Source organism: Halichoeres trimaculatus, unplaced genomic scaffold (assembly GCF_033239565.1).
Source record: "Halichoeres trimaculatus isolate MK-OKI-2021-1 unplaced genomic scaffold, fHalTri1.1 fHalTri1_scaffold_16, whole genome shotgun sequence".
Classification (NCBI taxonomy): domain Eukaryota; kingdom Metazoa; phylum Chordata; class Actinopteri; order Labriformes; family Labridae; genus Halichoeres; species Halichoeres trimaculatus.
The window spans coordinates 26,319,687-26,425,683 of record NW_027437194.1 but is presented as its reverse complement, the minus strand read 5'-3'; the positions used below and the strand labels follow the sequence as shown (position 1 = coordinate 26,425,683).

The window sequence follows — 105,997 nt, the reverse complement described above, 5'->3', positions numbered from 1 at the left end:
TGTTACACCTCCTCTTTAAAGGCTGATTTCACTATTTACAACCTGGGCCCTTTTTTCTTACCATATTTTGATGTCTTAATGACAAGTATTTAAAGAAGTCGTCCACCTCGCAGGAAGAAAACAGGCTCTAAGACTTCAGAATAATGAAATGATATGGAAATTGAAATGAGTGCTTTCTTGCCACTTGTTACAGTCAGAGTCTAGTTGTTGCTGCACTCCGAAAACTGGAATCAACAGACAATTTATTAATTGACAGACATGACGCCTGAATTTCTGAGACTGTAAATCTGCCAGTGTTGTAAGAAAAAACAAAACTTTTGCTTTGTGCTAATTTTGGAACCCCCTATGACCAAGGTAACTCTTGCCTGTTTGCTATTGTTTGTTTTTTTTACATATTAGCGCTCACCCTGCTTACAACTGTATTACAAACTCAACAAGAACTAGAATCCAAGTATTGATGTTCTATTTTCAGCCACATTCACCTGACAACTTGTCTTGAGACGTCTTGATTTCAGTTATTAGGACATCTCAAGACATCTTGAAACACTCCGATGGCTGGGTATGAAGTCCAAAAAAAGTCTGATTTCAAAATATGAAAAGACAAGGAGCACATGACTTTAAGTTGTGCACCCAAGATGTTCGCCCTCAAGTGGGTGGCCCAGGTTAGTCCAGCCTGTGGCCTGTTTCCCATGTCATTCCCTACTCTCTTCCTGTTCCCTAAACTATCCGCTGCCCTCTCCTATCTGATTAAAGATTTAAAATTTTATCATTTTATGTCTTCAAATAATTTTTTTTTCTGGACTTGTCAGGTGAATTTGGCTCTCGTTAAAAGTGCTGTGAGGACTATCTGGAAAAGCTAAACACTCCATTTCCCATGAGCACTTGCACCCACTGTTTGTGAGGATGTGACTCTTAACAAGGCGTCTGGTTTTTTTTAAGTCTACTTTTCTTTGCTCAAGATGAAACCTTTCCCAGAATGCAAAGTGGCGAGGATGTATATTGATTACAAATGGCTTAATTAACCCATGATTTAGCTTTTAACCTGTGTTCGATGAGCCATAAGTGAATCTTTTCCTGTATAATTTGACCAGGAAGCTGAGAAATAGCATTTAGAAATAACCTTTTTTAGAACTAGAAGTGAGACTTTTTCAGGATTACTTTGAAAGTCCATACAGTCCCTCAAAGTCTAAAAAGAAAAAAAAAATAAACACCTCATTAGATTTCAGTTTCTGCAGTGTACTCTAAGCCTGCAGCTGAAAATGTGAATAAAGATGGTTCCTGTGGTCTGCACTGACCCCACTGTGTGATGTCTCACTGCCCAGCTGTGGTTACAAGATTTATATATAACTTTATAGATTTGATCAATTTTGTCACTGGAGGATCCAGTATTAACTTCCGTCTGTTTCATAACCAGATAAAAACTGAACTGAATTTGATGGATGCTTCCGACAGCCAGAGGTTAACCCTTACTGTAAACCACAAACATATGAACAGAGCAGGATAAACAAAGACGGCTTTGTCCACAGGGGGCTGCCAAAATCAACAGAAAGTCAAAGTCTAAGTGTCCCTATCCAGAGACCTTTTGTTTTAAAGAGCAGGGAAAATGTCACATTCTTTTTTTCCAGGCCATCAAACTCTGGTGACAGAAACAGGAGCGTCATGCTGCAGAACAGGAGCTGTCGGTCCTGTGCTGCCTTGAAAATATGGTTTGTGCATGGTGCGTTGGGTATGATAAGAAAAAAAGAAGGCAGCAGTAAAGCTATGCCAACTTTGGAAATAACTTTTCTATGACTAAAGTTTGGTGGTTTAACAGAGAGTAGAGAGACTCCTGATTAGAAATGTTTATCTCTGTATGTTTAGGAAGCAGCACTCTGACTGGACGAAACACTTACTGTCATTGAAACTTATTAAACTGCTGCTGGCTGAAGGAATCTTTCCGAGCAGCTAAAGTTTTGTATACCTATAACCCATCTGTCATTAAGACTTCAAAATCTGTGAAAAGAGGGCCTCAGCTTTGAAATAGTTGGTTTCCTCCCTGCTGTCTATGCAGTATCTGTTTCCCCTGCTTTGCCTATCTGTTTGAGCCCAGTGGGGCTAACCTGAGCTGGTCTGTGTTCACCTATGATGGCTGCGATGAGGGCCTCCGGTGCAGTCACTCCACCACCTGGAGACACAGGACTGCGAGGGCTGAGTGGGCTGATGGTGGGAGACGACACGGCGTCCGGAGAGACGAGTCGCTCCTTCTTAGCCCCAGAGCAGGGCGAGCGGCTCCGAGCCTGGCCTTCTTTGGAGCGTGGGTGGAGGCTGAGGCCCTGCAGGGAGGGGAGGGGGTTGGAGGACAGAGTGGGGACGGCAGGGCTGCGGCTGCGACGGTGCCGGTGGTGGTGTTTGCCAGTTTTTGGGCTCGGGCTGCGGGAGCTCGGAGCCAGCAGGACCAGAGTGCTGTCGTCCTCTGAGCTGACGTCTGAGCTGTCAGAGCGGCGAGCTGTGGGGCTGTGGACTGGAATCCTGATCTGCAGGAGGAAGGATTCAGAGAACACATTACCATAGATTTGGTATGTTGTGTTTAACAGCCACATGCTGCTCTAATGTTTGGGTGTGCTCATATTTCACATACATGAACACGTGCTGTCATGACAAATACCAAGAAGCTCGGAGACTCTTTTCTTACCTGAATTGGCGTTGATAAACCAACGATGCTGTTCATATTGTTACTGTAATAACCCAGCATGTATTCACAGTCATCTCGTGGTAAATCCTCCTCTGAAAATGTCACCTGATGAAGAAAAACTTCAATAAATGACCTCTGGATTCCATCCTGTGATCGCTACCATCATACCTCCGCTAATTATTTTCATATGTTTTGGCAATGCCCATATCTTTGTAAATATTGGCAAGAAATCTTCTCCTCTTTATCTGTAATTATAGGCACATTGATTCCACCATGTCCGCTCATAGCTATTTTTGAGGCTCCATTACCCCCACTCAGCCTCTCCTCCTCACAAAAAGACACCTTGGCCTTTACTACCCTTCTTGCCCGAAGGCAAATCTTATTAAGATGGAAATCTGTTCTACCTCCCACACACATACAGCGGCTCGGAGATGTCTTACACTTTGTAAAACTTGAAAAAATTAGGTTGTCGATCCTTGGACAATCAGGAAAGTTCAGTAAGATCTGGAGCCCATTTTTTGCCTTGATTAACAGCACACAATTTACTTTCACACCACTGTGTGACTGTGCTGTGTTAGATCGATTTTTGTGACTTGAAATACTCAGGTCACACTATAGGATATTTTACAAAGTATTTTTCTTTTTCTTTATGTATTATTGTTAATATTTCTGTCTAACTCTCATGTATATTTTGACTATGTATGCTTTGCTTGTCCCATGTGTTTTTATTTGTTATGTTTAGTCCAGGGAGAAAGGTACCAAAGGGGCAGGAGCGCAACTACCTACTTTCTGGGGGGTATGCAGACACATGACAAGCCCCCCCCCACACATATTTATGAATATGTGTGTGTATGGATTTTGGAATAGGTGAGGTCCATGAGGTCCATTTCTATGCGTTTTTTTATTACATTTTTATTCACATATATACATATATACTTTTTTTAGGCTTCAAGTCACACAAGATTCTTATTTTTTTAATTATTTTTTATGATGTGAAATCAGCATTTTCCAAACAAAAATGTATATTTAAAAAAAAAAAACACAACTGTTTACACCAAAGGCTATCTGGATTCCTGTGTATACTGTTTTTATCTCTTGGACATGTTTGTCCTGCTCTCTGTAATGTATTTTCTGTGGAATGGGTATATTAACATTAGTATGAGCAACAAACAAAGCACTCATCCAGTGACTTGAGGTCCTTGAGTAGACGCATCATCGTGACGCGTGCCTGGCCAGCTGATGAGCTGCTTAAATAAACTGGCTTTGTTCAGATGATTTGACAGGCCGAAATAGTGCTGAATTATCTAAAAAATATATATTGTGGTCGCCTAGGTGTAGACGGACGGGGATGTGGTCTACAAAGTGTTAATAATAAAAACACACCAGTTTTTGAATGGGGTTTGGCCCGCTGCCGAATGTCACACGGCCAATTTGCGGGTACGTGCATCAGCTGATCAAACATCTTTGCCTGCCTACAAAAGGAAAACGCTTACGCCTGTTGTCCTGTCCCCCCACACACGCGCGCGTACAAACGGGGCGCTAATCAGTGATGTGCTGACGTGCCTCTGCAGAGCTATAGAGATCTCTATACTTCTTATCTCTCTCTTATTCTTACTATCTTTATAGCTCTGTGCCTCTATTATCGATTGTATCTTTTACACAAACAGCTTTCAAATACAGAAGATACAGACTCAAAATAATTTCGCCCCTATCGCTTTGGCGCCCCCTCTAACTCGGCGCCCCTATGCATCGCATATAGTGCATACCCCCTTTTTGCGCCAATGCAAAGGGGAGGGGGGGTATGGGATTATTTTGGTCTTATTTCATCAAAATTTAGGTAAATGTTATAATTGCACAAATATCTTGTATTCTTTGTTAAAATAATAAAAAAGATGTTAAAAAGAATGACCTCTGGATTCTGTGTGTTGTTGTATAAAAAGGTGTACTGAAGCCTCTGACACACCTGTGTTGCGTTTTCTCCTTTAGCCCATATATACGCCTGGTAATCCTTGTGATGTCTGAATCCCACCTGTGGAGAAATTACATCAAACACTGATTCAGGACATCAACATAATTTTAAACTTTTGAGTCCTGCTTTGAAGGAGGTGGTAGTTTGAAACCCTCAGTAAGTCTTGAAGATGGGCATCACTAAGTCTGGACCTGTTCTCTGTAATGTCTACTCATCTCCCTGGTGCTTTGCAGACTGCTCCACATGTTTAGTTGAAAAATGCTGCGTGAGGTTATACTCCTCAAGAATGGGAACTTTCTCTTTGCAAATGAGACAGCTGTAATTCCCTTTAACTCCACAGAAATAATCTCCCACTTCTCCTGAAACACTCTGTGCCTTTCTTTAGGTCTTTGAAAAAAGCATCTTGCTTTAACATTTTCACAAATACTTTTTTTTTTTCTTTTTTTTTTTACATCTGTGTTCATGCAGTGGTCATGCTGTGTTCAAGGCCAAATTAGATATATCTTTCCCTATCCCAACAGAAGACCAGGCCATGAACGTGTTTGGCCAGATTTCTCTATTAATTGATATCAAGTGAGGGGTCATAAGTGGACCCAGGCAGTAAGTCTGAGACCCCTGGTTTACTGTGTGGCTGATGTGAAAAACTGGTCGTTCTCTGTTTTCATGTTGATTCAAGGTTGATTTTGATTTTTTTTATATTTCAAATCATTTATAAATGTATAACAAGTAGTGCATCTTAAAGTTTCGTATCAAATCCTATCGTATCTTTTTCATAGACCAGAGGTCTTCAACAGGGGGTCTGTGACATTTTTAGTTAATCAGGCAAATATTCATATTTTAAACAATATTGCATTCATGTTACTGTCTTTAAAGACACTTTAATGGATACATGGAGGCCCAAAAATGTTATCTTTCAGTCAGAAATGCACACATTTGGCAACACAGCAGCTCTCTCTGCACCCAGGTTCACTGTGTATGTTCATAAATGGCATCCTATTCACTTTACATTGCAAATATTTTAAATGAAATGTATGAACCTGTGTAGTATCTGAATAGGTTAGTAACGACTGCACAGTAACAATATAAGTTTATACATGGCACTGGGTCCATTTTAGTATGGATCTAGTGTATCCAACAAGTATGATTTTGAAGCAAATCATCGACCGCAGCCATATTGGAAATGAGGCGGGCTTTAAGCTAGGGATGCACGATATTATCGGCACAATATCGGTATCGCCAGATAAAAGATTAAAAACACGTTTATCGGTATTGGCAGATATGAAAATTTCTGCCAATAGGAACAGCCAATAAGGTGCTATTCAGTTAGGATTATTATTATTTTCCATCTGAAAAATAAGCTCCTTAAATAAAATGTAGCACTTCATTTATTTGCACTGCAGAGCTCTGTGTCTGTCACCAGGTTGTTACAGTAGCTCTAAAATAATCAAATGCAACTTGGTTATGTTTAAAAATGCATTGTACATTTAAAGTTCATGTGATCTAAAGAAATTATTTTTCTGTATTTCAATACTGAATGTCTCGAGTTTGAAAAAATAATACATTTCTTATTTATGGTAAAATCAAATGTTTTTTTTGTCTTGTTTTATGTGTGTTTCTTAAACAAATAAGACCATCACAATAAGAGTAACATATAAATTCCAGTCCAGGATAGACTTAGCTTTCTTTACAGTGAAAAAAACAAACAAACTTGTGATTATCGGTATCGGTATCGGCCAAAAGGGGTTTCGATATCGGATATATCGGCAAAAATCCAATATCGTGCATCCCCACTTTAAGCCTCCTCACTAACAACTATAAGGGGCCCTTTTTTTGGCATGGTGTGTGGTTTCTCTTTCAACAAACTGTCAAATGTCCGCTTGAGGCTGTCTCTGGAGGTACTCATTGCCTCAGAATTCTAGACCATGGTTTGCTGCCTCATCTCTTGATATCAAAGCATTTCATGTAGTACTGTGTCTTCTCTTGTTGTTTGTTATCATACTGTGTTTCATCCTGATGTTTGGTATCAGTCTCTATTACACCATACTGTATGTTGTGATCTGGCATGTTTTTATTAATGACTGTATCATCATATCACACAGCATTTTTTGTATTTTATCGTATTGTATTATATGGTGCTGTTTTGTATTGTAACATGTTGTGTTTTTTATGATACCATATCTTATTGTATTACCTTGTATATTGCTACCCAGTCCCATGAGCTGCGCTGATACGTTGATGCCACAGTGAATCTGACGGTAGCATCTGAAACTTTACTCCATTCCTTGTTAACCTGCAGCTCCACCAGAGGCACCTCCACCCTGAACGGGAACTAAAAACAGAGCGGATGGTTAAAAAAAAACGAGCTGCACAGCCCCGGCTCAAAGAGACATGTTGTTTATCTCACATGGAGAGAAAACACGGCAGAAACGGGCTTGTGGTCACTGATGGTGAAGCCCATGTGACTCCTGTACGCATGCTGCGTCACTTTGGTCGCCCCTCCGAGCCATGAAGTTAAACCCCGCTGCAGGGCTGCATTGTGGGTAGGAACTGGGGAACCAGTGCGGCGGAGGCGCCACAGGATGCGATCTGTCCAGGCTGGTTTCCTCTTTTTAGCGCTTATAGAATAAAAGAAAAGGGGACAAAGACTTATAACGACAAGACATCAGAGCTACACACAGTTTGTTTTTAGAGACCAGAGGACGAACCTGGTGTCGTACGTGTGGGTGCCCACATCAAACTTATAGGTGGGTGGGAATTTGAGCGGTCCCTCCATGAAGCCCTCGAGGATGGACTCTGTGTTTTTAGCCATGTTGAGCTGCAGAGAGGAGGTGGAGGAGGGAATTTATCCACACACAAGCTGCAGAGCTCAGAGGATGGCAGCTACCATAAATTACCCCGATCATTCAGGGTGTTAAACATCCAATCAGATCTTGAGCAGCAGAGATGTCATTACTCTCTTTGAAAAAGAGGATATTTATGTGACTTTTTCTCATCATAAACCTTTTAAGGATGCAAGAATGTGTTTATCATAAAATCAAATTTGTGGTCCTGTGCCTGGATGAATTTCTATCACCCTGACAGGAGGTGACGCTGTGTCACAGCGCCCTCTGCTGCTTGTGGTTGGTGATCAAGAGACAAAAACAATAGAGTAAAACCTTCCCGAAAGATCTGTTTCAGGAAAAGGTGCCTCACCTGATCTCGCTCCCAGAGAAGAGGAAGCTTGTTGCTGTCGATGGCACATTTCACCACATGGATATCGTAATCTTCGATACGGAAATTCAGATCGCCAAACCAAAATACGACACTGAGGAGAGACAAATGCAGCCAAGTTCATTTCATCAGAAACGTGAAGGCAGTTTGTTATTGTTTACGATTTGTAAGAGTTTGCAATATCTCTGACTCTCAGAAAAGAGAGTAACTTTAACTAAAGACATAGTAAAGATCAAATAATGAGAATTTCCAAGATTTATCTGTAACGACAGGCAGCTCAAAACTTGCATTATGCTGGAACATTTCAGTCAAATTTATTTTATTATCTGTCATTTTCAGCCCTGAAATCAAACTTTAGTGTCCACATGATGACACCCACTCATGGTCCAGTACCCCCGTGGCCGTCCCTCCTTCAAACTGCTGCTGCTGCAGGATGCTTTCAAAGTCCTCCATCCGCTGCTCCAGGTTCCTCATGTGAGCCGGCAGGTGACAGTTGAGGAAGCACACTGGGTGGCCGAACATCGTCATCCTCGCACTGACGCCACCTTTGTTCCCCTTGGAGTGAGAATAAAATAGAGGACAAAGAGAGAAATGCATCAATTAAAATAAAGATGAAAAAAAACAGGATCATTCATCAACATCGTCTGTGCTTGGGGACAAAGTCAGAGCGTTTTTTCGCCCCTGAGTCACAGAGCCAGACAGCCTGCTGCTGCACTGACCTCAGAGAGAAGGAGACTGCACCAGCAGCAGCCAGGGGTGATGCTGACATCAACACGCACGGGAAGGTCACACACTGACACATGCATCCACGCACACACACACACACACACACACACACACACACACATTCCCCTACCCCACTGACACAAACCCACCACAAAATTTGTGACGTGATAAATCTCAGAGCTGAATTCAGAGCAGCGCTTTTTGATGCGTAGCACGTACCCAGTAACCCCCGAGTCCTGTGCGTGTGCTCTGTGTCTGCACGCCTCGGAGGAACGGGAGATGGCAGAATTTAGAGAAAACCAGCAGCAGCACGCCCTGCATGCGCTGCGATGCCACCTGGACAGATGGGACAAGTTAAGAGCTCATTATCAACTTCAGCTAAACTTAAAGCACAGGAGCCGTTTGAGGCGACTGACCAGAACGTATCCAAACGGACTGAGAGTGTCCATGCAGAGATCACTCCACTGGTCTGAAAACAGCACATCCTTCAGCCGCTTGTTTATCATGGAGTTCACTTCCTGGAGTCTGTGTGTGGACAGAGAAATGTCATTAACAAGTGAGCATGGCGCTCTGATAAAAAGGACAGTGATGGATAACAGAGGCAGACGGATCAAAACAATCACAGATGACTGAGTGGGCACTCGCGGCTGTCTCTCTCTCGCGCGCGCTCTGGCACTGCTGAGCCTGGGAGAAATAGTTGCTTACCCGATGATAAACATGTCAACGCTCCCATCTGAAACATTTGGTCCGAACAGAGCTGTGATGTCATCTGGTGGGACGGCTGATCCCACGTTCCATGTGACGATGTACACCCTTTGAGAGGATCGGGAGAGAAGTGCTGCATTAGATGTATGAACTATATATAGTGTGTATACTGTAGGGTGGGAGAGGACATAATCTGTGCTGTAATCCTCGGGGAAAACTGTTTTATCTGTGCCGCTGTATAGAGAAGAAAAGATAAGCACAATTAAGCACCTCTATGTTCGGCTATGATGACTAAGGTGTGTGCATGTGTGTGTGAGTGTGTGTGTGTGTGCAAGAGGAGAGGGAAAGATGAAGCAAATTGTTCTTTTTTAAAACTAAACCACCAGAATAACAGTTTTATAACACGAACAAAAGTGACAGCCAACGCTGCGTACACATTTTCTCAGCTACGCGATCCAGCTAACCACAAAAAAACACTTTTTTTTAACCTGGATAAAATCACTGGGTGGTGACGGTAAACAACTCTTAGCTTCCTGAGAAATAAGAGTGCGGACAAATAACTAGTGGATGGAAGAAAATCCAGCGTGTACATCAGAGAGGGGGTTTAAACACACAAGTCACTCGATGCTTAGGATCACGTTATCTGTGGACATTTACGGACTGTGAAGGCATAAACTGGAGTCTATAAATCAGGAACCCTCACAAGCCAAGGGCGAGCTCTCAGACCGCTGAGTATGAGACCTGGGTTATAATAAAGAAGCAAGAAAACTACTTCAGGACAAAAAGAAAACCAGCACCAAACATCATAATAATGATTTTGTATTTTAGGATTGCTCATCAGCGAGTTAATAGTTTGATATAATACTGATGTTTCCGTTAACCCCTTACTGCCTGAATTATTGACAGTTATCTAAAAAACTATTGTGTGTTTCTGCATTCTTACAGATGCTAAATTGAGTGGAGGTTGTGAATTTGAATATAGCACATACACAAATTATGACTAATAGGGATGTCCCAATTAGGGATGGGTACCTTTCACATTTGAAACGATACAGTACAGATGCCTGGTACCTGGCAATCGGTATCAGTACTCAATGGTACCAATTTTCAGTACTTTTTTTTTTTGTTTATGTGGTAAAAAATATCAATTTGTTTTAAAAAAAAATATAAAAAGAATTCAATTCAACAAATTTTTCTTCAATATATAACCTTGCAATGCTGTGTTCATGTCCAGCATGGAAAATCGCCTACTCTTCCCTCCTTCATAGTCACAAGGATGCATTTAGGTACCTAAACATGGTTTTATGTGAATCTTTACCTTGTACTTTTTACAGAATTTGGTCGATGCCAATAAAAGTACCATATTTGGTACAAATCTCTAGTCCCAATCAGCATTTTTTGCCCTCGATCCCAATTATATAGTATTGAGCATCAGCCGATACTGAGTCCCGATTAACTTTTTGGGTTCGTAGATAAACTTTGCTGAAGATGTTAGAAATTGAAACTGCACACTTTTGGTTTTGTGTATTAACAACATTGAATAGTAGAAATTAATCATTAAAATATGTCATGAGCTTAGTAAGTCTATTTCACTTAAGTTAAGTCGAGTAAGTTTTGTTAAAATCCTCTGGATCCCAAACCCCCCGGCAGGATCAAAATACCACTTATCTTCGAATGACTGGCATTTAAATACCATTTGTCTAATCCAAAAACTGAGAAAAAAATGCCATAATTGTTAGATTCTCAAGTTTCCAAGGGTACCTGAATGTATCACATAAGAGATTAGCAAAGGAGAATATGGTAAAATTTTGTCATCACTTTGAATTTTATATCTTCTCAGAAAATTTGCAGAAAATAACCTCAAGCTAAATTCTACTAGGGGTCGAGATTGGGACATCCCCAATCCCCAATATATATTATATGTATAGATACAAGAAGTTCACCCTCAGACCAATATGTTGGGACAAAGTACATCTGATACAATCCTTGGTATGTGTAGAATATGAATCAACAGGCAACAGCAGCATACAAAGGTCATTTAAGCTTCATGAGACAACCACCATCAAGGAGTTTCGTAATTTAAACTTCCTATTTATCTCTGTAAGTCCTGGGGTCATATTTGGTCATAAACTCGGTCTGATCCACCTTTCTTAATTAACTACACAAAGAAAAACTGGATTATGAATTTTAGCTGTTAAAATTACATTTTAGAGTCTAACCTGGTAAACTGAGGCTGGAGACATAAAACTACGGTGGCCAGAAGGTGTCAGACAATTTGCAAATTAAAAACCATCTGCAAAAGGAAAAACCATGACTACATCAACAACAAACACAAGGACAAATGCTGCAACACCAATGCAAAAGCCAAAACATAACAGAAGGACAGCCACAACGGAGGTATAAAGGTCAAAGGTCAACTTTGTCAGTTTTTTTAGGGATGGTTTTCTAAGGGATGGTTTACCAATGGACAGTTAAATGGACACATAAAAGTTGTGAAAGTAAAAAGTTGTTTTCTTTTTTAACTTCAGCTTCAATGTACCATAATTTCCAGACTGTTGGGTGCACCTGTAAGTAAGCTGCACCAATTAAATTTAGAAAGTGCACATACAGGCCACACTTAACTATAAGCTGCATGTTGTAACATGAGATATTTACACAGAAATGGGTCAGTCTGATGTTCGCACCATAGACCTAGGCTAACATCTGGTTCCTTTTATTCTATCACTGAAACAATATTAACGCTGCCTGTGCAGACGCCAGATGAAACTATGAGGAGAACTGTGTCACAAAGCCGTGCCTAAAAGCCATTCAGGAGGACGCGTCCCTTTAGCACTCACAGCGTGGTCTTATCCTGGATCAGCATCCATTTCTATCTGTTTGCTCTCTCTGACTGCTTCGTAGGGGTCTCACCTTGTAATCTCCATCATCGTTATTATATTTCTGCAATATTTACTGGTAACGGATCATCTGGTGTTTAGCTTTCAGAATCATAACATTAGCATAATAGCTTTATTTATCAGAGCTGAATTTTCCTTTTCTTTTGCAAAGTATTTTGGTTTGCAAATCGTCTGTCACAGATGACGCAGGTGTTTCAGTGTAAAGTGTGACCCTTTTAACTGATGACTGCCAAAGCACTAACACACAGGGTTGAAAGTCACCAGTCAGCATGGTCACTCTCAACTCCAAAACACCGGCTGCTCTGAAACGGTCATGATCCTGTCAGGCATTGATAAAAGCTGAAAAAGTACTGTTTCTGACAATTGGCCAAGGAACAAGCAGACATTTTTATGCTGCTTACAACTTTAATTTAGTGTTTAAAGAACACTAACTCCTTTGAATGAATAGGGCTAAACTCTGTTGCCAAAATGCGTGCACATCTCTATGATGTAGGTTGTAAAGGGGTCTAAAGCCATTGTCTGACAGGAATATCAGATAATAAACAAACACCAGAAAAAAAAACTGTAATCTAACAATCAGATAATAATTTTCTTAAAGAAAATCAAATGAATATCTTTTCCCTTTTCTTCGCCTGTTTAACCACAAACATCATATTCTTATTTCTTGTAGATTTTTTTTTGCAGTTTTGAACATCAAAAATAACCAAATAGCAAAAGTCAGTCCAGTCTCAAGTGGTTCTGATTTGCTTTTTGCTTTTGGAAATGTCAGATGAGGCAGGAAATGAATAAGAAATTCTAATGCTGGTTGTGGGCAAGAAAAAAGGCAAAGAAAAAACTGCTTCTCTTGCTCATTTCTTTCTCTGACCGTGGTCAGTTGTAGTCAGATCCGTGCATCATAAGAAATTCATCTTTGAGTGTGTCTGGGAGAAGTGGCTGCTGCCCAAAGCCCACTCAGCATGAGTTTTCTTTTGAATAAATGTTGTTAAAAATTCAGTCTGGGTTTCAGCAGCTGGTTAAAGAGGCATCTGAGAATCCTCCACAGAAAATGAGCTGCTTTGTCAGGTTGGTACAGCTCTCAGTGACAGTTGAAGCTTTGATTCATGTGACGTGATCTGGCACACGTCAGATGTCCTGCAGCTGCTGTCTGCAGGTCTGCTTCTGCAGCTGTTTTTAGATGTAAGAGGAATTAACTCTCAGTGGATACACAGCCACAGCAAAGGGACGGTGACAGGCTCGTAGTGTTAGGTGTGCAGTGTTAGGTAAAAGTGATAAGTCATCTCACCTGAAGTCATTGTTCTCGCCTCCTTGCTTTTCAGACTGCGCTTGGCTCTGTGTGGAGCTCCCAGGGGAGGTGGTCTTCGGTGGCTGAGGGGGAAGGCTGGGTTTGGGGCTCAGGGTTGAGGTGGGGCTCAGGTAAGACTGTGGGCTGTGGGGGCTCTGAGGACTGTGGACAGGTAGAGTGGGCTCTGTTGGGGAAGGCGTCAGGATGTTAGCACTCTGAGGTCCTGGGATACACACTGGGACCAGATCAATCTCTCTGGATGGGTCTGCTGTGATTCTGGGCAACTTTGGAGCTGGTTTGGTTCCAAGAGCGGTTGGCCTGGGCCGACTGATGCTTGTCAGGGGCGCTGGTGTGAACCCAGGCTTTGATTGCATCTGGTCTGTAACCTTCACAGGTAAAACTGGGCTCAATGCAGGCGGCTTCTTGAGAACCTCAGGTGAGCCAATTGTGAGCTGTGGAGGTAAAACTGGACCAGGTCCGATCACTACACAAGGACCAGGTTGCAATTTGGGCCCACAGGGGTCAGCGTTGATCTGCCTCTGCTGCATGCTGTCCATCAACCTGCAATGGCGAGATAACACAGACAACATTTTCCAGACTGAATAAAAGTGACGTAGGTAGATTTTGACCTCTCTTTGCCCTTCATCTTGTCTTAAACATGGTATCACTGAGTTTGGACAGCTGTGTATGTCATAACTGACCTCTAAAGTCAGAGCTCAGTCCTGTCATGACTGAAAACATTACCAGGAGATGGCAGAAGAGCCCAGATCCCAGATGTCTCAGATGATGGCAGATGTCTGTCAATGAGTTCGCTTCTGCTGGAGATTTCTGCCCACTAAAGAAAGCTTGTTCTTACCACATGCTAATAATATAAAATTTGCAGGTCTAGACCATAGACTGTAAAATATTTGGAAGTAGTCTCTGTGACATCATCCATTTGTTTCAAATACAGAGTTTTGAGGCTGACAGAGGTGGGCCTTTGGCTTGTTTACAGACCGCTACCAAATGCTGTCAGTTCTATCAATCATACCCTTCAATTGGTAAAATTTGTAAGTTTAATAGCTTAGCACATAACAAATTACTTTCACTACCCATACAGTGTTTGCTGATGGAAAAATAGGGTACTAAGATTAAATTATCCTCTTGAACCAGGCTGTCAAGATTGGCTTTTTTGATTTGGTGTGTATGTAGTGTCCTGTGTTGTTGCAGCCAGCCTCTAGTGGACACTTGGTGAACTGCAGTTATTTTTGGGGCTTTTATGCCTGTAATGATAGAGTAGAGGACAGTGGACAGAGTAGGAAAAGGAGAGTGAGTGGGGATCAACATGCGGGAAACAGGCCACCTGTTTGAGGGGGACCCTCATGGGGCGCAACCTAGACCTGTGCCTCTGACCTGCGGTTTTCAACACTTTTGCATGGGCCTCACTTTTTAAGCACAGACTGTAAATAGAATGGATGTCATCTCAATTGGCTCTAAGTGAAGGTCAAAAACTCTGTCTCCTTCATTCATCCTAATGGAGTTGTGGTCAAACTTTACAAAATAAAAATGCCTCATGGAAATGTTACCCACTTCCGTACGCTGTGGTGATAAGAAGATAATATTGGGCTGTGTTGTTCAAGACTTTTTTTCTGAAGTTTCTTTTTCATTTGTTATTAGAGGTTAAAATCAGGGTTTTACATCATGTTTCACAATGACTGACAGCTGCCATTCTTGCTTAGTTGCTTCAGTATTTTCAGTATTCAAATAGATATTTTACTTTGATTTGGCAAGAAATTAAAGTAATCCTTTCTTTTTACACTTTGTACGAACTGAGCAGCAGAAATGAAAGTTTATGTGCACAGAGGAGCTATGCTGTGTGGGCGGAGCTTTGTTACTGTGGCTGTACCCAGATTCTCAGACTCTGACTGTGGCTGCAAATTTACTAGATGCCGGAGCTTCATCAACACCGTACAAAGGTAAAAGGCGAAGTCACACAGTCCATTCTATTTAATGTCTTTGGTTTTAAGACTGGAGGTTGCTGATTACATTTCTGTGATCAGGCACTGTACAGACAAAGATAGATCTGGTACTGATGCTCTCTTGTGTTTACTTTGATAAGAGGGGCTAGTTTCCTTTTACTGACACTACTTTATCATTAAGAGCATGTTGTTACGCTGTTTGTTGATTACATCTGTAATGTAACTAATGGATAGATTAATCTGAACATCAAAATATCCACCTGCACAAATTCGCAAGTTATTAAATGGAAGAGCTTGAGTGCTTTAAATCTGCACTTTAACACTGCTTATAATTCTTCCAGCAGTGTGCTGAGGAACTAACTTTGGACCTCCCGTCCTGGATCACATCCTTGTTTCCTAGCAACGTTAATTAGCCCCTGACCCTCTTACAAAGCAAAAGAGAATACAGTTGGCGTTCATTATGGGATGGTGTCACAGTGTTAGTCACTTACTGCTCACCAGTTGATTATAGCTTCGCCTCCTTCCTGGAGAAACTAGTGTGAGGGCTGATCATGGAACAACATCAGACAATGTCAACAGATACTGTAGGTCACAGGGAGGAACAGGCCCTCCCTCCATTTTGTTTATATGACCTCCCACACAGAAATTATACACCTCATTAAATCATTCATGATATGCAAATCAGGATCCCTTTCATGTGGCCACAGTAGTGACCTGAAAAACAGAGCTGCTGAGTGATGGAGTCCACACAGGTCTGAATTAAATTAACCTCAGAAGTGCAAAGGGCATGTTCAGAGCTAAATGACACAGAAAGTGGGCTCTTTGTTTTTAAGATTTAACAGTCATGAGCCTGCAAGTCTGAATGACACCCCCTCATCTACAAAGGTCCAAACATGAGCTCCTGTTTAACACTGAAAACACGACCAGCAAAAACAATACATGCGTTACTGCAGGTTTTCTGTCAGACCTCTGGGAAACAGTTGTCTTACCTCTAGTGCGTTTTTTTTTATTTCCAAGGTGAACCGTAAAGGTGATCTCATAAATAACAAACGAGGATCAGCCTCCCTCTGCCAATCAACGCACGTCAATCAGCGAGGCTGCTTGCTGGCATGTAATCGATGATGGATTTATCGGTCCAGGTTCAGGGCGACCCGGGAGCAGCCAGCGTGCAGGTCGGGTTGGAGCCGTCGGTACCGGGGACAGCGGACGTCCACACGGTGCAGACCGCGCGGTCTGCAGGGCTGTCAGGACAGGAGGCAGTCACGCGTGATGAGTCCACACTCGTGCATGTTGATCTTAACACATCAGCTGATTTTCGCTCCTCTTACGTATGCCTTTCAAACGAGCGGCGCAGTTTAGCTGTGCGCTTTGCTGTCAGCATCCCGGCTGCACCTCCTGCACACCGGCCGTACACACACCCATCACGCACACGCTCCGTGCTCCTCGCTCTCCGTCTCTCCCTCTCCCTCTGTGCACTCTGGGTAAAGCACATGGTCACCTGAGGGGCGGGTTTAGTGGGAGAGTCAGAACCAAAAGATCGAGCCGAAATGATTGAGCATCTTTGCTGTCAGTGACGCATTAACCTGACATTGGTGCGTCAAGGTGAGGACACTAATCATCCTGCTGCCAATCACACATCAGAGCATCAGCTCCAGCTGTTCAGACCTGAACTCACCACCAGACTAAAATCAAATCAGCTTTGAAATAGTTAGAGTTCACATTAGTGTAGGAATCTATTGTTCACTTTGATAGGAAATATTTAATACCATACTGTGTTTAGAGATTTTTTTTTATTATTATTAATGATCGTTTTCTGATTATTATAACATTCACATGCATGAAGAAAACAACCGTACATCCCTGTATTTCCCTCTTAATTCTAAAAATATTATACTTGAATATCCCAATATTGTAAATGTTATTGTTCTACATGCATTGTCTTTCTACTCTCAAATATTTCTTATTGTGTAAAAATGTTATTCTTAAAAATGAATAAATAAATAACTCTGTAGTTCAGGGAATAAGCTTTTTGAAGCCGTCTTTTCATACTACTCTGGTGCAGTAATGCAGCATTTATTTGAATAAGAAAATCAAAGTTAAGATCATTAAGTACATACTGTAGTGTTTCATGAGACATATGGTCTTATAGTCTACTTTGAAATATTAAGACACGTCACATAGGCTACGTTTAATTCTGTAAATTACTGTATAGATGTTGTATTGAGAATGGTCTGTTCATGTTGCTGTGTTTGGCATGCAGTTACAGCATGGTGTTAGAGACTTGCCAATGTTAACATGCTGCTTTCCTGTCTTCAATACAAATAGCTACTACAGTTTTCCTATTGCTGAACTTTTGAGTGTAATATTTACCACAACATGTTACATACTTATCGTATTTCTTTGATTTGAAGACACCGGTAATATCTATTTTGACATTATTTTGGACTTTAAAACTGCTTTGGATAAGGATTCTTAACATGAATTTTAAAAAATTTGTATTAATTGTGATTTACTACATGAATCCAGCCAATAAGTGCTGTTTTAAAAATCAGCTGTTTGACCCTTATGCATGTGTATGTAAATCATTGTCTGTATTTTCATATAATGCAATACTTACTAAAAATTAATTTGAAAAAAGTAATATGATGCGCATTACAATAAACTGTGCAGTTTTAAGTACAAAGTTTCAGACAATACCAGTAAATGTTATCCTGCTCATCACCTACACTAACCTCACCTTCTCATACCAGACCAACTAGTTCCCATCTCCCCACCTCACATCATCAGATGTCAACTTCCTAAACCCCATCACAAAGCTCTACATCAGGGGTCTCCAACTCCTACCCTGGAGGGCCTAGAGGCTTCAGGTTTTCTTTCCAACCAAAAACTCCACCAGCTGATTTCACTGATTAGTCCCTGCTCTCTGCTTGACGGTGAGATAATCAGTGAAATCAGCTGGTGGAAGTTTTTGGGTTGGAACGAAAACCTGCAGCCTCTCGGCTCTCCAGGGTAGGAGTTGGAAAACCCTGCTCTACACAGTGGATGACGGTCTCTGGCATTGCCACCCTGAGTCTTTAAACTCTGTCCCTCCAAAACATCCACAATTGAGACTTGCTTAGGTCATTCAAAAATCAAATGTAGCATTTCAAAATAAAAGTCTGCTAAATGTGACCTCTAGCCTCTTCCTATCTTTATATCTTTCTGTATCTTATACCTTCATCTGTCTTGCACAGTATGTCAACCATCTTTGAGTATCTAAAACGTGCTATATAATATTTTAAATTATTATTATTATTATTATTATTATTATTATTATTATTATTATTATTATTATTATTATTATTATCATTTCTTTATCACTCTAATTGTTATTGTCCTACTTTTAGTGTTTACATTATTTTTCTCCATATTCAGCCTTTCCCTTTTTGTCTATCACTTTGTCACTTCCAGCTGGTGTTCCAACTCCTCATCAATAAATATGGGGTCTTATTTTGATCATTTACCCCCACCCCCAGTCAGTAGACACATGCCACTAAGGCCCTATTTTCAATGGTAACATTGCATTTGATATACAGGCAAACCCTCAGTTCACAACCCCAGGAGCTAACAGAGCTAACAGGTTACCCAGCCGCTCCATTAGCCTGCTGATAATGAAAGATTGTTTTACAAATCAAAACGTATGTAAAAACATGAATTTAATCCATTTAAGTTTTTTAGACACTTCAAAATAAAGTCCCTTTTATGGCAATGGTCAAAAATAATTCTTTGGTTTCCACAGGACAGAGTTGTTTGACTGGTTGTCACATTCAGACAAAAACAGTGCGTACAATGAAATAGATGTTTATTAACTGTGTTTTTTATTACTCACACACACTCAGGCCCTCAACAGCAGCTTCATAAAAAGTGTTCCCAGCTTCTCTATGGCTCTGACTGGGATTAATGCAGATGTGTAATCTCTGAGGAATGTACTGATCCTAAGCGCCAGCTGTCCACAGAGAGCACATGGACACCCACGAGTCCCTGCTAACACAGATACTGGACCTTAGACGCTGTGCATTTACAATCACATGATGCAGACACCAGATACTGTAAATGAAAAAGGTGAATTATGTTTTTCTTCAGCTCGTGCTTGTTGCAGATTAAATGATAAAACGTTGAAGCTATCAGAGAAGCTGTCAGACTTCTCAGAGTCTATGGTCTCTTTTTGGTTTTGACCAGGCCTTTCTCCACCAGGGAGCGGTAAAACTCCTGGATGTATGTGTACACACACTTCCAGTCGGGCTCTTTCATCCGGACTAAGTCATCAGCGTCCAGCAGAGGGGGGCAGCCGGCCAGCCTCCTGCAGACAGAGAGCGTGTGTCACTGACAAATGGCTTGAGATAAATAATGACACAGGATTGTAGAGTCACTTTGTCCTCATCTGCAGTGCACCTTGAAAAGCAACATCTACTGCTTCATAGAAAGAACAGGAGCTCACTCTGCAGTGCTGAAAGCCAGCAGGAAGTTTTCCCTGGGCTTGTTTGGGTTGAGGATGGAGTACTCAAAGGCGTCAGGAAAGAACCGGTGCACCAAGGCGCAGAAGGCGATCCCATCTCTCCAACTGGAGGAGAAGTTCTGGATGTCCACCCCCTTTTTTCAAGCAGAGGGGGATCAGTTTAAGAGAAATGGCCGCTGGTAATGAGACGGAGCTATGTATAGCACCACAGGGCAATAATTCACAGGCAAACAGAGTCAGGGCATATTTACCTCATAAGGCTCTGTTTTGGCCCTGCACCAGTCAAGAAGCATCTGTTTGACATTCTTAGCATTGGGCGCTGCTGCAGCAGGAGGACATTTCTGGGCTGAGGCAGCAGAGGGACTGGACTGACTGTGGAGAAAAGACAACACAAAGACAAAACCATGAAAGAAAAGAAATGAAACAGGAACAAACATACCTAAGAGAGTGTTTTCATACTTTTACAACACAACGTTTATTTATGACAGCTTATTTCTTTTAAGTGAGAAAATGACTTTTCTTCACAGCTGCCAAGCCTCTATTATTAAGTAACTGATGCTGACAGACTCTTCCAGTGTTATTACTTATAAAGGTTGGAATTTAGCACATTTATCCTCTGAGGGTAAAAAGGTGAAAAATGTAGAAGACTAATGGATTCTTGAAGTGGTACTACATCAACAATTTTCTTCTGACTGTTTGAAAAAAAAAGGCCTGAATTCTCATTTATGTAAAAACATAGAAATATGTAAAAAAAAAAAAAAAAAAAAGATAACACAATATGCATAATCATATTCAACATTATGAAAACACAACAAACATTATCTTTTTCTCTCTTTCTCTCTTTTTTGAGATGGTTATGCTATGCTACAATGTAGTGTGATATGATACAATGATAATAATTCATTAGCTTTCTTAAAAAATGATGAGATACGATATAACACAATTAAGAAAAGTTGATGCAATATGATGTGTAATGATACAATTAATTGCAATGCAAAACAATATAATACAGTGTGACACGGGAGGATTCTGTAAAACATGAAACTGTACAATATGATATGATGCTCATTTTGTGTGATATGAAAAAGTATGATAAGATAAGCAACACTACAATACCCTACAGTACAAGAAAACATATGATATGATATGATATGATATGATATGATATGATATGATATGATATAAAAAAATTAAAACACAATACAATATGATATGATAAAATATGATTGATATGATAAATCATAATATGATATTATGTGATATGATATGATATGATATGAAATGATATAAAATAATATGATATGGTAAATTATTATACAATATGATATGATACAATGTGATATGATATATGATATGATATGATATGATATGATATGATATGATATGATATGATATGATATGTTATGATATGATATGATATGATATGATATAATACTCGATACAATATGATATGATATGATATGATATGATATGGTAAATTATATTACAATATGATACAATGTGATATGATATGATATGATATGATATGATATGATATGATATGATATGGTAAATTATAATACAATATGATATGATACCATATGATTTGATATGATAAATTATAATATGATATGATATAATATGATATGATACGATATAATATGATATGATATGGTAAATTATAATGCAATATGATATGATACGATATGATATGATATGACATGATATGATAAATTCTGATACAATATGATACAATATGATATGATATGATATGTTACGATATGTTAAATTCTGATAAGATAAGATAAAGATAAGATTAAAAATACTTTATTAATCCCAGAAGGGAATTCATTTGGTTTGTCTCTTCCAAATAGTAAAGAATACAATATGATATGATATGATATGATATGATATGATATGATATGATATGATATGATATGATATGATATGATATGATATGATATGATATGGTAGATTTTACTACAATATGATATGATATGATATGATATGATATGATATGATATGATATGATATGATATGATATGACATGACATGATATGATATGGTATGATCTGATATGATATGATATGATATGAAAGGATATGATATGATATGATACGACACAATATGATATGATAAATTCTGATACAATATGACATATATGATATGACATGATATGATATAATATGATCTGATATGATATGATATGATACGATACGATATGATATGATTGATTCTGATACAATATGATACAATATGATATCATATGATATCATATGATACGGTATGATATGATAAATTCTGATACAATGTGTTATGATATAATATGACATGATATGAAATGATATTAAATGACATGATATTTAATGATATGATATAATATGATGTGAGGAACTGTGACCCAGGCTTTAGTGTTACTCACATTTAGCTGCATCCATAGTCGTAATGATAGAATTAAATTATAATTGATAATCAATCAAATAAATAAATAAGTACAACAGTACACATGTAAAAAGAAAAGTACATACCAACAGGTTCTTAAAAACGTGTGGTAAAGTTTTTTTTTTTTTTTTTTTTTAAATATCCTCAACAAATCATGTTAAAGACGGCTGTAAGAAGAAGAATTGTGTGAGCACGTCTCAAATTGTGTACAGGCTCAACCTGTTATCACTGTTTTGAATATTTGTTGAACAATTAACTGCAAAATGAATAAACAGCTGACTCACCCGCCTGCTGTCCTGTTTGGAGGAGTGGAGGCTGATGAAGAGGGCTGGCTTGGTGTCTCTATAAAATGCAGAGAAATCAAAATGCATCTTTGTGATGAACTTTGGAAATTAAAACAGTTCATGCTGTCGATTCCTTGATAATCTTACTGTTTGATGGTGGCTGCTGGAGCATCGACGCTCTGCCCACACTGACAGCTCCTCCTGTTGTCCCTCCTTTACTCAGGCCCTGCTGCTTCAAGTCCTGCTGCCTGGACCCTCGCTCCTGCTCCCGTTTATCTGAAGTATGATGGCAAAAAGAAAAGTTGACATCAGAGAAACAGTGGAGGTTTAATGATGGCATGTTCTGTTCACTCTTTCAGGTGGGGAAGTTTTGGATATCACCTCTTTTTTTCTTCAGCAGGTCCCTCAGTGCAGCACGAATCAGTCGCCTCTCTTCAAAATCTGCAGCATCGTCCAGCTGTGATGATAAAAACGGAGAAGTCTTGAACAGGTATGATGAGTGCACTGCAATGTGCATTTCTCCTGTGCAAGGTATGATCATGATGGTTTACCATCTTGTTGAGAACCTCTTCATCCTCAATAGCTGCCAGTTCTTCGCTGGTTATCGATGCTGATCCACCGTCTTTTTTTGACTCCATGTTTTGGGAGTAATCCTGAAAAAACAAAGCACTGATAACATAAACTGTCTGCAAACATGTACATTGGATGATCTAGCTGAAACAACATCCTGGAAAATAATTAATCTCCTCTTTTTTTAAGTTCCTGATATTTAGATGCAACTCCTTGACGCAAATGATCATAACTCCATCATTTATAACACTTAAAAATGATGAAACTGTTCTCACAGGCCTATCAGATGCTGTCATTAATCAGTCTATAAACAACAATGTGCTAAAGTCACACACTGAGCATAAAACTTCACTGCAGTAACTCAAGTATAAACAGTTGTGACAGAAACTAAGCTGCAGAGCACAGATCTGTTTTTCTGAGTGAAGTACCGCTCAGCACAGGAGGGGAAAACACGTACAAATATAGTAATGTAGTGGAACAAGACCATTAGGAGGAGAATCTGATAACAGCGTAAAACTATGTGCTCATACACAGAGGAGAGACATGAGCTGCGTTAAGCCAGAGAGCAGGGGATTTAAAGAAAACACACAGAAAAACTTAGAAACTTTATGTAAAGTTTGGTGTGTGGAGGCTGAGGAGGTGTGGTCCACTCACCTGCTCCAAGGATGCAACCTGTGTATTTAGAGTTATCAGCTTGTCCGTACTTCTCCTGGATCCTCTTTCCACTTGTCTGGAGAGCTGTTAGAACTCACACCTCACACCTCACACCGCAGCGCTCCAGAGGGATGCATGTTTGAAGAGCGAGTGGAGGTTGCTTACATGAACCTCCCAAGATGGGAAAGAGGACGAGGAGGGAGAGGTCTCTGTCACCCTCAGCCGAAATCTCTCCTCCTCCTCCTCCTCCTGCCACAGCGTCTCTGGTGATGTCACATGAAACCCTCAACCAGACTTTATTTTCACGTCATTTGGAGAGAGCTGCAGACAAAACTTCTGAGAGGAAGTCAAAGGGTTAACAAAGATTAAAAAAAAAGTGTCTCCATTCACTGCCTTTTCAGGCAAAGAGCAGCTCTCCCTGCTGACAGAGGAGATATAAAGAGGACAGAGCACACACACCTGTACAAATACACAGAGAGGGAAGAAAAACACAAGTTAAATAAAACCTTCAACTTCTGCTGTGATTTTTCAACATTTAAGAGTCAAGGCAGGTTTAAAGTGATCTAATAAACCAGGCAGGCAAATGACTCCCCCTAGTGGTGAACATTTAAAACTACATAATCAAAATGTATGGCAATAAACACAAGCTCAACAGCAGATTCTTTTTCACCAAACTGGTTTTCTCCACACGTCCCAGTAAGCCCTGACACTGTGCCAGGATAAGCAATACTAGATCTCTTGAATTAAGGTAACATAAGGTAATTTAGCCGCCACCCATTACAGTCACACCTCACCTTTGAGAAATCAAAATGAGGCCTTGGAAAAGACTCAGACAAGGCTTGTGCGGCTTTTCCTGTTTTGTCTTTTCTATCAGGCCGTTATTATAATCCTCTGAGTTACTCAATGGTTTCAACGGTTAAAAGAAAGTCAATATTCACTTTGTTTTGTTTCATTAAAGAGGGGGTATTTTGCTTTACCATAATTTAAAGATGGATATAAAGTAAACACACTAAATGTGTGCAGATTTCCAAACCCCTACATATTTATAAATTGTAGAAGACTTGCTGAATGATGAGGTCATTGCACAAGGATCTTCTAACTGGTTCATGACACTTAAGAGGGGCGGATGTAAGAAAAAGAAGGTCTGCTCATAGCTCCAGAGGGTCGGCCAATCAGAGGAAAGGGGTTTGTAGAGTGGAGGGCCTTACAGTGATACTCCAGGATGGAACAAGTTGGGTCCTATCTCAAGGTTTAGGGCAGAAATTACCCCTACAGCAGTGTTTTTGTGCAGCAGAAGTCCAGGGTGCTCACACCAAACACCCCCTCCCTGCTCCTCTGCTGATTTCCTCTGCACTCAGATGGGGCCATATTTTACTTGACCAAAAACACAAATAAACAGACTCCCACCAAAAAAATCTGATATCGCTCTGCATTCACGCTTTATTTAGAGAATTTTCAGTGCGTTACTTTCACACAAAAACACCGCTAAATTAGACTCTAGTTCTCATCGTTTCTCTTTGTCCTTGCAGACTACCTGTGTTTGTTTATATCTGGCACGCTGCGCGCGGACTGATACACTAAGCGGCGAGCTCCTCATAGCCAGCTGTGGCTCTGCAGCGGCCTTTTTACAACACGATGAGAACTAGAGCCTTATTTAGCAGTGTTTTTGTGTGAAAGTAACACGCTGAAAATTCTCTAAATAAAGCGTGAATGCAGAGCGATATCAGATTTTTTCGGTGGGAGTCTGTTTATTTGTGTTTTTGGTCAAGTAAAATATGGCCCCGTCTGAGTGCAGAGGAAACCGGCAGAGGAGCAGGGAGGGGGTGTTTGGTGTGAGCGCTCTGGGCTTCTGCTGCACAAAAACACTGCTGTAGGGGTAATTTCTGCCCTAAACCTTGTGATAGGACCCAACTTGTTCCATCCCAGAGTATCACTTTAAGTTTTGAATCATGTATGGCTACAACAGTGGCACTAGAGGGGCAAATCATAGACTGAAAAAGCACAATATCCCCTCTTTAAGACAAAAAAAAAAAAATCCTTCCATAGCCTTTAAACTACCCTTATAAAGTTATCCATCACTTAGATAAAAGTTGCATGAGGATTGTTTTTTTGACATAGTGATAAAGACAATGACTCAGTTGAAAGTTGGTTGTTTTGCGTATTGTTTATTTTACCAGTCTGTTTTTTGAAATTCAAGCAGATTCAGATCATGTGTATATATCATCCATATCTTCCCCCTTTAACTGAAGCACCTGTGGCTGCTGACAGTTGGCGTTAAACAAAAACATCTGACAAAATAATCATGGATGTATTCTTCTGTCTATCATGGGTCCAAATAAGGCATGAGGCAAACATTTCATTCTTAAACCAGCACAGTTTAAACCATATATGACTATAAAATACATAAATACCATAAAATAACTATTTACACCTGACTAGCTTTGCAAACAATCAAAACCAGTATGTACACAGGAGCCACAGGCTTGAGGGCAACGCTGTTCGTACCTCATCAGTGCAACAGTGCTTTCCTCGCTGACTTCTACGAGTTTGTACTGATACATGAAAACCAGGTGTTTTAGAGGACGTTAAACATGATGTGCTCAGATCAATCTTCTACACTGAACACAATAAAATCCATCATTCACATGCTGCAGTGTTGTGAGGATGTTACAGAGACAATAAAGGAAATAACCTATGAACACAAAGTCCTGATTGACAGCTGAGGTATTAAAAATGTGAGAAGTGCTGTACATGATTCTGTAACCTTTAACTAACCAGAGCACTTATTAAAGTTTCAACATTAAGCCAACAAAGCCATTCATCAAACGAACCTGTTTTCAATCTGTATCATCGCAACTGAGCCCTGATTGATGAAAAGCATCAAAGGTTCAAACAATATGACACTATAGGATGTTAAAAAGCATCAGTGGCACTCTTGAATTATTAAATCAGTGACACATTAAGTAAAGTCTTTATCTAAGAGGCAATTATTTATGGCAAACAGTGTTTAATGAGGCAGGCGTCTGATTTATGGCTTTGCTGTTTGACGTCTTGTGAGAGCTACAAGTGAATGTGAGAGACACTCTGCTTTTACCAGAACCAAACGTGACAACAAACATCAACAAAAATTACAATAAACAAAGCACTAAGTAAACATTTGGCAATCCATACAAGGAGGAGGGAGTGTAGCAGACATCCAGGCTCATTCAAAATGCTTCAGCAAGCTTCTTCCTCTCTAGTTCACCTGACCTCCCTCTGAGGAGGGACAACAGGGAAAGCTAGCGTCAGGTTATTTCACCAGTGTGCGTGTGCAAGACACTCTACAGCATTACAGAGCCAGTGACTGCCATGGCCGTTCAAAAATAAATATTTTATTCCACATAAATATACAAAGGAGGGTCAGATATATTTTTCACAAAAATAAAATCAATAAAATGTTTGAAAATACTGTGAGAACATACTGTAACACCGGCCCGCAGAATTAAGCTGCTCAAGAAAGTCGACTTCTTAAAACATCGCCCGCAAAACAGGAGGAATTAAACGTAACAGAAAGTTCAGAAAGCAGCCTTAAAAAAGGCAGCTTGGTTTTCTTTCCTGCTCTCTCCTGCGGGGTAAAGACGGCTAAAGTTGAGTGTCCCTCCTTAGAGACCTCGTGAACCTAATTATGAAGGAACGCTGCAGTGAGTGCACAGTTGTGAAGGATGGAAATAATTGGACTAATTCTTCAGAGAGCGTCTTTTCAAGCTGTATGAGAACAAAAATCTAGGCCTTTAAGCGGGAAGCCACACGAGGTTCTTAAGGGAGGACAGAACTCAGAGCTCAGGCCTCTTGTTAAAAAATGTGCTTCAGTAGAGGAAAGAGGCGTCTCATTGCACAGAAATGTTAGCCTTGTCTTCAGCACTCCTATTATTTTCAAGCTTCCCGCTTCATCTAGCAAAAATAAGCTGCCAAAAACCCTGCGTGTTTACCGTGACAGGGCCAGGTCAGTGTCAGGTAACAGTACCGTTTGAAGATTTCTAAAAACAAAGTGTGTGCGTTCAGATTCAAGGCTCCCTTCAGCCCAAAGGATCCACATCAGCCACCCAAACAGTGATTGGAGCCCTCTGTAAATGAGAACGGTTTCACAGTGGAGTCGTATGAGTGTCAGTGTGAATACCTCATGAGGTACCAGACAGTTCAGTGTGCTCGTGCATGCATATAACACTAGAGGCTATGTTGGAACAGGGATCTACAGACGAAGGAGAGAAAACTTAACCATCACTGTCACAAATAAAGGCAACCTCTTCCCCTCTGCAGACTCCGTCTCTGTGTGACCACAGGAAACAAAATGGCACAGTAAGGAGGTAAAATGAAAAATAAAAAACCTTAGTTGGGTCATCACGATGGTCACACTCAGCCTGCTTCTCTTAAAGACAAGACACTTATCATTTAACCTTCAACACTTTATTCTCCCCTTCATCTTTCAGTTCAGTCAATCTTGTCTTCCTGCTTCCCGTCCATTCTTTGCTGATGAAACGCTGCTCCAGATGCACAACCTTTATCCAAGTCCTCGTCATTTGAAGAGTAAATACCCACATGTCCAGACTCTGCAGCTTTGGCCCTGCGTGCGTCCAAAAAGCTCACGATAAACTCTGAGTTCTGATAGATAAGCATTCCAGACAGAGTCAGCACGGCGCCAGCGCAGCTGAGGGTGGACAGCTCGCTGCCGAACAGCAGCTGAGACAACAGCAGGTTTCCCACCACGCTCAGGTTGCCGAGGATATGCAGAGTGACGGCTGAGGTGAGGGTGATGACGCAGCAGCTGGCCAGGTTGTACATAACCGAGCCCAGGCAGCTGAGCAGGATGAAGACCCACAGGTGGCGGTCGTAATGCAGCGGCGACTCCAGCATTGCCCAGTTCTCTAAAGCCAGAGCCGCCACGGCTAGGATGCAGAAGCTAGGAATGGACATCAGGTAGAGCAGGAACACAGAGTTGATTTTCTCCTCCTGAAGTAAGATACCTGTGTCAGCACAGCAGAGAAGCACAGGTTATACACCAGACAGATTCCTGAATGTTCACGATGTTTATCCATCACTAAAATGTTTCTGTGCACATTTATGAGAAAGATTGAAGGAGAGATTACAGTGGACCACTGCATGCCTCAAAGAGGTCACAGTGTATGCTTGTTAGCATGGATGGTGTAGCCAATCAGAGTAATCGACAACAGATAAAATCCAATCCCACATGTTATCTCTACAGCGTGCAGCTATGCTAACTATAAATATGACTGTACAAACACCAGAACCACCACAGTATGTCAACGTGGCCACTTCTAGGTCAAGACACAGCTGAAAATAAGTGACCAAGAGGAAAAAAGCTTTTTTTAAATCTGGATTCTGATTCTCTCTATGTTGCTGAACACCTGCAACACCTTTTCTTAAATCTCCTTCTCATGGGAAATCTAACATATCTGCTTTACTGAGGTGGGAGAAAAAAAATGAATTCACAAAAGTATTTAGATTTTTGTTTTCAGATATTTAAATCAGGGTTCTTTGATTAAAAAAAATATTTTTTCTTTTGCTTCCTTAAATTGGTCTTCTGCTGGAGAAGAGTTATCACTGTGCTCCTAAAGAGGACAAAAAGTTTTTCTCTGACTGGAATATGTACCTGTGGGGAAAATATGGCTCCTGATTTAGTCTGTAGACATCATCATTCAGCTTTTTCACATGTTCTGGTGTTAAAAAAGGAAATTAAAAATTGCAAAAATGGAAATACTGAAGAATCTCACCCCAAAAATCAGAAAACAATCGAATCAGGAGAAAAGCATATCGTCCCAGCCCTACTGGTTTAGCTTCTCCTGTGCTTCTGTCCTACAGCTGTATGAATACATAAAGTTTTTCACTGGATTGTTTTGAAGGATAATTTTGGTTTATACAGCTTTTACATTGTTTATAGAACAAGTAGAACAAAATACTCACCCAGAAGGCTTTCCTGATCCAAGCAGTGCTTCAGGAGATATTTAGATCCAAAATCGTGCAGTGGACGTCCGTTTAATGGGATCCATTAGGGCATAGACAGCGCTGCTCCTAAAACTGCATTAATCGTCCAAAAACTCATGTTTTTCACCAATATTCCTTCATGGTCCGCTCCGGGTTAGTCCTCTGCTGCAGTCTGTGTCACTCCAGACAGCGCTGTGTGGCTGTACTGACCTCTGAACTGATGAAGACTTTGTTTACGTTTGCCCCTCCGCACATGTGTAGTGCGGCTCATTGTTTCAGGGGAAGACGGCAGGCTACATGATGACGCGCAGAGGGGCAAACGTAAACAAAAAGTCTTTGTCAGTTCAGAGGTCAGTACAGCCACACAGCGCTGTCTGGAGTGACACAGACTGCAGCAGAGGACTAACCCGGAGCGGGCCATGATGGAATATTGATGAAAAACACGAGTTTTTGGAGGATTAATGCAGTTTTAGGAGCGGCGCTGTCTATGCCCCGATGGATCCCATTATACGGACGTCCGCTGCACAAGTTGGGATCTAAATATCTCCCGAAGCACTGCTTGGATCAGGAAAGCCTTCTGATTGAGTATTTCGTTCTACATCATTCTATACAGCTGTATTAACCGAACTTATCCTTTAAGGGCAGAGGCTTCTGTCTTTCTTATCAAAACAACAACAGCCTGTTGTCAAGAATATGAAGATACGGTTTTATGCAAAGCTCCTATTTGAATACATACCTGTAATATGGTCAGATATGTGGACACATGATGAAGAGAGCACACATGAAATCTTTGTTTTTAAAGAGAGCTAAGAGCAAACAATGATCAGCTTAAGTTTTTATCATCATAACCTTTGTTAAACAAAAACACCTGTCAGAGAAAAGTAAACTTACAACGACACAGAGAGAAGGGATGAAAATAGCCGTCTGAAACATGAGACGGCATCGGTGAGCTAGATGTAGACCTCGGGTTTATAGTTGGGATTAAAAATAAAAGCAAATTGGAGACGCTTAGACTTGCTTGACCTTCTGACGACACCCTCCAGAATACAAGCAGGTAAATTAACTTTCTGTATGTGCTATAACCTACACATCCACTGAGGAAACTTCCAGCATGAGCAGTAATGTGCTGTGAGTCACTGAGCAGCGGCTTTGATGACCCCGGAGTCACAGGACTACCTCTGTGAGAGTGACGTACCTCTGTTCCTCCAGGTACAAGAATGCAGCAGTACATTTTTCCAAGCAAACTGAAGATCTGCTTTAGTGTTACGTAACTTACAAGGCCTCTCTATATATATTTTTAGAAGCTCATTACTTTTTCCCTTCTCTGAAAACTACTATGCTGCTGAGACTAATGACGTTACAGAGACTAATCCACGGCTCACAGAAACCGGCTAACTGCCTAACTTCATCCCTGAGAGCACAGAACATTAGATAAAGGAGTGTATTGGATAAGTAGTGGAGGTGAAACCTCATGGCATCTATTAGAGACAGAACTGTCTCCTTGTTTCTCTGTTAATACAACACAATTAACTTCTGTTAAACACACATCTTGCTTTTATTCTAACACCCTTTTCGCTTTAATTGCTCAGTCATTTCTGAGCTGAGACCAAATTTACACTAACTGTCAAACACAACAGATCAGCATGTCACAGGATGTGAGGAAACCCCACCCTCTGTAACTCTCAGACACATGTTTTTGTTTGTTCAGCGTACCCAAGGAAACAGGCAAGTGTGCCACCTAAATGTGTGGGTGTGTCACTGGATCACTAAGACGTTCCAGGACTGCAGACTGCTGCGGTGTCCCAGGATGATGGTGAATAATATCTGAGGAATGTGCTGGAGTGAAGAGTTAAATAAATGTGTAAAAGAAAAGTTTATCTTTAGGGAGACAAAACAAAATGAAATCATGACGCAAGACAGGAAACCCTCATGTGATAGTGAAAGTACTTACTCTGCTGAATGGACTTGACACCTCTCAACATGGTCGCTGCGAACACAAAGAAGCAGCCGGTCTGGTCGAACTGGACCTCTCCCATGATACTGAAGGAGGCTCCCAGGCAGATGGGCATCATGGCTGTGTATTTGATGATGTGATGCTGCTTGCCCAGGATCAGTGTGGAGATAGCCAGGGTAAAAAGTGGAGTGGTGGTGTAGATCATTTGTGCAAAAGACAGCTGGACATAGTTCAGACCCATGTTTCCGAAGGCGATGCTGGCACAAAACGTCAGACTCAACAAGAACACCTTACATTTCGCGCTGGGGGTCAGGTCCTGCTCTCCGTCCCCTTTGTGGTGGATCACCCTCAGTTTGATCAGCCCATAGTCCACCACGATGGCTGTCAGCATGTGCAGCGCTGACAGCAGCAGAGGGTACCTGAAGTTGTAAACAGCAAATATCCATTTGTTGAGGCTTGAGATGGTGGTTCCTGTCACCAGCCAGACAATAACAGCTGAAAGCAGATGGAGCATCTCTGCGGGTGGCCTCCTTCTCCTGCCTGTGTCTTGCAGGGTCGCCTCGCATTTAGAGAAGCCATCGGCGTTGATCATGTTCTTGTCATTGTCCTCTCTGGAGGGGAAACACATGTTGAGTCGGCGCCTCTCATCTTAGATCGCATAGCATGATAAAATTGGTAAACGTTACAAATCAACTAACACCCGGCGACGAATCTAGCTCTTCGTCTCCTTGTAGCGCCAGACTGCTCTGTCTTATTCTCCAAAACCTTTATTCTACAGCACCGCCTACAAACACGTGTTTCTATTTTGCATGTCGCACTGGTTGTGTAACTCTCCCTGCGCAGGCAGAATGACATACGCTGGACCAGGAGGGCTGTTCAAGGCGGGCTGGGAAACAGTACGCGCCTTCTCCTTCACGACGGGGACTGAGGGGATTGGTTATTATCCTGACGGTGACGATGCACCAAAAAGCCTAGCAGTGTAGTAAACATCATGGGGCAACTCTGGCATTGGATATGCCTGAAACTGAATCATGTAGCCGTCATACAACGACGCTGCTCCGTAGAGTTATGATTTTTTTCCATGGAGGCTTTAAATAGCAGCTTACTTCATGCTTGGGGAGATCTTGTGATTCCCGTTTCGAGGGCATAGGAGAACCCGTTAATTCACAACATCCGAATAAATGTGGTATAACAGGCAAGTGTAGCGCGGGAATGGTTAAATTGAGAGAACAGCTGGAGATTTTTCCTTTTAAAATAAGAGGTGAAGGAGTGTTAGTCTCACTGACCTCTTTTACACAGACTGACCTGTCACTTGACACCAGCAACAGAGCCTCTCCTCCTGTTTATGTCATGCTAACGTTAGCATGCTAGCTACAAAACAACCGTTAACGTGACTTCCGGTCTAACCCGCTGTCACCCCCACTGAAGGATAACAAACAGAACACCTTGAAACCTGACAATAACATGGTCCTGGCAGGGATTTTTCTTCGTTTGTTTTACCTTTTTCTTCGACGTGTACCGTAACCGTCCTGGCAGCATCCCCTAACCTCCTTCACTGAACTGACAGCCAAATCCAGACCGACGGCGGACGCACGCGCTGGAGTCTAATTGGATGGGTTATTTAAAGGGCAATGCCACACATTCATGAACGACATCCCGTGTATGGTGCAACCTGACTGCAACCCCCTGTGAGTGCGCGTGGCCTCCGGTGCATGTTTTGAAGTGTTGGAGCCTCACGAGCTCACGTATCCACGAGCCATCCATTGAGTTTGAAACGAGCACTTCTGACATCATGTGGAAAACTCTTGGTTAAGTTTGCTAAATGTAAATACATTCATCAAATACAATTATGTTCTTTGTCTGAAACCCACAACGCAATTAACTTTTTTTTCTATTTAACCTCCATCTAACCAGGTATGGAAGCCCATTTCTGCCAATATAAAAGAAAAAGCTGAACCTGAAAAAAAAACGCACACTGAAGTGTCTGCTTGGGAGCAAAAATGTAGGCTCATGTGCCTCACACACTAAAGTGCCCTCTTGGGTGGAAATAATGCTCCAAACTGCTCTCTTGGCTGGTAAAAGCACACTAAACTGTTCTCTTTGGGGGAAAAAGCACACACTAAAGCTGTATGTGCCTATTTTTTTCTTTTTGCCCCTGCCCTTGAAAAAGTAGGTGCATGCCACTGCTGGTACTACATGTTTAAAATTATGTAGTCACACATAGTTTTAAGTTACTCTGCAAAAAGTTCCAGGTCAAGGGTGAAAGATACCCAAAAGCCCTTTTCCCATTTTCTGCTCTGGCTTTGAGAGCATGAAAAGATCCTGGAAATGAAATAAATACTGTCCACTACTTTAATATGTGATTAAAACACACATGTTGTAGTAGCAGGATAAGAATCTTTCTTATATAAATGAAGTTGTGTAAATTTATCAGCCTTCATTTATCAAGGTGATTGTAAAGATGATTTTCTTTCATCTTAAATTCACCAAATGAATAAAAAGGAACCGCGTTGATGAGAATGACAACCTTGTCGATATTTTAACATAAAGCTATAGAATCCTTAGATGAAATGCCAGACAATATATTCCTTTTCTCTGGCTGGTTATTTTGTCCCGCTAACACAATTAGACTGTGTCTCAGACCAGAGGGGACACAGTTTCCCAGGTGTCTTCGGCGTCATTTGTCCATTCTGGGTGAAAACACTTAGTGTGACATCAAAGACCACCACAGAGACAGCTTTATGTCTTTATTGAGCTCAAAAATGTCAAATTTCTGAGGTCATAGGGCACAAAAGGTGAGTTCACATCATGTTTCAGTAAGAGTCAACAAACGATTATCTAGGTGAAGAGGCTTTTCACTACATAAGTGCTTCAGCACTCTAAAACCATGCATAGCTATGTGATACCATGAAAAACTTGAAGTCTATGTAGTATGGATGTTTCATTACCTGCAGGAAAACATTATATTGTGCTTGTTTGCATCATCAATATTATACATACTGTGACTTAACTTCATCCGAAGATCATAGTGTCCCCCTAACATCTCATTGGCTGGTATACAATCTTGACTCCATTTAAAATGATCTACACACAAATAGAGTTTAAGTAGTAACTTACATGTGAATGTTCAAGTAACGTGAAACAATAATTTATTAGAGCAAATATTAATAGTGATACTATTTCTATTCATTTCTTGCTATGTACAGGCAAAAAAATCAACCATCCAACGCAGGTAACAATACACAGGAAGCTGGAATCTATAGATCATTTGGTTAGATATGGAATATACATTCACTACTCATCTACAATAGTGCTTGGATTGCACAAAAAGTTGTTTCCTGATTGATGTGTGTGTGAGCATCAGGTTTCATTACATAACAATCTTAATCTAATTGAATGTTGTGAATTAAACAAACTTTTTGCTGCATAAGAAAACTTTCAGACCTGGGAGTTTTTATTTTCCTGTCAAGTGACCGTGCTGTAGTGTTACTGCTAACAAAAAAAGACAGTTTCTAAGGAGGAACAGTCCATTTCTACTCATAGAGCCAGACATTATTATTGTTTCAGGAAGGGGTGGCGAGTTTGTTGCTTCTTACCAAAATGTTTAACTTGATAATTAAAGTACAATTCTACATTGATCTAATAAAATGTATTGATGCACGTACCATTTTATCTGCACTGCATCTTTATGTTGTTTACAGGAGACTTTATAACATAGTTAAGGCTAAAATGACCATTAAGCACCAAAATAAATTCACAGGTTTTGCAGATTTACATGTCAGAGCTAAAATCTTGAGTATTGGATTAATTTTTCATCTGCTGCAACAAATGACTGTGGTGTTATGAAGGACAAAATAAAAGGAGAGCAGTGCAGTTTGTGTTCATTTTGTCCTCTGCATGTCCCAACCACTCTATACTGAGTCCTACATTTCCCACAATGCAACTCCAGTTAGACACGCCCAGCTTTGTAGGCTTAGAGAGCTCCATGCTCCGAGTTTGTAACTCAGGCTGACTGTAATGAATCTGTACAAGTTCAAAACTGAACAAACAGGTTTATATCTAAAGACACTGTTTTAATCTGAAGAAGCAGAACTACAAATAATCCTAATGATCAGGTGGATCAGGAGATGGAGATTCTGTATGAGAAACCTTTAGCACACAAGAATTTGTTCCACTCTGGTCCTTTTTATGTGCCGGTGTCTGTGTCAGAGACCAGCATGAGGAACAAGTTGTTCTGGCTTTGAGGAGAACAAGACATTCAGTGCTCATAGCAGAGAAAATCCAGCTCTCAGAGTTGAACTCCCCCTCTGAACTTAGTGTGTTTGGAGCAGGAATAAGTTCTTCGTGACACATATGGAGAGTATTTCTGCCCAATGAACACACATGAAAACTTTATGTGCTCTAGAATGTTAAGTCTCTGCAGAGCCGAATAAGCGTTTACACAGCACACACTAACATGAACCCAGGCCGTGCATTCTGCAAACACAAATTACAGCAGAGCAGAAGAGAGGAGATTAGTAGGTTGGAGCAGGAGTTTGTTTTGTGCTTCAAATTCCAGGAGCTACGTCAAACAGCTGGTTCACTTTCATACAAACACACACACGTGTGCACACATCCACCCACACAAACAGTAGTCCTTAACTCACAGAGTATCTTTACATGAGGAGGAACGTTTCAGTGAGTCTGCAGACACGTGTCCTAGAAGATTTCAGGGCACTGGCTCCAGTCCTGTCTGTCTTTGGCCTCCCAGTATCCTCCTCGGTACAAGTAGGTGCTTTCTCTGGTGGTGTCGTCTGTCCTCTTCTCAAACCACAGCGGCTGGTAACCCTCGATGTCTTGCCCTAATGACACATCCAGACAACAGTTATGTAACAAGTTATGCTTTCAGTGGACAAAATGACAACACTGTAAGGAAAAAGGGGAATCTAAATGACTGTTTTAAGTTTGGTTTGTTAGTTTCTCTTGACTAAATATGTTCCAACTAAAGAAATAAACCAAAAAAGTTTAAGTTTCCACCAGTCAAATAGTCATTTTCTCAAACTGCTTCCAGACGTCTTTATGAATTCAAATTTGTGTCCAACCTGCTCTTAAAATTACATCATTCTAACCCCACATCTTAAAGATGCCTTCTAGTTTAATGAAAAGGCTCCATAAAAGGATTCATACTGAACACCATGAATGCAGATTATGACCGAGTTTGGGAAACAGGACCTGCCTGGAAAAGACTGGGAACAGTTTATGTAAATCTTTCTACAAAGGGAAGCTCAAACATCAATGATAAGAGAAATAAGACAAAGTTGAGTGGGACTTTTTTTCCTTCTGTTTCTGTTGGTTTCCACCTGCTCACCTTCTTCCAGCGCCTGCGTTGCTTGAGCCTCCCTTCTTTTTCTCTCCAGCCTCTGACAATCCTCCAGCCGCTGCTTCTCAGAATTCGCTTCATCCCACAGACCCGCCTCCATCAGACGCTGGTCTGGCCGCAGACGGCTGTCAGTGGGCGCGACGCCCTCCTCTGGCTCATTGAGCGTCAGCGCCAAGGAGGAGAAATAGTGCATGTTCTCTGCGTTGTCTCTGGAGAGTGGAGGACACATGGCTGTTAGAAGACAACAGCTTTCAGAGGTGGGAATGTGTCAGATCTGATGAGATAAACATACGGTAGAGGGTATTTCTTCCACAACAGTTTGGGCTGAAGAGTCTGATAAACTGTTTTCTGTTTGCCTTCAGATCCTCCACATCCCTGGCTGCTGTCCACGATCTTTGCACTCTCCATTTTGTCGTCCCAGGTCCCTGACAGGATGTAATGTGCTGTGCCCTCCCTGTCCTCCACCACTCCTGTCACCTGGAGACAACCGAGAAGATGACACGCAGGAAGAGATCACATGCTCTGACAGCAAGGCAGAAACACATTTACTGCTGAGTCATTTTTATTGAATCCTTTCGAGGCACACACTCTTGGGAGTGAGACATCTTTTTTCTTTGGTTTCTAAACAAACTGAAGACGATTCAGGATATGTCAAACTAACTTGAACAAATATGAGACAAGAGCGATGCAAAATGTGCTGAAACAGCGCTGTAGATTTTTTTGTCACAGGCTTGTGTAGCTCTGTAACTGTTGCCTCATATTTGGTGTAAGAAGAAATACAGAAAACTTACTTTACGAGGGACTTCTCTGGAGAAGTAGCTGTATGGTGAGAATTTGAGACGACATGTGTCCTTTGTAGTGTTGTTTACAATGTCAATGTCCCCAGACTGAAAACAAACAGAAAAAAGACACAGTTTAATGACTATGACGACTCCAGGTATGTTTGTCTGTATTGCTGCATGTCGGGTTAATCAGCTGTTTTTCTTTCTGAACAGTCATTTCTCTGACGTTAACCATTGGTTTAGAATAAATTGTTTATAAAGGCACAGAGATGTCACACCTGATCGATCCACAGTTTCCCCACAATGATGTTGTGCACCGTTGAAGTGACTTTGCTCCACACATAGTGGTTTCCACTTGAGTGGAACTGCAGGTGAATGTTTCCTGCCATGAAGAGCAAAAGGACACACTCATGACAAAGGAGCACAAAAATACTTTTCATGAACACGTCAATATATTTACTTCATGATCTAACACAGGCATGTCCAGAGTCAGGTCCAGGGGCCAATCGTGGGCCAAGGTCCCCATCTGTCATCTAAATGAGTTTTAATCATGGCTCTGAAATGAATCAAGTCCTAAAGATGTGTACATTTCCATTTTCTGTCAAGGTTACAGACCAAAGTTTATCTGGTAACATCTCACTGAACTACATTTGGACTGTGCATGGGCTACATTAGGAAAGGGTACCTTTCACGTTTGAAACCATACGGTACCAATACCTGGTACCTAGCAATCAGTACCGGTACTCAACGGTACCAATTTTCAGTACTTTTTTGTGTTTATGTCATAAAAAATATTAATTTGTTTACTAATGAAACAAATTTCAAATCAACACACTTATTCTTTTATATATAACCCTGCAATGCTGTGTTCATGCCCAGCATGGAAAATCACCAACTCTTCCAGTCCCTCACAGGCACTAGGATACATTTAGGTACCTAAACATGGAACCTTTTGGTTATACGTGAATTGGTACCCGGTACTTTTGGCAGAATTCAGTACGGTACCTAATAAAGTACCCATCCCTAAATGCATGGTACCTGGCAATCAGTATTGCTTGTACTTAACGGTACCAATTTTTGGTACAAAATAATATTTATTACCACGTTAATACAAACAAAGGTTTGTATTAACGTGGTAATAAATATTAATTTGTTTATTAATCAAATCTCAATTTTTTTCAATTTAACATTTGTTTATCAATATATAAACTTGCAATGCTGTGTTCATGTCCTGCATGGAAAATCTACTCTTCCACTCCTTCACCGTCACAGGGATAGATTTAGGTACCAAAACGTGGTACTATTTGATTTTATATGAATTGGTACTCAGTACTACATACAGAATTCAGTTGGTACCATTAAAGTACCTAATTCGGTACCCATCCCTAGGCTACTTGTATAAGGCTAAAGCTCTGTAAACTCTGCAGAAACTCAACAACTCTCACAGAGAGTCTTTAAATGAATGTGTTTATCATGATGTGAGAGATCAAAAAACAAATTAGAGGACACAAGACAAGATTAAAGTTGTGAAATTGTGCAGAAAAATCAGTGCATGGAAATAGTTCAAAATGCAAGATAAGAAATAATTTTGGGTAAAAATGTTGTTTGCAGGTCAAAATAGATCAAAAACACCTTGAAAAATAATCCTGACAAGATCATGTTCCTCGGTCAGAAGCGGAGTTCGCTGATGTTTACGCAGCATATAAGACTGCAGAGAGATGACCCCTGATCATCTGGCATAAAGAGACACCTGAGGGACAGGTGAGCTTTGATTTCATCAGTTTGTACAAGTATTTTTACCTGACTTAGGCCTTTGCACACTGAGTCTGTCTTTTTCTGTTCAAAATTGATGCAGAAATTTGATTCTGTCAAAACAGGTTTAGTTTTCTCAAGTGTTATTTAACTTTTCAGAGACACCATATGCTACTTACAATGTCATTATCACCCCAAAAAATAATTCAATTTAACTATTAATGGCATAGATGTCCAGTGAAGCTGGTGGTGTTCCAGTAAAGCTAGCAGTAAATCACACTCGACCACTGACATCCTGAAATACACCTAGGAGTGATCGAGGTAACTCTGCAGCTTGAACTCCTCTTGCTGTTGTCTTGTTGTGAGGAGTAGATATATTTTTCAAAAAATCAGATGTGGCCCTCTTTGAAAAAACTTGGACTCCTTTGATCTAAACACATGTTTTGCAAACATCGAATGTAATTAAGTATAAAAAATACTATGTTTGTTTTCTTCTTACCAAAAGGCATGACAGAAATATATTTCCCACGAAACTTGCTATCAATAGTAATATGCTGCCACAGGGTCCATCCTCGCTGCGACGTCACGTGGTGGGCAGCAGCTGGTGGATGATGACTGACCTGAGGGTGATGGTGTTAGCAGAGGAAATAAACACATCAAAACAAAAGAAGAGATAATGATTCACATGATGCACAAGATCCTGTGTGAGGATGTCTGTTTCACCTGCTCACAGATGGAGCGATAGCCATACTCGTCCAGTCGGTCCAGCTCGTACGTCTCCCCCAGCAGAGGGTTGAAGGGCTTGGCTGTACGATGGACTGTGGTGGAGTAAGAGGAGACAGAAAAAGCAGCTACCAGGCACATCTGCTCCAGAGAGGAGTCACAGCGAGCTGCTCGGTCCAGAAGCTCACTGTACTCCAGGTCCTCGGTCAGACGCTGCAGCATGGACAACGGCTCGTTGAAGTTCACCTGCAGCCACAAGCACACAGGAGAAGATAAATTAGTATGAAGAAAATCTGTTTCCTGAGAGAGAATAGTACATTTGTTCAGTGTGTTTAATATACAGGCATGGGTATCCTGCTCAGGTCTTTGCCGATGCAGTTCTTCATGATGCTCCACAGGTTGAGCGAGTAGTTCGGTTTGTCAGGAATACGACTGCGTCTCGTTCTTCGTAGCTGCATGTGATTTGTTCCTGAGGTATCCTGAGACGACAGAGGGACAAAACAAAGTGTAAGTCAAAGCTGAGACACTCATTAAGAGGTTAAACAATAAAGCAGTGACAAAATTAGTTTGAGTTTAATAACATCTGCCTGCAGGGACTCACATTCTCGTTGTGAGTCCAGTCATTGGACACTCCTCCACTCATCATACTCTGATTACTCCCTGAGCGCCTGAGGGGAAGCAGCACAGGTCAAATAAAGCCTGAGTCTGATGTGAAACACAGCTCTGAGGTTACTCTGCACAGACTTTAGGTCTCACTTTCGCTGTATGTCGCTGCTTGTAGTAACAGTTATGAACGCAGGGGAGTCTTCCATGGCATCAAAGAACTCGGCCTCGTCATTCTCGTCACTCGCATCCCCCTCCTGAGACCGCTCCACACCTACAGCAACAGATACAGGACAAACAGGCAGAAAGCTGAGTTTCTATAAGCTACAGATAAAAACAATCGGCTTGGTTGCAAAACCCCCACCATATATTAATTAAAAGTAAGGAAACCGAAGTTATAAAGTCTTTTTCCTGTCCTGTGTCTCTTTAAATTGCCATAAAAATGTAGTTTTTAAACCAGGAAATGTCAGTTGTAACTTAAACTACTTCCTTGCCTTGGATTATTAGTGTGACAGCATCAATATATTTGTATAACGTGCAAAAGTTGCAAAATTATGCCATTTGTAGGGCTGGGCGATTATGGTAAAAATAAGAATCCCGATTTTTTTAAGTGATATTGAAATCACAATTAATATACACAATTATTCATTTATTCAAAAACTTCAGTACTGATTTAAACACAACTTTAAAGAAACCAGCAAGTGGCACATACAGTATTATTGATACACACAAGTCACACACACTCGCTGTGGCTGCACATGGAACACAGAAGAGCTATGAAGCACAGGAACTTGCATACATCTACACTGTGTGGCATATTAATTGTTTTTCTTCGATTATATTGTTTTTACGATTGTCAGATGGCAAAATTGAAATCACGATTAAAATCCGATTAATTGCCCAGCCCTAGCCATTTGTATAAAAAAGTGTAAAAGATGATAAGAACAGCTGCGAAACTAAAAGTTTGTGTGATAAAAGAATGACAGAAAACTGACTGAGATATTTGATTCACACTCTACAATCGTTTACAAACAACATTCACCACAAACCAGACTCATACGCTGTGTCCCAATTGAGGGTCTGCAGCCAACGGAGGCTGAATCTTTAGACCGATTACATCACAGCGGTATGTCGAAGGCTGTCCCATTTCAAAGGCTCTTCCAAAATGGGGCTGATGCAGCCTCCTTTTCAGGTGCTGCAAAGGACGGTTTTGTTGAATCCTTCTTAGCCTCACATATCCCAAGATTCATTGCATGTGAATGCCAAAGATGGTGGACACGGCCGAACCCCAGAATGAGTCCTGTTTTATCCAGTTGTGAAGGATTTCTGGCAAAAACTATGGGATTGTATTTCTAAAACATTGAAGATTATGTCTTACTGTGGAAAAATGTGTTGTCTGGGCTTTTTTTAAGTAATAAACTGATGAAAAACAGTTGTTCTCCATAAATCTTCTCATTATGGAAAGTTGTATGTTCTTAAATTTAAATTCTCTGGAAAAAAAATTACTTGATTTTTCTCTTTCTTTACAGTGAACTCAAACAATACATTCAATCAATTCAGTACTCTAAAAAGGGAACTAAAACTATAAGAGTTTAATTTTTTTCATTTATTCATTTATTTTTAAAAAATTGATCTAACATCCCCACATAGTGCTTGTTTAAATGTTGAAAACGGACATTGTTGCTTAACTCATACATGTACATTGCTCTTTACTCTGTCAATAATGAAGTAATAATAGTAAAGGAAAATATTAACAAAAATAATACTGAAAACATTCTGTTGTAAGTGTAAAGTTTTCATTTACGCATTTGAAAAGTGATGAAAGCCTGACAGGTGAGGGCGGTGCTGCGTGACGTGGAGAGTGACAAACAGGAAATGCTCCATAGACCATACCGTCACAATTCACTTAGGCCTTTGCCAACTAAGTATCCTCGGAAGGCTGCAGCCTTTGTGGGCTGCAGACCCTGAACTGGGACACAGCTTTAGTGTCTGAGCAGCTTTGTTTGCTGTGTCTGTCAGACATGCATCACCTCTGCTGGCCAGAAGAGGGCAATATTTCAATTCAGTGATACAACACTGAGGAAACAGAAACTCTTTTTACGAGTAATGACATTCAAAGTTTTTAAGGTGGAAATTTGACAGCTGTAAATACAAGCGTGAGGATATGCACAGATATTTAATCCATTAGATCAGGACTAAGAGTGGTCTGGGTCACACATCCAGACAGTTTTTTTTTTTTTTTTACTAAAGAGTGTATTTAAAATGTTTCCTGGACCCTGACATCTCTCTGAATCCCGAAGAAAACTAGTTAATCTCCACTTCATCTATCCATTTAAAGTGAAAATAAATAGGTTTCATTATTTCTTGTGTTATTCAGGGCAAAAGAAATCTTTAAACAGGGTATATGCTAAAATCCTGAGGTTGATTTCAATACCTTTTTAAGACTTTTTCAAAAACCTTAAAAAAAGGTTTAAGACTTTATCGCAACTTTCAGCTGTTGTTGGCATCCACTATTTAACAGTTGTAGTTTATATTTTCACAGATTGATGTAAGCTATGGAGGAATAAAGCTTGAAAGAACAAATGAAACTAAAGGCAGGTTTATCAACACTCCCACAACAAGAAACAGGAGTTATTCAAGGCCAACTTGCTGAAGAAAATGAGAAATTATTTAATCATTTTTAAAATTTAGGACATGTGCTGGAGATAGTGTGATTTGCTTTAATGTTGTGTCTAATTTCTCTTTATGAAACTAGAAATGACGTTAATTTATAGCTGGTGTTGATACCGCTCACAATCCTTTTTGTTGTATTTTATTGTAACTTGAGTCTTTATGTATTTTTTTAATTTTATTCTTTTTTATTTTTGTATTTTTCTACTGACTCCATCGATTTCTGATGTTAACACAACATTTTTCCAGTTTGGGATCAATAAAGTAACTCTATTCCTTTCTATTCTTTTCTATTTTAGAACTTCATTGGCTGAATGTTGAATGTCCCAATCAGGGGACAGTTGCAAGGAGGAAAATAAATATTCATGGATATTTTTGGGGTCAAAGCTTGAATACCTATGAAACTGAATACCTCATAAAACCACAATTAAGACTTTTTAATACGTTTTAAGACCCCGCGGACACCCTGTTTAAAGAGGGGTGTGTGCGTGTGACAAGCCAATCTACATCCAACTTTGATTCATTATGCGAAGGCAAAGCATTTCACCTCGTCAAGAAAAAGTGACAGACACAGCGTTCACACAGGAGATAAAAAGTGCAACCAAAGCTAATTGGTTATAGTTCACAATAATTCAGTGCTGTGATTTTCAGCGCTGACAGAGGCTGCAGTCAGCAGTGTGGCTGAGACATGTAGGATATGACCGGGCTTTGCAGTGAAAGTGTGTTTTTACATCATGTTGACACTTTGTCCCTTGACACTTGCTGCCTCTCTCCCACTTGTCCAGATGAACTTTCTCACCATATCTCACACTCTGCAGGAGGATTTCTGTGCACGTGGTTTTAATATGGGGCAGTGACCCATTCAAATGCAAACTCACCGCTGTCTGCTTGACTCTATCAGCATGTGAAAGCACGAACAGGCAGAGGCGTGGTGTTGTTTCTCACCTGTGTATGAGGTGGGATTCTCCCTCCAGGCTCTCTCTAAGCTGTTGTGCTGCTTGGCTAACTGTTCGATGGTCTCCTCCAGATGGTGACGCTGTTCTCTCTCATGCTGCAGGGCCTTCTGCCACCTCCGGCTGTGAGATTCTGCTACGTCCAGAAAGTCACGACAGGCCTGAGGTGTGAAGACAACACACATTTGAGAAGTTGCAAACTGACCCCTTCAGGAAAGAACTACAAAAACAGTAAGCTAAACAAAGTGCTAGTGACTTATTTTTAGCAAAAATTGTCTCATTAGACTCAATATGAGCCACTTTTACTTTTTTTTTATTTAGAAAAATATTGTATTCTAAGATATTAAAAGACAATAAATCTCCCAATGGGGTAAAAAAAAAAAAAAAAAAGTAGAAAAAAAAAACGTTTACTTGTCCAGTTTCTTGAAATAAGAACCATGACTTAATAAAAAGCATCTTTTTTCCCAAAAGGCAGGTGTTTTAAGGCATCATTTTTGTTTTTGAATCTATCTAAAAAAGACACTTTCTGGGTTCGTCCACTTGAATGTGCTTCATATTAAGTCTAATAAGACATTTTTTTCTATAAGGAGGAAAAGATTAGCTTGGATTTCAGTTTGTGCAGCTGATGGGTGTTTGCAGAGCTCAGGGTGTCCTTGCCTGCACAGCGTGAACTCACATTGATCATAGCATTGGAGGTGATGCGGAAGAGGGTTGCTCGCTCATTAACAGCTTTAACTCTGTCCGTGCTGTCAGCAGATCCACGCAGATCCTCGAGTTCGCTAAGGGAGCGCTGGAGAGCGGCGCCGTGCTTCCCGATCAGCTCATTACAGGTGCTCAGGTCATCTAGCTTGCTGGCCAGACTCTTGAGCACCCCTTGGGTTAGGGCTCGATCTTCCTGAGGTCCAGGACCTTCATCTCCTGAGTCATCTTCACACAGAATCAAAAGAAAAAACAGTGAAGACATTTCTAGAAGACACTGGATGTAATTAGAGGTGATCAAACCTTTGTTTCATTATCTGCTTTGGTGAAGACAACATGGGAATTAACCATTTCATAACACTCTTAATGTTGACAAGTTTAAAGAGTGTTGATGCAGAGCGGATGGAGGGAGATAATAACTCTTCACACCCCTGATCCCCCACACCCCCTTCCTCTACACCATTGGAAAGCTGTGAATGAAAACCGTTGCCCTGGAAACGTAGGCCTGTGCAATCAGGAGGCTGGGCTATTTTTAGAAAGGAGGAAAAAAAAGATGACGCATTACCCTTTTCCTCCTCTCTTTATCCCTCTCTACCCCTTGTTGGCAGCTGAGTCGTTCGTCTCAGGAATATGGAAATGGAGCAAGAAGACTGGACTGATGACTTGATGAGATAATGGAATATGATTACATTCATTTTATCATTACTTTACTACTTAGCCTGTCATTATTCAGTATTATCAGACTACATTTTTATCCTTTCATCTTTAATTTCAGGGAAAAGAAACTTCAGTCATAACATTTGTTCCAGTTCAGCTGTTCCAGTGATGTTAGAAAGACAAATTAATTCAATTAAAAATTCTTGTTTGATGATATTTATTTATATTATTGTTCATGTCAGCTAAGCCTAATAAAACTGTTATTAAACCAAAGGGTTTTTTAAAGAAATCTTAATGCTTAATTCTTGAATACTGTCGTCCACAGATTATTTTAAATCACAGATCTGAGAGAGCAGACTGTCCCCCATTAAACCCTCTAAATACCACCAGTCCTAAATAAAAGGAGAAATGTAGATAACAGCTGGTGTCTCATTGAACACAGTTATAAATGTCAACACAAATAATCCAGCTTTAACAGCAGCGACGTCTGCCTGCATCATATGTAATAGAAATTTTCTGGGTCAAAACATTTTTCCCTCCCAAACAGAAACAACTTGCGTGTGTAATCTGGAAACTCATGAGCATGTTTGTTGAATCTAGGCCAGAGTCTGCATCGCCTGAGTACCAAAGCAAGGGGACAAAGCAGTACACCGCTTTGAAAGAGGGAAATAAATCAAAACAATCCGAGCAAACTGGATTAAAAAAGTCCCAGGAGGAGATTAGGAAGAGGAAAAAAAAAACGTCAGGCACATGTAATGATTTCCTGACCCATATACAGCTGAGGGAAAAAGATATCATGTGACTTATTTAACTGAAGTTATGAAATCTGTGCATTTTAATGCTGTGTTTATGGTGGCGCTCTATGATATTACCCATGCACTAACAGCATGCATGCAGCAGAGAGGCTAGCTCGCCTGTCTGTGTGCTAAAGAGTTATTTTTTCATGCTGGACACTGTACAGTCTGAGGGAAATTGGTGACTCATTGTTGAATCATGAAAACACACCCACAGGTGATGGAGGAAGAGCTAATATGGACACAGTGTGGGAAGCGAGAATCAGAGTTAAAAACCAGCAGACTGACTGAGGAGATGACACAAACAGAGAATCGCTCTGATATGGTCAGAGCTATCTGAGGCACAACCTGAACGTCACTACATCCTCCTTATTAACACTCACACCAATCAAATGTGCACCATTTTTCAACAAACCTGCGTGTATGCATTTAAAGGCTGAAAAATGCTGCAACATTCACATAATTACTCCTGATTTAATCTTCTTTAAATAAGTTCATTTGCTTTCTATTATTACTTCTAAGCCCATTACCAAAAGGATCATACAGTAATAATCTTTAATAACATCACACACTTCATCACAGCACATCAAGGCTCATGTCTGGACTTTACACACAAAAGCACTAAAGTTAATGTGTGTATAACCATGTGAAGCAAACACTATGAGTATCACCTATTCAAGAGTCACAGAGTAGATTCTTACAGACAGTCATGGTATTGTCCATAATACACATCATTATACACCGTATGAGCAAAGTCTGTGAGCTGTGAGTAACCTCAGAGGGAAAGTAAGGCTGTGTAAAACCTTCTTAAGAGGCTCAGCTCATTAAACCCTGCTTAGTGTTTTAGTTGTAATCACAACCAGTGATCACCGGTATCGTTATCCGTAGTAAGGTGAGCGCATCCGTCATAGCTTCCACATGCTAATATGGTCAACAGCGAACACTGATTCGCCAAAAAAAGGTTAATTTTATCCAACATGCATATTAAAATAAGACAATTCCTGTAACTAGACCTGTGTGGTTTCTTTTTTATCTAGTAGTCAAAGGTCAGAGTATGAGAACTGTCTTAATCTGACACTGATTTGCATTTTGCAGGTGCAAAGCCTTTACTCAGCAGAAAAGGTTGTTCAAAGGGGCACACCTCAGGGGTGACTGCTCCAGAAGCTGAAAGAACAGTAATAATCTCCAGAGAAGCAGGCGACAATACAACCAGAAATAAAAGGAACATATATAACAAATACAGCTGACGCTGGTGTTCAAACACTGTTCTGTCCTTCTGCAGTGACTTTGAGGAGAACTGTGCTAATTTTTCCATCTATCCGTAGAAATTCAATCAGTATTATTAACTTAACATTTTTACAGATCACAGCCAAACTTTCTAAACTACAAAAACAAGCACACTTATTCCAACAAGGTAAACACATTTGCATGCAGGCAGTCATGACAGCACACACCTTCTATTTACGTCCTAATTCTGCTCCGAGTTAGATAATTCACAGATTACTTACAAGGTGACACTCATTGTAAAGGCTGCACCCGTGTCTCCCTATTGTCCACAGAGTGTTTGCCGAGAGATATTTTCAATGAAAAACCCTCACACCCTGTCTCTTTCTCTTACTCCTCCTGCTACCAGAACGGGAGGAGGAGTCTAGAGGAAGGTCATTTCATTCAGCTCGCGCTGTCGTCATACTGAAGGAGACAGGGAGGGAGAAAGGAGACAGAGTGGGAGGGAGGTGGGAGCTGCATGTTCATCTGTGCATGTTTGTGCAGAGGAGAGGGAGGCAAAGAGAAAGAGAGACGGAGCAGGAGAGAAAAAGAGGGGAAAATGCTTCTTTCTGTCAACATCACTATTGCAGTGCTAACTGAAACACTACTAAAGGCTGTAAACCTATTATTTCACAGGGTCTTAATATATAAAGTGAGCATGTTAATAAACATCGCTGAAAAAAAGAAGACATTTGTCACATTGTTACACATAAAATAATAATAATCCAAAAAAATCCCTCCTGCTTTTGTCTGTTAAACAATGCTGCCCTCTTGTGGCCAGTTGTTTTCATAACAATAAATAAAACATGCATTTTTCTAAGTGGGTCTTGGTTGCACAAGGCTTCATTCAGGTTAGAGCTAAAATTAGTTCCTCTGCGTCAGACCCTCAGAGTTGGACTATATCATTTCTCTAAAGCACATATTTTGGGAAATTACAGAAGCGTAAGAGGAGTTGATTTACAATCATATTTCTGATCCTACAACTCCAGACAGAGATTTAATATCTACCAGAGTGATGCATCAGGAGAGTGGCATTGGCTCTGGCTTGCTGCAGGGCTGATACCCAGCGCTGACACTCTCCCTCAGAGGTGGCCTTCAGGTGATAGTTTCTTCCTCCGCTTGTTAACACAAAGTGGCAAGTGTCGCCCACCTCGATATGAGCTGTTGCGACAGGAATTGTGCCCCGGCAGGTGTGTGCCATCTCTGCCTGAGTCCTGAGGGATGAAAAGATGGATCAAAGATAAGATTTGTGGTGGCATATGACAGTAAGACACTCTCCAAGCTTTTATTATTGATATTGCTGCAAACTTGAATAATGGAGCAGATACATTTTAGATGATTTCAGGGTGGTATGATGCTAAAACAAGATCTTAATGAATGAAACCACCAAGCTCCAGAGATTAAGTGTCTAAGCCTGGAAAACTTACATATCCAACTAATGATTATATATACTACACCAATGTTCTGATATTTGCTTTTGGACAGCCGTCACACATTTGGTCATGGTTTTAAGTGTAACATACAACAGGTAACATATTTTAAATTTGATTGTCTAATCTGCCTTAATATGTATTAACCTGTTTGCGTCTTGATAAATTAGTAAATGTCAATTTTCTAAGCAGGACTTATTACTTTAGCTGCATTCCCTCCGCTATTTATATATTTATTTAATTATTATATAACGTCGCTACAATAAAGAATGTGTCCATACAACACCACCAGCATACAAAACCAAAAAGCAACTAGCTTAAACAAGCTAATTAGTTACCTAGTTAACCTCCTACACTACTAAGTACAACCGAAGAGATTACAAAAAATGGGAACTAAAGGTAACCCAGGTGGGGCTGTTTGTTGGATGTAAAATGTTTACTTTTTAGTATGAAAATATGTTCCTGCAGGCTAAAAAAAGATAAGATACAATAACAATAAAAAATAAGGGAAACTTGCTCTGGTTAAAAAAAAATAAAAAAAAATAAAAAAAATAAATAAATAAATAAATAAATAAAAAAGGTCGAAATTTTGAGATGTTCTATTGATGAGATACTAAGTCATGATTCCATGGAAGCCTGTAAGCCTTTTTTGGCTAAGAAACAAACAAACAAAAAAGGAACAAATAAACAAACAAACAAAGATTAAGAAGTGCAGAAATATTTTTATCAATAAATAATCATTTATTTATTTATTTATTTATTTAAGGGGGTTCATTATCATTATCATTATAATAATAATAATAATAATAATAATAATAATAATAATAATAATAATAATAATAATAATTATTATTATTATTATTATTATTATTATTATTATTATTATTATTATTATTATTGGAGCAAGTTACCCTTTTCTATGGAAAAAAAGCTTCCATATTTTAGGCTGTTTCATTAAGAGTTATTTATTTTTATTCCAAGTTATATCTCTCATTCTTCCTGGCTATGACTCAGGTTTTTTTTTAATGCCCAGCTGGACTCGTCCGGGGCACTCCCTCACCGTCTGGACAAGCGGAAAAAAGTTTATTTACCCGTCATAAACTAAAAATTCATGGCTCCTATCTTTAACACGTTCAAAATAAAGCATTACAAAATTAATTCAACGTATTAAAACGCTTTAAACCGCCCCGAATAGGTGATTGAACCAGCGGTCGCAGTAACCCTAAGTTCTCGTTACCTGTAATAGGACAGCAGGCCGTTACTGAGGACGAACCACCGCCTCTGGTACCCTTTCAGGTAGTTGGTCCATTTAAAGAGCCAGCCTTTGTAGGTATCCGCACAGGGCAGGAGCATCCCCGGGAGAGTCGGGGAGGGCAGACTCTTCACCAGCTCGTTCATTTCCTCCTGGACGGTGTGTCTCGGTACAGTTAGCCTTCAACAGCTGTACCCGTTACCGAGAGGAGGTTAGCTCCGCTGCACTGACTGCACTGTATCCTCTCCGCCACAGCTACTGTTAGCTTGCAGCTGTTTGGTCGAGCTTTGCCAGTGTCCACATTTACCCTGAGATAGTTTCAAATTCACCGGGATAGTTGTTTTTCTGTCAGATGAAGGCGCAGAACAGACACTTTGTTTCATCAAACTGTGAAACGGCTGAGCCTGCACTTGGACTGCGTGTTATAATAAAGCCTGTGGATGTGCAGAGAGAGGGAGAGGGGGGATCATGATGACGTCCTTATCACAGGATTGTAGCATATGGGTGCAGGTCTGTGTGTGTGTGTGTGTGTGTGTGTGTGTGTGTGTGTGTGTGTGTGTGTGTGTGTGTGTGTGTGTGTGTGTGTGTGTGTGTGTGTGTGTGTGTGTGTGTCATGGCATTTACTGAGATTTTCTTCATCACTGCTGCAGGAGAAATGATATTTATGCGTTCATCAGTCATCATTAAATAAATAAATAAATAAATAAATGTAGAAGACGTGATGCATTAATCCCAGAGGGGGAAATGCCTTTTTCCACTCTGGAGTCAGATCATGCTGCACACACATATACAGGCTGATATACACACACAAGGAGTCTCTTTTGAACATGCACTGATAGAGAGATGTCAGAGCCATGGGGCTGTTTTTGCTCAAGGGAACATCAGCAGTGCTCAGGAAATGGACTTGTATCTCTCCAGCCACCAGCTCAATTTTCGAACTTTGTGAAACAGTTCTCTCAGGCTGAGTCCCAGTTAAGTGCTGACCTCTAATGAAATGAAATAAAGTGAATAAATAAATGGCCAAAAAGTTTAGGAATGAAAAGGCTCAGAAGCTTGAATTTCACATCAAAACCCCTCAGAGGTGAAAGGTAAGGTTAGTAATTCAACCTTTTTAAAACTTTAGCTGAAACATGTCTTTTTGACTTATTTGGTCAAGGATCTGAAATTCACTTAAAAAAAAAAAAAAACTGAAATGCTGAATTAAGCTAAATTGGTTCTCTCACTAACAGTCTCATCAAAATAAAACTTTGAATTCAGTAAAATCCTCAAGTTGCTTAATTTAAGACTAATGTATTATACAATACAGCTGTCCAAAACACATTTTGACCAACTGAATGACTCAGAAATGTTACAAAACATGTAAAAGCAATGTTGTAAGGACACTATATGAACCATAGAATAACTCCTGATACAGTTTCACATTCTTTTGGTCTATTTTTATGCAAAGTTTACCACAGAAGAGACATCTCAATAATATTTCTCAAATAATGATACATTTTGAGTTAAATTTGTGTCATTTTTCGTGTCCCTAGGCTTTCATTTGCTAAAATAAAGAACAGAGAACAAATAAAATCTTTTTTTTTTTCAGTATATTTTACTTATTATTATGCTCTAGGAAGTTTGCACTGAAGAGGATTAGGGCCACTGAGAATAAAAGTTCTTTTTTTGTACTATTTATTTTTTTCTAAGAAAAAAAAAACAGAATTCTGAGATCAAAGTCAGAATTTTGACTTTTTTCCCCCAGAATTCTGACTTTTTCCAAGAAAAAAAAGCAATAAAAAAATGATGTATTTTTTAATCAGTAGCCCTTATTTACTCTTTTGTAAAATTTTTTATTCCAAGTATTTTATTTTAAAATAGTAATATTTTCGTCTTTCTACACTTAGGAATACTTCTCTGGGCCCGCTTGTTCCAATATTTCCTGCCAAGTATAATTTACCTGCTCCATGAAGTGATAATTTCACTATCTTTAAGAAATTTTCCCATCAAATTTAGTTATTTTTTTATGCAGTGTGATGGGTCAGATTTTTCATTTATCTGTTAACTGCAAATCAATCAAATTATTATTACGAAGTTTTTTCATGCTCATAGTTTCAAGTATAGTTTTGTGACTCCAACTACTATAAGTTTTATGAACATATGACAGGCTTGTAAAACAGTTTTCAGTTGTGAGCAGAATGTTTCATTCTGTTTTTCTCTCCATGTTTCTGCAAACCACATCACCACTTCAAGCTGTTATAAAAGAGGCTCGACCAGAGTAGACTACAACCCAGCCATAAAAATAGAAGCTACTTCTTCAAATAATGGCTGTATGTGATTACCCCCTCCTACTCTTGCTCCAGTTCTGCACAGATGGGTGACTTAGATTTCACATGAGGATACAGTAGAGAGGTTGTATGCTCAAACATTTGAATAAAAAACCTTTTTAAAATGATTTGAATGTTGAAATTATCTGAAGAAGTTCAGAAAATTATTAAGCCAGCTATTAAAAAAACCCCACATGTGTGTTTTGCTTGTGTTTCTTGAAACCTTTATTCAACACATCAAAATGGTAAAATATTAGACTCTTTACAGACAAATATTTAAATAAATAACATGATTATTCATCATTAACAAACGCAACAAGCAGTATTATCAAAGAGCGACCTAAGGCTTCTTGACTTTCTCTTGAGCTTCTTTTTATAGTTGACCATTTATTACAGGGGGAGGTTACGCTCAAATAAATGCACTAAGTAAATAAGCAAACGGCGAACAGATGAAGATTATTTTCATTTGGCATCATCACAGTCAGTAGTGAAACTTTTTATCATACAATCATTTCTGCAAAGTGCTTTGTGACAATACTTCTCACAAAAGGGGCTGTAACATGTTGAGTTTGGAGATGAGAGGTTGGTTTAGATCACACAGAGGCCCAGTTACAAACAGAGGCCTCCTCATATCATCGTCAGAAATAATCAATGTAATGGCATTGTAAATGGCACTATATCAGGGCGCTGGATATGATCCTCAAATGATACTTCACTTTGTGCTGTTTCCTTTTAAATACCATGTTTGTACAGCACAGTGCAAATTAGATCAAACTCACCCAAACTGGTGTTTAAAGAAGTGCTGAGCGATATCAGACTTGGGAAATAAATGGTGAACTGAAGGAGAATTTTGAGCCTCTGTATTCAGAGGTTTGCTGGGTACAGGAGTAAGGCAGTCAGCACAGCCGATCACGTTTTAAAAATCGTCCTGGTGAAAAAATGTTGCTACAAGAGTGAGTTTCAATCCACTGTCTTGAAAGGTTTGTTGTCGTTGTCACAGTGTGAATTCTTCCAACTTACAGCATCCCCACTAACCAGAAAGTCTGCTCCCCATCATACGCACAAGCTCAGAGTCCTGGTTCTACAGCAAGCCGTCCTGTTCAAAAACCGAGGGCAGGAGGGAGAAGTCGAAGGGCAGGAACTTAACGCCGGCTCCGTGGTAGAATTTGTTCTGAAACTCCACCCTGAAACCAAACGAAAGAGCAGACAATAAATGTTAATGTTGGTTAAATGAATGCAAAATAAGCTAAATGCTCATTAAGTCACCTTTCTGCAAAGATCAATCAGTGAAACTACCATTAATTACTCAAAAAATGAAACAATTGTATTAAAATTGTACTTAACAACAGCCTTACAGAGCAATAAGGGATGAACAGAAGTTCAGATGAAACTATTACTTTAGTAAAACTATTTTATTACAGATTTTTTTATTTAACAGCCAATTGTTTCAATTTTTTTTAGCAATAGAAAAACCCACTATAAGTCATATGACACTGCAAAAACTGAAATCTTGCACAATTTTAGGTCTTACTTTTCCAACAAATGGCTTATCAGACACAATGTGAGCAACTTCTACCCAACAAGATTAATTAGGGATGCACGATATTATCGGCACAATATTGGTATCGGCAGATAAAAGCTTAAAAACACGTTTATCGGTATCGGCAGATATGAAAATTTCTGCAGATATGCACAGCTGATAAGGTGCTATTCAGTTAGGATTATTATTATTTTCCATCTGAAAAATAAGCTCCTTAAATAAAATGTAGCACTTCATTTATTTGCACTGCAGAGCTCTGTGTCTGTCACCAGGTTGTTACAGTAGCTCTAAAATAATCAAATGCAACTTGGTTATGTTTAAAAATGCATTCTACATTTAAAGTTCATGTGATCTAAAGAAATTATTTTTCTGTATTTCAATACTGAATGTCTTGAGTTTAAAAAAATAATACATTTCTTATTTATGGTAAAATCAAATGTTTTTTTGTCTTGTTTTATGTGTGTTTCTTAAACAAATAAGACCGTCACAATAAGAGTAACATATAAATTCCAGTACAGGATAGACTTAGCTTTCTTTACAGTGAAGAAAACAAACAAACTTGTGATTATCGGTATCGGTATCGACATCGGCATCGGCCAAAAGGGGTTTCGATATATCGGCATATCGGATATCGGCAAAAATCCAATATCGTGCATCCCTAAGATTAATGTTGCTGTTGTTTTAAAATGTTTTATTTTAGGATATAAATGATGCCAGAATTGCTTGAAAAGAGTAAAAAAAACACCTGCTAATGTGGTGCGAAGATTTTGTTGTTAAGTTTTTTAGACTTTATTTTCATTAAAGATACTTGACAAGAAAACGTTTGTTTACTCCACTGGCAGATATTTTTTCTCTTTACAAACAATTCAGGCTCATCTGTGTCCTTTAAAATCCTAAAGTAAGACATTTTTCAGGACTAGTTGGGGGAATGTGGCTTACATTAAGTCCAATGGATTTTTTTTTTACTAAAAAATAAGACAAAGACTTGCTTGGATTTCAGCTTTTGCAGTGAAATTTGAACATTTTTGGGGTTTCTTTGGATTTTTCTGTCATTTATCTTAATTTCCTTAGGTTTACACTAGTGCTGCACGATTATCGCAATTGCAATGTCAGCACATGCAATTACGCAATCGCAAAAGAGGTGCGATTGTGCAATTATTTTTAAAAAGTGCAAAAAAATGAGCATGTTTGTGTGAGTGATGTGTGTGTGTCTGTGTGTGTGTGTGTGTGTGTGTGAGACTGAGTAAGAGAGTGAGCGTGAGATGACTAATCAGTCACTGTTTCAACTTGTCATGTGACTACCTGCCCCCCTGGTACAGCAGTTTAATCAGACAAGATGGAGCACAAAGAAGTAAGTGAGGGGCTCAAGGCGAAAAGAAACTCTACCTCTGTTATTTGGTGTTATTTAGGTTACCGGTTGAATGACACAGCAAAAAGATGTAATTTCCAAAACATGCAAAGCAAAAGTGGCATAAATGTGCTATTTTGCATACAACAGCCCTGTTGTGCTGCACATTGTTGTTTGTATACAGAAAGTTTGGATATTTTGAGAATTATTACACAATTAAAATTCTCAGCAATCCATCTCTGCTTTTTTCTTGATTTTTCTCCATGATAACCAAGCAAGTCTGTAGACTCATGACACAACTTTTTTTTATTAAAAATCATAAGCACAATCGCAATATTGTCCACCTAATCGCAAATCGCACCTTTTCCACAAATCATGCCGCACTAGTTTACACCTGACCTTTCAATCAACAGACATCACATTTATGATGACATTCTATTGTCCAGATGGATGAAACATTTATTGGTTGTTATTGGAAAAAGCTATATGGTAATGATAGTTGGGACCTGCAAAATGTCAGCACTCATATCACTGTGTTTATGTCGTTTCTGAGCCAAACGGATCAGTGGGTACGATGAGACTCACCAGTGAAGACGCAGAGCGTGAAGGAACGCAGACAGGCCTTCCATGACGAGAAGAATAGACACAGTGAGCATGGCAAAGAGGCCGAACACTGGGACCAGAAAAACAACCCCCACCCTGGTGGTGATCCTCAGACCCAAACGCATCACCATGGACCACAACACCTCAGACAGCTCTGAAATCATATCATCGCAATGAGACAAACAGAAACAAAGTGTAGCTCAATACAGCTTCAGACAGCACATGGTCTGTGTTTCTTTCCTGTTACTCACGAGCATGAGCCAAGCTGAGCGCCCAGAGACGCAGGTAGGAAGCAGTGTTGGAGATGCAGCCCAGGCAGTACTCTATGGTGTGGATGGACTGGTGAAGGAGAACATCTGCAAAGTCAAACTGCAGGAAAAAAGTCAAACATTAGACAAAACATCTAAATTATAATTAACACAAGGCTTCTGTACTCTCAAATAAAAAATACTTGAATTCTCGTGTCAGTGAATTAGCTCTGCATCCAACTCCTGTCTGTGATATAACATCCTCAGCTTCCTCTTTCCTCAATGAAAGTTTCTGGAAGTGTGCCCGACCTACACAGCTGGTTTCTTTTAACAGAAATCTTTTGGCAATATGTTTTGACAGGTTTAGAAATACAAACATTACTCCAAAATAACACCCTGAATAGCAACAAAACCAACCCCGTCAGCGTGAACAAGATAACTCATGTTGCGTGGATCTGTCACCTGTTTGGGTAAAGCTTCTCTGCTTGGCACTTCATCAATCCCTTCCTCTTCATCCTCTTCATAGGAAACTGGTGTTGAGTTGTCATCCTCACTCACACGCCTCACTCGTTCGTAACCCTGAGGAGAGACAGGAGCATTGATTTTCACAGAGGATTGGAAAGTGAATAAAAAGTACTGCAGATATGTTTGGATTGACCTGTCAGCACATACTCTGCGTCGGCGCAGGCCTTTGCCTCCACGGTACAGCCAATATAAGTAAAGAGGTTTTCCCAGCAGCAGCACAGGGACTGACAGCAGAGCTATCAACACTAAGAAAATCTGCAGCCCAGTCTGGAGAATCAGGACAAAAACATGCGTTAGTATCAGAACAAATCCAGAGCTGGTTCATGTTTTCATGGTGACGTACCTGTCCTGGGTACAGAGGAGTCATGTCCTTCCCCTGCATGACAAACATGTTGATGAAGTGAATGAGGATGCTCGGGGCTTGGCTGGAGTCCTGTGCACCGAACGCCAACCACTTGTAGAGGATCATGAGGACCAGGTATCCAAAGAGACAGAGCAGGAAGAGCAGCTCAGGAAGAAACAGCAGATACACATTGAATTTCTGTCGGAAGTGCCTGGAGGGAGGAAAAGAAACGCACAGTGTGATTCTACTTCTTATTTTCAGCTAATTCTTATAAACATCAACAACGTGTTGGCAAAATTAAATTATTTCCAGCCAAGACTGGAGTATTAATAGAAACAGTTCAGTGTGAGACACTTTCAAAACAAACTACAGAAAGCACCAGATGATGTTTATGGTCAGTCCTCATGTTTGTTTGTTTTTGTTGGTCATTCACTGCAGAAGCATCAACTTTTTTAGTTTATTTTAAAACCAAAGTAAATAATTTCAACAGGAGCCTTGATGTAAGAGCTAATTTGCAAATGTTAGCATGCAAAGCCAGTTTATTTGACCAAATCATTAGAGCTTTAACACTGCTGGTCATTGGTTAGCTTGTGTAGACCTTCTGTAAATGGTCATCACTAAAAGTACTGAATAACAGCTACAGCCTCCCTGTGCCGGCTGCATACCTGTCTGCTGTCAGGTAGTGGAGAGGTGTTAGTAAGCAGTGGCTCCCGAAGTGAGGGTTAGGAAATGTTTTTCAAATTCAAAACTATTAAAGATGGACCCATTTTGTAAAAATAGAAACAAAATAGCGGTTAAATTGCCAATTATGCTAATTCTTCAGAAAAAAAGCTCTACCTATGTATGAATAAGGCTGATTATTGCACACACTGTCCCTCTTTTTCTCTACTCCAGTGTTATAAAGTTTAAACAATTATTCTATTACAAAAAATGCAAAAAATGTTCAGATCAAAATCACTCACACACTCAATATAAAAGTTATTTTTATTTTGGGAGCCTTGATTTAAGAGGTGTTTGTAAAAAAGCAGATGTGTTTATGTTTTTGGAGTCTGTTTTTCAAGTATCAACTTGAAAAAATGTGATTCATTTTTATTAAAAAAGTTGTGGCAAGGCTGTTTTTGAAGATTGTTAATTTTAATGATTTGTGTGTTGTTGTTTTTTTTTCTTACATTTTGAAAGCTGGAAGCTCCAAAGTATGCTAGGCTGTTCTGTCACCATGACATGTATATGACTGTTGTATGTTATAACATCTGAACTGTGCAATGTGTTATTTTATGGTGACTGAAAGAAAAAAAAACACCACTACTATGAGTAAAACTGATAGAAAAGCATGCAAACAGAAACTGTTTGATCTGTTTTCCACGTGTCTTTGTTGTAGACCCTCACAATGACTTAACCAGGAAACACAGAAATTTGTGCACACAGGTTATCTTATTTTAGTCCTTTTTTGGTGATTTGGTCTGTTCTTGAAATGACCTTTTAGTGTTTTCTATGGTGGCTCTGAAGTGTTAAACACACACTAACAAAAAAAGAGAACTAAAAAAAAAGCAAACACATACAAGTCTTCTGAATTTGTTTTCTTCTTTGTTTTTGTGTTATTTGTTGTTGTTGTGTTTTGCATTTCAGGGCCACCGTAGTTTTCCCATGACAGGGTGTCATTAGGGATGGGTACCGATTTAGGTACTTTTAGAGGTACCGTCTGAATTCTGAATTCATGTAGAATCAAAAGGTACCATGTTTAGGTACCTAAATCCCTTATACTGTGAGAGGGTGGAAGAGTAGGCAGGACATGAACACAGCATTGCAAGATTACACATTGAAGAATCAATATGTTAAGTTGAAAAAATATATATATTTTATTCTAAAATAAATCTATATTTTTTACCATATAAACACAGAAAAGTATCAAAAATTGGTACCATTGAGTACCGATACTGAATGCCAAGTACCGGGCATCAATACCGTATCATGTCAAATGTGAAAGGTACCCATCCCTCGGTGTCATGGGCGAAGAAGTTTGGAAACTGCTGAACAGAGAGAGAGAGGGCTCTGAGACACTAACCAGGAAGTGCACAGAGAGTTTTGTTTCTTTTCAGGGTTTTGTTTTTTAAACTATGTTGTGAGTTAGTTCAGTTTTCTTTCCTTCAGGTTATTTTTAGTTATTTGAGCGGGAGGTGTTGGAACAGACGGTCCACTGTGCAGCTGGCCCGGCACCTTCCAGTCTTTCACAGTCAGTGTCTCCAGTGTTCTTTGTTTCTCTTGATGTATTTTCATGGTTTTTGAATACATTTATTTATATTTTCACTATAAATAAAGTTTGGGTTTAAATCACATTTTGTGGGCCATCTATTTTATGTTAAGATCTCTGTGAACAAGTCATTCATGTGAAAAATACTGGTACCCTGCACAGAATACTAGTGACTTGCTCCTGTCTTTTTAACTGCTCATGTTGAAGCCTGTTACTGTCTTTAAGCACTTAATCAAAACAGACGTAAGTTTTCTGTCAGGGTGTGATATCTGGAGTCACTCACAAGTGATTAAAGACACTCAGCACCACTCCAAAGCTCATGTGGACGACCCCGATTATCACCGACATCTTCATCTTATAGGAGTTGAGGAAGGAGAGCCGGTTCACTGCCAGGTTCCAAATCTGAAGAATCAAAAAGCATCTCCATCAAAACGAGACTGCTGACAGGAAATTAGATTTTAGAGATTAATGTCAGTGTGTGTTTACTCACAGGGTCGATGCCAAATGGATAGGGTCCACTGAAAACTCCACTGACGTTTGGGTCTAATGTGAGCAGAGCGTTTGTTTGAAGTGTTTTGTTTCTGTCATATAAACAAAAAACAATATTTGTTAAAAAGCAACAAACATCATCTGATAAATATGTTTCTGAGTGGGTTTCTCTTTACAAACTACTCACGTCCACTGCTGATTTGCGAACATAGCCTTGACACTCCAGCCAGATCCGAATATATTAAAGGACTTGGAGAAACAGTCGTTGTAAATCAGCCCGGTGTATATGGAGAAAAGCCCCATCATCAGGATGATGTAACGTCCGTGGAAGAAAGTCGCCCATATCTACGCCCAACAGAGACAAGTTTATGAGCTAAAACTAATTTAAATCCACTAAATCCTCTATTATGGATGAGCCGAGCCCTCGTCCCCACCTCATTACTGGAGCGTTTTTTCTTCTGCTTCTTTTCCGTCAGCACCATCCACAAGGCGAACAGACTCATTACCGTCCCGTGCCCGAGGTCGCCGAACATCACAGCAAACAGGAAAGGGAATGTGATGATGGTGTAGGGAGCTGCAGAGAGGAGAAACACGCTCAGTGCTTTCACCGTGAACTTTCTGAAGCTGCTCTAACAGAGACAGAAACTTTAAAGTTTATTCAGCAGACACAGAGAGAGCTCTTACCTGGGCTTACCTCGCGATAGTCCCCCACGCCGTACGCCTCCACGATGCTCTGAAAGCCTGACGTGAACTTGTTGGTTCTCAGAAGGGTCGGAGGAGTGTCGGTGCTGGGGATACGGTTCACAAAGGACGGGACAGTGGCGTCGCCTTTTCTCTATTAAAGGCAGACAGAAAATACACTGGAATATCTTCTCTACAAAAACTTATGCAGTAAAGTGCAGCTCTGAAGGCCCATCAGGAGAGGAGGAAGGTAGTGTTTACATCTTATTTTAAGTAAAAACTGTCTTATTAGATATAACATGAGCCATATTAGACTAGCAAGTCCAGAACTCTTCTTCAAGATATTAAAAACACAAAGGCACTTAAATTGCTTGTTAAAGAACAAAATCTGCCACTGGGAGAGCAAACTCTGCTTGTTTTGTTTCTTGTATAATGAAAAATATTCTTAGCAAATCTTCTTACTCCGCTGGCAGATTATTTTTCTCTTAACAACAACATCAGGCTCTTTTTCTATAACATTTCAAATAAGACATTTTCTGAAGCCTCCTGTGGCCCCCTGAAGCAGCTTGAAGCAGCTCAGAGCAGTAAAAACAAGCCTGAAGCAAACTGAAGCAAGCCGAGGCAAACTGAAGAAACCTGGGGCAACTTAAAGCTGCTTAAAGCAGCTCAAAGCAATCTGAAGAAGGATGAAGAAGCAACTTGAAGCAGACTGAAGCACTTTGAAGCAGACTGAAGCAACTTGAAGCTGCCTGAAGCAACTTGAAGCAGCCTGAAGCACACTGAAGCAACTTGAAGCAGCCTGAAGCAACTTGAAGCAGCCTAAAAAAGACTGAAGCAACTTGAAGCAGCCTGAAGCACTTTAGAGCAGACTGAAGCAACTTGAAGCCGCCTGAAGCACTTTGAAGCAGACTGAAGCAACTTGAAGCCGCCTGAAGCACTTTGAAGCAGACTGAAGCAACTTGAAGCAGCCTGAAGCAACTTGAAGCCTCCTGAAGCACTTTGAAGCAGACTGAAGCAACTTGAAGCAGCCTGAAGCACTTTAGAGCAGACTGAAGCAACTTGAAGCAGCCTGAAGCACTTTGAATCAGACTGAAGCAACTTGAAGCAGCCTGAAGCACTTTGAATCAGACTGAAGCAACTTGAAGCCGCCTGAAGCACTTTAGAGCAGACTGAAGCAACTTGAAGCAGCCTGAAGCAACTTGAAGCAGCCTGAAGCACTTTAGAGCAGACTGAAGCAACTTGAAGCAGCCTGAAGCACTTTGAAGCAGACTGAAGCAACTTGAAGCAGCCTGAAGCACTTTAGAGCAGACTGAAGCAACTTGAAGCCGCCTGAAGCACTTTGAAGCAGACTGAAGCAACTTGAAGCAGCCTGAAGCAACTTGAAGCAGCCTGAAGCACTTTGAAGCAGACTGAAGCAACTTGAAGCCGCCTAAAGCACTTTGAATCAGACTGAAGCAACTTGAAGCCGCCTGAAGCACTTTAGAGCAGACTGAAGCAACTTGAAGCAGCCTGAAGCAACTTGAAGCAGCCTGAAGCACTTTAGAGCAGACTGAAGCAACTTGAAGCAGCCTGAAGCACTTTGAAGCAGACTGAAGCAACTTGAAGCAGCCTGAAGCACTTTAGAGCAGACTGAAGCAACTTGAAGCAGCCTGAAGCACTTTAGAGCAGACTGAAGCAACTTGAAGCAGCCTGAAGCACTTTGAAGCAGACTGAAGCAACTTGAAGCAGACTGAAGCAACTTTAAGCCGCCTGAAGCACTTTAGAGCAGACTGAAGCAACTTGAAGCAGCCTGAAGCAACTTGAAGCAGCCTGAAGCACTTTGAAGCAGACTGAAGCAACTTGAAGCCGCCTAAAGCACTTTGAAGCAGACTGAAGCAACTTGAAGCCGCCTGAAGCACTTTAGAGCAGACTGAAGCAACTTGAAGCCGCCTGAAGCACTTTAGAGCAGACTGAAGCAACTTGAAGCAGCCTGAAGCACTTTGAAGCAGACTGAAGCACTTTGAAGCAGACTGAGGCAACTTGAAGCAGACTGAAGCAACTTGAAGCAGACTGAAGCACTTTAGAGCAGACTCAAGCAACTTGAAGCAGACTGAAGCAACTTGAAGCAGACTGAAGCAACTTGAAGCAGCCTGAAGCTCTTTGAAGCAGACTGAAGCAACTTGAAGCAGACTGAAGCAACTTGAAGCAGCCTGAAGCACTTTGAAGCAGACTGAAGCATCTTGAAGCAGCAGAAGCAACTTGAAGCAGCCTGAAGCACTTTAGAGCAGACTGAAGCAACTTGAAGCAGCCTGAAGCAACTTGAAGCAGCCTAAAAAAGACTGAGGCAACTTGAAGCAGCCTGAAGCAACTTGAAGCAGCCTAAAAAAGACTGAAGCAATTTGAAGCAGCCTTAAGAAGCCCGAAGTAACTTGAAGCAGCCTGAAGCTGCTTAAAGCAGCACAAAGCAGTGGGGCCATAAAGCCACCTGAAGCTGCCTGAAGCAACTTAAGCTGTTTGAAGCAGTCTGAAGCAACTTGAAGCAGCCTGGAGCAACTTGAAGCAGCCTTAAGCAACCTGAAGCAGCCTAAGGAAGACTGAAGCAACTTGAAGCTGCCTGAAGCAACCTGAAGCAGCCTGAAACTACCTGAAGCAGTTTGAAGCAGTCTGATGTTTGGGGACTTGCTGTGATATTTTGTTCAACAAGAGCAAACAAAGATGTTTCAGCCAGTGATTAAAGAAAAACATCAGTGATGGAAACATTCAAGCTAGGTCGACTTCTGGGCACCCTCATTTCTGTATTTATGAAAAATAATGGAAAACAAATACTTTAGATTTCAAAACCACACAGCTAAGGTGAAACATTGATTAAGGTTTAAAAAAGCAAAGAGGCACAGAGAAATGTCTGAGCAGTGATGCAGTAACACAGACAACAGTGTTTTTCTGCCTTATACATAAAATCATATTCAGTTGGCTGAAACATTGTAGCTCTGTGTTTAGAGAGGCGGCTGTGAGTCATCAAATCAAATTAAATTCATTTCTCTCTGTTGATGTTAAATGAAGGATGCTGTGTTTGCTGTTTTGGTATCATTCCTCAAAGCTCAGAAAATGTTCAGAGCTGTTATCATTTTGTCTGAATTTTCAAAGCAGATAAGATTTTAAAGCTTCTGAGCCTCGTGTTGGATTGGAGAAAGCTTTGTGAATGTTATTAAGTGTGTCTCTACAATAGATGTGTAATAGTGTTAAATCATCACGATCACAAAACAAAAAGCCTTTGTTGTTTCTTCTACTCACTGAGCCCTCCTCTAGCGCCCCCCGCAGGTTTGCCAGGTCACTGACGGGACACCACACCTCAGCGATCAGACACTTGTTGGTGACGTCGAAGCTGCAGAGGTTCAGGATGTGGTAGATGGCCTTCATCTTCTTCACCTGAACCACCCAGGTGTACACGGACTCTGAGGCTTTCTGCAGAACCTGCCTCAGGTAGTCCTCGGTGCGGTGCAGCACCTGGAGGAGACAGCACACACTCTCTGAGTACGTGTGTGGATGTAGAAATTTTCCCTCTGAGGGTTTATGGTTCCTACATTGTTCAGGTCCTGGATGCGTGTCCTCAGGCTGTCCAGGACGTCTGCACGCTCCTCATCGTTCTCAGGGTGCGGGTAGAGGTGGCAGTGGTAACTGAGGGGGACAAACACGGGCATGAACGCTCAGATTAAAAATATCACAGATAGGTAAAAAAAGGTAAAGGCACATTCTCTTACCAATCACAGATTTTCTGGACTTTCTGTCCGATCTGGTCTCCCCAGAAAGAGATCAGGAACACCACACTTTTGCTTATTTCGCCCTGAAACAGCAACAACACAGATCAGTTATCACTTTACAGGCTCACATGTATCTCTGTCGCCATTATCTCCCTTCGCAGGATGTATCACTTCTGTAGAGTTTCTTTTCATTTTCAGGATTTTATGCCTTTATTCAGAGAGGACAGGACACTGGATAGAGCAGGAAATGAACCATGGCCAAACTCTTGGGGGCTGAGATCTCAAAGAACGCGCACCCTAACAGCCAGTCAGGGTGTAATTCCACTCAATTACAAGTTCAGTTACTTTGATGACATTTGACTTAATTAAGAGTAAAAGCACAAGTCTGCCAATTACCTTAAGTGACATAAAACTCCTTTTTTGGTTTTTATTTTGCACTTTGTAGACGCTCCCTGCATCAAGTCAAGCCTGCCGTGAGTGAAAGAGTTCACTGTGAAGTGTCTGGATTGCAGGACAGCTTGATCAAAATCAGGTTTAGGTTTAGGTTCACATTTGTTCTGACAGTGGTTGGAAAGAGGTGTCAGCTTTATCAGATCTCTGTTTCTCTGAGCAGTTATTGACCCGAAGGACCAACCTATGACAGGATTTGTTGTGTTTCAGCATGAGCAGCTTCTTCTCCTCCTAATAGTTCACCTGATCACTGGACCAGAGCTGTCAGCCAATCAGCTGCAGGCACACTGTTGATGGACAGCTTGGATTCTTTCTGATTTTATTTACTCAGTAACTGATTTAATGTTACATGTAGTGAAGTATAAAACTTTCTACAATAAATACTCACATACAGGCATAAGCAACAGTTTAGTGGGGGTGTAGAGGGACAAACTGATGCCCTTGAGTATGGGTACATGTTCTGATTTTAAAAAACTACTTCAAAGCTCCTACATTACAGTAACTTAATCAGTTTTTGACCACAGTATTATTTTAGAGCAAAGCCAGATAAATCTCTGTGATGCAGATTTTCATCAAAGCTCCTGAGCATCAAATCATTTGTTGCTTGTTTGAATATTCATCACTCTGACAAACTGCTGTCAAATTAAGACTTTTAAAGATACAGCTTTCTTATTCTAATCTAAAACTCCAGTTATACTTAAAACTGATTTTGTGACAAGATGTTTTATCAAATACATGTCAGTACTAACTCTTTAAGCCCTGGCCTCTTTTTTGGTTCTCTGCTAAAAAAATTGACATACCTAATTAGAAAAGAGTGAACCTCTGCATCTAAAGGGTCTATTTGAATCATTCTGGTGGCATAATAAAGGGAACACTTGTGAAATTAGTTCAAAGGTGTCAGCATTGGTATTAATGTCACTGGCTCAGAGTAAGAACTCAAATATTGCTCAAACAAACAGAAAGTTTGGTTACAAATAAATTCATACGTGATAAGTGCTTTGTTTTTTGCCTTTTGTTGCAGAAAGACTTCAAAGTTTCCCAATTAGGACTTAAAGGGTTGAGTTGATTTTTCTTAGTGATTGGTAATACAGAGTAATGGGTTTTTAGGAGTGATTTAAAGGGGACATATCATGCTTGTTTCTCCTTTTCACTATGTCAGACTAGGATGCCTGTAAAGCATTTCTGCCCACAGTACAAGTCATTAAGTTCCTTCATTGCCCCAGAATAGCGTTCTCAATATCCTCATTTTAGGCCATTCTGAAGATCTCGTTGAAACGCTTCGTTTGGAGAATGACCTCCAGAAACCTCGCAACATCACAGCCCTTTGTGCTCTGATTGGTCAGTTCTATCAGAGGGGCGGAGGGGGTAGAGCCAGGGGGCGGTTTTTGCAGCATGGCAGTATTTACAAAATCGCCATATTGGATGGGGCAGACCGAGCGAGTTTGCTGTTTGCCAAAACTTCACCGTAAGGCATTGATAGCACTAATAAATTGGCAGAGTGTAGGATACATCCTTTTGTATTGGACCCCGAGTCAGACCCGGACGGTTCTGCAGCTCAGGAGGAAGAAAATCCACCTGGACACAGATCATCTCAGGACGCCTCAGTGTGGTAAGTCAAACTGGTACTGTAACATGTATAGTTTATACGTGGAAATATAGGCAGACTTCACCAATAAACTATTTCTATAACAGGGCTCCATCCTGCTCCTTCACTTTTCTCTGTCTGTTTTATCCATCATGCTGAAAGTGTAGTCTAAAGATCGGCTCTACCGTCAGTTGGTCACTATGTTATTACCGCAGCATTATTGTGGTCCAGGTTCACAGTGCATGTCAGAACAAGCATGCAAATATCACAGTCTCACAAGTATTACGACGTCTGCTAAAACTACAGTGTTTTAACTGCTAATTCACCACGTAAAGCCGAGCTGCTCAGCAGAGCAGAGTCCCTGCATCCAGCACTCAGTCAGTCGGCTCTTGGTGGGTGTATCCCTCGGTGGCGGTTGTGTGACTAACTGACATCACAGAGGAGGAGCTGCTTTATCAGATTACTCCAATAAAAAGAAAGGATCCTCGTGTCGTCACGAAGATCGGAATCTTGCTGCCAAATGTCAATGACCTATTTTCAGAGGCATCAAATCTCGTTCTAGGATATCAGAAAAAATACAATATCTCATTTTTTGAAAATTCAGGGGGTGTAAGGTCTTGTTTTCAAATGTATTATATTAAATGTAAGTATGAAATCTGGGATCAGCATGATATGTCCTCTTTAACCCCTTACTGCCAAAATTAATTCACAATTATATAAAAAATGTTTTTGCATGCTTTTGCATTCTTGCAGATGCTATATTAAGTGGATATTGTAAATTTGAATACAGAGCATACAATATGAACAAGTTATAACATATGGATGTAAAAAGTTCACCCTCTGACCAGTATATTAGGACATAGTGCATTTAATATGATGCTTGGTATGTGTAGAAAATAAATGAATAAGCATTGGTGGGATACAAAGGTCATCGAAGCTGAATCAAGACCTGACAGAGTGTGACACGATTTCTTAAAAGGGTTAAAAATATTTTTCAGTGAGACGGAAACACTAGCTGCAGAAAAATACAACCAGGAAACTAAAACATGCTTCCTGAATGTTTTACAAGACATGGGTAGAAAATCCTGTTTACACTGTGTTTCACTGCTCTTTACTTATAAAAAATGAAGGAATAAGTGTAAGCATCAAAGCTCCTAGAAAAATTGGCAAACCTAGAGTTACACTAAGAGTGGAATCAACATGTAGCATGAGCTCACATCTGTGTAGTTGTATTTTTAATAATGACTACATTTTTTATTTAATGTGCTCCAAGTTTGCTTCTTTATTTGCACGATAATGGAGAAGAGGTGAAATGAAAATGATTTTCAGATTCCACACATTTCTGTCACCTTGAACACAGCTACATGACATCATCAAGAACATTTTGAACTGTTGATGCTGCATATTCTACCTGAGGTAAGAGGAGACCAAGGAATGTAAGAAACAGGAAGGAGAGACGGGAATGAATTAAAAAGGTTCGACTCACAGTGTCGAGATCAGCAAGGTTCTCGTCCAGCTCTGCGTAGCTGAGGATGGTGTAACCTTTACAAACTCTCCACAACATGCGCTCAAACGCCTCCACCTTCACCCGCTGGATCAGTCCTGAAACAAATCTGCAGCCAGGAGGGATCGGGTTACATTTAGGGTTCACGTCTTCATGATACAGCAACACACAAGAGACAGAGAGATACTGCAGCTCACCCCAGCTTTGCTCCAAGTCTCTGCATGCCGGTGCATCCTGTCACTGAGTCCGTCTCCATGGTGGGGAATTCTTCATACTGGGGACCAAGAGCCTCATGCTAATTACAAGAAGGAGCAGGTTTCACTTATGACAGATAATAGGAACTGCTCCCTGTAGCTGCTATGATACTCATTCTCACTACCATCACACTCTTTCTTTCTGCTCTTTGCTGTGTTTATTTTCAGTACGGCAGCCTGGATGAGTCAGGTGCTGCTTCTAACAGCTGCACTGTCATTAAGTAAGATCAACACTAGTTCCACATCCATCAGTGAGGAAGACAAAACAAGACAGTGACAAGAAAACACGATGCTGCAGGCGAGGAGAGGGGAAGTGCTTTGTCTGAGATCTAAAGCAGTCGGACTGGGAAGAAAAGGCAATAAGTGACAACTGCTGTGTGTGTGTGATGAATGAGGATCCAAACAGAATCACACACTCACTCTGGAGCGGCTGTGTATGAAGGTCCGTGTGATTTTCAGCATGTGTGTGTACTCTGTGAGCTCCAGCAGGTTCCTCTGCAGCTTGTCTTTGTTCCGAGCGACCTCACTCAGCTCCATCTCCAGCCGCTGGAGCTGCTCCTGAACATCAACACACAGAGAACAGAAATCTATCACAGTCTAACGGGTGAACCCAGCTCTGAGACAACATGGTCACTGTATTAAGATGGTGAGGAGTCTGACATTGATATCACAATCACTCCTGATACATTGATCTGAAGTAAACAAAAAGCTCAAAATACTCTGTGGATGAATCATATGCTATCATATAAGCTACTACAGCCTATTATTTAATGTCCATACAAATCATATTGTCCTGTATCATTTCTCATCCTTTCTTAACTTTTCATATCACACCATTTTGTATCATGACACTTGACATTTTATTATTTTGTGTTCTATCTAATCGTGTTGGGGGGGTGTCGTATCATATCTGTATCTTACTGTATTGTGTTGTATCCTATCCTGTCATGCTGTTTTGTATTATTCAGAATCCCATCTACTCTTGTTGTGTCATCTTCCTTGTATTGTATTATAATCATAATTTTTTCTATCCTATAATCTTATCTTGTGTTGCTGTGTCATAATATTTCTAATTGTATCGTACCATATCCAAGTGGCAACCTCAGGTCTATAAATATGAGACAAATCAGGAGGCTGGCTCCAGAAGAATCACAAAACCTCGTACAAACCAAGCCAAAAAAAAGTCTGTTTTCACAGCAGAAATAGCTTAAGCTGCGTTTTTTTAGAGGTCGACTGATATGGGTTTTTTGGGGGCCGATGCCGATGCCGATGCTTTCCAAATTTGAGCAGCCGATGCCGATATGCATAGCCGATTTTTCCAATTTGATATTCAGGCCGATTGTTGAATAAATATATATTTATCACATTTTTGTAAAACGCAGCAATTTCTGAGCAACTAAAAGAAATCTATTACAACAAGTCGTGTCCAGTCCTCTGAACATTTATTCAGCTTTCAAAACAATGAAATATTTTGTCTGAGTAAACACACAATGTAACAAGCAGTAGTAAACATTCACACTCTTCTTAAAATGTCAAAAAAAAAATTTAAACTTATTAATATAATTTGAACAAAAGTATGTAATGTATCCAAGTGGTTCCACAAGTTTGAGGTGCTCATCTTTTTTGTGCCTGATCAAAATTTGCGTCATTTTATACAACAGATCAAAAATCGGATTTTTAAAAGAAAATACGGCCGATGGCCGATAAAGACAAATGTCCAAATATCGGCCCACCGATATATCGGCCCACCGATATATCGGCCCACCGATATATCGGCCCACCGATATATCGGCCCACCGATATATCGGCCCACCGATATATCGGCCCACCGATATATCGGTCTACCTCTAGTTTTTTTTACGTCCAAGAGGACAGTGAAGTGTTTCGCCAACCAGGAGGGCAGTTTAGCACACATCTCAGGCGCTGAAGCAGGCACTCCAGTGTGTGTGTTTCAACAATTGGGTCACAAGGCACAGCTCAGTTGATTGACAGGCAAGCTGTAGCTTTTAGTGGGGGGCTCATAACCCACCCCATTTCCAATATGGCCCCTGTCGACGATGTGCTTCAGAACTCTGTTTCAAAAACAGACGGGTGACGTCGTGGAGACTACATTTACCTATAAAACAGTCTTTGTTTGTATCTTATGGTGTTATCATGTTTTGTAACATTTACTGAGTTGTATTGTTGCTTACTGTTTCCTATTGTATCATTTTGTTCTGTGTTGTTAAATATCATTAACATACCTGCAACACAATTCTGATTTAGCAAGTTTGCAAATTTCTATATTAACTTCAAAAAAATTAACAAGAAAAGAGAATTTCTTATGTTTGTTGTAGTGTTAGTAACAGAAACTGCATTTCCTCAAAGATTATTTAACGCTCAAATGTATGTTTACTTTTTTTTTTAGGTCCTTTATGGAGAACTTGCATCGTTTCACTAACAGCATCAGACAGGTGAACTACTGAGTATTTGTGGTAAAATATAAAAAACAGATAAAAATGAAAATGATGGAAAGTCATTTGCACAATATGATTCAGAATTTTGAGTAAGTAAAAAGTTAATTTTAACCTTAAACCCATTTTTGAGAAACCAGGAAAACTGTAATCAAAGTAATGACACCAGATCATTGTGGCATTCAATCAACTTTGACAAATTCTATTTAATTTAACAATTTATCCAAAAATAAGTCCTGGTTAGATATTTAGGATTTATACTGAAACAGAAACAGAAAGTTGGTGTTATTGTCTCTTTATATTATTAATTACACTGTGGTGCCAAAACTAAACAGGAGGGAGTCCTCATGATATTAACTTTCGATAAATAGTTTTTATTAATTTAGGAACTTAATCAGAGCACCAATATGCATGCTTTAGTTTGTATACACTTATTTAACAGGTGTACAAAATGTGATTTTACTGTGGAATTATGGATGAAATCACAAAATATCAATAAGATTTGTAAATAAAAGGTAGGTGTCTTCATTTTGTGTGAATGATAGTTCAAGGGATTTTGATAAGCATAGGTATTGATAAATATTGAAGATAGCGTTTTAGTAGTAATACATGAATGAAACAGCTCTTACCATGATCTCCAGGACTTGTCTTGGAGGAGGAGCAAGTGGACCCTCATCCTCCTCAGGAACAGCTATTCTAGCTTTCTGAATCTCCCTCAGAAGATAACCTGCACACAGACAAATCTGCTGATGAGGGTTTTATGCTAATTACTCCTCAAGAATCTCTGAATCTTAAACTTCCCAGAGACTATTTTAACACAAACTCTGAGGTATGTGGTGCTAACTGTACCCTGATGACCCCAGGTGTGTGTTCAGCCTTTACAATGAAGCATCCCATCCCAGGTGCTCATTCTTACCCAGAATCCTCTCCATCTCCTCACATCTCTTGATTTCGCTGACAAAGCGCCGCTGGAATGAGCTGACACTTGGGTTGAGCTGAAATTAGAGGAGCATCACAGGTCAGCTGGCTGCAGGTTACTGCATCACAATTATTGCAAATGCTTTAAGAAGGTTCAACGTGAAAGACATAAAAACACTAATGCAAAGACAGATAGATGAGATATATACAGACATATAGATAGATATTCCTCATCTGCAGCATCTGTGTCTGTGTGCACCCTTAGCATCTGTACTTACATCTCTGAACTCGACCAGCCCCAGCTCTCCCAGCTCACTGATGCAGTCATATTCCGAACCGGACTGCAGAAACAATTGCGCCAAGCACATCTCCTCACTCCGAAACACCATTTTTCTCTGCAGCCCTCTCTCGGACTCCTCCGCCTCTTCGTAATCTGCCGGTAAACTACTGAACCTGCACAACGAGCCGCCGCGTGCTACACGCGAAAATAGGGCATCACAAAATTCAGCGAGTCGGTGCGCTGCTTTAAACCCGTTAACCAATTAGCATCTCCCCCTGAGGATTAATTATTGTACATCAATAAAGACCACTTCCAGAGAGGGGCCCGCTTCTCATTCTCACTCTGGGGTAATCCGGGTGTTGTCTATTAAATAAACAAAACGAAAACAAAGACAGAAACCTCCCGTATACACCTTTCGCATCGAGCGTTCACAGAGAAAGGCGTCATCCTGAGATCACCTGTCATTACGGCGCAAAAACACGGCGACGGCGCGGCGCTGACCGGAAACCGACGAGCAACAGGCGCAATAAAAGATAAAGAGCATCAAGCCGCCATGGAGACAAAGAGGGATAAAGGCAGCCGCCTCACACGGTTAAAATAAGCCCCAGTCAGAAATAGACTACGGCCTTTATTCGCGCTACGTCGCCCAGCAATTGACACAGATTGCGTCTCCGGGTTGCCAGATATTGTCGCATCCTGCAAATGCTGATCATCTCTTTCCCGTTTCAGGGAAAATTACGGAAAACTATGAACAATCTACGCAATTTCTCTACTCTGCATCACGTCTCTTAACCTGGAACTTTTAAAAATATTTTTTAACTACTTTACAACAAAATTTAACCTTTGTGGATAGTCATAACACCTCTTAAATTTGTATAAATAAATTTACTGAATTATCTTGGAGCCCACGAAAACATTTAGGCTAATGTAATGGAGTTTACCATGGTTAGTCTTATATGTAAATTAACCTACAGAGTCTCTGAGGCGTAATAAATGAATAAATAAATGATAAAAATATCATAACTAGAAACAAAAACGAATGAATAAGAAAAGACATAAAACAAAATAGACACGAAATGAAACTGCATCAAAGAAACAACACCACAATAAAAGAAAATACAATAAAAGAAAAGAAAAAACAGCAACAACATAAAAAGCACAATAACAATGAAAAAAAGGTCTTTGGAAAAAGGTTGGTATTTGTTTGGGTTTTTTTGTTTGTTTTTGTGGTCTCAGATTTGGTGATTTTTTTTGACATGTTCAAATTTTTCATTTTCTGATACAAAACCTTTCTTCTTTTTTTTAAAAAAAATCTGTTTCATTTATTGAATTTTAATTTGTTCTTATTTGGTTGCTCTGTTCTCAGATTGATTTTTGTTGTCTTTGTTTTGTTATCTCATGCTTCCTGTCGTTGTGTTTGGCTCATTAAGGCCCCTGTACTCAGTTCTTTCCGTTGGGCCGTCCTGAATAATGTTCTTGTGAAAGGGGGTTAGCTTACCAACCTGGCAACCACCGCATCCTCTTACTCAGTTCCTTCGCTGAAAGTGGACCGGCCATCTGCTCCTCTTTGTGTGAAATTTTGTCTTTCACCTTTTTTCCGCCTGTTTTTCATTAAATGCTTACATTTGTAATTTTAAACACATTTCTTTTTACACGTTTTTGTCAACTCTAAAAAGAAGCCTGCACCGGTCTGTGGATCTCTTTGTGACAGACTGCTTTCAAGCCTCAGGAGCAGCCTAAAAATACCAATAAAGGGCAGACATGTCAAAACACAAGTGATGAGAGAGACAAACATGAATCAAGTTCTTTTTCATTTAATTATTATTTTACATCAGGCATTTGAAAGCAGGAATGGTTCATTTCCATTCCGCCCTCACACTGATCTGTGGGAACCAATTTTGTTAAGTGGGAGCTCAAAACAAAACACAATACAATAGCAGGCTAGATCTGTGCATTACCTTCATTAATGTTCCATTAGGAAAGGCCCTACAGTCTTTACCGCTCACCTTTTAGACTCAGTTTGAGTCGGGATGTGTCCCAGATTTGTACATGAACAGAAAAATGCCCGATCTGAAGATTTCCTTTAAATAAAAACAGTTGACAAAAAAAAACAGGGATAAATAAGCAAGGATAAAATAGTCTTATAAACATCAAATTAACTCCACACAACCTACTGATATCTGCTGATTTTTTAGGGGCGCTATAGAGGGATTCCAGAAAAGGCTTGATATTATTTGTTTCATTCAAAGCAGGTTGTTAAAACTTAATTTAAATGAATTCCGAGAGCTGCAGTGGATGATCTGATTTGCATGAATTTGAATTTGCAAAGTTTACTTTTGCATACATGGCTGTGAGCTGTTTATCTGAAAAGATTTATAAAAATGGGCTCAAGAACTGAAGTTGAATAGTTTCACACACCACCCTAACACTTTAATGGACAATTCCAGAAAAGCATCAAACACAGTAATGATAAAACTGCTCATTTTAACCCCTAAGACTCTGTACCAGTCTGTTGAGCTCCTGGGACAGAGTTGTGACTGTCTCCAGAATCCGCTGCTTGTCCTTCTCCTCCAACCGAGCCTCACACCTCTGAGCGAATTTATCAGGATGCCACAGCGCTTGCTGCTTCAGGAGCGTTTTGCGGAACACAGACACGTCCTTACGGTCCACACCGTGCAGCATCACATCTACCATCTCCTGCACGGTGCCTCTCGGAGCTGGCCAGGGGATGTCACTGTAGCTCAGCTTTTTGCTGCTGGCAGAGGAGCCAGCATGAAAAGTAGCTGCACAGCCTTCCTCGTACCTTCGCTTCTTACCACGCCGGGTCTCTTCCTCTTTACGAGCCGCTCGTGCCAGATACTCTTCATGCTCCCTCTGCAGCCTCTCATGCAGCTCTTTGTTGCTTTCCTGCTCCTGCTCTCTCTCGTGTCTAGTCTTTTTCCTTTTCCCTCCAGAAGAAAACGAGGCAGCCAGTCTCTGAGCTTCAGCGTGCTTTTTATCAAAATACTCTTTTCTGATTCGATCTGCCCAGTCACCAAAGTCCTCCTCGTCATCATCCAGGGGAAGAAAATCATCAGCTGTAGAACAAATTCAGCAGTGTTGTTAGCAAGAGAAGGCAAGTCTAGACGACAACAGCATATACCTGGAAACAAACTGAAAATAAACTCACAACAATGTGTTAAGAGTAAATATTTATGTACAATAACATTTCTGAGGTGCACTTTTCTTCATGGTTTAATTATTTGATCTCTGTGTTTTGCTCTTGGGTGTTTCTCTTATTTTTGCTTCCACAAGATTTCTTCATCTTGGGGTAGAATAAAGGTTTATTGAACCCTATTTTTAAATTCTCCATCAAAGCACATATTTGAGTTTACCATCATAGACTCCAAATGTTTCACAGAATTCATCCTCGCATTCACCGAACAGTTTTTCCAGCCACTCCTTCTCAGCATCCACCTCAGATGGACGGCTCATGTTTCCTGCAGGCTGTGAAGAACACAAGACATCGTACTGTACATGAACATGATCAAAAATCAAAGAACACAAACAAGTTTTCCACTCTCATCAAAGATTTGTGTTTCAAAAATACAACAGTCTTGTTTCAGCTTGTTTCTTGTTGGAGGTTACCACAATGACTTAATGAAAAACAATAGCTCACCTGACGGCATTTACAAAATAAGTAGTAACATTTATTTTTTATTTTAATATTAATGATAAAAAATAAAAGAAAATCCTGTATCTCTTGTTTGTCAAAGTATTTCACCAAATATGAATTAAAACAGGTTTTTGAACAATTTTCTGACTGTTCTTGTAATTACATATATAAAGTATGGCATAAAGAGAGAAATACAAGGTAACCATCTGAGCAAAGAGCTATGGGAACATAATCAACCATTTCTGACAACAGCACTGAAGGTAATCTTCATATCTTACCTCTTTCTGCTTTAACCACTTCAGCAGATCCTCTGGTGTGACTCCAGCTTTGTTTGGAGCTCCAATAGCTTCTGGGCAGCTCTTTGTCAGAGGCACTACCAAATCATTATAGGCTGAAAAACAAAAGTAAGAGATAAAACAATGGGCGATAACGAAAAAAGGTGTTTACATCCCACCCCAGTCTCCCTTCCCTCACTTGTTTTCCCGTATTTCAGAGCCCTGGTGACCGCGGTGTGTAACGCCGTGTCTCCTTTTCGGTCTCTCTGGAGAACATCGGCGCCGTGTTTAAGCAGCAGCCGCAGCACAGCGTCGTCCCCGAGGTAGCAGGCCAGGTGCAGCGGGCTCCTCTCCCTCTTACCCTGGGTGAAGTTCACACTCACGTCCCGGTGCTTCTTGAGGTACGACTTCAGCTTCAGCAAACTGCCTTCCTCCACGTATTTCCACAGCCGCTTCTGTTTACGAGACACCATAACGAGTAATAATTCAGTATTTTACAGCGCTAATGAGACTATTTAGTGTTAAAATCAAAGCGTATTTTATGTTAGCTTCAGAGGGCCCGTTAGCATGAGCTAACGCGGTCCTACATATAAACAACTCCGAAGCTAGCGGAAGTTCCAACACATAGGTTCCGCATGGGAAAACAAGACTGTATCACTAGGTGTCAGTATAGACTAGTTTACTAAAGTAAACTTTACAAGTTAATAAAATAAGGAGAGGCCAAGAAGCCAAACCACAATCAACCACAATCAAAAAACACAAGAGCAACAGCAAACACACACGGTCTGAGTTAATCAAATAATAAATTAAAGAGATTTCATAAATTGAATCAAATAGGATCACAGTTTGTTACTAAGAAGTGCATTTAAGCATTTACCCATGATATTAGAGAGAGAAAACTGACTGTTTTTGGTTTTACAATAAGAAAGATGAAGATGTTTCATCTGTCTGTTAAAGTATAAATTAATATGGGAGTTTGATTTCATAAGCCCCTTATTAATGAAGGTAAAAGCGTCTTTTTGTATATAAATCCATACCTGATGAGTGTTTTGTTTTAGTATTATTACAATCTGTCAAATAAGGATTAATCATAGGGTAATATAATGTTACTAAACAAGATACTTAAAAAAATTTAAGGTTTACCCAGCATACCATTTTTCAAGTTTAAATTATTTATTTTTGTTTTTCTTTTTTATTTCTGTTTATTAAAACTCCAGCACAACCCCTCTAACACCTTGCACAGTTTTCTGATATCTCATGGACAGAGATGTCCAAGGGACAAAAGCTTGATGGATAACCAATAAAATGATTACATTAAAAACAATATATATATATATATATATATATATATATATATATATATATATATATATATATATATATATATATATATATATATATATATATATATATATGTATATATATATATATATATATATGTATATATATATATATATATATATATATATATATATATATATATATATATATATATATATTATATTGGGAAGCAAATAGGGAATCATCATACACACAATTTTTTAATTCATACACATAATGAAAAACTTAGGGGAAGAGTTATCTTGTGTTTTTTTGGGAAAAAGATAATTATCTTACACACACAGTATACTTATCTCTTGGGAACATATTTGACCTATCATCTGAGCATCATTTGATTATCGGTTGGAATAAATAAATATTTTTTTGTGCAAAGTTTGTTGTGACCACAAAGTTATTACTTTAGCTGCACAAGCTAAAACTTTTCACTTTTTAAAAACCCCTTTGGGCTTGAGAAAATTACATTAGTAAGCAGAACCTGCAAGGCTCATCTTAGTGTGTGAGTTAATAGCATACTTAAACATTTTGTGACACTTTGTAAAATGTAAGAGAGGCTACTCTGTCTTGTATCTTGCTATATTCATATGTCAATATATCATCTGTCTAATGTTGATTTGGAGACTATTATTGGCTTCTTTAACCTGATTATATAATTATCAAGAGCTAAATGGATCAGGATCTCACACTGGAAATGGCACAACTGAATGGTTTAAAGCAAACCATCTCATTTGTTGTGGTTAAATTAATAATGATAAAAAAGACTGAATCCTATTAAACATAAACTTAATTTTTCAGAATTACAAAGTGTCAGAAACAGCTGCACATTTTCAACCAGGAAGTGTGAGAAACCAGGCAGTCAGTTCAACACAAAGCATGACTAAAAACACAACATTATGGGCTGTCGCTGCGATGCATGGATCACTTCCATCAATTGTTGCAAACAACATGACTGCACATTCAGTTTAAGCTGATCTTTGTTGAAGAAAAATTAAGAAAAGTACAGGTAAGGATGATTGAGTTAATGTTTGTGATCTAAATTCGTAAAAAAACGACAAATGTGAGGATGCAAAGTTTGATTATTAGTCAGATGTTAAAGATGTCATTTAGTTTCGTTTGTGTCATTAACACAAATCTTAGTCCTAAATGCTCACTGCTGTTGTACAGCATCATTTGTTGTGAGATTTCAGTGATAACGTGACGTAATCATCTGCTCTGCGTGAAGAAGGCCTGCAGCACACTGCCTCTTTGTTGCGTAACTTGTTGCATGTGTCTGTGCAGCTTTCTGTACCTGCGATGCTTCAGTCCGTGCAGCTGAGCCTCTGAGCTGGCTCGGTGCTGCTGCTGATGACAGGGCATCCATTTAGGCCTGAGAGAGAGAAGGAAGGATGCACAATGAAGAGGATAGAGGAGGGAATGAAGGACCACTTTGTGCACTATCTTCTCTGAGTGAGACCCCCACATAACCCAAGATCCGGAGTCTCCCCAAAGCTTGGTGACTTCCTCTCCTTTCTGCTGTCGGAAACGACGTGTCTCCACTAACGATGGCTGCCTTTGAAATGTCAGGAGAGACGGAGAGAGTGAGGGAGAAAGAGACGTCTGATTTGTCACCTCAGGTGTTTGAAACACGTCAGAAGCTTTTTGTTCTATTTTTTCTGATACGCCTCTTTGACACTTTGAATGGATAACCTGTCACAAAAACAGACATGTCCTCATAAACCAGACGTCACGGGGAGTCTACAGCATGCACACTTTCCTTTAAGGTGGCATCTTGATCTATGTCACAGGAGGCCCTAAAGCCATAGAGATGCCTCTGAAAGACAGGATATCCCCGGTCAGGAACCCCTACCTTGCTCACCCCCTTTGTCTTTCCTGCTCGGCCTGCTGACTCCTATCCTGTCCGTGAGGTCTGGCATCCTCCTGGGATGCTGCTCGGAGGAGCCCTGCAGGAAGCTGAGGGTCCTCCAAGACGCTCCCGGGGTCAGCACCTCATCCTACCGCTTTCTGGTCTCACCAGGGCCCAGGTCCGGTCTGCTGGCTGCACCGCTCAGTCTCCATTGTTAAGACGGAGCAGAAACGTGTGCACACTTCCTCTTTCTATTTTCTGCATGCAACACATGACCTGATTCATTTGGTTCTGATTTATGGCAGCTGGAATTACTATGAAGGAGTCTGGCTGAGAGCCTGATTTCACTACGCACAAAGACAAAGCCTTTGTCGTCCTTTCATGTGAAAATGAATGGGTGAAGGTGGGCACGCTTTCAGAGAGTAAACTGTAGTTTCCATTGTCATCACCTGATGATACAGTTTGATAAAGGTGTTGGATATAACAGTTTGTATTTGCTGTGTTTCCTTTAAAGTCAGTCACAGTTTCTTCTTTAAAAGGCTAAAATATGACACAAAAATTAACTTTACAGAATATTCAAATCATTTGGTGCAGTAAAACATTTAAACCGCTCAACAAAAATGTTCAACATGAAGTCTGATCCAGCGTCTAAAATCTTAAAGCTCCTGTGAGAAACTTTCTGTTGGTGTTGTTAAGTCGATCACTTTGTCTAACACAGTGGTCACAGAGTGGAGGTTTCAGACATGATAACAACAAAATAGAAATAAGAACATTTTGTAGCTCATGGTTTTGTTTCAGACACACAGGAGCTTTAAAATCCAACATCTTACATTCAAGTCCATCAGTGTCTTGGCAGTCTCTTATATCACATGTTTAAAAAAACTGTATCTCAGGTGTGGCATCATACAGATACTTTAATGTAAGGAAGTGGTAGATATCATAAAGAACCACAGTTTCATATTTTTAGACCGGGGTTAACGCTTGGTGTGCATTTATAGAGCAACTCTGCCTAGCTACAGCAGTCTAACAAGTTTGGACCTGACGCTTCTTTATTGACATTTTATGAATAATTTCAATACTTCCTTTACAATAACATTGATCATCTTTGGTAGAAGAAATCAAAGCTATAGTTCAGGTGTTAAATTAAATATCAGTAATATTATTTCATTTTCATTTTACATTGCACAAAAATGCTATACATGTTATCAAGTGTTATGTTATACAAGACATTGACACAGGACCTTTAAACAGAACAAAGTAACGCCCCCCAAAATAAATAAATGAACAAATAAAATAAAAATAAATAAATAAATAAATAAATAAATAACAAAAAAACTTTTAATTCATTTTTAAAAACATACAAATTATTTTGGTTCATGCAATCCCAAATATCTATGTTCCATATTTATCCATCTCTTGGGAAAAAAAGCTAATACCATAATTGATAAACTGATTTAGCAAAGGTACAGATGAGACGATTTTAAATGATACAGACATTTTAATATTTTTTATTTTAGTAATTAATTTTCATAAACTAAATGCATGTATTACTTTACTTTTAACTCGTGTTTTCAAATTTAGGTGCTTTGTTTTTCTCATTAGCAATTAATTTTCCTTATACCGTGATCTGTGTGAATACTTAATTCTGATTGGCTGAAATGTGTCATTATTCCTTTCAGAACAAACTCTCCATACTTACAAAGCACACAGAACGATGAATGTAGGCATATTTGTAGCATGTTGTAGAGTTTGTTCTGGACATTCATTTTTGTTGGATTAGATATATTTTTCATTGACTGTGATGTTATCTGTTATATTGAAGCATACCTTCCATCTTTAGTTATCCTCCTGCTCTCCGTCTGTTTGTTATGAACCTGTCGAGCTTTTGTTTTTCAGTCTGCAGAGGTTTCAGACTTGCTGTTGCACAGCCAACATTCCTGTGGTCTCCCTGCAGGTGCAGAGCTAATACAATAAGTGTCAAACACAATATCAGCTCTGAGAACAAGTGCCATCCTTTCACTCAAGTGTTTCTAGAAAGTAGCTCGACTTGTTTGTGATTCCCTGGAGAGAAAGCAGACCGCTCACGCCCTCAGGGAATCTCTGCAGCACTTCTGCTTCCAGTGCAGACACTTAAATTTAAAGTTCACTCTGTCTTTACAGAGGAGGGAGAGCGTTTGTTGACTCATCTCTCAGAGGATCAGAGGACATATATCCCTCCTTTTCTCTGTCTCCAGCTTTAGGAGACTTCATGCTGTTAAGGCATGATCTCATCAGCTGCATTAAACTACAAACCAATGAAAAAAAATCTATCTGGATTATATTTCAGTGCAGGCGTTGGCTTTGATGTGGACAGGTGTGAGATAATGTGACATGTAGCCCAGTATCCAATGGCTGCTGCATGGAATTTCAAAATGTACTGTATGCTGCTGCTGCTGCTGCTGCACTGATAAAACATGTGCACGGCCTGGTTTCTGGACTGGTTTCAAATACGAGTGCACTCTGTCTGCTTTTCAGGAAATCTGTGTTTTCTATGTGCGGATCAGTGATCCATCTAACACAGATTTAGTTTGCACGGCTGTGTTTGTATCCTGGTTTTGGATGAGATTAAGAAGTGCTGAGACAGCGATGAGGGGGGAGAGTGGACTTCACTGCAGCTGTTGGGTTTTCCTCTGCAACCATGATGAAAAAAGCTTTCAGTTCTCGCATGTGCAAAATCAAACAATTTTTTTCTTCTTCAGTAAGAAACCCACCTGTTTTCAAGTACAGCTTAAAGCAGGCATTTCCAAAGTTAGGCTGTTAAAGTGTTTTAATCTATAAATTGTATTTTATTTACATTTTCTGTCAACGTCTCGAACCAAACCAAAGTTTACCTGGTAACATCTCACTAAACTCCATCTGGACTGTGCATAGCCTGCTTTTCTAAAGCTAAAGCTCTGCACATTCTGCAGAACCTCAACAACTCTCACAGCTGACGTCTAAAGGTGTTCATCATAATGTGAAAATGTGAGGGCTCAAAAACCACAGACCCTTACGAAATAAAAATATATTGCAGCATATTGGAAAATATCACGTCATTTATTAGGTAATATATTCCCATATATGAGATTTAGTATTTATATTTTCCAATATATTGCAATATGTGGAAAGCAGCAATCATTTGTATATTTTGCAATATATTGCAATATATTTCATGAATATATAATATATTGTATATGTGCCCTCAATATATTATTCCATGTATATCAATATATTGGAAAATGTATTGGGAAAATAATACATTACAATACATTACAATACATTTCAAAAAATATATTGGTACATATATTTTTCTTTCGTTAGGGGAGGACATCAAACGAAATTTAAGTTTATATTAATTTAAGTTATGAAAGGTACAGAAAAGACAAAAATGGGGCATTAAAATGATTCAGAATGCAGGTCAAAATTGTTTGAATATGAAAAACAATCTTGACAAAATCCAGATCCTGATCCTGCCCTGAAAACATCTTGACATATATTTTCCCAATATCGCCCCCTAATGGAGAACATTACAGTCACAGTCTGTGATGATGGACTGAGGATGTTTGAGCACACCTAGTGACTGATTTTTACATTTTTAATAAAAAACACAAACAGAAACAGTTCACAAATAGAGCATTTATATGTTTTGATAGATGTGTTAGTGAGAGCAGCTAGCCCTGGTCATTTTCACTAAATCAAACGTTTAAAGAGACAAACTGTGAAATGTAATTGGAAGTGATTTGGACTAAGCCTTTACCAATCTCAGGTTTTAAACAGGGACAGATCGTCTCCTCCAACTACACAAAAGAGCCACTGAGGATTAGTCCAATCCTTCTGTCTGCCTGCTGTTGCTGATTTATCCTTAAAAAGCTCATTACAGTCAAAACGTTTAGTCATCACATTTAACTCTGCAACCTGTTGTTTTCAGTGCATACAAACTTCAGTTTTCAACGTTTCTTTTATCCAATTTAATATTTTCAAAGTTTTTTTCTTTCTTTTTTAACACAAACTGATTTGAAATATATGTATATATATTAATTTACAGTTTCTTTCTTTCTTTTTTTAAATTTCAAATAATATTTGTGCTGCAAAAATGACAACTAAGCAAGTGTTTAAGACATATATATTTATTAAATTGTCTAAATAGGAGCCACATTCATCTGATAAGTCCAGAAAAAAAATGTCATTTTTTTAATGTAATAAACAGCAAGATTGATGCCTGATTTGCCTGTAAAGAGTAAACAAAGTCTGCCAATAGGGTCAGAAAAAATGACTTCATACAAAACTGAACAAGTGCATTTTTCTTGCACCACTGGCAAATTTTTGGGCCTTTACAAGCAATCGATGGGTTATTTTTGTCTTTCTATGTCCTGAATGGAGACATTCAGACTGTAAATTCTGGTGGAAATATAAAATCTACTGTGTCGATGTTTGTCACAGATCTCTGAGAGGCGTTATCGTCTCTGGGACAAAGCCATGTCTCCTTCTGATCCAATTTAGAAACTTTTGTCCTTGCTGATTGTTTGGGTGAAGAAACAAACATGCAGGAGGAGGGAAACAGAAGTCCAACATGCATTTCCTGCAGACATGTGCTTTGATTTCAGCCCCTGTGAAACACAATGGGAGGGAGGCTGCCTCCCCTCAGCAATGCACCAACAGGAAGAAGAACATTCACTGGATGGGAGAAAATACATTCCAGCGAGACGTAACAAGCTATCACAGGAAACAAAGAGACCAGACGGAGAGTTTCTGTGTTTTTAGAGCACCCTTTTATTACAAATCATAAACATGGATCCAAAATAATGTGTATTCACAAAATGCTTCAGCTGTTTGACAAATTCATCATCCACAAACACAAGCAGACTCATGCCTTCACACTCACACACACACCCACACACACTTCAGCAGACTGTCAAAGCAGTCACCTTTTAATTGGGAGCTCTGCCAGCCTGCAAACATTTGTCAGCTGCCATCTGTCCGTCTGTCTGGACCCCCCTTAACCACTATCACCGTCTCTCCTTACAACACCCTTATCAGACGCCAACACCTCTCCCTGGCTGGCATGCTCTTCCTATACATACGCACGCATACATAACGCTGCTGCCTGTGATACTACCGCCCAGGCTGCAGGGTGGGGTACGCTGGTAGAGATCACACTTCAAGTGCTTACAAGTGAAAACAACAACAGCAGAGTGAATGCATAAGTTCAAAGAGTTCTTCACGGTAAGTCCACAAGAGAACCAAGAGACACAAGAGCATGTGATCCTCCCACAATACATCCATTTATTCCAAAAAAGACTGGCACAGCTTGGTTTCGTGTGAGAGGAGGTCCAGTTTCGCTGCCATGTTTCTGAAAGTTTGTGTGGCCAGACCCCGAAACTGTGAGCTCGACTGTTTCCAACAGCAGTCCTCAGAGTCAGAGAGCAGCCGTGGTCTGAGCACAGCTGATCTCTGAGTAGGCACCGAGCGCTGTCAAGTCCTGGATGACCTGCAATGTTCTGCATTCCTCAACCTTTTCTCCCAGAGTCCCTCTCGGCTCTCAGCTGTCGTCACACCTTCGTGGCGAGAGACTGAGCCTCCGTCTTCTGAGAGGACAGAGAGCTGGCAGGGCTGGCGTGTAAGGACTTCTTCAGGTTGAGCAGGCAGAGACACTGGGATCTGAAGCGCAGGTCAAAGAAAGCGTAAAGGAAAGGGTTGAGGCAGCTGTTGACGTAGGCCAGGCAAGTAGCGTAGGGGTGGGCAAGGAGGAGGAAGCGCAGGAAGGCACAGGTGGCAGGGAACAGTTCAAGGTAGGAGAGAGCGTCGGCACTCTTCACGATGTGGAAGGGCATCCAGCAGGCGGCAAACACCACCACCAGCGTGGTGATGATCTTCAGCAGCCTCCTCTTCCGCTGGTCCTCTTTGCGCAGAGTGTTGAAGTGGCGCGTGACCGTGCAGCCGATGAAGCCGTAGCAGACCATCATTGCCAAGAAAGGCAGAAGAAAGCCCAGAGCCGAGGAGGAGATGCTGAGCCCGGCGATCCACAGGCTCTCCTGTTCCTTGTTGGTCACCACCAGGCTGAAGTCCATAGCGCAGGATGTGCGGTTGCTGGTTATGTCGTATTTTGTTGTGCGGAAGATCAGCGTTGGGGCTGCCAGGAGGCTGGACAGCAGCCAGATGGCTGTGAGACAGGCTCGTGTGTGGCCCCGGGTCCTCAGCTGAGTGCTGGACAGCGAGTGAACGATGGCCAGGTAGCGGTCAAAGCTCATGCAGGTGAGGCAGAAGACGCTGGCGTACATGTTGAGCAGGACCACGTAGCTGCTGATCTTGCAGAGGGCCACTCCGAAGGGCCAGTGGTAGCCCATGGCGGTGTACACAGCCCACAGAGGCAGAGTGACCACGAAGGTGAGGTCAGCCAGGGCAAGGTTACCAATGTAGACATCTGCAGCTCGCCGCTTCCCCTGGGCCCTCCACACGGTGAAGATGACCACCCCGTTTCCAGAGAGGCCTAAGATAAATATCAGCATGTACAGCACGGGGATGACTGAGTACGACGGCGTCCACTCAGAGTAGTCACACATGGAGGAGTTCTCCGTCTCCTCGTAGTCGTAGTACTCATAGGGACTCTCGGTTGGCTCCAGCTCCATTCTGTCTCCTCTCCTTCTTTCTTGCTTTGGTGAAGAAACAAATGTTTGGGTCAAATAAGTCCACAGAAGTCGTCTGCACTCTGGAGTGTGTTGCCTCATGTGAAATCTGCCCACCCTTTTATACCTCCACAGACTCGTACCCTCCCAGTTCTCCCCCTCCACCCCTCCCACCCTCCTCCTCCTGCTCTGAAGAAACAGCTCTTTCACTGCACACACGCCCACTTCTCTCCCCATTCATTCAGTTTGTGTTGCTCTCTCTGTGCTGCAGATCACAGACAACCAGATATGTTTTATTTTAGCTCAAGATCTCATTCACTACGTATGAGGAAACCCCGTCTGTGCTCTCTTTTAATTCATTAAAAAGTCACAACAAGTGGCCAAATTTAATAATCTCTCTGATCCACTAATCTCACTTTGCCCTTCACACTCCTATAATTTCATCACTACCTTAAATTCAGTGAGGTAAAGTCAATCAAACATGTTTGACAGGAGGTCTTGGTCAAGTCTGGACATGACAGGCTTCATGAAGTACTCAATTTAAATATCAATCAAGAGTCCTTAAAGGTAGAAGTACTCAGAGATGGTAACAAGCAGCTTCATTTACATGTGTGTGTGTATGTTTGCTTCATGTCTGAACATGCTCAAACAAGGAGAACCACAAAGTCAAAATAGAGATGTGGTTTGGTTAATTGAGGTAAAGGTCAAACAAACAAACTTTACCTGTGTGACTTTAATTGGTTATAGACAAGGATGAAAAGCAGCGGAAGTGTCCTTTAAAGTCCATTTAAACTGAATAAGAAGGACAAACAACAACTATTTCTCTCATTACTGCCTTTTTATATAGCTTCTTATGAGGAGTGATCCTGATAGTGATTACACATTTCTAATTAATGCAAACAGGTTTATATCCTCTATAAAAACAACAGTAAAGAACAAACACTTTGAGGCAAATTTATATTATTTCTGGACTGATTCTGGTGATTTTCATGCTCTGTTCTCTAAAAAACGAGTTTTATTGAAATATGTGATCAATTTCAGTCTTTTTTTCTTTTTTCTTCTTTTTTTTCTTTTTAATTTTTTTTTGTAATGTTTGTGCTGCAAAAACTAAAATCTAAGCAAGTGTTTGTGTTTAATTTTGAATGAAAATAGTCTTTTTAGACCAACCTGACAGTGCAGAAACATGTCTCTGTGGGTCCTGTGGCTCATTCAGTAAGACATTTTTATTTTATACTTTTTATTATTTTTTTCGACACTCCCAGACACTTGATTTCTTTTTTTGCAGGGATGTTTTGCTTCATGACATGTTTCTTTTACTATTTGTTTTAAACTTTTTTTTTTTCAAATGGAATCAGCTTTATAAATCAACTTGCCTAAACTTCAGTAACAGCTTTTGAAACAAAAAAATAGACATTGTAACAAAATTACAAAAATATCTCAAATGTGCAACTGTTAAACTTCTAGCTTTGTCTTTTTTGTTATTACACTTCCCGCACAGACTAAGTTTACCTGAGGACAAAGTTGTCATAAATTTCTATATTACACTGGTAGCTGCAGGAGAGTTAAAATTTCCATCTCTAGAATTGAAAACACATCAAAGTTGGAAAAGATGATGAAATATGAGAATTAATTAAGAAAATACATTTTTAACTTGTACTGCTGTCATAACTTGCGTCAGGTCATAAAGGGTGATGACAGTACATCGTGCTCATTTTTTTGAGTTATAGAATATTAGCATGTAGGCTAAATGAAGGGGACAGCTGGACATTAATATGCTTCATTATTGTCAAATTACAACACAGCAGTCTGGATTTATTTCAATATATAAAGATATTCAATGAAGTTCTGCACCCAGCATGCCTTACATTGCACCTAAGCCACCTTGTTTTAGTGAAAAGTAAAAGTAACTAACTACATTTACTCCAGTTACTGTAGATGAGAAACTTCTTGCATCACTTACTAAACTTAATTTTAAAACAAATCAACCAAAGGAAAAGCATTCATTAGCAGTGTGCCTGCAGCTGATTGGCTGACAGCTCTGGTCCAATGATCAAGTGAACTAACGTAGAGGAGAACACGCTGCTCATAATGAAATTACAACAAATCCTTCCTCAGGTTGGTCCTTCAGGTCAATAACTGCTCAGAGATAAAGCTGACATCTCTTTTTAACCACAGTCAGCTCAAATGTGTGAGCCTAAACTTGATTCTGATCAGAACAAGCCGTCCTGCAATCCAGACACATCATAGTGAACTCTTCATGTAGGGAGCGTCTACAAAGTGCAAAATCAAAACAAAGAGGAAACTCAAATATTCAGGAACTTTAACATAAATCTGTGTTGGCCTCATATTAATGTTCTGCTGTTGGTCAGACTCCAACTATCAGCACATGAAGAGACGATCTGACCGCATTAGGAGCTCAGATCTGTTCAACCCCTCTTTTGGATTTATACTAACAATGTTATTCTGTTTTTCTTTGTCTGAGCCCTTCTTGAACTGAAACAATCGGAGCTATGTTTAAAGTCTAAACTCTCTGCCCCTCTCTGTTGTCTCTTGGGTGTATTTGTGAGTCCAGGTGGGGCGTCTCAGTCTTCAGTCCGCTCCGTCTCTCAGCAGAGCAGCAGCAGCGGTGGCGCCAGGGCACCGACCTTTTAGACACAACTACTGTTTCACTCAACAATCTTTCCCTCCGCTGATCCCTTCCTCCACCCCTCCATCCCTGCCTCCTCTCGCCTTCCGGCTCATGTCCTCCTTCCTCTGATTATGAAGATGGAGGATTGATTCCCCGTCCCCCCTCTCTGCCTCTGCTGGTGGTTTGTTGTTGCCAAATTTACTGTGATGCCCGCTTGTGGTATCTGATAATCAAAGTGATGTGATTGTGTGTGAGTCTCCACCTGAACTGCGTCCTCTTTCACTCCGCCTGATTGTCCGCCCAGCAGCTCTTTGTCTGTCCGGCAGAACAGGAAAAAAGTAAAGTGAAGTGATCAGGCCAGGCTTCCTATCAGTCTGTTTTTAGTTTTTTTTTTGGTGAGGATGTGAATAAACAGCTAAGTTAAACACCAGGACAACAATCCACCCACTCACTTTTCCCAAAATCCCCTAATCAGCCCTGAGGGAGGACATGACAGGATAAGAAACACGAAAAACAAGAAGTGAAGTCTTCTTCAATCAGGCCCGTCAGACTTAAACGTGACGTTTGCACGCTTTGAGACCAGTGTTCTCCAGGAGTGACAGGTCCCATTTGCAGCGAGCCTGCAGCTCTTCTCAGAGCATCCATCACTCCAGCCGGCATACCACAGACCACTTCTGCCGTGTTAGCTGCTGTTTGTCCTCCAAACAGCCCACCTGTGTCTCAAATACTTTGTCGTTCCCCTCATGTGTGGCCTCCCTCGTGCTGTAAACCTCACACCATGAGAGCCGCGTGGCGTCCCCCTCCCTCCCGCTTTGCTGCTTCTCGTTCCACTACAAGAAGCTCGTCATCCACATTTTTGACACGCCGTCATGTGTCAGCTATGAGTCAGTTACACGCAGCATATCCTCGGGACATAGAGGATAAGAAGCTGCTTCTCATAACACACACACTCAAAGGCACAAACACACAGCACAGTCAGTCTGTCCCTTTCATCTGTCTCTCAGGCGCTCTGCGTTTATGAGCCTCTTTTTGCTACTTTCAGTGTCAAAAGTGCCCAAAGTGTGTGTGTGTGTTCTCCTTGTTTCTAGGTGTGTGTGTGGTTGGCGGGGGTCCGGCAGTTGTTTGATGTGTGTGTTAAGCTGTCACAGACCACATGCACTGAGCCCCCTCCTGTGCTCAGACAGCTGGTTCCTTCAGGCCCTTCAGCCGATGTGACAAACTCTGAGTCAAAGTCCTGGTATCACACGCCCTGACAGCTCTGATGATAAACAAACCCTGAGGGGAGAGCGGGAGCATTTCACCGACAATCACATCAGCGGTTTGATATCCACGTTTAATGATCTAAATGCTGTCAGATTTAACACTTACAGCCCGGCTGGAGAGCGTGAACATTTGGTCGCCATGCCTTGGCTCCTCAAATCTCTCCTTAGACTTCAGCAAAGACGTGGAAGTGATTGACACCAGCATGTCAGACACAAACAGCACGAGGACAGCCCAGGTTTACGACCTCGTTGACCTCCTCAGTGGAGACTAATGTGGCTCCAGTAAAGCTTTACAGCTGTTTGTGTGGATGTCAGGATGCATCAAGAGCAACTTCATGAACAAGATTAGAGAAGAATGATGCTTAACTCACCTCAGGACATTATCAAGATTACTGCAGTAGCAGAGTGATTTCAAGGTAAAGCTGATGAAAACAAACTTCAACCTGCTACATCCAAAAACGAAAAGCAGAATTTAAAGAAGTCTCAGTGAAATATGAGAATTAATCACAACACTACCCTGAGCTAATGTTAGCCTCAGGGTGAAAAGATTCACCAATATTTGGAGATGTGATCCGAAATCTAAGCAAGCATTCATGTCTTGTCTTGAATTTTTATATTTCAAGAAAAAAGGGATATTTCGCACCACTTTTTGGTAGCTTTGGTTTCCGTAGTGATGATTCAACAATTTTTTTTTCCCACAACATCAATTGATTAATTGCCTCAAGACATTAACTTGCTATGAAGTAAATGTCACAGTTTTTCATTTGTACAAAAAGCAAATAAAACAAGCAAAGCATCCAAAATTCACCCTTTTTTCAAAATAAAATTTACAAAACAAAGTCATTTGTCATTGATCAAAGTCATTGATTTCCAAACCATTTAGGCTACACTGCAAAAAAATGAAATCTTATCAAGTGTTTTTGTCTTTTTTTAAGTAAAAATTGTCTTATTATACTCGATATGAGCCACTTTCAACTTATCAATCCAGAAAAATGTCTTGTTTCAAGTTATCAGAGTACAAAAATTAGGTTTGAATCGCTTGTAACCAGTAAAAAAATCTGCCAATGGAACAAGAAAAAACTGCTCTAAAATTTCCTTGAGACTAGAACAATGTCTTAATACAAGTAACTTTTCTCTTGTTCCATTGGCAGATTTTTTTTACTGGTTACAAGCAATTCAGATCTCACAGTTGTCCTTGAATAACTTTAAACAAGACATTTTTCTGGATTGGTCATGTGAATTTGGCTCATATTGAGTCTAAAAAGGAATTTTCTACTGAAAATAAGACAAAAACACTTGATAAGATTTCAGTTTTTGCAGTGTACTACTCATGCATGAAGAAATAGTTTAACATTGACCTCTTTTAGTCGGTCTGTTCATTCATTCATCTTCTATCACTTAGGGTTGTGTGTGGCTGGAGCTTTTGCCATCAGTCTTAAGCGAGAGGCAGGGTACACCCTGGAGTGGTCACCAGTCAATCACAGGGCTGACACAGACAGACAACCTTTCACAATCACACCTACAGGCAATTAAGAATCACCAGTCAACCTGATGAGCATGACTGTGAGAGGAAGCCTGAGTATCTGAGGAAACATGCAAACTCCACAGAGAAAGGCCCACCTCATCCGAACTGGGACTCCAACTGGTGACCTTCTTGCTGTGAGGCAGCAGCACTGTGCTACCGTGCAGCCCTCTGTCTATATGTGTGAAATACATCTCAAAAAGTAAACTCTGAGCTCCAAGAACTGCTCCTTAATGTAGTGGAGGGGTTGCATGTCTATGTGAACTGGAGGCCTTGTTGTTGGGCTTTGATATGGTCCCAAAGTAGAGGCCCCTGCATGCAAGGTTTCGCCTCCCTCTTTTGAAGGTTTTTTTTTTTTTTTTGCATCTTATGGGAGTTTGGTGACATTGATCCCATGGGGTCATTTTTAAAGTCTTCACTGTGGAAGAGGCTGCATCAGCTGTGAAGGAGACCATTGGCTTTCCAGCTTGCTGATCCAGGATTCTCTGGAAGCAGATGTAAGGTCCTGGTGGGTAAGACGGCTGTGGATTTTTGGTTTGCCAGAAAGAAGTCCTGACAAACCACTGGGCAGCTCAGGACGGGAAGAACAGAACATCTGACCCAGGCTGGGTATACGAAAGGGCAGTGGAAACAGCTCCTTGAGAATCCCCTGAATCTGACTGACACATCCCCTGAGGAGAAGATTCATATTCTGAATTTCAAGGTTAGGGCCTATTCTTTTTCCTTGACAAAGGTTGCAGAGGTAGTCTGAAAGCTATTCACTCCAAACATCAAAAAACATTACTTTACTTCTTCATTTACACGCACATAGTTTTCTTAACAAAGAGTTCAATCAGGTTAAACACACAGTATTCAGGGAACCAATTCTTGGGGCTGAGTCCTGTGCAGTTTTTGGCTAGAGTCATATCTTTTGGTGCTATATTTTGATAAAACTCATTAAAGAGGTTAAAGGGACAGTGTTAGGGGCAGTGCCATACCATAGATGATTATTTTTTTTAGGAAAAAATGTCTTCTTAGACCTAAAATGAGCCACATTCACCTGAAAAGTCCACAAGAATGTTGTATGTCAAGAAATCTAAGTCAAAAACAAGTGAATGTTCCTCGTATCAAAGGCTCTGTGAGGACTTTGTGTTTGGCATTGATTGCAGTGACACCTTTGGTCGGACAGACCCTGTTTCCCATGAGCACCATCACCCGCTATCGCAAAGACGTTCTGCCAAGGTATGCATTTGTTTTGGAGAGCACATTTTCTTTTGAACACTACTTTTCTATGTTGACTTTTCCCAGGATGCAAAGTGATATGGTAATGTTTTTATTCGTAGTTACATGGAACCATTGAATGAAACATGACAACACTCAAACTTTGTAAACTCAGTTTGAAGTTTAGAGTCCAGAAGGTGAGCAGTCTGTCTGCTTGGTGTTACTCACAGCTCGGTGCTCTGAGACGTGTCTGTAAATGGGTCAATTGTATCTCGGTGAGGTTCTGAGGTAAAAAAAAAAAAAAGAGGTTCTCTCGTCACCTCTTTAATATGTTTGATCAAAAATACCCTTATCCTCTTTCTTTCTTTACCCTGTCTCTACAATCAACACCACCTGCTTCATTTTATCAAACTCATAACAGTACCTCTTCTTGACCCCTGTCTGCACATGTGCAACAATTAAGTTCACAAAGTATTTCTGGTCCTGTTGACCTCCACGTACCCCAGAGCCACAGCAAACCCACTCATAGATTTACAGTGAGTGTTTTCTGTCAGTGGGTCAGTCGACCGGGGGAATGTGTTGATCTGAATCTTCCTGCTTTTCAGCGTGTTGTCCTTTCTGCCAGGAGCAACCAAACAGAAATATTTATCAACTTTGAAGGAGAGGACAGAGGAGGGAAATCCCTCACAGCTTTCACAAAAAGGAACAAATATAGCTCGCTTTTACACTCACAGGTCAGCAGTGAAAACATGGCTGAGAAAAAGGATGAGGCCCTCTTCATCTCTTCAGCCAGCCACACACTGAACAACTTTCAGGTCTGAGTCAAGACAAATGTCCTATTTAAACTTGCTTTTATGTGATACCATCTTTTTGTCTTTTTGCTCTTTATCTTGATTTTTATCCATTATCTGTTTTATGTCTATCTTACTTCAGGTTTACTGTTTTGTTTGCTTTTTCATTGTCTTATCTCTCGCTCATTATTTCATCATCGCTTTTATTGTTATCATTTTATAATTATATATACACTCTAAATGTTGTCTTTTTATACTTTCTGGTTGATGTTTTCTGCTCTTAATCCCTTTTATTGCCTTTTCATTTTGTTTTGCTGATCGCTGTTTTCAGCTTTTATTTTGGTCCCCATGGTCTCATTTTGGACTGCATAGTTCTTGTGTCATCTGGGTTTATATGTCATAGGGAGCTACAGTATTTCTAACTCTGTCTCATCCGAACTAAGGCTTCTTTTTTTTTTACTTTTTGTATGTTCCATGTTTTTATGTCCTGACTGTTGTCAAAGCACTTAGTAAACTTCTGTTATTTTTACAAGTGCTACACAAATAAAGTAAAGTTAGAAAATGACGCTTGAAATGCTTGAATTGAATAATTGCAATCTGCCAGTTGTGCTAGAAAAAATTTGTTTGTCGAGTTTCTTTAGAAAAAAAAAGTATATACATACATATATGTATATAATTTTTTTTTAAAGAAACTCGACAAACAAATTTTGTCAGTTGGGTCAATATATATATATATATATATATATATATATATATATATATATATATATATATATATATATATATATATACATATATATATATATATATATGACCCAACCGGGGGAATCTTTTTTTTTTACTTTAATAATCTAATAAGTCTAATCATAAGATTTTAGTATAATAAGATGATTTTCATTCCAAATAAGATTTCAAAACTTGCTCAGATTTTTGTATTTGCTGTGTAAAGGTTTGAGTCAGCGACGTGGTGCTCCACAGTGATAAGAATCTGTTTTGTGTTTTTACCAAATGTTCAACTCCTGTTGTTTATTTTCTGATGTTTATCAAACTTTTGAAGGAATTGCTCTTTTTCACACAATGAACTCAATTTTAGATCCACAAACCAACAAAATGACTCTTGGGGAGAAGAGATAAAGTCGACCCCCTGCCGCCTCAAACCAGGAAGCAGCCTCAATAAAACCTGCACCCACCTTTCCCTCTTCCTTAGGGAAATGCATCAGGAAAGACACTTCCCTTACCCGCACTCCTTCTCCTTCACGTGAGACTAAACTCCCTGAACTGTGTGAAACAGCTCCGGCCCAGGGAACGGGAGGTCGTCTGATTTCTGTGTGTGAATTATTCCAAAAGCGCTGCAGGATTTTAAAGGCTTTGAAGTTCTTTATCCTCCACGCGTAACATGAACTGTTTCATAGTTTTTATGGCTGTCTGAACTTCTCATGGTTCGGAAACACGACCCAGCAGTTTGGTTTCAGGGCTGACATATGTACACATACATATATACAAAGTGCACACGCACAAAACACACTCTGCGAGTTCACACAGTGTGTGTGTGTAACATCCATGACTACAGTGGATGGAATACAATAAGCTGTTGTAACCTCAAACCCAAGGTCCTGACGCCCATGTGCTTTAGTCGTTAGTTTCAATTATAAGAGGGGATGAGGTCAGTCACTGATGTGTGCTAACGTTTACATCCCCTCTCTGGCTGTGACATGCATTCACACAGTGCAAACAGTTATCCAAAGTCCTCTGCAGCCTTCTCTTTATAAACTGGGGTGCTTACATTCTGCATATCCAGAAGTTTTCAGCGCACCTTGTTTGACTGATGCTGGATGTGGACGTCTTCTTTTGTCAGGATGTACGGCTGGTTGTGCGCTGCAGACTGAGGTGCTGCCACTAAAGCACAGTGGGTTTGTGCAGCGTTTTCAATCAGGAAGTCAGTAAGGCAAAGTTATTCACAGGCTTTACTTATTCTTTGGAAATGCATCACACCAAAAACTGACGGCAGGGGGTAATTCTAAAATTAACAAAGGTCTCCATGTTATGCTAACCCCTTATAAAGAGGCCTTATGAAGGAATGTAGAATAACCAAACTACTAGATTAACACATTCATGAAAAAAAAAAAAAACACACTGATAATGTCTCATTCTTGAAAAATGCAATATTTTTTTTTTCACCATATCATCCAGCATACCCCCCAATTTTTTTGTAATTGGCGATAAACATGTTAAATTTTGCTGTAAATATGGTTATTTTATAACAGGTGTGAATGGGCATTCTTGTGCTTTTGCCACAAGCTCCTAGTAAACACTGAGAACAACAATCTTTTGCTCCTCTGCATTTGCTACATGGTAGGGTCTGCAGGAAATTTTGTTACTCGTTAGTAACCACAACATTCAAATTGGGCTTCTCCTCCTTAGATCACTTGCAGCTGCAGCGCAGACCGGCAGCCTCCAACCATGACTACGTGAACACACTCACTAGCCCAGCAACCACCTGTGGCATCACATTTCGATGGCCTTGCACCTGACTTGGAATGTTAGCACAGGCTAATCATGGGTATTTAACACACACAGAACTTGTGTTGCTCTTCATCCCATACAGCTCTCCAAGTGCCCAAAAGGGAGTGAAAGTCGAGCCAAGCTTCACTTTTGTTTGTTGTTTTGTTTCACTTTGGTTGTGTTTTTCTTCCACGTCCACTACTGTAGCTGCCCTGGATAACTTCTTCCACTCCTTATTATCAACAAGCAAAGTCACTTGAGCACTGAGTGCTCTGTGAATTGCTGATATAACCATACCTACTCTTCACCCAGAAATGTCTCAATTCAACCAAAACATCAACATACAGGCAAAGGAGGGGGTTGAGGCAGACACAGACACTGACACATGTATAAAGTCCTGTAGGAGCCCATTAAACAGGATTATTCCTGTAAAAGCTGACAATTACTACCAAATTACTACCAGCTACCCAAGTAGCTGCCTGTTGCAGCAGCTCTCTCGTCTTTGTCCGTTTCTTGTAATTTTTTTCGTCTCTTTTTCGTCATCTTTGTATTTGGAGTGGATCATCACTTTGTATGGTTCATTGTCGGTCACGGACACCAAACTTTTTGTGGCTTCGGCTGTATTTTTTACTACTTTTCTCCTGTGTTTGTCTGGAGATCCTACATGTAACCATGGCTGCATTGTTTACATGTGAAATTAGCTGTTAGCAGCCTGTAGCATGTCAATGCTAACTAGTGTAGGGCTTGATGATTTCCCTCGAGCTGAGGAGGAGGAGGTGAGGACGACGTGCTGGTTCTCGGATGTGAGCTGGGAGGTGACGACGTGGACCTGTCCTTCCATCCATTGTTGTTGGGAACGTGGGATCTAGCCCCGGGGGATGGACGAGCTAGCTGTGCTAACCCAGCGGCATCGTGCTGTTCACGGACGTGGCTGACGGAGCTGACATCGGATGCCATTGGAGGAGCTTCGCCTGCTGTGAGCAGACAGGATCCAGGAGACAGAGACTGAGCAGACTTCTGGGGAGGCTCAGTCCTGGACCCTGTGGAGGTGGAGACTGGCTGGACTGGAGAGTGGTGGACGAGTGGTGGACGGGATGTCGTCATCTAATTTCTTATGGCTTTTTTTTGCACTTTCTATACTCTTTCTTACTTTTGTTTTCTTAAATGCTGCGGTGACTCCTGAATTTCCCCTCAGGGATAAATAAAGTATTTTCTTTTCTATTCTATTCTATTCTCTAATTATTTTTTAGGGAAATCCTGCAGACTTTACCTTAAATTGTCACAATAGTCCATTTAAATGAATTGGAAAAAATTATGGGAAAAAGTCGTAATGTTTCGAGCCTAAAGTCGTAATGTTTACAAGGTTAAAATCTTAATTTGTCTGAGGAAAACAGTCACATCCTCTTGTTGTGAGGGGAAATGAGAGCATGAACAGCTACAGCAGATTAGAGTGGAACCAGGATATCTGTTTGTGTCTGTTTTTTGTCAGTCTGTAATGAATGTCTACCAGACATTCAATAATTGGGCTTTAGTGTTTGGATAACCCAGTTTATAAGAGTGTCCACGCTTGTGTTTGAGCTGTCTGTCTCTTCTTTTCTTTCTTTTTTTCTGCTGTATCCTCTGATTACAAAGTTTGCTCTGCAGAGGGAACATCTGAGTTGTACTAACCTACATCTCTGCAGGAAGCTTGGATGCTCAGTATCTATTTTGGCTTGCATAAATTGCTGATCCAAGCTCAGTACTTTTCACAAAACGCAGTTTATTATCTGAAACAAGAAAAACCTGATGCTCCTCTTTGTTGGTCTTTTTATCTCGCTGTTATCCAACCGCCTGTGCTCCTGCAGCTGACCGTCAGTATCAGTTGTCCCAGTTAAGTCTAACCCGGGTTTATCAGGGACAAAGCATTATTTCTCACTCTCTTACACACAAACACAAACACACACACACACAAATCAGGGCCCCTCCCCCCTCTGTGTATCCTCTGTAAGCCCCAGGCTTCCTTTGACGGGGAAGAGGAGACCTGATGGACGGGAAGAGAAGAGACAGCGGGGACGTGACACAACAATGGCAGGAAGTGACTTCAGATCAATACAGATTAGAGCAAAGCAGAGCAACACAGAGGCAGCGCAGAGGTTACAAACATCCCGGTGAAGAGATAAACATGCAACACAAACAGTGACAAAAACACACAGAGGAGCCAAAAACCATTAAGACATGTTACTCCTCTTTACATTAACTGAAAATGTGGTCTGTTTCTTCATAGGATATCCTTTGGGTAACTGATTCACCACATAAACACATAAAGCTTTAAACATGCTCCGTGTGAAAATCCATAATTACTGTAATCAACTTCTAAAATGGATTCACCACAAAAATCTGCTGCAGGGGTTATTTTCATGCTCTGCCCCACATTCCTTATACATCAAACACAAATGATACGGCTTAACGCGAGCACAACAACAAACACTGATCCCTGCAGTGTCTGTCAGTAAGTGCCTGCATGACTTCAATAAAATATTTCATGCAAAAGAAAATCTTTAGCAAACTTCTACAAATCAGTGAAGCAGGTTGAAAGAATCAGAACCAGGTTCAGCTGAAGGAGAGGCTGTTCAGCAGTTCAGAGGTCACTGTGAGGTCCCTGAAACAGAAAACCTGATGGGTCTGCAGGTCATATAACATGAAACCAGGAGCCTGCAGCTTCACATATGCTGAAATCAAGTGGAAAGAAACCAGGAGTGATGTAAAGATTTATTTTATCACATTAAACTGAAGAGACGGCAAGTAAACTGAGTGTGACAAATATGTCAAGATGTCTGAATTCAACATTGCTCCAGATGTATGCCTGATCATAATCCACATTTTGAAATGAGATTATCAGCACCAATATTACTGGTTACGGGTTATCTCAAAATGCTAGTTCTTAGCTTCCCGATAGGGTTGGGCAGGACTGGATTGACTGGATTACAGCTCGTCCCGGTCTCTATGACAACACCACGCCAGCTGACGAAGTTTAGCAGTGAAAAGAGAAATCTGTGTTTTTTTCTTTCTGCTGAAAACGATTTCTGTGATTAATTTTGTAGTGATGGTGGACACAGGAGCCTAACTGTCCGACAGAAAAAGGACAGAAGAGCAGAAGAAAGATAAACAGGAGAGAGATAGAGCACGAGCTAAAGGCTAACACACAAGCTAAAGGCAAAAACTGTGAACAATAAAATGAAGAGTGAGGTTACGCCAGCTCTGATTGGTAGATGACTGGCAGGACATAACCAGGATTTACTGACGTTACACATTACAGACATGTCCAAGAGCACCGGACTGTCAGCTCTGCTAAATATAGACAGCTACTAAACTAGAAACAAACTGACAGTGTTTATTTGTTGTCATGTTAGCCTACAGATACGTCAGAGCACCAGGCCGCTAATGTTGCTAACATATACCCGGCTGCTACAACCTTTGCTTGATGTCACATTTCAAACCGTAGAGCTGTGTAACTGTACTGATAAATACCTTACCTCTGCTTGTTGAATCCAGTAAAAGAAAATATGTTCTGATCCAATCTCCATTTAATCCCAAAACAAACACATGACTCACTAAAAGTCATTACGACATAGACTCCGGGCCAAAGGGCGGCAAGGGAGTGTAATTAAAACAGATCCTCCTCATTGCATCTTTAAATGCTAAGATAAGTTTAGAGAAATATGATTTTACCTTTGCACTCATAAAATGTTTAAGGTACGATCTCGCTGCATCACTGTATACCTCAGGCAGTGAGCCGCAGTACGTTAAATAACAGCTGTCAACACTTTCAAATCAATTTAAGGCTTCATTGCTGCAGGAAGAGGACTGTAAAGTTAAGTACAATCAAAAAGAATCAACTTTTTTGAACATTTGACTCTAAAATGATTTAATTTTTCTCTTAACTTTCTTTTTTCTTTAACTTTTTCTTCTTTTTGTCACAGGAATAAAGTTGTAACAGTACCAGAAAACAACTGTAAGGTTAAGGGCCTAGCATCATGACATCATGACATAAAAAACAGGGTAGCCAGCCGCTACCTCTTGAATCTGATTAGCCAGCCTGCCTGGTCACCCCCAGCTGTCAATCTGAGTGTCAAAACCTGATGGTCTCATGGTCTATTTGAGCACTAACTATTTGGAAAATGTTACAACAATGTGTACGATTTTTGGCAAATAAGTTATGTTTATCATACCTAAGCCAACGGTTTTGATGAGATCTATGTAAGGCTTTCAAAAAGGGTTAATTTCAGCGTGCCACCCTTCTACAGTGAATAGAAGCCCCCAAGAAAAACAATTCTAGGCACACCCCTGGATCAAACTCATCATTTTATCAGGTTAAAGATGTACTGTTACAAGGAACAAGTTGTGATAATTGATATTGAAGTCTTAATGTTACCCAAAACAATTAATTTGCAGTGTTAGAAGTTGATGATATGAGTTTCAAGTTGTGATGTTGCGAGATGTATGCCAAAACGTCATAAAAATCAAAGTTGTAATGTCACGAAATTAAAATGTAAATGCTACGTTTTTGGAGCTGTATTGTTAAGAAATAGAAGTTGTAATACTACAAAGTAGAGACATGATGTTACGAGATTAGAGTTGTGATGTTACATAATTAAAGTCATGATGTTAGTGGTGGTGCACAGGGTGAGCGTCCCCTCTTCAGTGGCGAGTCTGCGCACGCCACTGGTTGTGATATTAGGAGCAATAACTTCACAACATGATCCATGTCCCTTGTTTCAGAGCAAGAAGCTGGCTGATGTTTTTACCATTCATTTAGATCAGCCAGAGCCTATTATTAAGATTTAAATTACGTCTTTAATGTACCAACTTTTTTACCTAGAAATCTTAATTATTTCAATTTTTAATCCAGCTGATGTATTTATTTCATTTATTTATTTATTGCAGAAAATGACTCGCTCCAGGTCTAGAAGGGAACAATGACTTTCAAGTGGATCTTGAGATGTTATTCTGTGCGCACTGAGCCGCATAAATCAGCTTCAGGATGATTCATAAGACCAGAGGAGACCAGGGGGATCCCCGGCTGGAACCAAACAGGTGTGTCTTATCATTTCCTCCCTCAAATCATAACCAAGTGTCAAAAAACCTGATGGATCTGAGATCATTGAGGCTGAATGCCCAGCTACTGTTATCCTGAGGAAAACCATAAAAGGACCCACACACATCCTGTCCACCGTCCACTGAACAAGCATCTGTCCAACCCTGACACCTTCCCCTCTGCTTCCTGTCCAACACGTGCAGCGTGGCTACTTGAAACTTTTCAAAGAGTCCTCCCCAAAGATTGAAAAAAATCCTAATAGGGACAAGCATGAAGTCTCAATCCTCTGTCCTCTCACTTTTCAAGACTTTGCTTAAAATAAGAGGAGACACCAGACAGCGTCTTACTCTGAAACCACATCAAGCAAACAAACTCAAACTGCAGAAAAGCTTTCCCAGCTGCAGTCTAATTCCACCATTTAAACCATTATCCACTGGTCACAGTCGGGGTGTGTGCCTCTGACCTCTACACCGTCTAATCCCACCCTTTGGGTGGAGGGCATGATTGGGGATGGCAGGCTGGGGATAAGGTTCCTTTTAGAGGAGCTTTTCAGCTCATGAAGCCAGACTTTAATCTCCCAGACGCTTCACACATATGTCCTCATAAGATTATCCACCTCACTTTACCCCCCCACTGCCAATAAACAGCCCAAGTGCAAAAACTGATATCACTCAGGGGGGTGGGAGCTTTTTATCAAGTTACAAAAATAAAGATGAAAGCACCAAAAAACCCCACTTTTGATGATTCAATCTTGGCCTGGCTAGTAACAAGATGAAACATCTCAGGAGGTTTATCCTGCTAAATGCATTTGATCACACAAGTTCAGGGTTGTACCATAAAACGTCCTCAGTCTGCAAGCAAAGTATGATGGATGGCGTGCAGTTTGTAAATACCTTTACAGTCTGGTAAAAAAAACAAACAAACAAAAAAAAAAAAAGACAAAATGGGTCTGAATAGCTTATTTGTTTTTCTTTCTTTGTGAATTATTAAACTCACAAGCTTTGCCCATATAAGGGCATGGCTGACTTGACTGACAGCTGGTCGCCCTGTAGCTGTCTTGGAAGAGGCTTAAGACCCGCCTCTTCACCTCATCCGAACTGACTGAAAGTAAAGTTGGGCCTAGCATTTTCAGCATGGCTCTTGCTGGCGATAGGCTTCAAAACTCAGTCAGTTGAGTTGTTTCAATCAGAAACAAATGGATGACATCACGGAGTTGACATCCATATATTTTCCATCATTCACATATCCATATAGTTTCTTTTCTTTTGCTGAAAAGGATTTTCCAATTATTTTTTTGGCAATGGTGGACACAAGAGCTGGACAGTCAAAAACAAAAAGGATGTCAGAGCAGAAGAAAGATAAACAAGAGGGTGATAAGCTGTTCAGCTTTTTGTGATAATGTTGATTCCAGCCCACAGTCAGCAGTTATTCTGCAGTGGTATGTTAAAACTTGAGAGTCTATCAATAAAATGAAGAGTGAGGTTACGTTAGCTCTGCTTGGTGAGGTTGGAGTTAGTAGATGAGCTCTGGTAGGACATAACAAATATTCCCTGTTACACCTTACGGACCTGTCTCACACTGAATGTACAGTTCACTCACCTTCTGGACACCAAACTACAAACTGACTTTACAAAGCTTGATTGTTCTCACGTTTCAGATTCTAAATCAATAAAAAAAACCCTGTTGCTTTGCATTCTGGGAAAAGTTGTATTGTAAAAAGAAACATCCAGTTAAATAGAAGATCTGCTCACCATTCATTTGCATCAAAACAAACACACGCCTTGGTAGGAGTCACAGCCTAATGACAGTGGGTGCAAGTGCTCATGGGAAACAGAGTCTTTACCTTGGAAAAACACTAACTTTTCCAGGTAGTCCTCACAGCTCCCTAAGTTAATCTCCAAACAAACAAAGAGTCAAAGTTGCCTGGCATAGAAAAACTTTATTCATTTAGACAATTTAGCATTTTTTAAACTCTAAATGAAAACTGTAAGAAAGTCTGGTTGTTCTGTGGTCATTTGTCAGAAATGAAACTCCACTGAGGACAAACGCTCTACTGAACTCTGACAGGACCACCAACTGTTCGTTTAGTTTAGACAACTTTATTTATCCCAATGAGCAATTCTGCTTTTGGCATAAATAAAGTTGTCTAAACTAAACTAAACTAAACTAAACTAAACTAAACTAAACTAAACTAAACTAAACTAAACTAAACTAAACTTAGTTACAGAGTGAACAGTGATTTAAAAATAAGAGTCACCATTATAAAGATGATTTTTCTTGGATTTTGTGCAAGTCTCCAGTGGACACTCGAGGACTCACGGTCTTTTTTACACCTCCACATTGGCTGTTTGTCTACACAGTACATTGCAACTTGTAGTCTAAAGGGCTAAAGTTGTACTGCTTCTGTACAGTTTGCTTTGCATCAGGTTAGGTGACAGACTTCCTTCCACGTAGCCCTCCCAGAATCTTATTTTTATTATCTCTGCCAATGTTTTTCTGTTGTGAAACAATCAGGGGGTCAAACAAGAGCATTTTCAGTAAAACCAAAGCCTCTTGAGTCCCTGCAATGAAACAGCTGCTTTAGGACAGCTGGAAGGACAGAAGAAATACTGGGTATGCTGTTTGTTGTTGGGACTTTCTAACATTCACATGATAAGATTAATCAGATGTTACTGCCTGTTCTGTCTGGTGCCTTGTTTTCTAGTTGTTGCAGACTTACTTGTGCTATTTCGCCCCAGCAAAGATCTAAGAGTTTTTACAACCAACAGTCACTGTGGTTGTCTCTAGATCTCCCAGAACCACTTCAGTTGTAATTCTTTCTTTTGAATCCTGTGATAGTAAACAGCTTTCTGAGGGGCCAAAGTCGTCATGTGGCAGCAGGAAAATAGTCACATCAGAATCTTCACAAGTCAACAACAATTTGGGAAGCATGACTCATTCCTATTTTTATTAGATTTAAAATGATTGTAGGGGGATGGGGGTGAAGGAGACAGATGCAAAAATAAAGTAACAGTCACATCAGGGATGTTGCAGAACAGGATAGCATAACTCTTTTCCACTTTTGCTGCAACACGTTTCATATCACCAGGACCTGACCAGGAAGATAAATGAAGAGTTACAGGACGCTGCTCCAACAGAGAATCAAACGTCTGGTGTTGCTTTCTCGTCATAAAATTCAGCCTCACATTTCACAAACTACTGTGTCGTGTTTCTACTTTGAATGATTCTCAGAGTCCATGGATGTTAACAGAAGTGGACCGCCTGGATCGTGTTTCATTTTGTCACCACCACTTGTAGCAACATGTTTGCACTAATATAGTCCCTGGTGTATTTTTTAACTGGCTTATTTTGAGTCTGAACATGACTTCACCGCCAACATGGACTCCTAGAAAAGACTGGACTGAATTTTTTTATTTGACTTTATGTTAATGATTTTATTTGTGTATCAAACCCTTTTCATCAGGCGATCAGAGCAGTTCTTGGCAGATTTCTTGCCCAGCAACAAGTTATTGTAAAAAAAAAAAAAAAAGCTGTGTATCCTCCCCAGCTTTCTGTGTGAGATTACGAGGGCATTTCAGGGTCAAGTCTCCTATTACACCCTCTACGGTCTCAGCCTCTGTGTAGTGAACGTCAGGGGAGATGTTGGGGGTTCGGGTTGGGTGGGGCTGGATTGAGGTGAAGGGTGGAGTCGAGTTGAGAGAGGATGGATGCGATAGCATTGTTTACAAATAAAGACACAGAGACGATGATGAGAGGAGGCAGAAGCGAGAAATTATGCTAATGACAGGCGTCAGCTGACAAATGACTCCCAGTTTTAGGAAGAGGGAGAGTCAGGAATGTGGAGCAGGAGGAAGAATAAAAATCTTGTTTTCTTATTGTTGAATGTCATATTTAAAGAATTTGTGGATCTTTTCAGCATGAAGCCAGTTTAAGGTATGAAAATGATGAGTTGGTGAAGAAGAAGAAGAAGAAGAAGGGGAGAATACACGACTCTTTTCAGAGACTAAAGGCTGAGGTCTGCGTGAGGCGCTCTGGACACTGCCGTGGGAATTCACCCATTTGAGATGCAAATTCCTCCATAAGCTGAAAGAGCCGGAGAAACAGGTGTCCGAGGAAGTGTGCTGCTGTGTGTGTGTGTGTGTGAGGGCGGGTGTGATGGTGCTGAATGATAACACAGGGTGTACTGAACTCCTGCTTGTTCAGAGCAGTCCTTCTGTTCCCCTCTCATCCTCTTTGTTTTGACATTAAATACGAGTGTAAAACTGGATTTGTTGTGGGAACATATGACAGATCACAGCCAGTATTTTCACTTTTTAATTGTTTACATGTGCTTCGGTATAAAACAGTCTGTTGACATGGATAGCTCAAATCAGATACAAAAACAAGTTAAGAATGATTGCACATTCACAGGATCATCTCCTCCCTTAAGTATTTCATTAAATGTGATAAAAGGTTTCTTTCCCTCAACGTGGTGTTACCTTCAATCTTTTTTTTTTTTTTACGTGTTTTGATTTGATCAGATTTGATTCCCATTAAAAACCACAAACAAATAGTCTGAAGATGTCAGGATTGTCTCACAGTGCCTCCATCCATCTGCAATGATTGTTTAACCGTTCAAATGAATCCTGGATGAAGCTCAGTAGTGCCACCTATAGGACAGAATATAAAACTCCACCGTGAACTCAGCTGATATCCTGAAAATGGATTGAGGTGTGTAAATTTTTCTTGGATTAAAAGAAGTAGACAGTGACTCTTAACAGACAAATCAAACCTGTAGAACATACATCAAAATAATCCCAAGTTTTTAAATCACCATTCAACAAAAAACATCTTTCCATCTCAAAAACCTTTACAACACAACAAAGGAAGAGTTTCACCTAAAAAAAACAAACAAAAAAAAAAAAACATCAAAGGAGGGATGATGAGGCTGAACCAACATGAGATCCACGACTCACTTCGATGTATTAATGTGTCTGTGAACCTTGAAGCATCACCAAATGATATCTCCAGAATTTCATGACTGTTTTTTTTTTCACCT

The 105,997-nt window shown here is 40.2% G+C and overlaps 7 protein-coding genes across 10 annotated transcripts; all 7 read right to left on the bottom strand.

Moving 5' to 3' along the window:
- Positions 1 to 472: 472 nt before the first annotated feature.
- On the bottom strand, positions 473 to 16,883 carry inpp5ja (inositol polyphosphate-5-phosphatase Ja). Its single transcript, XM_074690762.1, has 13 exons — positions 16,408 to 16,883; positions 13,461 to 14,021; positions 9,282 to 9,389; positions 8,993 to 9,101; positions 8,796 to 8,912; positions 8,230 to 8,405; positions 7,833 to 7,944; positions 7,346 to 7,455; positions 7,045 to 7,255; positions 6,832 to 6,969; positions 4,635 to 4,700; positions 2,672 to 2,776; positions 473 to 2,513 (listed from the first exon to the last, which is right to left on the bottom strand). Exons 2-13 carry the CDS (start codon positions 14,015 to 14,017, stop codon positions 2,043 to 2,045), a joined length of 2,280 nt encoding a protein of 759 aa, XP_074546863.1. The 5' UTR covers positions 14,018 to 14,021; positions 16,408 to 16,883; the 3' UTR covers positions 473 to 2,042.
- A 2,414-nt stretch (positions 16,884 to 19,297) lies between these two features.
- Positions 19,298 to 23,268, bottom strand: smtna (smoothelin a). The gene is made up of 7 exons (XM_074690942.1): positions 23,170 to 23,268; positions 23,000 to 23,075; positions 22,766 to 22,894; positions 22,619 to 22,676; positions 20,165 to 20,285; positions 19,896 to 20,047; positions 19,298 to 19,757 (listed from the first exon to the last, which is right to left on the bottom strand). The coding sequence occupies exons 1-7, from the start codon at positions 23,254 to 23,256 to the stop codon at positions 19,610 to 19,612; spliced, it is 771 nt and encodes a 256-aa protein (XP_074547043.1). The 5' UTR covers positions 23,257 to 23,268; the 3' UTR covers positions 19,298 to 19,609.
- A 2,727-nt stretch (positions 23,269 to 25,995) lies between these two features.
- slc35e4 (solute carrier family 35 member E4) lies at positions 25,996 to 33,500 on the bottom strand. 3 transcript variants are annotated; one of them, XM_074690780.1, is made up of 3 exons: positions 33,276 to 33,500; positions 31,773 to 32,386; positions 25,996 to 28,842 (listed from the first exon to the last, which is right to left on the bottom strand). In XM_074690780.1, exons 2-3 carry the CDS (start codon positions 32,365 to 32,367, stop codon positions 28,310 to 28,312), a joined length of 1,128 nt encoding a protein of 375 aa, XP_074546881.1. In that variant the 5' UTR covers positions 32,368 to 32,386; positions 33,276 to 33,500; the 3' UTR covers positions 25,996 to 28,309. The 3 variants fall into 3 exon arrangements, with proteins under 3 accessions (XP_074546881.1, XP_074546882.1, XP_074546880.1); XM_074690781.1 differs by lacking the exon at positions 33,276 to 33,500 and adding an exon at positions 32,474 to 33,235; XM_074690779.1 differs by lacking the exon at positions 33,276 to 33,500 and having other exon boundaries at positions 31,773 to 33,233.
- A 1,023-nt stretch (positions 33,501 to 34,523) lies between these two features.
- osbp2a (oxysterol binding protein 2a) lies at positions 34,524 to 51,184 on the bottom strand. The gene is made up of 14 exons (XM_074691060.1): positions 50,701 to 51,184; positions 49,042 to 49,247; positions 45,294 to 45,544; positions 44,610 to 44,778; positions 41,148 to 41,268; positions 40,993 to 41,059; positions 40,733 to 40,870; positions 40,392 to 40,637; positions 40,168 to 40,288; positions 38,195 to 38,298; positions 37,926 to 38,021; positions 37,427 to 37,611; positions 37,123 to 37,343; positions 34,524 to 36,616 (listed from the first exon to the last, which is right to left on the bottom strand). Exons 1-14 carry the CDS (start codon positions 50,859 to 50,861, stop codon positions 36,474 to 36,476), a joined length of 2,229 nt encoding a protein of 742 aa, XP_074547161.1. The 5' UTR covers positions 50,862 to 51,184; the 3' UTR covers positions 34,524 to 36,473.
- Positions 51,185 to 53,246: 2,062 nt separating this feature from the next.
- atp6v0a2a (ATPase H+ transporting V0 subunit a2a) lies at positions 53,247 to 72,889 on the bottom strand. Of its 2 annotated transcripts, none has more exons than XM_074690404.1 (20): positions 72,226 to 72,889; positions 71,946 to 72,024; positions 71,659 to 71,756; positions 68,997 to 69,134; positions 68,520 to 68,617; positions 68,305 to 68,431; positions 64,784 to 64,866; positions 64,607 to 64,700; positions 64,317 to 64,529; positions 61,050 to 61,200; positions 60,800 to 60,939; positions 60,553 to 60,710; positions 60,367 to 60,457; positions 60,160 to 60,278; positions 57,629 to 57,839; positions 57,433 to 57,552; positions 57,223 to 57,339; positions 56,764 to 56,881; positions 56,495 to 56,666; positions 53,247 to 54,205 (listed from the first exon to the last, which is right to left on the bottom strand). In XM_074690404.1, exons 1-20 carry the CDS (start codon positions 72,334 to 72,336, stop codon positions 54,103 to 54,105), a joined length of 2,541 nt encoding a protein of 846 aa, XP_074546505.1. In that variant the 5' UTR covers positions 72,337 to 72,889; the 3' UTR covers positions 53,247 to 54,102. The 2 variants fall into 2 exon arrangements, with proteins under 2 accessions (XP_074546505.1, XP_074546506.1); XM_074690405.1 differs by having other exon boundaries at positions 68,520 to 68,596.
- A 1,212-nt stretch (positions 72,890 to 74,101) lies between these two features.
- On the bottom strand, positions 74,102 to 76,799 carry nfkbil1 (nuclear factor of kappa light polypeptide gene enhancer in B-cells inhibitor-like 1). Its single transcript, XM_074690535.1, has 4 exons — positions 76,357 to 76,799; positions 76,161 to 76,273; positions 75,602 to 75,713; positions 74,102 to 75,304 (listed from the first exon to the last, which is right to left on the bottom strand). The coding sequence occupies exons 1-4, from the start codon at positions 76,628 to 76,630 to the stop codon at positions 74,712 to 74,714; spliced, it is 1,092 nt and encodes a 363-aa protein (XP_074546636.1). The 5' UTR covers positions 76,631 to 76,799; the 3' UTR covers positions 74,102 to 74,711.
- Positions 76,800 to 84,113: 7,314 nt separating this feature from the next.
- On the bottom strand, positions 84,114 to 86,057 carry aplnrb (apelin receptor b). Its single transcript, XM_074690469.1, has one exon. It carries the CDS (start codon positions 85,980 to 85,982, stop codon positions 84,906 to 84,908), a length of 1,077 nt encoding a protein of 358 aa, XP_074546570.1. The 5' UTR covers positions 85,983 to 86,057; the 3' UTR covers positions 84,114 to 84,905.
- Positions 86,058 to 105,997: the final 19,940 nt, after the last annotated feature.

Bases quoted from the DNA above. Each gene is read 5' to 3' on its own strand.
- inpp5ja (XM_074690762.1), bottom strand. From the start codon at position 14,017: ATGGACAGCATGCAGCAGAGGCAGATCAACGCTGACCCCTGTGGGCCC. The intron at 8,406-8,795 runs GTACGTGCTACG...TCTCACTCCAAG, and splicing joins CAGGACTCGGGGGTTACTGG to GGGAACAAAGGTGGCGTCAG. The intron at 7,945-8,229 runs GTGGGTGTCATC...GTCTCTCCTCAG, and splicing joins ACGGGGGTACTGGACCATGA to TGTCGTATTTTGGTTTGGCG.
- smtna (XM_074690942.1), bottom strand. From the start codon at position 23,256: ATGGAGTCAAAAAAAGACGGTGGATCAGCATCGATAACCAGCGAAGAA. The intron at 20,286-22,618 runs GTGAGTCAGCTG...TTTTCTCCACAG, and splicing joins CCAAACAGGACAGCAGGCGG to TCAGTCCAGTCCCTCTGCTG. The intron at 20,048-20,164 runs GTAAATATGCCC...GCTTGAAAAAAG, and splicing joins CCAAAACAGAGCCTTATGAG to GGGGTGGACATCCAGAACTT.
- slc35e4 (XM_074690779.1), bottom strand. From the start codon at position 32,403: ATGTGTTTCCCCTCCAGAGAGGACAATGACAAGAACATGATCAACGCC. The intron at 28,843-31,772 runs GTAAGTACTTTC...GTGCTGACACAG, and splicing joins TGTCAAGTCCATTCAGCAGA to GTATCTTACTTCAGGAGGAG.
- osbp2a (XM_074691060.1), bottom strand. From the start codon at position 50,861: ATGAACGAGCTGGTGAAGAGTCTGCCCTCCCCGACTCTCCCGGGGATG. The intron at 41,269-44,609 runs GTGAGAAACAAC...CTGTTGCTGTAG, and splicing joins GAATCCCACCTCATACACAG to GTGTGGAGCGGTCTCAGGAG. The intron at 40,289-40,391 runs GTGAAACAGACA...CATCACCCTCAG, and splicing joins ATCGCTCCATCTGTGAGCAG to GTCAGTCATCATCCACCAGC.
- atp6v0a2a (XM_074690404.1), bottom strand. From the start codon at position 72,336: ATGGTGTTTCGGAGTGAGGAGATGTGCTTGGCGCAATTGTTTCTGCAG. The intron at 60,711-60,799 runs GTGGGGACGAGG...TGTTGGGCGTAG, and splicing joins AAAAACGCTCCAGTAATGAG to ATATGGGCGACTTTCTTCCA. The intron at 57,340-57,432 runs GTATGTGCTGAC...GTCTCTCCTCAG, and splicing joins AAGGCCTGCGCCGACGCAGA to GGTTACGAACGAGTGAGGCG.
- nfkbil1 (XM_074690535.1), bottom strand. From the start codon at position 76,630: ATGGTGTCTCGTAAACAGAAGCGGCTGTGGAAATACGTGGAGGAAGGC. The intron at 76,274-76,356 runs GTGAGGGAAGGG...TTTGTTTTTCAG, and splicing joins TCTGAAATACGGGAAAACAA to CCTATAATGATTTGGTAGTG. The intron at 75,714-76,160 runs GTAAGATATGAA...TGTTCTTCACAG, and splicing joins AGTGGTTAAAGCAGAAAGAG to CCTGCAGGAAACATGAGCCG.
- aplnrb (XM_074690469.1), bottom strand. From the start codon at position 85,982: ATGGAGCTGGAGCCAACCGAGAGTCCCTATGAGTACTACGACTACGAG.